This window comes from Callorhinus ursinus, unplaced genomic scaffold (genome assembly GCF_003265705.2).
Source record: "Callorhinus ursinus isolate GAN/ISIS: 27379988/994484 unplaced genomic scaffold, GSC_fseal_2.0 scaffold4, whole genome shotgun sequence".
NCBI lineage: Eukaryota > Metazoa > Chordata > Mammalia > Carnivora > Otariidae > Callorhinus > Callorhinus ursinus.
The window spans coordinates 19,543,037-19,687,215 of record NW_027397066.1 but is presented as its reverse complement, the minus strand read 5'-3'; the positions used below and the strand labels follow the sequence as shown (position 1 = coordinate 19,687,215).

At 40.3% G+C, this 144,179-nt stretch overlaps 1 protein-coding gene across 1 annotated transcript; it reads left to right on the top strand.

Annotated features, from left to right (window-relative positions):
- The first annotated feature begins 53,049 nt into the window (after positions 1–53,049).
- Positions 53,050–111,051, top strand: DHX15 (DEAH-box helicase 15). Its single transcript, XM_025887125.2, has 14 exons — positions 53,050–53,290; positions 59,488–59,923; positions 64,518–64,711; positions 80,981–81,140; positions 84,212–84,430; positions 89,556–89,723; positions 96,438–96,524; positions 97,565–97,714; positions 98,117–98,225; positions 98,711–98,902; positions 101,797–101,919; positions 106,843–107,033; positions 109,096–109,265; positions 110,480–111,051. Exons 1-14 carry the CDS (start codon positions 53,220–53,222, stop codon positions 110,595–110,597), a joined length of 2,388 nt encoding a protein of 795 aa, XP_025742910.1. The 5' UTR covers positions 53,050–53,219; the 3' UTR covers positions 110,598–111,051.
- Positions 111,052–144,179: the final 33,128 nt, after the last annotated feature.

Genomic DNA, 144,179 nt, shown 5'->3' with positions numbered 1-144,179 from the left:
AAAAAACCAGGGTTCAGCCCCCAAGGTACCCCAAAATGTTCTGGTTTCTGAAGTTTGTCCTCTGTAGAAGTTTCTTCCTGAAATTACTTTTTTTTTCCTGCCTGGTCAAATTGAGTTTCTGTCTCTTACAACCAAACAATTCCTTAACAATGCAATGACCTTAGGGTCTGCCCAATTTGAAACAGTCTATGCTTTGATTCTGGCATTCTAACGCTAACAATGATGGGGGAAAGAGGTCAGTTTGGAAGTATTCTGGGGGACATTGTTCCAGGTCATTCTCATCCTGTGCTCATCTGGAAATTACTGCAAATCGACTCTAAGTTCGATGCCTAAGTTGCGAAAATATGCCATCAGAGAGGAATTCCTAAGGCTGACTTAAGGTGGTATTAAAAAGTTGCTCCCCACAAATAAAGATGACACTAGAAAAGCATTTTCTAAAGTATGTTCCTGTTAGAATAAGGTGATCATGTAATTTACCCTCCAAACCAGTACACTTTGGGGAATGAAAGGGGATGCCCTTAGCAATTATGCAAGGACAATGGTCACAAAACAGGGTAATTACATCCTACATACAATATGTCTCCACAAAGAGAGTTCCTTGGCCCAGAAATTTGCTTGCTATAGTTCCCTTCTTGAGGGTCACAGTACCCATTCTATTCAAAGCTCTGAGTTCTACAGTAAAGAAACCCACTAAATTTTACCTAATCCCAGCATTTCCCAGTTGACTGGATTATGAAATCTTTCTTTTCTTTTCTTTTCTTTTTTTCTTCCCCCGCCCTCCCCGCTCTGCCTTCATGAAATCTTTATGCTCAACCACACTCACTACCACCCCAAGGACTCAGTGTTCCATAGCATATACTTTAGAAAAGTTTGACCTTGAACGTGTCTTATTCAGATACAGTGTGACCTGCTCCCTAAATGAATGACCCAAACCTAAGGCCTCCAAAACAAAAATATCTTCCCACCAAGCTCCCATTTGCCTGAAATTTCTACCATTATTTTCTCCTTTAAGGACCTTTTAAAGGATATGCACATTGTAATGGGGTTAGGCGTTATGTCATCTGGAAGGAATAACTCATTAGCTAGCTGAACATTAGCGATAATTAGTTTATCTGAATAGCCACTTACCACCCATAGATTGCAGTGGGGAATGGGTCCCCCGGGAATCATCTTCATGGGAGGATTGGGGAAAAGGGTCTGGAGCATGGGACACCGGCCTGGTCTGTGCAAGTACTAAAGCCTGTACTTTAGTGAAGGCTTGGATTAATATGGTTCCGAGCCTTTACTCCACCAAAGATCACTTCTCTTTGCTTCTTCTCCTATATCTCTAGTTTTAAAAGATGTTGTCTCCCAAATAAACTGAACTTGCTCAGTAGTAGCATTTGTAACTTTGTCATGTTTTCTTCACCTGCTTTTTACCTTTGTTCTTCTGAGAATGCCTCTTCCCAATGTCAAACTTGAGGTTCTAAAAAGGGTTTTCATGATCTTCTAAAATCTCGCTTTTCTGGACCTCCAGACTAGCCCAAGACCAGCTTATGAGTGAACCCCCAGACCAAACTGAGCCAATCAGAGAACTTCCCTGGGGATTTATTATTACTATTATTATTATTATGGAACTATAATTGACATAAAATATCTTATTAGTTTCAGGTATACATCATAGTGATTTGATATTTTCATACATTACAAAATCATCCCCGTGATAAGTCTAGTGACTACCTGCCACCATACAAAGTTATTACAATATTATTGACTGTATTCCCTATGTTGCACATGACATCCCCATGATTTATTTATTTTATAACTGCAAGTTTGTAGTTCTTAATCCCCTTCACCTATTTTGCCCACCCCCCCAACCATGTCCCACTCCGGTAGCCTGTTTCCTGTATGTATCTGTGAGTCTGTTTCTGTTTTGTTTTGTTTGTTCGTTTGTTTTGTTTTTTAGATTCCACATAAAAGTGAAATCATAAGTTTGTCTTTTTCCATAGGATGTTTGCCATTTGGATTAGAATGAGCAAGTGTCGGTGTTCCCTCCCCCCCGCCCCCGATCACCAAGGCTGCTGGTGGTGGGCCTCTGAGCCACCCGCAGCCTTGTTTCCAGCCACATGGAGAAAGCTGGTCTTGGAGCAGGTTTCTCAACTACTATTGCCATTTGGAGTCAGATAATTTTTTGTTTTGGGGGGCTGTTCTGTGCGTCATAGTAAGTTTAGGAGCACCCTGACCTCTATCCACTGGATGCCACTCTCCCCCCCACATATCATCAAATGCCCCCTGGGGGATAAAATCGCTCTCCATCCCTGGCAGACAACCACCGGTCTAGAGAATGAAGCCCACGCTCATCGAAGAGCACAGGTGTAGAGCTCAAGAATGTGAGAACATCCTGGTGACATTTAAGGCCCCTGTTTCAGCTGTCCCCGAGGCTCAGTCTACCATCGTTCTTCCTGTGGATTGATTTCATGAGCCAATAATTCCATTTTTTTTTCCCCCTAAGCCGGCTCAAGTTCAATTTCCCTAGTTGCACGCAAGAGTGTTGTGTTCATCTATAATTTCCATTTGGGTTTTTGCCAAACTGAAAATAGCTCACTTCCCCACTCTCCTCTTCCTCCTGTCCCCCCAACACTCCCCCAAGGTCCATGATTACATGTAAAAGACTGGTATGAATCCTGTACCAGACAAAGAAGTTTGAGGCACGAACGAGGACAGAGGTAGGAAAAAATGAGCCCTGTGCCAACTCTAATGTGCACACAACACAAACAGTTCCTCTCCTTTCTCTAGCAACAGCAGAGGTGGGTTTGCCTAAAGATTTTTTTTTTTTCCTGAAAAGGGGGATGGAGGTTGTGGAGAAGGGAGAAATATGTGCTTCTTCAGTGGTGGAAATAAGCCAAGCAAAAACGAGAAAGCATGGAAAGCTGATACCTTGTTGTGAAAGGAAGCCTTTCCCTGGGCAGGAACATCAGTGACCATTGCCTACGGGGAATGAGGAGAGGCTGTGGCCTGTCCTGCCAGACATTGCCTTGAGCTACCAGGTCCTTAGTTTCTCAATAAGACCCCCACATCTGCCCTAGCACTGAGCTCACTGCCCCCCCACCCCCAAAGTGCATAGGTGCACTGCAAGGTAGAGTCTCATAGGCCCAGGTTCCCCACATCTTTGGAGCTTAGAACAGGGTGCCTGGAAAGGGGTAGGGGCAGGTACTTAGGCAGGACACACCAGGATAGTCATAGGTTGTTAAAATACCGGAATGCCTCCACATTGGTGGATAAATAGACGCTATTCTGAGCCAACCAAGTACACTTTCACCAGTGCAGTCCCTCCTGTGGAACCTGATCCTCCAGGAACTGAAGTGTTCATGTGGCACAGCAGGTGACCCCAGGACCCTGCTTCTGAGCAAGGCTGTTTGTATTTTGGTTGATGTTGGTGCCTTACTGGTTATAACATATTTTGAATATCTAATCTGAAAAGGAAAACAGGATTCTGGAGAAAAGGGATGGGAAGGTGGTAAAGACTTCTCTTATTTTCCAATTCTGCTTTGAAATGATCCTCCATTGTCACTTATTCTTGGTGGATGCATTTATTCTGCAAGCATTTTGCACTTGCACTTGGACATGAAGGAGACTTGGCTCCTGCTGAAGGCACTCCCTTGCATGGTGGGTGTGGTGGTGGAAAGCGCAGGTGATGGAGAAGATGCTTTGGCTCGAAGGCTGCTGGGGACTCAGGTGATGGATGGATAACTTCATTTCCCCTGGAGGTCTCGCTGGGTTTCTGCAGTTTTCCCAGGAGTTGGGGTCAGTCGGCAATGTGCATCTGCGCTCTCTTTTGGTGCTTCCTAATGGGCTCACCTTGGCAAGTCTACCTAGTAGGGATCCACTTTGCCTCTTACCACAGAGGAAGTACACTCATCATCCTGGCCATGTCCGGGTTTTGCTGTAACCCACTGAGCTACCAGGGCCACCTGCATACCATGGAACTGATGCTATCAAATGGAGCTAAAATTAGACAGGAGGGGAGTCGCTGTAGCAATTTCCTTGGATTAGTTTTACCCTTTCTAATTTAGGCATGGTGAAACAGAGACACTCCAGCATCCCTCCTTAATTCAATTTATGCTCAGGTTAAGGAGAAAAAAATCAACCATTTTAAAACTACTTTTCTTCAGAAGGCAAAGAGAGGGCTATGGATAATGGTAAGCAGAGTTCATTTGGGTCAAAATATAGGAAGGAGCCCCCAAAAGACACCCCTTCAATAAATACCCTCTCTCCTTCTTGAATCTATTTGTCCACAGTAGCACCCCATCCCTCTGCCATTCTGACCCCATTAAAGCAGGATCCTATGCTCCTGCAACAGTCAACTATTAACTGATAAGGCTTAACAACTCCCAGTAGGTATTTGCATTTTAATAGAGAATTATTGAAGACTAAAAAGCTTTCAGGATCTAAAAGAACAAAGCACAGAATTAGAAGCTGTGAGGTGGATATTTGGGGGAGCAGAAAATTTTCTAGTTTATTCTCAACTTTGATCATGTTTATTTTGTCCTCTTCACAGGGGTCCCTATCATCCAACCCTCCCATGATGGTCTCCCCTCCCACCCCCCTTCTGCCCCACCCCTACACACCAGCAGCTGGCAGGGGCTGGTTTGGGGACTGGCTGCTAAAATGGAGAAAGTGAGGAGAGATGAGAAAAAGGAAAGAATATAGAATATGGGGATAAATCACGGTTTTATATGAAAGACCAGCCAGTAAGAAGCTCACGGTACAAGAAAGGCCAAAGGACATTTAGAATAGGGATTTTAAGGTGGGGTGTGTACGCGTGTGTGGGCATGTGCTCTATTGAGTTAAAAGTGACTCACACACAATTCAAAATATCAGTAAAAGTTTCCTATCCTGTGTCTGCATGGACTTTGAGGGAAGTGTCTGTATTTGAGTAAGGAATGCTAGCTGCTGTAGTGGAGAAACCTGAAACAGATAAGCCTTGACCGATACATGTTTATTTCTCACTCCCATCACAATCCAATGAGGATTGGGCCCCCACTTTGTAGCTATGCATTTGAAACACATGGCCTCCCAGGTCAAAGTCCTGTGCCATGTTCAGAATGAAATCAATCAGGCAATGTGGGAAGGGAATAGCTTGCCCCCCAAAAGGGACGTAGAATAGAGACTGAGAATTCTATGGAAGCAAGAAATTGAAACCAGAGGTTGCCAGGAGGAATTTGAAGCCACAAGAGAAAAGTGCAAAAGATTTTGGGAGGGATGCTGATTCAGGACAGATGTGAGATAAGAACTTGGGGTTGGAGGAGCAAGATGGTGGAGGAGTAGGAGACCTGGATTTCATCTGGTCCCAGGAATTCAGCTGGATAGGGATCAAACCATTCTGAACACCTATGAACTCAACAGGAGATGGAAGAAAAGAATAGCAGCAATTCTATGAACAGAAAAGCGAACACTTTCTGGAAGAGTCATATTCTATCCCTTCATTGTAGTTAACCTTATTTTAGGTATATATATATATATATATATATATATAAGTTGTTCTCTCTTTAAAATTTTGGGATACAGTTTCTTCCAACAGACCAAAATATACCCTAAATCTCTAGTGTATGGCTTTGTTCTAGTCTCCTGCCTGATCACATTCTCTCCCCTTTTTTTTTCTTTAATTTCTCTTCTTTCTTTTTTCAACCAACTTCTTATCTTATCAATTCCTTTTATAAAATCTTTTATAATTTTCATCTTTACAGTCATATTCTAACGCTTCATTGTATTTACCCTTATTTTTGTACATATATAAGATTTTCTTTCTTTAAAATTTTGGGAGGCAGTTTCTTCTAACAGACCAAAATACACCCAAAATCTACTGTGTGGTACTAATCGATTCACCAGCCTGATCATATCTGATCATAGTCTTTTTTTTTTTCTTTTTTCCTTTTTCTTTCTTTCCCTTTCTTTTCCCCCCGGTTTCAGGTCTCTTTTGATTTGTTTAGTGTATATTTTTCTGGGGTCGTTGTTACCCTGTTAGCATTTTGTTATCTCATTCATCTGTTCTCCTCTGGACAAAATGACAAGATGGAAAAACTCACCTCAAAAAAAAAAAAAAAAAAACCAAGAGGCAGTACTGACTGCCGGGGACCTAATCACTATGGACATTAGTAAGATGTTGGAACTAGAGTTCAGAATGACGATTATAAAGATACTAGATGGGCTTGAAAAAAGCATGGAAGATATTAGAGAAACCCTTTCTGGAGAAAGAAAAGAACTAAAATCTAACCAAATCGAAATCAAAAAGGCTATTAAGGAGGTGCAATAAAAAATGAAGGCTCTAACTGCTATGATAAATGAGGCAGAAGAGAGAATTAGTGATACAGAAGACCAAATAATGGAGAATAAAGAAGCTGAGAAAAAGACAGATAAACAATTACTGGATCACGAGGGCAGAATTCGAGAGATAAGTGATACCATAGGATAAAACAATATTAGAATAATTAGGATCCCAGAAGAAGAAGAAAGAGAGAGGGGGGCAGAAGGTATACTGGAGCAAATTATAGCAGAGAACTTCCCTAATTTGGGGAAGGAACAGGCATCAAAATCCAGGAGGCACAGAGAACCCCCCTCAAAATCAATAAAAGGAGGTCAACACCCCAACATCTAATAGTAAAACTTACAAGTCTCAGAGACAAAGAGAAAATCCTGAAAGCAGCTCAGGACAAAAGATCTGTAACCTTCAACGGTAGAAACATTAGATTGGCAACAGACCTATCCACAGAGACCTGGCAGGCCAGAAAGGATTGGCATGATATATTTAGAGCACTAAACGAGAAAAATATGCAGCCAAAAATACCAAATCCAGGTAGGCTGTCATTGAAAATAGGAGAGATAAAAAGCTTCCAGGACAAACAAAAACTAAAAGAATTTGCAAACACGAAACCAGCCCTACAAGAATTATTGAAAGGGGTCCTCTAAGCAAAGAGAGAGCCTAAAAGTAGCATAGACCAGAAAGGAACACAGACAATATACAGTAACAATCACCTTACAGGCAATACAATGGCACTAAATTCATATCTTTCAATAGTGACCCTGAATGTAAATGGGCTAAATGTCCCAGTCAAAAGATACAGGGTATCAGATTGGATAAAAAAATAAGACCCATCGATATGCTGTCGGCAAGAGACTCATTTTAGACTGAAAGACACCTCCAGATTGAAAGTGAGGGGGTGGAAAACCATTTACCATGCTAATGGACATCAAAAGAAAGCTGGGGTGGCAATCCTTATTTCAGACAAATTAGATTTTAAACCAAAGACTATAGTAAGAGATGAGGAAGGACACTATATCCTACTTAAAGGGTCTATCCAACAAGAAGATCTAACAACTGTAAATATCTATGCCTCTAACATGGGAGGAGCCAGTTATATGAGCCAATTAATAACAAAAGCAAAGAAACACATTGACAACAATACAATAATAGTAGGGGACTTTAACACCCCCCTCACTGAAATGGGCAGATCATCTAAGCAAAAGATCAACAAGGAAATAAAGACTTTAAATGACACACTGGACCAAATGGACCTCACAGATACATTCAGAACATTACATCCCAAAGCAACAGAATACACATTCTTCTCTAGTGCCCATGGAACATTTTCCAGAATAGATCACATCCTAGGTCACAGATCAGGTCTCAACCGGTACCAAAAGATTGGGATCATTCCCTGCATATTTTCAGACCACAAAGCTTTGAAACTGGAACTCAATCACAAGAGGAAAGTCAGAAAGAACTCAAATACATGGAGGCTAAAGAGTATCCTACTAAAGAATGAATGGATCAACCAGGAAATTAAAGAAGAATTAAAAAAATTTATGGAAACAAATGAAAATGAAAACACAACTGTTCAAAATCTTTGGGATGCAGCAAAGGCGGTCCAAAGAAGAAAATATATAGCAATACAAGCCTTTCTCAAGAAACAAGAAAGGTCTCAAATACACAACCTAACCCTACACCTAAAGGAGCTGGAGAAAGAACAGCAAATAAAGCCTAAACCCAGCAGGAGAAGAGAAATAACAAAGATCAGAACAGAAATCAATGAAATAGGAACCAAAAGAACAGTAGAACAGATCAACAAAACTAGGAGCTGGTTTTTTGAAAGAATTAATAAGATTGATAAACCTCTGGCCAGACTTATCAAAAAGAAAAGGGAAATCACCCAAATAAATAAAATCATGAATGAAAGATGAGAGATCACAACCAACACGAAAGAAATACAAACAATTATAAAAATACATTATGAGCAACTATATGCCAGCAAATTAAATAATCTGGAAGAAATGGATGCATTCCTAGAGATGTATCAACTACCAAAACTGAACCGGGAAGAAATAGAAAACCTGAACAGACCTATAACCACTAAGGAAATTGAAGCAGTAATCAAAAATCTCCCAAAAACAAGAACCCAGGGCCAGATGGCTTCCCAGGGGAATTCTACCAAACATTTAAAGAATTAATACATGTTCGTCTGAAACTGTTCCAAAAAATAGAAATGGAAGGAAAACTTCCAAACTCATTTTATGAGGCCAGGATTACCTTGATCCCAAAATCAGAAAGACCCCATCAAAAAGGAGAATTACCGACCAATATCCCTGATGAACATGTATGCAAAAATTCTCACCACAATACTAGCCAATAGGATCCAACAGTACATTAAAAGGATTATTCACCACGACCAAGTGGAATTTATCCCTGGGCTGCAAGGTTGGTTCAACATCTGCAAATCAATCAATGTGATACAATACATTAATAAAAGAAAGAACAAGAACCATATGATCCTCTCAATAGATGCAGAAAAAGCATTTGACAAAGTACTGGAGCAAATTATAGCAGAGAACTTCCCTAATTTGGGGAAGGAACAGGCATCAAAACTTTCTTGATCAAAACTCTTCAGAGTATAGGGATAGAGGGTACATACCTCAATATCATAAAAGCCATCTATGAAAAACCCACAGTGAATATCATTCTCAGTGGGGAAAAACTGAAAGCTTTCCCGCTAAGGTCAGGAACATGGCAGGGATGTTCACTATCACCACTGCTATTCAACAATACTGCTAGAAGTCCTAGCCGCAGCAATCAGACAACAAAATGAAATTAAAGGCATCCAAATCGGCAAAGAAGAAGTCAAACTCCCACTCTTTGCAGATGATATGATACTTTATGTGGAAAACCCAAAAGGCTCCATCCCAAAACTGCTAGAACTCATACAGGAATTCAGTAAAGTGGCAAGATATAAAATCAATGCACAGAAATCAGTGGCATTCCTATACACCAACAACAAGACAGAAGAGAAATTGAAGAGTCGATCCCATTTACAATTGCACCCAAAACCATAAGATACCTAGGAATAAATCTAACCAAAGAGGCAAAGAATCTATACTCAGAAAACTATAAAATACTCATGAAAGAAATTGAGGAAGACACAAAGAAATGGAAAAACGTTCCATGCTCATGGATTGGTAGAACAAATATTGTGATTATGTCAATGCTACCTAAAGCAATCTATACATGTAATGCAATCCCTATCAAAATACCATCCACTTTTTTCAAAGAAATGGAACAAATAATCCTAAAATTTGTATGGAACCAGGAAAGACCCCGAATATCGAGAGGAATGTTGGAAAAGAAAAGAAAAGCTGGTGGCATCACAATTCCGGACTTCAGGCTCTATTACAAAGCTGTAATCATCAAGACAGTCTGGTACTGGCACAAAAACAGACACATAGATCAGTGGAACAGAATAGAGAGCTCAGAAATGGACCCTCAACTCTATGCTCAACTTATCTTTGACAAAGCAGGAAAGAATGTCCAATGGAAAAAAGACAGTCTCTTCAACAAATGGTGTTGGGAAAATTGGACAGCCACATGCAGAAGAATGAAGCTGGACCATTTCCTTACACCACACACAAAAATAGACTCAAAATGGTTGAAAGACCTAAACGTGAGACAGGAGTCCAACAAAATCCTAAAGGAGAACACCGGCAGCAACCTCTTCAACCTCAGCCGCAGCAACTTCTTCCTAGAAACATCACCAAAGGCAAGGGAAGCAAGGGCAAAAGTGAACTATTGGGATTTCATCAAGATAAAAAGCTTTTGTACAGCAAAGGAAACAGTCAAGAAAACCAAAGACAACCGACAGAATGGGAGAAAATATTTGCAAATGACATATCAGATAAAGGGCTAGTATCCAAAATCTATAAAGAACTTATCAAACTCAACACCCAAAGAACAAATAATCCAATCAAGAAATGAGCAGAAGACATGAACAGACATTTCTGCAAAGAAGACATCCGAATGGCCAAACAAACCCATGAAAAAGTGGTCAATATCGCTCGGCATCAGGGAAATCCGAATCAAAACCTCAGTGAGATACTACCTCACACCCGTCAGAATGGCTAAAATTAACAAGTCAGGAAACGACAGATGTTGGCGAGGATGTGGAGAAAGGGGAACCCTCTTACACTGTTGGTGGGACTGCAAACTGGTGCAGCCCCTCTGGAAAACAGTATGGAGGTTCTTCAAAAAGATGAAAATAGAGCTACCATATGACCCAGCAATTGCACTACCGGGTATTTACCCCAAAGATACAAATGTAGTGATCAGAAGGTGTATATGCACCCCAATGTTTATAGCAGCAATGTCCGCAATAGCCAGACTATATAAAGAGCCAAGATGTCCAACAACAGACGAATGGATAAAGAAGATGTGGTGTATATATCTACAATGGAATAGTATGCAGCCATCAAAAAAAACCCGAAATCTTGCCATTTGCAACGACGTGGATGGAACTAGAGGGTATCATGTTAAGCAAAATAAGTCAATCAGAGAAAGACGTGTATCATATGATCTCAGTGATATGAGGAATTCTTAATCTCAGGAAACAAACTGAGGATTACTGGAGTGGTGGGGTGTGGGATGGATGGGGTGGCTGGGTGATGGACATTGGGGAGGGTATGTGCTATGGTGAGCGCTGTGAATTGTATAGGACTGATGAATCACAGACCTGTACCTCTGAAACAAATAATACATTATATGTTAAAAAAAGAGAGAGAGGGAGAGAAAAGAAGTGAGATAAGAACTTGGGTTCTTATCTGTGGTTTTCCAGGAAAAATGGGAGCCCAACTCCCAGCATTTCTACTCTGTATACAAGATGACAAAAGCCCAGGCTAAAAAATCACTGGGCATAAAGTGATGTGGCAGGAGCATCCCTGAATGGTGACACTAGGGTCTTGCCAAAGCACTTCCTGATGGAGAACACCACTTTTAGACCAGGTCCCAAGTGAAGAGACTCTTTCCACCAAGGGGGGTTAAAACAGGAAATAGCAACTGGACCAGCAGGAGAGCAGGAGGCGCATGATTAACACCCCCAGAGATGCAGCCACAAAGCAAATACTGGACAGGACTTCAGGGACAGCTCTGCTCCACCACAGAAACCACAGCTGGTCTAGGTCGGCTTGACAGGGATAATGGCCAACAGGGGGAGAACTTAGCATAGGGAGGCAGAATCACAGGTCCAAGAACATAGACCAAAAATTTACATTATAAGATATGAGAGAAGCCACACCTTCCTAAAGATCAGACCTTAAGGGGATTTCAAACATCGCAAAGCGAAAGACTATCTGCAAATAACAATAAGGTCAGGGGGGTGGCTGTGCTAAGATCCATTTCTCCACCTTTCTCCTCTGCTCTGGATCCCACAAGGTGCGTGTGTTAAGAGGGTGAGAGATGGGCTGACCCTGACCGGCTGCATTCCCCAGGCTGCCCTGTGAGCTGGCTCCCATTGGGTACCGTCGTGGGAGACTGGAACCCAAGGAAGGGAGAAGCAGGGACTTCCCTCTGCCCCTGGACAACCCCTCCCCCTGTAGCAGGATCCCTGGGTCAGAGCTGCCGGCGCCTGCCAGACGGCTTGCGGTGGTTCTGGCATTGACCAGGTGAGCCCAGCCCCTGGGCTCCAGCAGCACTGCCTTCTCCCTTTGCCCCTTCCAATGGGGTGGCAGTGGCTTTCTGCTCTTTCAAATCTCTGGCCCACCTCTCTCTCCCCTTTGTCTTCTCAACTCTTCCATCACCCAACTAACCAAGTCCTGTGTTAAACTCCCTGTTAAATACTCAAAGGTTCCCAGTCCTGCTTGGAGCCTGACCGTCAAAGCCCTGAGATGGGAAATATTACCGTGTGGAACTATAGGGGGATGAGAGGTGGACAGACCCACGAAGAAGTGGGGTGGAGACGGAGGACCTCCACCCCTCTGGCTGAGGATCCCCATCCTATCACGGAGAGAGGGTATTAGAAGGTGACCCTGGAAATGATTACGCTTAAGTACATGTTTAGTCAAATGTCCAAGCCCTTTCATTCCAGTATGTGGGTTCAGGTAGTGTCTAATCTTTTTGTAATTTTCATGAATGCAAGCTCAACGAGGTCAGAGGAGGTTTTTTGTGTGTAACTTTTTATTTGGAAATAATTTCAAACACAGAAAAGTGGCAAACATAGAGATAGTACGAAGAACATCCTTGTATCCTTTCCCCAGATTCACCTAGCCTTAGCACCTAGCCTTAGCATTCACCTAGCTTTAGCACCTAGCCTTAGCAATTTAGCTTTAGCATTATAAAGCCATATGCTTTATACTTCACTCCTTCCCTCTTGTATAGAAAACATATGAGATTTTTTTTAAAGATTTTATTTATTTATTTATTTATTTATTTATTTATTTATTTGAGAGAGAGAGAGAGAGAGAGAGAGAGAGAGCGTGAGCAAGCAAAGGGGCGGAGGGAAAGAGAAAATCCCAAGCAGACTCCACGCTGAGTGCAGAACCCCATGCGGAGCTCCATCTCACAGCCCTGAGATCATGACCTGAGCCAAAGTCAAGAGTCCCACGCCCAACCGACTGACCCACCCAGGTGCCCCCAATGATTATTTTAATTATATAACCGCATTATTACTTCTAATTACTTCAGTGTATATTTTCCATGAATTGGGATATTCTCCTAAATAACCACATGATGGTTATCCACTTCAGTACATTTAACTCTGGTAAAACACTTTAGGCTACTTACTATATTCCAACTGACAACTGACCCAATAATGTCAATCGACCCAAAATGTCAATTGACCCCATACTGTCCTTTATAGCATTTCCCCTTCCCATTTTTAGCCTTTCTTTGTATTTTATGACATTGGCACTTTTGAAGACCGGAGCGCTTCTCTCTCTCTCTCTCTCTCTGTGTGTGTGTGTGTGTCTCAACAGAAGTTTCCTCATGTGGGGTTCATCGGATATGTCCTCATGGTTAGATTCTGGGTATGCATCCCCAGCCAGAATTTACCATAGGTGATATGTGTCCTTCTCAATAAAGGACATCTGGAAATATACAACATCCACCTGCCCCTTATGGGTGGTGTCAGTTTTAATCATCTGGTCAAGGTGTTGTCTGATTTCTGTACCATACAGTTACTGTTCTCTCCCTTAAAACTGATGACCAATCTCTAGAGAGACCCTTAAGCCCATGCAAATCTCCTGTTGCTTATGAAAATTACCTCCTAGGTTTAGAACCATTGATGATCCTTGCCTGAGCTTACCTTTATTGTGATGCTGGTGAGGGGTAATCTCCAATTTTAGCACTCCGTTCAAATTTATCAATGGGGACCTGAAATTTTACTATAAGAGCCTTCCTTTCTCCCTTGTTTATCTACCCATTATTAAAGTGGATTCATCTCTTTCTAATTTTTAATGATTTATAATTCACCATTGTCTTTAATTATTTGGTACTTAAATGTCTTAGATTTTGCTGGGAACCCTTTTGAGCAGGCTCTGTGTCCTTGTGACATGCGCTTATCCTTTTTGTGGGTACCTCATTACTCATTACTCTCTGAACATTAGACAATGTTCAAGGTTCATCTTGGAGTTACCCAGATCAGGGATTTTTGTTTGTTTTGTTCATTGCTGTATCTTCAGTACCTAGAATCATGCCTGAACATAATAGGTGCTCAATAAATATATGTTGATTATATGAAAGAAAGTTCTTAATTAAAACCTCTGCAGGTACTGAGATAGATATCTGTGCTCAGCAAACTTAAATGTTAAAAGTTAAGATTTTGGTGGCCAAAACTTGTGAACCCTGTAACCTACTAATTCTATTTCTAGGAATCAATCCTAAAAGGAAGATTTGAGATTAATATATAATCTGTGGTTACACAAGATGTTAATATAGGAGTGTTTGCACAAAGAAAATTTAGACTCAATGTCCAGAAGCAGGGGGATGAGTAAGTAAAACTATGTGATATTCACATGATATAACATAAAGCAGTCATTAGAAGTTAGATTTCTGGAGATTTGTTAATAGTAGAAAATGCTTTTACTCTGATATTAAGAGGGAAATGGGAATACAAAATTGAATATACAGCACATATGATATATACTAAAATATGCCTACAAGGGAAACCAAAAGGAAATACAGAAAAAAATTTTAGGGGTGCCTGGTTGGCATCGGGCTCCCTGCTCGGAAGGGAGTCTGCTTCTTTCTCTCCCTCTGCCCCTCCCCCTTCTCATGCTCTCTCTCTCTCTCTCTCTCTCTCTCTCTCGCAAATAAATAAATGAAACCTTAAAAAAAAAAAGAAAAAAATTTTAGTAGGAATTTCCTGTGTGGTAGGATTATGCATTTTGTCTTCCTTTTTTACTTAACTTTTGTGCTTCCAATTTTTGTACAATATGCCTGAATTTCTTTCTTAACAAGTAAAGTTGATTTGTTAAAAAGGAAAAAATAAATATGAACATGCATAATGAGTGACTGAGTGAGTGGTACCCCTAATGTTTGCTAACATGTTACAGAATCAGCCCAATGTTCTGGAAAGCACTTCTTGACAAACAGAACAGACTAGCTTAGAACAGCTTCAGGACTTTATTCAAGCAAGATCCTCTACCAACCACAGTGCGCCAGCCTCCCTCTATCTGCCAATACCTGATGCATCCTTCAAGGTGTCTTAGTGTGATTTTCTACAAAAGCAGAGACAAGGGCTCGGGTGTAGGTGGCTTTGTTGAAAGAGGGCGGAAAGGTGCGTGTTAATGAGCAGGTTACTACCGAGAGTCACCTGGGGTCCAATTCCTACGGGGATCATCGGAGGAACTCTGTAAAATGTGCCACAGAATTGTTCCACTGTGGGATGTAGGCTGGGGTATTGGGCCCCCGCTGCTATCCAACCTTGGTTGAGGGGCTCCTCTGGGGTATTAGCTCTGACACCTGCAGGCTGTCCTGCAAGGAGGTAAGTGAACATAGATGGCGCTCGAGAAAGCCTCAAGCAGAGGAGCAGAGAGAGTTCCTTGAGGTGAGAAGGTGTCGGTGTTCAGGAGCTGCCCAAGCAGCTGCCGGTGAACCTGAAGGTGGTCCTGGTCTGAACTGGGGCAAGGCATCAACGGTGCCCCCGTTCCGATTTATCCCCACACCTAAGAAACTTCCAGGCATTTATGAAAGCATCCATCTCTCCCTTCACCAACAATTGCACAGCCCTTTTTTGAATGTTGCCCCTACTTTCCATGCGAATTTAGGTACCTCTCTATGCCTCAGCTCCCTTATCTGTAAAATGGGGATAATCGTCCCTGGGTAGGTTGCAAAAGTGGCTACAATTCTTCGCCCCTGTGGTATCCATGCTCTTTACAGTTCCTCTCATCAAGAGGCGGGGCCTATTCCCCGTTCCCTAAATCTAGGTTACCCTTGTAAATTTGCTTTGGTCAAGTGCCCATGCAGCAGAATTGACCGTGTGCCAGTTTCATGTGTTGGCCTCCAGAGGTTTCTATGCTCCTTGGAATCCTGCCTCTGTCGTTGAGAATGCCGGAGGAGGAGACACTCAGTAAAATGGAGGCAAACCGTTTCATCTGAGACCTTCCCAGTAAAATGGAGGCAAACCGTTTCATCTGAGACCTTCCCAGCCAGGCCAGCCATGGCTGCCCAGATGCAGGAGAGAACCCGGCAGAGCTGTCTCAGCCAACAGTCAGCTACTCCACAAGCAGGCGTTCCCAGCTGATGCACAGACCTGTGAGCAAAAATAAACGTTGTTGCATGCCTCTGAGGTTTTATGGTCCTTATGCAGCATTATTATGGTAATAGATAACCGATACAGCACCGATTTTACTAAAGATTAAAGACGCCTATAAACATGCAGGATTTAGCACCGTGCCAGGACCATGATGCCCTTTCCTTAAATGTTTATTATTGTTGGAATAATACTGCACTATCATTGTGTGCCATGTTTTCAGATTTCATATATATATATATATATATATATATATATATCAGTTTCTCTGACTAAACTAGGGGCTCCTGGGTGATAGAAAACCAGATCCAATTCATCCTTGATGACATATTTCCCTACGCTCAGGAGCCCATAATTCAGGAGATGTATACATAAAGTCTGTTGTGCAAACCAAAGATAGCAAACATCCAAAAGTGCCGAACACAGAGCTTAGCACAAAGAAGATGCCCAATATTGATAAAATAAATAATAAGAACCAAGCCTCCACCATATCAGGGCATTTTTGTGGAAGGTAAGATTGATAAGGACCAGGCTGGCCGTCACCTCCACCACTTGGAAGCTCAGCCAAGGGAATGATGGGCTTATTTGGTGGTTTTATAGCCATTGCTGCTACTCAAACTTTCAAGCTCTCTCTTCCTCCAGAGACCAGCATCACATGATGAAAAAACTAATTAGAGCAAGCATGGTGCTCAGAATACACAGCCTATTAAAGAAATGTGAGTCAAACGAATGAAAAGGACATATATTTTAAGTATATCCTTAACAGGCATTTATTGTTTGTTTTTTTCCCAACTTTCCTAGGGGAGTTTAATGTTTGAGAGAAGGCCAGGTAAAAAAACAGAATATTTTTACACTATGCCTCCTGGTCCCCATAGAGCCACTCTCTGGGGCCAGCAGGCTGCATGGAGCAAGTTCCTAGCAGGCACAGGCAGGCCGAACGTGCGGAGCCTGGACAGCAGGTTAACAGAGACTCAGGCAAATTCATCTTCATTTCATGTCTTCGACAGCCTCTCAACTTAGGTCAAGTCCAAGGCAAACCAGGTAATTTTATTAGAGGCAGGGGAAGGTGGTACAGAGAACAAGAACTAACTTGGATTCGATTCCCAACTCCATGACCCACCAGTCAGGAGACCTTGCCCTAGTTGTTAAATTTCTCTAAGTCTCAATTCCCTCATCTGAAAAATAGGGATAATCAGAAGTCACCTTGCTGAGCCGGCATGAAGACCAAAGAGACGCCAAATGTCTGGCTCATAATGGCAGACGTGTGAGGACAGGACAGCCTAGTGGCTAAGCAATTGGGCTCTTGAGCGAGATGGCTTGTGTTGGCATGCGGCTTGTTCACTTGCTCATTGTCTTTAACCTCTCGGGACCTTGAATTCGGTAAAATCTAAAGTAAGGACAGTTATTTCTAGCTCTTAAGGTTGTGATGGTTGAATGAGCTCGCATATGTAAAGTCCTTAGGACAGGAATGGTATCTGGTACATGGCAAGTGCTCAGTAAGTGTTTGCTATTACTCTTCAAATAGAATTATTAATAAAAAACCTCTGATGACCAGAGACCTCCTAATCATTTCACTTTAGTCCAAATATCAGCTGCAATACATTAGCGCATATGCACAAATGGCAAGAGTGAATTTAAGCACGTCATAATTCAGTGAGTCACGATTCCAGTTTATAAGCAGAGGAGCACAATTCAATTTTATAGGCAGCTGGGCTGCTAATTAAGAAGCCCTTAATTACAGCACCTGACATAGGAGACCTATCTTGTGCTCACTTGCCTTATTTGTCCTCTTTTCTCCTTCCTCAATCTATCACCCATCTCTCTCTGCTTATTATTTATTTTCCTGTCTCCATCGAGGGTATGACAGCTGTCTGGAGACCTAAATACCGAAACTGCTCCCTGACTCTAGAATCCATGTGTCTTCGCTTGAAGTAAGAACAGTACTCAACTCTCCAGGCCCGGATGCTGAGGTTAAGGCAACAGACATGGGGGAACCACAGGAGCTGTGGGGAGCCCAGAACATGGTCCATGGATTTACCCAAGGGAAATGAAAACCTCTGTTCACATAAAAGTCTGCATGCAGGGGCTCCTGGGTGGCTCAGTCGGTTAAGCGTCTGCCTTCAGCTCAGGTCATGATCCCGGGGTCCTGGGATCGAGCCCTGCGTCAGGCTCCCTGCTCAGCAGGAAGTCTGCTTCTCCCTCTCCCCCCCCCCCCCCCGCTTGTGTTTCCTCTCTCTCTGTCTCTCTCTCTGTCAAATAAATAAATAAAAATCTTAAAAAAAAAATAAAAGTCTGTATGCAAATATGTATAGAGGCTTGATTCATAATCACCAAAACCTGAAAACCACCCAAATGTCCTTCCCCTTGGTGAATGAATAAACAAACTGTGGCATGTGCACACAACGGAATACTGTTCAGCAGTAACAAAGAACAAACCCTGAGTACAAGTGCATCATGGGTGCATCTCAAATGTGTTAGCTGAGGAAAAGGAGACAGACTTGAAAGGCTACATAATGTATGATTCTGTTAATACAACTTTCTGGAAAAGGTAAAACTGTAGGCACTGAAAATAGATCAGTGATTGCCAGGGCTTGGAGATGAGAGAAGGGGATCAGCTACAAAGGGCCTTAGAGAATTTGGGCGAGGACTGGAAATGTCCTATACCTACACACACGAGTTTGTCAAAAGTCACAGAACTGTACACTAAAATAGGTAAATTTTACTGCATGTAAATTATGCCTCATTAACCTGGCTTTAAAATGAATTTGTCCATAGGAGCCATGGAGCAGCAAAAAAAGGACCTTGGCACTTTCCAGAGTCTAATGAATAACCTGTTTTTTCCTTTAATTTTTACTTTATGCATTTTTTGACACCCTTGTTAGCTATTGAAATACGCATTTTTAAAAGAGCATTTTTAAAATTTTTAAAAATTAGCATAAGAAAAAAATATTTTCCCCAGTAAAGCCAGTTTTTTAGAAAGAATCAGATAGGGGTAACCTGGAGACTCAGTTGGTTAAGCATCTGGCTGTGGATTTCAGTTCAGGTCATGATCTCAGGATTGTGAGATGGAGTCCTGCATGGGGGCTTCGCACTGGGCATGGATCCTGCTTAAGATTCTCTCTCTTCCTCTCCCTCTGCCCCCCCCACCCATGCCCATCTCCCTCTCTAAAAAAAAAAAAAAGAATCGCATAGGAATTCCATGGGGCAAAAGCCATTGTCGACATCAGATGTTGCATAGAACGGGATGTGTGTGTTTCAGAGTCCGGGGTAGAGGTGGGAAGGGCTGTTACCACATTTTGCCTGAATGACTCACATCAGATCTCAATGCACAAGCACATGGAGAAGCTGGTCCTCCAAAATTTGGGCAAAGTTGAATGTAGACATATGCCATGTAGGTATTCGCAGGAGAATAATAGCTTTGTCCAAGTAAAAGAATACCAGCATGGATTACAATGCAAGAATTAGTATTCAGAATGCCTGCGAACTGCCCATGGGCTAGCCTTGCAGAAGGAGACCTGGTTTCCGCAGTTCATCACAGTATAAGTGAGTGTGCATGGACTGTTGTGAGCTTCTTCCACCATGAAAACGATTTCTCTCAACTTGAAACACACGTCACTGATGAATCCTTGGTGCCAGCTTCTCACAGAACACGACAACTCCAAAAAGCCTCTGAGAATAAATGAGTAACCCAAGGCTGGGCGGGGCGGGAACAGCCGGGTGCTACCTGCCAGCAAGTACTGAGTATTTGCTGAATCCAGACCTGCGTGACCCACAACCTACCAGGATGATGTCGTTGTCACCCCTTTACGGACAAGAGATGAGGGCTTAGAGAAGCGAAGTCAGTCACCGGCTCTGAACTGTTTCATATTTTCCAGTACAAATGTTCTGTGACCCGACAGCAAGTGGAAACAGTGCTTTCTGAGTGAAATTCAGACAGAACTGGAGGGAGGCACGGGGAGAGAGAATAAAATCATAAAGAGGAGGGCCGTCGTGTGCTGGTAAGTGTTTAACAACCTGTTCTGGGGCAGAGAGGCTGGTTTATGGCAGCACCACCATGGCCAAGTTGAAGCAATCCATGTGAAGCCAATGAGCTTGCAGATTTCCTGACAGTTCAACAAGCCGCTATCCCGAGAGTGGGGGAATGTGGGGTGAAGAATATCGGTTCCGGGAAAGCCTCAGGAGAACCCCGGGGGAACTAGAACTCAGGGATTGGAACAGCAGGGTAATCAGCAAAGGAAAGAGACCGAAGATGGTGGGGAAAATAAGAGGAAGGCAGGATGCAGGGGACAGATCTGAGATCGACTGATGAAGATGGAGTTCCTGCTAGCAGTTTCATGAAGCCAGGGAAGCCCTGAATCTCTCCATGGCGTACTGTCCTAAAGGCCCCCCGAGATTAATCAATGGGTGGACCAGGGAACTGAGGAGAAAAGACCAGGAACACCGTGATCCCTGGTCAGGGTTTAGAGAAGGGATCTGCAGAACAGAAGAAGGACTGAGTTGTTGAGAAGAGGAAATGGTGATTTCCAGCGACCACAGTATGAGACCGGTTCAGATGTCCAAGCATAAAGAAGCAACCTCTGAGGGGCGATATTACCCCGTGTCACACGCACAAGGCACTGCACCACTCTTCTAAAGGGACATTCTGGCATCTCTTGCTGCTCATAGATCTACATCTGAATAGCTGATGCCGGTGTTCCTCCAATCCTGCAGTTGCTGACTCTTGGTCCTTCGGTTCTGACCTTGTTTTCATTCTCCCACTTTGCAGCCTCACCATACACCTTCAGGTTTGATGGACACACAGTCTTTTCCTCTATACATTTGGCTTCCTGTTAGACTCTCCCAACCTCCACACCCATGGCAGTTTTATTTTTTTTAAAGATATATTTGTTTATTTTAGAGAGGGGGAGGGGCAGAGGAAGAGGGAGAGAGAGAGAGAGAGAGACTCTCAAGCAGACTCTCTGCTGAGTGAGGAACCCAAACACAGGGCTCGATCTCACGACCCCTGAGATCACGACCTGGCCAAAATCAAGAGTCTGATGTTTAATCGACTGAGCCACCCAGGCGCCCCACTCATGGCAGTTTTAAAACAAACCTGCAAAATCTTTGATGCTCATTTCTTTGAGAGATGGGGGTCTATGTCCCCGCCTCTTGAATCTGGGCAGGTTCCGACCCATAGAACATGATGGAGGTACCACTACATGCTTCTGAGATTGGGTCACAATCAGTCATGCAATTCTGGGCTGCCACATAAGAAGACAAATTGTCCTGAGGCCACCATGATAGGAAAGCCACATGTAGGCATGCCAGCGGACAGTCCCAGTGAACTCATTCTTTCAACCAACTTGCCAAGCCACCAGACATGTGAATAAGGTCAACTTGTACCCTTCCAGTCAGCTCAGTCTTCCATTGAATACTGCCAAGTGATTTTAGGTGATGCCATGGAGAATACTTCTGCTAAATTCCTTAGGCACTAAATTGTGAGAGATACTAAAATGGCTGCTGGCTTAAGCCAGTAAGTTTGGGATAGTTTGTTACATAGCAATGGATAACTAGAACACCCCATTCCCAGGCTTTTCATGCTTCCCTCTTTAAAGAGCCTCTGGGTGGACAGGGCATCTAGTTTCAACTCCTGAACAGTTGAGAATAACACCATGACATATTGGTTTATTTAATTTAATCCTATCAACCAGGAACAATTTTACTAGCTTATATACTGTATGTATATGGATATGTAATAAAGAATCATAGCCTTCAGCATACATTTCCTTGAAAAATCAGTCTCTGGACATAAGAACTATCAGATATTTCGAAAATGTCCTGTTAATATTTGCTATTTGTTTATTCACTTGTGAGCTGCTCCCTTTTAGAGAAGTAGAAGCAAATTTTAAAGATTCATGGACAATTTAAGTGAGCAAATTCTATTCATTTATGTGACCCTTTTCCTCCTGAATTTGAGAAAAATATTCTTCAAATTGAGCAACAAAACATCTCCATCACAATTCACTGAACAAGGAAGAATAAATTGAGAACCACCCTTTCAAACCTATGTCAGTCCAACTAAAAAACTGAAAGATGAACATGTACCATTAGTTACCTGACTAGCTTATAGTTTGCATTTACCCATTCATGCCACAGTTTTTAACTGAGCACATAATACATACCAAGCACTATACTGGACACTAGCAACACAGAGATGAAGTAGAAAAAAATAGCAGAACTAAGGAGTGCATAGTCTTGCAAAGGAAGCAAACACTTAGGCAACCATGTTAATTTTGTAATTGTAAATGCAAAATTTTTCATATTTTATATTGCTGGAATTGGAGTATGTCTTTACAATTTACAGTCAATGTCGACCCTTACTTTCCTACCAGCTGCCAGGCAGAAAAGTAAGTTGTCACTATCCGGGATGACAACAAGTGGGAAGGCCCAAGCATGGAAACATTTAGTGCTGAGCAGTGAATGTACTTCTCCTTTTCTCACCTCTGCAAGTTATTTGCATTGGTGACAAAAGTATAACTAAACTTTGGATATTTAATTATTGCTTAAAATGTCTTTCAGAAGATGATGTTATGATGAAGCATTAAAACAAAATAATATCAGGGGTACTTGGCTGGCTCAAGAGCATGTGACTCTTGATCTCGGTGTTGTAAGTTTGAGCCCCACATTGGGTGTAGAAATGATTTAAAAATAAAATCTTTGAAAAAATTTTTAAAAATAAATAATATTGGGGCTCCTGGGTAGCTCAGGAGATTAAGCATCTGACTCTTGATTTCAGCTCAGGTCATGAACTCAGGGTCCTGAGATCAAGCCCTGCATTGGGCTCTGTGTTCAGCTCGGGGTCTGCTTGAGATTCTCTCTCTCCCTCTCCCTCTACCCCTTCCCCTGTTCATATGCTCTCTCTCTAAAATAAATTAAAAAATTTTTTATTAAAAGATTTTATTTATTTATTTATTTGACAGAGAGAGACACAGCGAGAGAAGGAACACATGCAGGGGGAGAGGGAGAGGGAGAAGCAGGCTTCCCGCTGAGCAGGGAGCCCGATGCGGGGCTCGGTCCCAAGACCCTGGGATCGTGACCTGAGCCGAAGGCAGATGCCTAACGACTGAGCCACCCAGGTGCCCCAATAAATAAAAATCTTTAAAAATTAAATAAATAAATAATATTGAACACACACACACACACACACACACACACACACACACACACAAAGCTTGTCTTCCACAGGCAATGCAACTAAAGGCAGTACAAACAGCCAGTCTCTCAGGAATAGTTGATAGAACTTCCCAAACCTGGGAGAGACAGGTGTGACCAATTCACATAACATGAATAACTGTCACTCAGGATCTAGGAGGTTCTTTTTTCAAAGCTTCCTGTCACTTACAGAGAAGCTAGTTAACTTCCAGCAATGGAGCAATCCAAACTCTGAGTTGAACAAGATAAGAAACAAAAACAAAACTCTGATAGTCTTTAATATGCTTTAATACTTAACAGTCTTAAAGGGTCGTAAGGGTCCTAAAGAATTCACTATCATCAGTTCAGATTACAAACATGACCATGTTGTAAACCACAATGGCTGCAGGTGTTGAGATGTGATTCAGAAGGACTCTTATATTCTCAATATGTTGAAGACTTACTCTCAAACTTTGTAATGCTAAACAAAAAGGTAGAATGTAATGATCCAGATAAGTTTGGTAGTTTAAAAAATTTGATGTGCTTTAATGGTTCTTTTTTTTTAAGATTTTATTTATTCATTTGAGACACAGAGATACAGACAGAGAGAGAGCATGAGCAGGGGGAGAGGCAGAGGGAGAGGGGGAAGCTGGCTTCCCGCTGAGCAGGGAGCCCTATGCGGGGCTCGATCCCAGGACCCTGGGACCATAACCTGAGCCAAAGGCAGATGCTTAACCATCTGAGCCACCCAGGTTCCCCCTAATGGTTCTTTTTAAAAGTTACTGCTAAATAAATGTGCCATCTTAAATCCAATAGTGTCTTCAAATCAAGGAACTATGGTGGGGCACTTGGGTGGCTCAGTTGGTTAAGCAACTGCCTTCAGCTCAGTTCATGATCCCAGGGTCCTGGGATTGAGTCCCTTATCAGGCTCCCTGCTCAGTGGGGAGTCTGCTTGGTCTTCTCCCTCTACCTGCCACTCCGCCTGTTTATGTTCCCTCTTTCTCTCTCTCTCTCTCTCTCTCTCTCTGTGTGTGTGTCAAATAAATAAATAAATAAAATATTTTTTTAAAAAAAGGAACTATGGTAATTCTATTTTACTGTCAAATGTGATGACAGAGTATTTTAATATACTCTAATTATATTATCAAATGCATTATGGAGTCTTGATTTAAAATTTATCCATTGTCTGCATTAGTATTGGTATATTTATCAGAAAATATGTTATGCTTGTTGATGAGGAATATAAGGTCACAGGTGATGCAGTGAAGGACCATGGGACGTTAAAAAAGTATGTAAAAAAGATAATGATTCATTTTTGTTTTTAGAGATTTTATTTATTTATTTGACAGAGAGAGACAGCAAGAGAGGAAACACAAGCAGGAGGAGTGTGAGAGGGAGAAGCAGGCTTCCCACTGAGCATATTTTCTTTGAAATAGGAGAGGGAAGAAAGAAATTAGATTTCTAAAATGGTAAATTCTTTTGTCTTTAAAGATAGGTAAATTTTTTTCACAGGAGTAAGGAGAGTTAAAATTAGGGGAAAAATAACATGAATGAAGCCAAAATATTTGGCCTATTCAGGAAACTCTGAGTAGTTTCAGTGGCTAGATTTTAGAGCTTAGTTTAGGGTAGTGACAGAAGATGTACACTGGCTTGAGTGGCAGGACCATATGAAGGGGCTTGTGTTTCACTTTATCCTCTACACATGAAAGAATCACAAAAAGATTTAAATAGGGAAGTCTCAAGATCAAATGTATGTGTTTTAAAAACTAAAAACAAAAGCAACAACTGTGGTAGCTGCAGAGAAAATGAATGGGAAGAGAGCAAGGCTGGAGGTAAGGAGGTCAATGAAGGCTGTTACAATATTCCAGGGGAGAGATGATGAGGGCCTCAACCAAGTAAATGGCCGTGCAAATGGACAAGGGAAGTGACTCCTCAGGGTTTCATTCTGTTGTGTTCCTATATTCATCACCATATTCTTGATTTCTATGGATGGGACCAGAGCACAGACAAAGGAAATGTATATTATTGGAGATAAAGAAGATAAAGTACAAAAAGTATATGAACTCAGGGATTTAGTCTTAGGAGAGAAAAATTCCCCTTTTAAATTCATTTTGATTTCTTATGGAAGCAGTATTCATAAATCAATCAATGTGATCCAACATATTAACTGGTTAAGGGAGAAAAATCACATGATCATATCAAATGAGACAGAAAAAACATTCAACGTAATTTAACACCCATTCATAATAAAAACTCTCAGAAAATAGGGAAAATAGGAGAACTTTCACAACTTCATAAAGAACATCTACAAAAACTACAGCTAACATCAAACTTAATTTGAAAGACTGAATGCTTTTCTCTTAAGATCAAGAAGACAATGTTGTCCAGTTTTACCACTACTCCCAACATAGCACTGGGTGTTCTGGCCAAAGTAATAAGGGAAGAAAAGGAAATATAAAGGATACAGTTGGAAAGGAAGATATAAAACTTTCTGTTTGTAGATGACATGCTGATCTACACGACATTAAAAAAATCACAAGGAATCTATTAAAAAAAAACAGAATGAATAAGTAACTTTGGCAAGGTTGCAGGATACAAGATCAACGTATCAAAACCACTGTTATACTAGTGTACATAGTAGTAATTGTACACATACTAGCAATGAATATAAGAAAACCAAAATTAAAAATACAGTACCATTTACATGGATTGAAAGACTCAACATATTAAAGATGTCAGTTCTCTCCAAGCTGATATATGGCTTTAGTGCAAATTCCATCACAATCCCAGCAAGATTTCTTGTAGATACTGACAAGTTAATTCTAGAATTTATATAGAAAGGCAAAGAAAGTAGGATAGCTAAAGCTCTTTGGAAAAAGAAGAATAAAATAGAAGGAATCACTCTGCCTGGTTTCAAGACTTACTATATAGCTATAGTAATCCCGGTTGTGTGATATTGGGCAGAGGAATAGACATATAGATTGGGGGGACAATAGAGAGGACCCAGAAATAGCTCTACACAAGTACAGTCAACTTATTCTTGATAAAGGCCAAATGCAATTTAGTAGAGGAAGGATAGTCTTTTAGATAAATGGCACTCAGGCAATTGGATATCCGTAGACAAAAAACAAAATAAAACAAAACCCAAAGAACAAAAAGTGAACTTGACTTAAACCTCACATCTTATACAACAATTAAGTCAAATGCATCATAGAGTTAAATGTAAAACATAAAACCAAAAAATTTTTAAAAGATAATGTAATCTTCAGGACCTAGGAGTTAGTGAAGAGTTCTTAGACATAACACCAAAAAACACAATCCATAAAAGAAAAAAATGGATAAATTGGACTTCATCAAAATGAAAACTTTGCTCTGTGAAAGACCTGTTAATAGGATGAAAAAGCAAGCTACAAACCGGGAGGAAATATTTGCAAAAAATCCAAGGTCTCATTTCTAGAATATCCAGAGAATACTTAAAAGTCAACCAGAAATCTGTTTAGAAAGTGGGCAAAACACATGCAGAAACATTTTACTAAAGAGGCTTTGTGAGGGGCACACGTAAGCCTATGAGTAGCTATTCAACATCACTGGCCATTAGGGAAATGCAAAGTAACAGTATAATGAGATATTACTACACACCTCTCAGAACAGCTAAAATAAAAAAAGTAGTGACAATATATTAATTTACTAGGGCTGCCATAACAGATAATCGCAGACGGGGCGGCTGGAATCAACTGCAATTTATTTCTCACAGTTCTGGAGCCTGGAAGTGCCAGAGCAAGGTGTTGGCAGGGTTGATTTCATCCTGACGCCTCTCTGCTTGGCTTAGAGTTGGCTGTCTTCTCCCGGTGTCTTCCCGTGGTTTTCCCTCTGTATCTGTCTGAAACTCTTTTTATAAAGACTCCAGTTATATTGGATTAAAGCCCACCCTAATAACCTCATTATCCTTAATTACCTCTCTAAAGACCATATCTCCAAATACAGTGACATTTTGACGTGCTGGGGTTAGGACTTCAACATGAAATTGGGGGGCACACAATTCAACTTACAACAAATACCAGATGCTGAGGAGGTTGTAGAGAAACTAGATCTCTTGTGCATTGCTGGTGGGGATCTAAAATGATACAACCACCTCCAGAAAATAGTTTGTCAGTTTCTTAAAAAGCTAAAGTAAACATACACTTAAATGTAACACAGCAATTACACTCTAGGGCTTTTATTGTAGAGAGAGGAAAACCTACATCTGCCCAAAAGTCTGTGCACAATTTTTGTAGCAGCACTATTTGTAACAGCCCCAAACTGGAAACAACCAGAATGTTCCTCAATAGGTGAACGGTAGAACAAACTCTGGTGCATCCATACCATGGAGTATACTCAGCAATAAAAATAAACAAACTATTGATGCTTGCAACAGTTTGGAGGGATTTTAAAAAGACTGTGATGCTGAGTGAAAAAAAAGCCAATCTCAGCAAGTCACATACCATGTGAGTCCATTTATGTACATTCTTAAAATGACAATATTATAGATATGGAAATCAGGTTGGTTTTTGCCAGAGGCTAGGGAGGGGGAAGGGAAGGGATGAATGTGACTGTGAAGAGTGGCACAAGGGAGATCTCCGGAGGGAATAGAATCATTCTGCATCTTGTTCATGGTGGTTACATGAATCTACACATGTTATTAAATAACACAAAAACTACGCATTGCACCCATGTCAAATCTCTGCTATACACACATATTGCACCCATGTCAAATCTCTGCTTTTGATGTTATACTATGATTATATAAAAAGTAACTGTTGTGGGAAACTAGGTAAAGAATACACAAGACCTCTGTACAGTAGTCTCCCCTTATCCACAGGGATGAGTCCTAAAACCCTCAGGGGATGCGTGAAACTGTAGACAATACCAAATCCTATAGATACTATGATTTTTCCTTTACATACAGACCTATGATAAAGTTTAATTTATAAATTAGGCATAGTAAGAGATTAACAATAACTAATAATAAAAGAGCATAATTATAACTACACTGCAATAAAAGTTATGTGAATGTGATCTCTCTCAAAATATCTTATTGTACTGTCCTCACTCTTCTTTTTTTTATTATTATGTTATGTTAATCACCATACAGTACATCATTAGTTTTTGATGTAGTGTTCCATGATTCATTGTTTGCATATAACACCCAGTGCTCCACACAGAACGTGCCCTCCTTAATACCCATCATCAGGCTAACCCATCCCCCCATCCCCTCCTCTCTAGAACCCTCAGTTTGTTTCTCAGAGTCCATCATCTCTTACGGTTCATCTCGCCCTCCGATTCCCACCCCTTCATTCTTCCCCTCCTGCTATCTTCTTCTTCTTCTTCTTCTTCTTCTTCTTCTTCTTCTTCTTCTTCTTCTTCTTCTTCTTTTAACATATAATGTGTTATTTGCTTCAGAGGTACAGATCTGTGATTCAGCAGTCTTGTATACTTCACAGCACTCACCATAGCACATACCCTCCCCAATGTGCTCAACATCACTCGGCATTAGGGAAATCCAAATCCAAATCTCACCTCACACTGGTCAGAATGGCTAAAATTAACAAGTCAGGAAACGACAGATGTTGGCAGGGATGCAGAGAAAGGGGAACCCTCTTACACTGTTGGTGGGAATGCAAGTTGGTGCAGCCACTCTGGAAAACAGTATGGAGGTTCTTCAAAAAGATGAAAATAGAGCTATCATACGATCCAGCAATTGCACTCCTGGGTATTTACCACAAAGATACAAATGTAGGGATCCGAAGGGGTATGTGCACCCCCATGTTTATAGCAGCAATGTCCACAATAGCCAAACTGTGGAAAGAGCCAAGATGTCCATCGACAGATGAATGGATAAAGAAGAGGTGGTATATATACACAATGGAATATTATGCAGCCATCCAAAGGAATGAGATCTTGCCATTTGCAACGACGTGGATGGAACTGGAGGGTGTTATGCTGAGTGAAATAAGTCAATCAGAGAAAGACATGTATCATATGACCTCACTGATAGGAGGAATTCTTAATCTCAGGAAACAAACTGAGGGTTGCTGGAGTGGTGGGGGGTGGGAGGGATGGGGTGGCTGGGTGTCCTCACTCTTCTTACGGGGATGTCAGATGATAAAATGCCTACGTGATGTGGTGAAGTGAGGTGAACGACTTAAGCGTCGTGACGCATTAGGCTACTCTTGACTTCCTTCTTCTTCTCCTTCTCCTTCTCCTTCTTTTTTTGACATCCCTGGGTGAGCTACTCTACTACTGACCTTCTGATGATATGTCAGAAGCAGGATCATCTGCTTCTGGACCGCAGTTAACTGTAGGTAACTGAAACTGTGGAACTGCAGATAAGGAGGGACTACTTTATAACCTTTGCAAATTCCTGTGAATGCATAATTATTTTTTAAAAATTTAAATCAATGATTAATAAAGTAGCAATATTTTATTTTATTTTATTTTAAGATTTATTTATTTGTTTGAGAGAGAGAGCATGGAAGGGAGGAAGGGGCAGAGGGAGAGGGAAGGAGAGTCTCAAGCAGACTCCACACTGAATGCAGAGCCCAACTCCGGGCTTGATCTCAGGACCCGGAGATCATGACCTGAGCTGAAACCAAGAGTTGGATGCTTAAATGACTGTGCCACTCAGGTGCCCCAATATTTTAAATAAAGACAGAATCCAAAGGGACTGGGATTCAAGAGAAGTAAGGCCATTCATGCAATTGTAGGACTTCATTCAAATTTTTGATATTCTGTTCACCAATAGATTTTTTTTTGCATTAACTTTGCTTTTTTCTTTTTTAATGTTGCATTAAAATATCGCTAATCTTGACTACTGAGTTTTTTGCCATCCCCTTAAATTTTGCACCCAGGACAAATGCCTCCTTTGCCTCAAACTGATCCCAGCTCTGCAGCTCACCATGTGTTGCCAGATTGTTTGTCAGAGGGTTTTGCTGCTAATCACTGCTATGTAAAATGTGAGCATTATTTTACAATGTTTTTAAATTTGATTACAAAACTACTGCATACACATAAAATATAAGAGTGTAAAGTAAAAAGTAAACGTCTCTCATATCTTTCTCCTCTCAATCCTGTTTCCAGAAGTAACCGTTGTTAATAAATTATGTATCCTCCCAGATAGTTTTTATATAAATGCATGCAATGTATATATGCTATATGTATGCACCTTAACAAATGGACTCGTATTCTATCACTGTTCTCAATTTGCTTCTCTTTTTAATTAGTGATAGATATAGTTCTATATCTCCCTATTCTAACACATTCTATTTGAGCTGCACAGAATCCAATGTATAGCTATATCATAATTTGGTTAATCAATTCCCTATTGATTGACATTCAGGATGTATCTAGCATTTATTGTTTCAAACAATCTTACAACAACAACCAAAATCCCTAAATATATTTTTGCTTGTTTGTTCTTATTTAAGTGTTTTTTATTAATATTGCCAAATTGCCCTCTCAAATATATGATGTATATTTTCACCCTTCACCAATTGTTTCAGGAGGGAAGAGAATCTGTTTTCCCTCTGTTGTCAACACTGTATGCCATCGATTTAAAAACTTTTTTTTGCTAATCTGATAGGTAAAAAATGTAACATCATCGCTCTATTTTGATACTCTTCTATTATCTTTTTATAGGTTTATTAGCCATTTACTGCTTTCCTATGAATTTTATGTTCTTATCCTTTGCCCATCTTTCTATTGGATCATTAATTTTCTCCATATGGATCAGTATGAACTCTTTGCATATTAAAGAGGTTAATTCTTCATGTGTCATGTATTACAAACACTTTTCTTTCTGTTTCTTGTTTGTTTTTTATTTTATCTTTGGAAGTTGTTGTTTTTTTAAGATTTTCTTTATTTATTTGACAGAGAGAGGCACAGGGAGAGCAGGAACACAAGCAGGAGGAGTGGGAGAGGGAGAAGCAGGCTTCGTGCTGAGCAGGGAGCCTGATGCAGAGCTTGATCCCAGGACTCTGAGCCACCCAGGCGACCCTGGAAGGTTTTTTTTTGTTGTTGTTGTTGATTTGTTTTTGTGGGCTTTTTCCTGCTGCATGGAAATTCCAAGATTAAAAAAATATTTAAATCATCAATTTTATTATTAATGGTTTCTTAATATGTCAAGCTTAGTATGGCCTTACCCATCCAAACTTCTTTTTTTCTTAAAGATTTTATTGATTTATTTGAGAGAGAGAGAGATAGCAAGAGAGAACACAAGCTGGTGGGGAGGGAGGAATGGTGGAGGGAGAAGCAGACACCCCCTCCCCCTTGCTGAGCAGGGAGCCCCATGCAGGGCTTGATCCCAGGACCCTGGAATCATGACCTGAGGCAAAAGTAGATGCTTAACCAACTGAACCACCCAGCTGCCCCCAAATTTATTTTTTTCTAATTTATTCATGTTTTCTTCTAGGGTTTTTGTAGTTGTTATGGCATTTCTTTGAGAGTTTAAGCCATTGAATTTCCTTGTGAAGGAGATGATGAAGAGATTCAGATGACCTTTGTCAAAAGGCTTTCCATTTTTTACAGCATACTTTATTGAACAGGCCATCTTTCTCCCCTGTTTTTGAGAGGCTAACTTTATCATATAATAATGTTCATACGTACTTCCAATCATTTCTGAATTTCCAATTCTATCTACTTTGTAGAATCTTTGTGTTTCCCTATCAGTTCATAGCATGTTAATCCTGGAATTTAATGAACCATTTAAATATTTAATAGGGTTATTTCTTTTCTTTTTTTAAAGATTTTTTAATCTTTTAATCTCTTAATCTTTAATCTTTTATTTTTTTAATCTCCACCCCCAATGTGGGGCTTGAACCTACAACCCCAAGATCAAGAGTCACATGCTCCACCAACTGATCCAGCCAGTTGACCCTTTTTTTCTTTACTTATTTTTATCTGTGGATTTTTTTTTCTGGCTCTTCTCTCACGTTTGTTTTTCTAGATGATCATTAGAATAATTGCATTAAGTTTTTAAAAGCTCTGCTTGCTGACTGGCATCACACTAAATTTATAAATTCATTTCAAGACAATTTCTATCATTTAGTATCTTTTTAATAATCTTCATATCTTTTTAATTCCTAGGCAAAAAGAACACAAGTCCATCAATGTATTAAAGTCTTCTTGAACAAAATAATATTGCATTATGTTGCGTATCTTTGATTAAGAGCTTGAGGAGGGAGAGATTATCTGTAATTCTACAATTACTATTTACATTTAACATGAACTAATTCATTCTATAAACAATTATGAAGCACCTATTGCCTGTACCACACACCATTTTAAATAATGAAAAGATAATGAAGCAAAGACATGGTCCCTGTTCTGACATCTTATCAGGTGGTCATTTCTAATACTGAGGACAGTTATGTAAGTAATTGTGGAATAAAGCAGTGATTGCTATAACAAGGGATATAAGGAATATTGTTATAACATAGAATATAGGATCACAGAGTTTGAAGAAAAGCTTACTTTTTGTACCAGTTTGTTGGCGGCTTCCAAGACATGACCTGTCCACTAGATATTGAGGAAAAGTGAGCTTTGGCCAATAACGGTATTGTCCATGTATGTATCTACTGGAGTCTTGATGTTACTCAGAAAGATTGTTTTAGTTAAAAATAACAAAATAAATGAAAAAATGAATACAAAAGTATTCACTAAGAATTGAATCTTATATATAAACAGATTTTCACATATGTGAGTGAATTCTTTAGATGGTAGAGATGTGAATTTTTAACCATTATATGTGATGCAAATACTTTCCCCACCAGCTTTATTAATTTTCATGGTAAAAAGTCCAAAAATTTAAGACAGTTAAATCTGTCATTTCCCATTTAAGTTTTCCTATTGTTTCAATCTTTCAAAAGCTACCATTTCTGCAAAGATCTTGTAAATGGGATCCCTTTGTGGCCACCACATTTTAATAATCACATGAATTGCTGAATAGCATCCAGAAAGGATGAGAAATGAAAAGTACGTTTCTGTTTCTTCATAAGTAAAAATTTAAATAGAACAGACCAAAAAGAGAACTTGTACATTGTCTCCAAGAATAATACAGAGGATGTGAGCAATGATTTTCCATGTCCAATAATTTTGATTGAGAGAAAATGAGTTTACATCAAAGTAGATATATTTTAGATGAACACAAGGCAGAATTTACCTGCTAGAACAATGGAATAAAATCCCAAAGAAGATGAGGACCTCCATTTTCATAGATTTTCCCAAGATAGTGGAACTCATTTATACCAATGATTTAGAAACAAGAGTCCTTATCTGGAGTATCTTGGTGGAGGAAAGGGAAAGGTAGGGCTGTTAGCAGAAGGCCAAGGGCAGGATTATCAGTTTGAATGTAAAGATCTGGAAAAACTGTTTATCCAGTTGACAGATGGGGTGTTGACAGGTGGGGTGCTGATTCAGCTGATAGCTCAAAGTCTCTTCTCAGTATTGGCTGATATTAGTAGGTAAAGGTCAAGTCACATTCTTAAAAATAGTAATTTTGGTCACAGCCTTGTGATTTTGTGATCTGTATTAATTCATGTTTGGCCTTGGACAAATAGGTTCACAGTGAACACTTTTCCCCTCAAATCCAACATAATCATGAAATTACATAAAAAGCAAAGAACCAAGACCATTGAGAATATAATTTTTTTTAATGAGGGAACGAAAACCATGTTTTTCTGTGGTTTAGAAATGCTATGCTGATGGGGAAGTTAGATAAAAATAGTTTAGCACATTCTCAAACTCTCAAATTAACCAAATTTCTTTTCGTAGGGCAGGCATATTCAGCATATAAATCAATGGTCAAAATCTGGTCTTTAGTGATTTTGAAAACAGACATAAAAATGCATATCTTACATTTTGAAAAGTCTTTAATTGACTAGTAGAGCCATGGCAAAAGGAGATTAGAAATTTTTTCAGCTGTGTAAGATTTTCAATGTGTTCCCGAAGGATGTGGGTGGATATCTTTGATATTAAGATTGAGTTGATTAGTAGAAAGGAAATGTGTTGTCAGACATTAGAACCTCATTTTTATTATCTAGCATTTACGCAACTCATTTCCTTTCTGAACTGAAAGAAATACTTTATAATATCTGGTTAATGCGAGCAGTGTTACATTTCAAGGGCTGGAGCTGGAGATACTAGAGGAGTCCAGCTGGTGGCCAAGCCAGGCCTGACAAGGCTACATTGTGTTGATGGGGCCACCAGTAACCCAAGTCCATCAGATTTACTCAGAGAGACTGACTCATACTGACAAACTACCAATTCTCTGAGGTCAAGTCTGGGGGGAGTGAGCACACACACATCTGCCTTTCCTCCCGCACCAAATTCTATGAAATCACTCACTGTTAGAGGCACTTTTAAGAAGAATGAATCTATAACCATGTGGGGAAATAAAGGAAGCTTCGTTAATGAGCCAGAAATTTGGAATTATTTCTAAAATGGGAAAAGCAAAAGGAGTCATATTTAAGAGGGAAAGAATCCAGTCGAGTATCATAGTTCAAAATACATTCAAGATAGGAATTGTGGCATTCAAGGGACTGCTTTTGGGGGAGTTCTATGCTCCAAGCTAATGAAACTCACTAATTCATTCTTGCATTCAACAACTATCTGTCATGCATCTGCTGTGTGCCAAGCACTGTTCTCGGCATTTGGGTCACATCAGTGAACAAAGCAAGATTCTTGCCCTTTTGGAGTGTATGTTCTAGTAATGGCAGTGCAGGTGGTGAGAAGTGGTCAATTCTGATTATCTTCTGAAGGTAGAACTAACAGGATTTCCTGATGCATTGGGTGTAACTTGCGGAAGAAAGAGAAAAGTCACTGTCGACGCACATTTTCTGGCCTGAGCAACTGGATGGATGAGATTGACCTCACCTGAGAGAGGGGTAGCTGCAGGTCAAGAAGGTTTGGTGGAATTTGGGAGGGGGAAAGGTGGGTCATGAGTTCCATTTTGGACATGTTGAATTTGAGATATCAATTAGACATTCAAGCAGAGATGTCAAGAGTCTGTTCTCCAGGATCTGGAGTACGGAAGAGAAGTCTGGGCTGCAGAGATCTATGTGGGGGCTGTTGACACGTGTATAATATTTAAAGCTATGAGACTGGACAAGATCACTACATGGGACAGTGTAGATATCAAGGAGAAAAATGACATTAATTGATTAAAGGAAAAAATCCTGATGATCTTCTCGACAGATGCCAAAAAAGATTTATTAACCTTTAAGCCTTCATTCCTGATTAAGAGAACAACGGTAACAACAAGAATTTTAGCAGGCTAGAAATATAAAGAAACTTTATTTAAGGGGAAAAAGAAGACCTCAATCTATAATGAAAGATATTGTATTTGCTAGATGAAGCCTCTCTCTCTATATATATAGTTAGTTAGTTAGTTACTTAGTTTCTGTTTGTTTTCTCAGCTTGGTATTACTCAAGTTACAAAGCAAGGGAGCCAATTGTAAGAAGTAAAATAGTATAGTGATGTATAAAGAATAAGTGAATCACCATTTCATCCCCATCTCAATCCCCTTTGAGGTAACAAATGTTAACAACCTGGCATTTATCCCTTTACATCTTTGTCATGGCTCATTCAGTATTACAAGCATTTGTGCAGCCCAAGTTTTAAAGGTTTGCCTGCATGCGCTTTGTTTTGACAAAACAGAATCATACCATACACATTATAAGCTTTTTAAAATTTAACAGCGTATCATGGACACCCTGCAAATATGTAGAGGCAGATTCAACTCTAGTTTTTTCCTTTAATAGACATCACACACACACACACACTATGCATATATATGTATATGTAACATATATGCACCTTAATGTGCATGTATATATATATGACATATATATATACACATTAGATCTATATATACACTGTATATATATCATTATGCTAACCTAAAAAATTTACATCAGCTGTTTTTTTTTCTTTTATCCTCCTTACATCTGCCCAAATCTCAGCCCCCTACCCTCAACCTGGCTGTTAACAACTGTTAACAACTCCTTGTAGAATATTCCATGCTTTTTCCCCAAGTTCACAAAATCATAAACAAAGAGAGGTTTGCTTACAAATATATACATTTACACATACACACACATTCATGCATATATACTGGTTATCACTGGCAACCATGCTATATACAATTCTCAGCATCTTGCCTTTCTCTTTCAACATCTCATAGAAATCCTTCTAATTCCTAGGGAGGGTTTTAATACCTTCTTCTGTAACGACATAGTGTCATAGTGTTTTGTGACACAGATACACAATTTAGTCAACATTTCCTTATGGGTGCATATTCACTTTGTCTTTAGGTTTTTGCCACTATAATTCTACGGTCCACAATTTCACATATAGGCTTCTGTACTGGTTCTTTTATTTCTACTGGCCACATTCAGAAGAGTTCAATCCTTGGGTCAAAGGGTATGTGGATTCTTTATTTTGATAGATGCTGCTAGACTGTCTTTTTTCTTAAAAAGCAATAACATTTTCACAAGCAATGCATGAGATTGCAAGAGATAATATCACTTTTTTAACTTGTTACTAGTCTGACGGGTGTAGAGTAGTGTCTCATTATTATTTTAGTTTTTAGTTCACGGACTGCTGGTGAGTTTGGGTGTCTTTTCATATGTTTGCTAGCCATTTGGATTTGCTATTCTGTAAATTGCCTTTGGAAGGGCTTATCTTGCTCTTATCACTTTGTAAGAATTTTTTGCATATAAGAAATATTAACCCTTTATCTGTTGCCTGCATTGCACATAGTGTCCTAAATGCATATTTTGATTCTTGACTTTATGGTATCTTTCACCATATAAAAGTTTTAAACTTTTATGTAATCAAATGTTTATCTTGTATACTTTCCATGTTTCTGATTTTAGTTAAAAAGGTGTTCTCTGTCCCCTAGATTTGCATGTAGTCACCTAAATATTCTTCTAAGATTTATTGTTTGTATTTAAGTTTTTAATCCACTTGAAATTTATTTCTAGGCTTGTTGTGAGATTAGGATACAAGTTCATTTCGTTCTAGATGAACAGCCAGTTATGCCAGCACTATTTATTAAATAAACCATTCTTTCCCATGGAATTGAAATACTACCTTTGTCACATATTGAATTATGATATATACTGAGATCTATTTTTGGATCCGTTCTTGTGTTCCACTGATTTGTCTACTCTTATGCCAATACCATGTTGGTTGTATTACAGTGATTTCTATTACAGTGGCTTTCAGTTGAAGACAAGTCTCTCATTATTTATGTTCTTCATAGTTTTATTTGCTATTCGGGCATTTATATTTCCCTGTGGATTTTAATATAATTTTATCCAACTCCCTCCACCCTGCCAAAAGAGAACTGTTGAGATCATAAATGGAATTTTGTTATGTCTATTGAAGGGCAGAATTGATATTTTTAAAATCTGTAACAATTTCAGTATTTCTTTAAAAAAGAAATAGCATTATCACATCGTAAAAATTAAAAAGTTCTTGATGTAATTGAACGTCTAGTCACTGTTTAAGTTGCCCCAGTGATCTCATGATTATTTAGCTTATTTGTTAGACTCAGGATCAAAATAAAGCCCTAAATTGCAGTTGGGGATAATTGGTTTTTAGTTGTTGTTGTTGTTGTTGTTGTTGTTGTTGTTTTAATCTGGAGACTCTCCCTCTGTCACGTTTGTTCTTACAATTTACTGAGGAAAACAGACTGTCCAGTAGCATTTTCCTAGGCTGAATTTTGATAATTGCACCTCTTTGGTGTCATTGAATGTATTCCTCTGTCTCCTGTAGTTTCCATGTATTGGTGGTCAGATCTAGAAGTTTGATCAGACCCAGGTTCAATTTTCTGGCAAATCCTCTTCATAGAAGGTGGCCCGGGATGTCTGATTGTCTCTCTTTGATGCTCAGCACTCCTGTATCCACTGCATTGTTAGGATTCACACGGTGGGGGTGGGGGGGGTATTTTAATTCCATCACTCCTTCTTTATTGTGAACTGGAACAGCTTTAGAAGTTTCTTCTACAAAGATGCTGTGTCCTTGACAGCCACCTGGGTCCCTGGTGGACAGATTACCCAGGAGAACAAGATAAAGGATGGATTTCAGTTGAGCTGGTTTCCTGGAATACTCTAAGGGTGACCACAGAGTTTGGCTTGAGTGGTTTGTTTTGTTAAGAACTAGTGGGCCTCAATATTCATGTCTTTCAGTGATAGTTATTTGTAGGTTTCCGCGGCCTCTGGGGGCCCCTTTGGGTTGGCTGGTGAGTGGGCTTTGCACACAGCCCTGGGAATCTTGGAAGTCATATCAGAAAAAAGGAAGCTCAGATGCTTAGAGCAGGCCATGTGTTTCCTGCCCTAGACCTGTCAGTGGCTATAGCCCCAGGGGCCCTGCTGCCTTCTAGGGAAAATGGGATGGGACCACCAACTGGGCACTTGACGTTACTGTCTGAGTCACAGTGTTTGGACTTTTTCAGTGGATGGAGTAGGAAAATGGTGTTTGTTTATAAGACTACGTGTATCGTGAGTTTCTATCAATAGTTTCGATTCAAATTAAAGACTACAGGATTTTTACTTAACTAATTGATTTCCTTTTGCCCACACTGAAAAATTTGTGTTGTTGACCATCCCCACAGAATTCGTTGACTGTAGGCCACTCTGCACACAGTCCAATCTCAAAACAAGGACCTCCACTCTGCCTCAGAAACGTGGGATTTCTGAGAGCAGCTTAAGACAGTTTCTGCAATTCTTTTCTTGCCCTTAGGGCATATCTCACTAGGGACGGGCTATCAAATTACCATGCTTTAAAAGTCATTTTATATAGGTTCTCTCTGTGTAGCTGTGCCACCAGATTCCATTTGGGTTGGGTTCATCTGGTTGCTTTCAGTTTTTCAGAGATTGCTTTTTAAAAATTTAAGTTAGATGTATAACTATGTAATCTATATGTGGTTTTAAAGTCAAATCTAAAAGCAAGATATTTTTGAAAAAGTCCAGCAACTGTGCCTGGTCCTGCACTACCCCCCCAGCAGGAAGTCATGTAAGACTGCGGTAACAGGTACGCCTGTGTGGCTCAGTGGGTTAGTTGGTTAAGTGTCTGCCTTTGGCTCAAGTCATGATCCTAAGGTCCTGGAATTGAGCCCTACATCAGGATCCCTGCTCAGTGGAGAGCCCGCTTCTCCCTCTCCCTCTGCTGCTCCCCCTGCTTGTGCTCTCTCTCATTCTGTCAAATAAATAAATAAAATCTTAAAAAAAAAAAAAAGACTATGGTAACAGCTGATCAACTTGGCAATTTTAAATTTAAGTAGATTAATGTATATGTGTATACATACTAGTATGTGTACATGCATGTTGTGTATCTCCCCTCCTTTTTTTTAAGATTTATTTATTTGAGAGAGAGAGAGGGTGCCCAACTAAGAGGAGGGGCAGAGGGAGAGGGAGAGAGAGAATCTCAAGCAGACTCCCAGCTGAGTCCAAGAGTCCAACATGGGGCTTGATCTCAGGATCCTGAGATCATGACCTAAGCTGAAATCAAGAGTCTAGGACACTTAACCAACTGAGCCAACCAGGCACCCCTGTATCTCCCCTTTCTTAAATGGTGGAGAACTGTATATGCTTCTCTCCACATTTTTTCATCTAACAAAATATCCCAGAGCTCACTCTCTCTCCCTAATCTTGAGAATTTTAATGTTTTCATCCAATGGAATTCCCAGTCTTACCAGTTTATCAGCCTTGAATTGACCAGCACATCTTCAATTGGGTCTTCCAATGTACCCTTCAATAGTAGCATGGATCTTCCCTTTCCAGTGCATCAACAGCATCCAGCAGGTGAAAAGCATTATTTTATGATATTACCTTTTCCCATCCAAGGGCAAGGTATATGCAAGTATAAGGGTATCAGTTATATCTCGTATATGTACATAAATTTAATTCAATCCCAATTTAAATCCTAACAGGCCTTTTTAAGGGAATTTAGTAAGCAAGTTATACAATTCATAGGAAAGGCAAAGGAACCCAAATGGCCAAGAAAATTTTGAAAAAAAGAAAAATGAGAGAAGCCTTTCCCCACCAGATATTGGAGCATACACTGAGAGTCTACCACATAGACTTAATTTACTAACATAGTTTACTAACATCTGCTCTGGGCCAAAATGAAACAACCGGTGCCCAGATTTAACCTCCTTCTTACAGGATGAAATTGCTACACAAAACATACAAAGTAACAGTTTCAGGCATTAGTCAACAGGCAGCACAGAGAAGGAAAACAAATGAGATGAACCCTAAAATTGCCTAAGCCTGCAGAGAATTTCTCAGCTGCAGTTCAGGGAGGAGCACCCAGAGTGATCTCTGACCTGAGCATAGAGTCATTGTCTGAAGAGTTGAGTCAAGGCAGCTAGAATTTGCGGGGCACGCCAGACAGCCAAGAGCCACATGGCGAGAGCTCCGAAGACCTGCGGAAGGTTCCCTTTGCGGGTTTCAGCCTAGCACTCAGCAGTACAAGTGTATCTGAGTGAGCTCAGGCTGCTGTAACCAAATGCCATACGCTGGGTGGCTTAAACAATGAACATGTATTTTTCATACTTCTGGAGTCTGGAGGTCCAAGACCAGGGTACCTGATCAGGTTCTTGGTGTAGGTCCTCTTCTTGGTTACACCCTCATGTGGTCTGCCTCAGTGCTAGTTGAGGAGAGGAGAGAGATCCTGTCTTTCCTCCTCTTTTCAGAAGGGTGTTAATCCCATTCATGATCTCATGTAACCCTAATCACCTCCCAAAGGCCTCACTTCAAATGCCATCATGTTGGGGTTAGGGTTTCAATATACGGATTTGGAGGATTCAAACATTCAGGCCACAGCAATGTGAATGAGAAAACTACATGAAGTGAGAGAAAGACCATCAGGAAAGATCAGGCAGAGCAATCCCCTATGGTAGCTTTAGGGTAAAGGCCTTTCTGGACTTAACTAACAAAGCATAAAAACAAGCTTTAAAAGGATCGAATTCGGGGCGCCTTGGTGGCTCAGTCGTTAAGTGTCCACCTTCGGCTCAGGTCATGATCCCAGGGTCCTGGGATCGAGCCCCACATTGGGCTCCCTGCTCAGCGGGAAGCCTGCTTCTCCCTCTCCCACTCCCCCTGCTTGTGTTCCCTCTCTCGCTGTGTCTCTCTCTGTCAGATAAATAAATGAAATCTTAAAAAAAAATAAAAAATAAAAGGATCGAATTCCTTCCAAGTATCTTAACTCTGCCCTAGAGCAAAGCCCAAAAATATTTAAAGGAACAAAAAATACCCGACATTGAACAAGACAACATTCATAGTATTTGCATCTAATAAAAGCTTACCAGACATGCAAAGAAGCAGAATAATGTAACTCTTGATGATGAGAAAAAGGAATCAATAAAACAACCCCAGAAATAACACAGATGATGAAATTCGTAGACAATGGCATTAAAAGAATAATCCCAGGTTTAAGAAGGTGGAGGAAAGCACGAGTGTGTTAAGGAGGGACATGGAAGCTATGGGAAAGATCCACGTAAAATTTCTAGTGACTGAGGTTTCAGACACTAAGACATTCAGTGAATCGGCCTTTGGTGAATTCGCTTTTAGAAAAGTGGTTTTGGGAGAACTGACCACGAATATAGTCTGGACCTGTGACTGAGAGTGGGGCTAATATCTCTTCACCCTTGGAATACAAGTAGCACAGCTGGGTAACTGTAAGCCTCTGTCCTCTTGGTGGGGAATGGGGGTCTTCTTGAGCCAATATTCACCCACTTGGCAAGTTGTTTACAGAGCCAAGGGCGTGTGGCCATTTGGAGTCCCTACCCCTGGGAACCTGGGTGGGAGCCATGACAATTGGTCTAGGATGTCCATAGAGGGAGGGGACAGAGGTGTGTATGCCACAGGCCAGGAGCAATCATTTGTATCCTTGCCGCAGATCCCTTCAGTGTTAGCACTAGACCTGTTAGCCAATCCAGAGGTGGCCTGACTTCTTGGTGGTGGACCTCAGTATTATTTTTTACCAGCTCGAATGCTTTCTCTGGGGCCTGGATATTGTATCAGAACTTATGGCTTTACCTATCCCTCTGTGTCGTGTCTCTGCGTCTCTCCTCCTCCTCTATGTCTTTTCATCTCTCATTCACTCCACCACTTTGGCTGGGTTTTCATCACCACCACTGTTCTGAAACAGCTCACATAAAGGTCATCAATGGCCTCCATCTTTCCCAATCCAGTGGTCAGATATCTGCCCCATCTTACTTCTACATTCATTTTCTATTGTCACTGTAACAAATTATTACACACTTAGCAGCTTGAGGCAACAGAATTTATCTTATAGTTCTGTATGACAGAAGTTTGACAGGTGACTCACCAGGCTAAAATAAAGGTGTCAGCAGGACTAAATTCCTTTCTGGAGGCTCTAGGGAAGAATCTGTTCTTTTGTTTATTCAGATTATTTGCAGAGTTTGGTTTCCTGCGGTTGTAGAACTGTTTGCTTTGCTGGCTATCAGCTAAGGGTTGTTCTGTTTCTAGAGGTCACATTCATTCCTCTGCTCATTGCCCCTTTCCTCCATCTCCAAAGCAACAGAGGATGGGTCTCTCCCATGCTTAGAATCTCTCCTTCCTCTTCTTTTATCATATCAATCTGACTGTTCTGCCTTCCTCTTCCATTTTTAAAGGCTATTTGAATACATTGGGACTGCGAGCATAACCAGGATTGTCTCCCCATCATAAAGTCTGTGAGCTTAATTTCATCTGCAAGGTATCTTTTGTTACATAATGCAGTAGATGTAGGTGAAATATCCAGAAAATGAAGATCATGGAGCCAAAGTCCTGCCTACTACACTGGGCTTCCTAGAAACATTGAACATTTTTTTTTTCTTGATATGTCTACTGTTCTTACCAAGGAACTTGGTGGGTTTTTTTTTTTAAGATTTTATTTATTTATTTGACAGAGAGAGACACAGCGAGAGAGGGAACACAAGCAGGGGTGAGTGGGAGAGGGAGAAGCAGGCTTCCTGCTGAACAGGGATCCCAATGTGGGGCTTGATCCCAGGACTCAGGGATCATGACCTGAGCCGAAGGCAGACGCTTAATGACTGAGCCACCCAGACGCCCCAAGGGACCTGGTTTTGATGGTTGGCCCTTCTCTGTTGCCTTCACTGGCAGATGAAAGGATACCAAGAGGATGCCAGGGATTAGTTCTCACTCATGGATGAAGTGATCTCACCTAATTCCATGGTTTTATTTTTTTATTTACTATTATTTTTAAAAAGATTTTTTAAATTTATTTTGAGAGAGAGAGAAAGCATGAGTGGGGGGAGGAGGAGTGGTAGGGGCAGAGGGAGAGGGAGAAGCAGGCTCTCGGCTGAGCAGGCTCGATCCCAGCACCCTGGGATCATGACCTGAGCCTAAGGCAGATGCTTAACCAACTGAGCCACCCAAGTGCCCCTAGTTCCATGTTTTTAAATAACATCTCTATGCCGATGACGCCTAGATTTACATCCCCAGTCCTAAGCTTTAGTTGTAGGTTTAGCTGGAGATATCCTTGATATCTCCACTTGGAGATGACAAGCATCTCAAACTTAGCATGACTAAAATAGAACTCTTAATTCATCCCCTCCAACCCATCCATCACAATCCCACCCACCTTAGTAAATAGTTCCACCATATACCCAGGTGGCCAGATGTCCCATATTCTTCTCCTTTCTTTCTCCTTTCCCAATCTTCTTTTGAGACAATCCATTAGCATGTCCTGTTGGTTCTGTCTCAAAACTAGATCCCAAATCCAGTTCTATCTCACCTGCTTATTGTCATCATTCTGGATTGAGTCACCATCACTTCTCATCTGGGCTACTTCAGTAGCTTCTGTACTAAACTTCCTGGTCCCATTTTTGCCTTTCTCCCACACAGCTGATCCTCTAAAGGTAGCTAGAGTGACTTATTAAAAAGTAAAACAGAAATGTTGCTCCCTTGTTTAAAATTCTTCAATAGATTTCCACTGAGATTAGAGTAGATCCAAACTCCTTACAATGACCCATGGGTCCTACACAATCTGGCCCCTGCCTACCTTAATGACCTCAACTCAGCCCACTCCCCCTTGTTCACTACTTCCATCCATGCTGGTCGTTTCCTATTGTTACTACACTCATATGAACTTCCTTCCTTATGCTCACTCTTTTATCCGCCTGGAATACTCTTTTCCAGTCCTTAAAATGGCTCCATAATGCAATGACTTTTATATGGTGCTGTTTCCCCAGTAGGTAGAATACATAGGTCTGGGAACCAGAAGGCGATCCCCACCGTCCTTCACTTCTAATGGTCCATTTTGGGAATTTGTACTTCCCATTCCTGAAACTCTGGATTCTGGATAGTTAAGAGTCCTACAACGAAATACTTCCACCATGGTTGTCAACTGCACTCTTGAAGCTCTTCATGCCAAGGAGCCTTTGCCTTGCCTAATGCAACTTCTAAGAGGAGACTTTCTTAACTACCTTCTCAGTAGAATCCCTCCCACTTCTAGCACTTCTAGTCATTCTCTGTCATAATGTCCTGTATTATTTTCTTCACAGTACTCCTCAATATCGGAAATTATCCTATGAATTTCTTGCTTATTGTTACTCTCCACTGAAATATAAGGGCCACAAGGGCAGGAATCTTTTCTGTTTTGTTCATCACTATAGCCTTAGCATCCAGAACAGTTCTTGACATATGGTTGGCACTAAGTAAATATTTGTTAACTGAATGAATGAATGTATATGTGAGACTTTCAAACTTTCTGACGAGTCATCTAGAAAGTGTTTGGAGGTTGTTCCTATTGAAAATAAGGAAGCCAACTCTAATATCTTAAATTAGGCTTCTTGGGAAGCAGACTCTGATATTGAGATCAGCACACAGGAAGTTTATGAGGGAATGCTCTGGGGATCAACACCAGTGGAAAAGAAGGGAAGAAAGTATGATTGGATAGAGAGAAAAGTGTGGCTGTGATCGTCCCTCAAAAGGCCAAAGTCAATCCCAGTGGGGACCTCAAAGCTAGGATAACTCTTCCAATTGGGTCCAGGTCACAGTGGGTGGGACCAAGACTTATATTCCCATAATAATTGGTTATTAGACATAGGCTACCCTGGGTAGGAGGTGTGCAGACACCAGCCCTGCAATAGGTCTCAGGACTGCAACGAACACTCATCGCTTCCTTCTTCTACTGGCCATCTATTTTAGCCTCACCCTCAGGTAGCATCTCTGGTGCTCCTGAAGACTTACCTGGTAATAAAAACCAGACCTTCAGGGGCGCCTGGGTGGCTCAGTCGGTTAAGCGTCTGCCTTTGGCTCAGGTCATGATCTCAGGGTCCTGGGATCGAGCTCCATGTTGGGCTCTCTGCTCAGTGGAGAGTCTGCTTCTCCCTCCCTCTCTGTCTCTCTCAAATAAATAAATTAATTAATCTTAAACAAACAAAAACTCCAGACCTTCAAATCTTAAGGGTCCGAGTCCCTGGTAACTATGCCATTCTCAGGCTGTAGCTACTACATTTGTATATTTATTATCAAAATTAGAAATGAGAGTACCAGGAGGTGCTCAAATGGATCACCTGAGAGGAGTACATCCTCTTTTTTTTGTGTAACAGCAGCTTTAATCTCCTCCTGGTGATCATGGCCAATTACCTTTGCCAGGATGGTGATTCCTCTTCCTGCCCTCTGGTCCCTTGGCATGAGGAGCTTCGGGAGTGCAGTTGACAGCCATGGTGGAAGTATTTCCTTTTAAGACTCTTAACTATTCAGAATCCAGAGTTTCAGGAATGAGAAGTACAAATTCCCAAAATGGACCATTAGAAGTGAAGGAAGGTGGGGATCTCCTTCTCCCACCTTCTGATTCCCAGACCTATGTATTCTACCTATTGGGGAAACAGCAGCATATAAAAGTCATTTATTTAGAATGTGCATTGCATTATGGAGGATGGCATGTCATCTTCATATGATGTTGTCTCTGAGCTAGGTATTCTATCATGCTAGTTACTTCTGGGTATTGCAGTATGTGATATGAGCAGTGTATCTCCTGGTCATATGTCTGTTCCAGCACTTCCTTTAATGTTAAGTAGGTCCCTTTGTCTGACACCATGGTATATAGAATCTCACAATAAAGGATTAAACATTCCATGTGCTTGGATAATGGTACTGGCTGAAGGATTTTGGACAGAAAAAGGAAATCCATACCTAGAATTTGTGTCTATTCTTGTCAAAATGAATGGCTACCTCTTCTAGGGGTGATGGTATCTGATGTAGTTTTTCTCTTGGAGGGATTGTATCGTATTGGGCATTCAGTATTGGTTTCTGTTGTGAAAAGGTTGGATATTCAGTGATGGTGGTAGCTAGATCAGCCTTGTTAAGTCGTATCCATGCTGTTTTATCCACATATAGCTTCCATCCCTGCTACCATGACAACTCCATTCATGTGGCCATCAAGCAAGCACGGGAGTGGCTGATGACAGAGGCCTATCACTGGATGGTGTGTGGTTTGTTAGCGCCTCTTCTATGATGGATATTCTTTGATGGGCATTAGCCCATGAAATAAAGATCACACTCTGTGCCCATTTCCTTATGTTCACCTGCGTGACTTTACCCTAATCCTCATTGTCCTCCAATCTTCCAAGCTTTCTGCTTCCATACCCCTGGCCAGATGGCCAAGTTATTCAGCATTGCCCATGAATCCCTGTGTGTTCTCATTTAAGGCCACTTCTCTTTCCACACAAAGTGGCGAATCTTTCATGATCATGCTGAATGATGCAGCAGTGCAGCCACTGTTGAGTCATTTGTGAATCCATCTCAGGCTTTTCCCTCTTATATCAACTGATCATTGAGATGTGAGATGAGAAGTGGTCTACTGGTAAATATTTAACAACCAGCTTTCTGAGAAGAAGAAAAAATATGTGATTTGTAGCTTTTGATCATTTTCATGGTATAACTACTTTTACTATGGTCAATTTCAATTATCCATGTGATGTCAACAGGATGGCAACATTCTTGAAAACTGAACAATGAGCTCTCATGAGCTGGTACAAACTGGCCCCAGCACAGCATTAGAGCTGAGGGAGAGGGGGCGTCTAACAGCGGTGGTTGATTGAGCTACGTGCCTACTACCTGTGCTTACACAGCTTGCTTGTGCTTTCTAGTTTTATTGATGTCTAATCCTAGAGGTATCTCTTCCATCTGGGTCCATCCCACCTTATGGCTTGGGGAACCTAGCACATGAGAGGCAGTTCTAGTGTCTTGGTCACTTGATGTTCAGTGATGGGGTACCTGTCTCAATCAGGGCCTGAGAGTACTCCAAAAGCTGTTTTTTGAAAGGTGTGTATAATTCTCTGTTGCAGTTGATATGGCTTTGATCTAGAACCTATGGATCTACATTGTGATTCTCCAGTTGGGGTTACAGAAAATCCACATGTCATCTTTTTCCATCACTGATACCCCTAATACTATAGGATCTGCTGGGCTGTATGGTCCAAGAGGCCAGCAGTTTGCCCTCTAGCCTGGACCTGTGGCAGTCCTTTCTTATTATGGACTCCCGGAAAAAAAGACATCCATCTGTGTCACCTGGTAGGTGAGTTGGAGCAGTACTTTTGGGAACATATTGCTTCCAGAACTTGAAGAGACCCACCTAGCAGGCACTGTGCTTCCTTGTACACAATGGCAAGGAAGAGATGTCCCCACACAGCCAAGATCACTAGACTCTAAAATATTACTTATGTGGAAGGCTCTCTCTCTCTCTCTCTCTCTCTCTCTCTTTTTTTAGAGAGGGGGATGGGGAGGGGCAGAGGGAGAGGGAGAATCTTATGTAGGCTCCATCCCCAGCACGGGGCTCAATCTCATGACCCTGAGATCATGACCCTGAGATCACTACCTGAGCCAGATGCTCAACAAACTGAGCCACCCAGGTGCCCCATTCCTGAATCTTTTAAGGTTTATCTCCCTCAAGAGTGCATATGAATTACCAAGGCCTCCAGTCTCCTAGCCACTGTTTATTTGGTCTAGCTAGTATGATGTCATCAATTTCCCAGACCACTGTGGTATTCTGTGGGAGGTCCAGCTGGTTCGTGTCTCTTTAGACTATGTTATGACAGAGGACAGCAGAGTTTTAACATAGCACTGGAGCAAATCTATAAATGGATACTGTTGAATGCTCCAAAGGGAGGTGAAATGTTTCTGATTTTTTTTTTTTTTGATAGGGATAGAAAAAGTCAATTTGCCAGATCTTTGCCACATACCACATACCTGAGTCCATCTGCTCTAGCAAAGATGACACACTTGACATAGCAGTGACAATTGGGGATGCTATTTAGCTAGGTTCATGATAGTCAATTGCCATTCTCCAGAATCTGTCTGGATTTTGCAGAGGCCTGACCAGTAAATTAAATGGAGGTATGACATGGACTACCACCCATCCATCTTTTAGACCTTTAAGGGAGGCAACCATTTTTGCCTTCTTTCTCTCATTTCTTTTTAATGTGGTAAAATATGTTCAACATAATGGTTACCATTTTAACCGTTTGTAAGTATATAATTCAGTGGTATTAAGTATATTCACATTGATGCGCATGTACTCATTTCTAGAACTTTTTCATGTTTCAAACGGAAACCCTGTTACCCATTAAACAAGAAATCCCCATTTCTCCCTTTTCCCACCCTTGGCAACAAACACCATTCTACTTCCTGTCTTTATGAATTTGACCACTGTAGTTACCTCATATGCATGGAATGATATAATACATGTCCTTTTGTGTCTGGCTTATCTAAGCATAATGCCTTCAAGGTTCATCTATGTTGTACACGTGTCAGGTTTTCATTTCTTATTAAAGTTAAATAATATTCCATTGTATGTATATACCACATTTTCTTTATCCATTCATCCATTAATGGACATTTGAGTTGTTTCCACGTTTTGGCTACTGTGAATAAGGCTGCTATGAACATTAGTATACAAATATCCATTCGAGTCCTGCTTTCACTTCTTTGGGGTACATACCCAGAAGTGGAATTGCTGAATCCTATGGTAATTCTATGTTTAATTTTTTTGAGGAATCACCATATTGTTTTCCACGGTGGCTACCCCATTTTACATTCCCAACAGCAACGCACCGGGGTTCCATTTTCTCTACATCCTTGCCAACACTTATTTTGTTTATTATAATAGCCATCCTAATGGGTGTAAAAGTGGCTCCTCGTTGGGGTTTTAATTCACATTTCCCTGATGATTAGTGATGTTGAGCATCTTTACATGTGCTTATAGGTCATTTGTGTATTTTCTTTGGAGAAATTTCTATTCAAATCCTTTGCCCATTTTTTAAGTCATTTTTCTTGTTTCCCTACGTTGATTTTGTAACTGTTTCCTATTCATTATAGTCTTTATTTATTTTCTTCACCTCTTCTTTGGTCTGCCTTCTCTGGTTTTCACTGAGTATTTTATATGATTCCATCTTATCTCCTCTCTTAACATGTCAATTACACTTGAATGTAGTGGTTGCCATGTATACTCTCCTGGTTCCTGTGGTACTTGTGAGCTACGTTCTACAGCTTCTTTGTGGTAGGGTCACCTTCCAATATTATTGGTCCTAGGATGTCCCTGGAATATCATATGTTGTGGCTTCACTTTAATTATTACCTAGTAATGAGCAGGGGAAGCGTAGGTGTATCCTGAGATAAGTGCATTATTATCCCCCAGAGAGGAGGCTTCTCATTAATTCACAAGCAAGGAGAATGGGGAGGAGTGGGGCATTTGGACAGGCTCCGCAGGGTGAAGGGAATTTAGGGATTCAAGATTGAATGAACCTAAATGTCCTCATCCCATGTGTCACAGTTCCGCTCTTTTCCAAGGAGGGCCTTGGCCTTGACATATCACCCCTGCCTAAGTGGAGAGTATAGTCTTTGCAGGTTTCCACTTGGCTTTTGTACTGTTACGTTTAAGTCCTGGGACTGGTCCTCAGTTTTCTCTGTCTTCCCACTGCAGGAGATGAGAACCTCTTTACATGCTCCCAGAAGGTCTTCTGGCTTTCACACTTCATTTTGAATTGCAGAACTACCACTCTAACCATTGTTACCTCTTCCCAGCATCAATTCCATTTGGCAGTAGCCATGTAATCCTATGTGCTTACAGATACTATTTCCCCTGTACTTTGACAGCATTGCCTGTTCTTTCATTGTACATCACATACTCTTTCCCATTACACCACAGATGAAACTTTTAACAGTTGCCTTGCTTTCTTGCGGTCATTGTGTTTTTACCCATCACCACTGACTCATTGTGGCCCGGTGATCAATGGCACCGGGCCCAAATGCAATCAGAGTGTCTGCTCTCTTGGACCATTCCTGGCACCAAATCTTTGAAGTTGGGTTCCATGAAAAGTAAACTGAAGCAAAGATGAGTGTTCAGGAAGTTTATTAAGGAGTACACGAGTGGAAGGGAAGAAAGGACAGTAGGATCAGACAGAGTGAAAAAAAAAAAACGGGCAGTGACACTATTATATAATACTGTTCCCAGTTCCTGAGAGGTAACTTCTAAACCCTTGGAATTTGCCAAGTAATAGGATTGTCTTTGCCATTTACTAAAAGGGTCTGGCCCTTTTAGCAGTTATCAGCTGTAACAAACGACATAGCTTTTTTTGTATTTAGCTGTTTAACACCTCTCTTCCTCTGGTAAGTGTGAAGGCAGGAACTATGGCTATTTTGTTCTCTCCCATATCCCCAGAACTAAACTCAATGCCTGACATGTAGGTTTAATAAATACCCATTGAGTGAATATGTAAATGAAGTAATTAAGAATGATAATAGTGATAAAGTATAGTGGTTAATAGTGTGTCTCTATAATCAGGCTGGGTGCAAACCTTCCAAATCCTAACTTGTCCATGGAGAGCTCCGTAAATGAGTCCTCCCCTTGCACAGTGGACAAACTTCAGTTTATCGGTCCACATTGAGTTTGCCACACTGGCAGAATTTATCCTCAGTAACCAAACCCTAGGAGAACAAGGTGGAATAAGAATACTATTTATCAGCTGCAGCAGCAGAGCATGGCACTTAAGCACAAATACTATCTGGGAATCCCAGAACGGTCATCTTGATCACAGTACTTGCCCTGTTTGTACATCAGTTTCCTCACCTGTGAAGGAGTCTAACTCATAGCACCTAGCTGAAAGTTGTTGTAAGGGTCAGGTAGGTTAAAATGTATAAGAAACAATGTCTGGTACCCGGTAAGTTCTTTATATGTGTTTGCTATTATCATGATTATTTATTAATTGAGGTTGGAAGACATCTCTGGCTGGACACCTGGAGCTGGTTAGGTGCATAAGATATTCCCTCTAGGTGAACAAATTCATGCCATAAGCAAATAATAGATCAGAGGGTTGTCTAGTGGAAAAAGAGATGGTGTAAAGGAAATATTCTCTGGCATTTCCAGGAAGCTGTAGGGATCTGGTGGGTGGCTCTTCTCTATTCTACGGTGGATCATCTAGGCACAGAACTCTGCCCCTCCCCAGCACTATGAACATCCTGGCAGATTCTGGCCCTTTGTTCTCCTTATTATAGATTCCAGAAAGGCCACTGTCTTTTGGTAAGTATGGCTTTTCTTCATTCAGATTACAACATGATTACAGTATAGTTTTTAGATATATCCTAGGCCCAAGGCAGAAGCATCATCATCTTGATTTCAGTTCCTCCTTTACCAAGTCTCCTTGTACATTTATGACAGGCTGGTGCCTCTTAGGGTGAGGCACTTTTTTTTTTTTTAAGATTTTATTTATTTTATTTGAGAGAGCAAGAGAGAGAGAGCATGAGCAGAGGGAGGGGGAGAGGGAGAAGCTGACTCCTCACTGAGCAGGGAGCCTGATGTGGGGCTGGATCCCAGGACCCTGAGATAAAGACCTGAACTGAAGGCAGACGATTAACCCAATGAGCCACCCAGGCATGAATGAGGCACTTCTGCAGGTACAATTCCAACCTTTTCCCTCACTCTTTCTCCAAAATTTTAAAGTACTTAATAGTAGCCCTCAAGCTGGGAAACTGATATGCCCTGGTGGGAGAGATCCACAAAAGTCCTAAGAATCATTTCACCCCAACAATTTGCTATGGCTTTAGGGACAGCTATTATCACTATGTGACTTATCCCCCTCAGCCTTAGTGTCCACACTTATAGAATAACACCTACCTTGAAGCGTTAATGTAAGATTGAAGACAGAAGTAGGGTTAATACTGTAGAATCATAGAGGAAAAAAAATAGCAAATTATGCCCTTACTGCCAATTTTCTCTGTTCCAGTAAAAAACATCTACAGGTTGAATGCATGTTGTCTCTGCTGGGTTAAAAAAAGGGCCAAATGGATCATGACAAGTCTTGATATTTTCTCACCTCAGTTTCCTTAACCTAATTGAAAGGGTCTGGTCAGTGGCTGCAAGTTCAAGATTGGGAGTTAGAAAATATTGGATTCCAATTCTGACTCCGCCCCTTATCAGCTAGCTGTATGATCTTAAGCAGTTTCTCAACCTCTCATGGTGTCAGATTCCCCTAAAGCCAGGATAATAAAGATGGATAGACTTTCTTCTCTCCCAATTTTCTTCTCTTTTTTTTTTAGTCAAAGGGGCAGGAAGGCCACAGGGGATTATCCCTCGGAGCACCCACAGAGAAAGCACAGACTGCAGGTAGGAAGGACGAGGGCGGCTGGGAGGAAGGAGGGAGGGCCAACGAGGTGGCGGGCGGGCGGGGCTGGAGTTCCCGCCTCCAGTGCGTGCGCGCGCTCCACGCACGCATGCACGCACGGCACGCACAACACGCTGCGGAAGCGCGCGCGCAGGCCCAGCCCTCGTCGCCGCCGCCATTTTAGCTCCTGGTTCCGGCTGCACGGTGTAGGCTGTTGTAGCGGGAGGGGTGGGGGTCCTCCAGAGTTAAGTAGCTGCCCTCGACTGTACCGATACAGCCGCCGGCTTCTTTTTTTTCTTCTTCCTTCATAACCGCCCGTTCGAAGAGTCCGAAGATGTCCAAGCGGCACCGGTTGGACTTGGGGGAGGATTACCCCTCCGGCAAGAAGCGTGCGGGGACCGATGGGTAAGCCAGGCCGGGGGCGCGAGGCAGCGGCTCGGGCTTTGTTGGGGTCGCGGAGGAGAGCGGTCCAGGATCGGCCTAGCCACGTCGGCCCTGGAGCCCGACCCTTTGTTTCCCTCTAGGCTTCGCTCACCAGTGGCGGGTCGGGGAAAGCGGCGCCACTCCCGGTGTTCGGCTGGGCAAGGGCGCGGGGAGATGTGTGGCGCGGCCGCCGCCCGGCCCAATCGGGAGGGTGGAGAGGCCTGCGTGGCCACGAGGGCGCCGCCGAGCCGAGCCAAGCCAAGCCGGAGTCACTTTGAGGGGAGCACGCGGGAGGGAGCCGCGGACCTCGTGGCCTGGGTTCCCGGGTGAGGTCTGGAGCCGGGGGAAGAAGGTGGGGGAGGGCGCGGCGGGAGTATTCGCTTCCAAGGGCACCAGGTACTCCTCAGGCAGAGCGACCGCGAAGAGGGCCTTGGGGGACGTCTGGGTGCCCCGCAGGGAGAAAGGCGGAGGGCAGAAAGTGAGGAAAGCGCGTGGATTCTTGTGTAGGTTGCGTTGGGGGTGGCGGGAGTTGAGTGAGGCGTGCAGACGAGTTCTCGGGGGAAGGGAGAGTAAAGTAGAGGGCCTGCCGGGAGAAAGGAAAACGTGGAGTATACCTGATGGGCTGGAGGGCTGGTAGTTTGGAGCCGCTGCATTTGTAGTTTGGCGGGAGAGCTTGTGCCTCAGTCCATTCAAACACTTCAGAGTAGATACTAGGCAAACTTCCGCTCTCTGCCTACGCTCCCGCCATCTCCTTTATTTCCTGCTTTGGCTAAAATAGTGGTTATTGGGCAGTCCTGGGATGGGATTTAGAAGACATTCCCCCCCCCCCCCCCCCCGCGCCAGAAGTTCTTGTTTTATAGCCCCCTCTTTCACAAGTAGCTTTGGAAACACGCACTTTTCAGAAAATGTTTTTAGTATTTTTGGCAAAATGTCGCCCGGGGGGAGGTTGTTTGGGAGTTGAAAGAGTTAGACTCCTGGTGTTTCAGAATGCTTTCCCTTAGCATTTCCTGAAAGCTACAGAGGAATTTAACAGTTGATTTAGCAATTTCATCAAAATCACTTGTCTATTGTGTGTTTTCATTCCTGAAATTCAGAGATTTATTTGGGTAATTCAGGCTAGAAAACAGAAGTATGCATATCCAAATACTTTTCATAATTTCATTATTTTGTGTGTATAAGGAATGGAAGGAATCACTGTGTCAAGTTATCTATGTACGTTCTGTGAATTTTTGTTCGCCCAAAGTTCTTCATTTCTGTTGTTTTCCAGGTATCTGTTTAGTGTCTGTGGAGTATGAGTCCGGGTAGGGTGTATTCAATGTGGAAAGCAGAATATATAACATTTTAATCTTGTAAAATTTTTAGTTTACAATGTTAGACGTTTTCTTTCTCTTTAAGATATTAGTTTTTTCTCTTTAGGATATTCCCCCCCCCCCCCGCCCCCCCCAGCAAAACTTTAGCACTTTTGGTTAAAGACTCCTTAGAGCTGGAAGTTACTTTGAAGAGTATCATCAGCTCCACTCAAGGGATAACAAATGGAGATGGAGAGTTGTTAAGGTGGCTTGTGCAACCTTACACAGTTTACAGCTGGATCTAGAACCTTGATCTTTTATTCTCACTTTTAGCCTTTTGCTTTTTTCCATTACAACACAGAATATGGCTGTAGTTAAGTCAATGCAGCCTATTTTAATGACATTTGTAATGGGTTGGTAAAGTAGGGAACACTTGGTTCTTGGTTCCTGGGAGGTAAAAATAAATTGGCATGTCATCTGGCTAAGATGCACCTGATATCTCTCACAAGAGTCACATTGAACAAAAGACACTAGGATGCAATGAATTGATTTATTCATATTTGTATGTATGTGCACCATTAAATGCTTTGGGATTAGTGGCCCCATGACAAATATATATATGGCGTTGCTCCCTTTCTCTTGCAAAACAGATAGCCTTAGTAAAAAATGTGGATTTTTTTTTTTTTTTTTTTTTTTTTTAGGTCTACGATGGTGACCTTATGATTCTCTTGGTATTATATGATACCTACCTGTTGGTAAAGGAGAGTTCATCTTTGGAATAGAGCCCAAGTTCTGAGATAATTCTGGAGAGAAGTTTGTATACACATTTCTGTATCACTTCTCATACAACTAATTCTTTAGCAATGGGTTACAATTCTTAATAGTGTTTGGGGTTTTTTTCCCCCCTCCGTTCCATAATTTCGAAAGTCACTTTTGTTGACTGCCATGCAATCTTGAAGTTGGGGTTTTTTTGTTTCTTTGTTTTTAAGCCCTGATAGTTATTAACAAGTGGTTTTATCTAAGGGAGAGAAGCTTGCCAGTCATGTGAACCCCATTGCTGAGCATGGCTGGCCCATTCCCCAATACTGAGAAGGAAGGTAATTTGGTGGGAGATTTCATTTAGATTCAAGTTCCCAAACTGTATATGGCGTTACTTATTCTTGCTGTATTTTTATTTGGAGGTCAGGTAGAGAAGTTGAAGGTTTCTGTACATACTGACCTTAATACTTTTTTCATCATACCACTTTGCGAACGTAAGGACACTTTCCATTTTGATGTTTGTTCTGGAGATTACTTCCTAATAAGAGCTTTTCTCCTTAAGTGTGGGAAAGTGAAACAAATATAGCATATGTAGAATACATACTGTGCTCCCAAAACTATTCTGGGTGCTAGATATGTATAACGACATTTTCACTACAGTCCTGTGATATAGGTGAGGTTAAGTAACTTGCCCCAGGGAAGACAAGAAATGTTCATACATTAAAAAAATAAAAAGCAAAAATTTCCCTGAAATCTTCATTCTCATCTTTAACCACTTGATGAACATTGTTTTTAGTCTTTGCATGTTTATTCACAAATATAAACTGTAATGTTTAGTATCAATGAGATGTTTCAATATGGGTTGTTTTGTGTTTTGATTTTTATTTACTGAGAGATGTATCATAAACTAGAATAGATATGCATTATCCTTTTCATTAACTGTGTAATACTCCACTCAAAAGGGGTATCATAACTTACCTACCCAGTTTCCTGTTCTTTGGTGTTTAGGTAGTTTCCCACTCTTTATTGTTTTACAAGTGAAAGGGATGGGGAACATCCTCATGTATACATATTTGCATACTTAATATCCTTTGAAGTTCCTGAAGTGAGATTGCCAGATAAAAAGCAATGCATATTTAAAATATTCTGATTTCGATAACCGGTTTTTACATCTTCATTAGCAGTACTGTAGTGCCTATTATTCCATGTAGAATTTTAAGATGGCATTATAAATTAAACAAACAAACAAAAAAACCTTCAGTGATAAGCAGTATTTATCAGGCCTTTACACTGTTCCAGGCACAGCTTTAAGCACATTACATACATTAACTCATTTAATTCTTGAAATACTGCGCAAGATCTATGAATAGCCACATTTTATAGATGAGGAAAGAAATAACTGTGGTCATATAGTTAGCCTAAGTGCTGAGCCAGGATTGAGCTGAGACAGTTAAGAAACATGTGCTTAACAACTCTGTCATAGTTGTGTCTACCTGCCAGGATTGTGGCTGTGTGATCAGTAAAGCACTGCTTTTTACTCAGTTTTTTAACAGTAAAACTCCTGTATAATGAAAGTGTCTGTTTAAAAGCAGAAAACAGGCGGGGGTGCCTGGGTGGTTCAGTGGGTTAAGCCCCTGACTCTTGATTTTTGGCTCAGGTGATGATGTCAGGGTTGTGGGATCCAGTCCAGAGTCGGGGTCTGCGCTCAGCCAGAGTCTGGTTGTCCCTCTGTCTGTCTCTCTCTTAAATAAACTAAAAAAAAGAAAGAAAAGAAAACATATACATGGTAGTCTACACATTATTTATGAAGTAATGAGTTTGAGAGATCCCTCAGCTGTTTTTTATCCTCCCTCCTCCATTGACAGTAGATGGTTTAAATCTTGGGCAACATTTCAACATGATTGGATTTGCTTTCTGCATCCTTCCTGTTGCCTTATTTTAATCTCAGACTATTTTATTAATACTTGTCTCTTTGCAGATAGGAAATTGAGGCTTATACCTCGCTGTGATCTCAGTGCTCCTTTTTTACTCTTTTTGCCCCCATTTTTTTGGTCGGCAGTTAAATTTTTGTGTCCTTAGAATGTATCTTATGCTCCCTGTGCTGTAGTTGTTCTTGGTAATGAAGTTGCTGGTGAAGTAGGCCCTTGAAAAACATCTTTGTATAGATATTACGGTAACAAAGCAAGGTGTTAGGATTTACTTTGTCGATCACTCTCCATCCCCCATATTTTATAACTCTGGAAAGGTTAGGTTCATATATGTTAAGTGCCTGGTGCTAGGAGTATAGAAGTTCATTAAACTTCTGTTTTTGTCCTGTTGTCTCTTGGTGATCATATAATGGTCTTCTGTCCCACCCCACTCCTCTAGAGTACTAGAGACATGAATCCTTTGCATTTAGACCAGATGTTCTTTAAGGGTTCTTTTATGTTCTGTGACCTTTAAGATGCATGGTCTTTGAACCATTCATGGCTACAATGCTTCTCACTTTGCTGGGCACATTTCTATGTACCCTGTTAGAAACTTTCTCATTCATTTTTGGGGCAATATAAATAGTTAGCACCTTGGACCAGAGGCAGAATGAGAAAAGCAAAGAAAAGAGGGTTGATGGCATATTTCAAAGGTAGGCCAGGAAGCTGTGAGTTCTGAGACTTGATTTTTTATGTTTATTAGGTTATCCTTCGGGTTTTTTTTTCCCTTTGACTTTCTTGGGCGAGTTAGGATGAAAGGCTTCAATCCTAGCTTGAATGTCCTGTGATTCTGTAGAAGGTGAACGGTGGGATGGGAGAAAGGATCATTTTTCATATATGTGTTTTATGTTTATATGAAAAGTATATATATTGCTATGTGAAAGTATATATATGAAAGGTGTGTGTATATGTTTATACACATAATAAAGCTTTTCTTTAAATTCCTATGGAATACAATTATGTTTTAGGAAGGACAAAATAAAATACAATTGGTCTGCTTACCATTTCTGTAATTGGAACCATCCTAATTCCTGCTGGCTCTAGAATTTTAGCTGTATTCTACAAAGGGTTTTCTGTTGTCCTGCTGATGTGCCATTATGGAGAATGAATGGTCTTTCCTACTCGCTACTGATAATTGGTACATGGGAAATTTGTGTGTCTTTTGTGTCTTATGGGTAAGGAATAATGACGTGTTTAGTGGCTTGCCTTACAGCTCTATGTTGCCTCACTATTTCAAGTCTGGGTCCAGATACCTTGTGGCAAGTTTGCTATGGGATTTGGTCTGAAGCAAACTGGATTAGTAGAATAAATAAGCAGAGATTATTTAAATATTATTGTTTTGGGAATCATGTCTGGTAACTGGAAGTAGATAGTAAAATTGAGTACTTAAAGTTGACCTAGATTTAATATAGTGGCCATCTGCATAATTTTAACATTCTTAAAACAACTTACTGTTGTTCAGTGGAGCTTGTTTTTAATGGTTTTATTTCACTTGATGGATGTCCAAAGTATACATAGGTTTACAAAGTTTTGCAGTTGCTCTTAAAGGTACTGCGTAGATGTAAACAAAAGAATGAGAATGTTTTAATTTTAGTTTTTCAGTAGGACAAATATATGCTTATTAAAGAAAATTGGGAAAGTGCTGTAAAGTGTAACTTGAAAGCAAACTCACTACAGTCTTTTAATTCGTATTTGTATTACCGCTAGTGAAATAGAATCGTCTTTGTGTCCAGAAGCAGTTTTGAATTTTGAACATACCTTTTCATGTTAACTAGGAGAATCTGGGGAAAATTGTGATGCCATCCTCTTTTTGCTTTATTTACTCCTACCTTTTCCCCACCTTGCCCTCAGTCTTTAACTTCTAAGTAGGAAGGGATTTTACTTTACTCAATCTCTAGTCTGAGTTCTCAGACTTGTGTTCTCTCAACTGGTGGTTAAAGGTATGGAAAGAGACTGTCCCTTACCAGATTTTGAGGTCTCATCAAAGAGGGAAAGATGTTTATGGGTGAGGCATGGAGAATTCTTGATAAGGTCTTTTTCCTTATTGAGTTTTGCATTGGTTTATTCATTTGGCTGTTGGACGTTTCTGTTCTTTGTGACTGTAACACTGCCAAGAACATTTTGCGTAAAATTCAGAATCTGAATTCTAAATTTTTATTTTTAGGAAGGATCGAGATCGTGACCGGGATCGTGAAGATCGGTCTAAAGATCGAGACCGAGAACGTGATAGAGGAGATAGAGAGCGGGAGAGGGAGAAAGAAAAGGAGAAGGAATTGCGAGCTTCGACTAATGCTATGCTTATCAGTGCTGGATTACCACCTTTAAAAGCTTCCCATTCAGCTCACTCAACCCACTCTGCACATTCGACACATTCGACACATTCTGCTCATTCAACACACACCGGACATGCAGGACATACATCACTTCCACAGTGCATTAATCCGTTTACCAACCTACCCCATACTCCTCGATACTATGATATTCTAAAGAAACGGCTTCAGCTCCCCGTCTGGGAGTACAAGGATAGGTTCACCGACATCCTGGTTAGACATCAGTCCTTTGTCCTGGTTGGTGAGACTGGGTCTGGTAAAACGACACAGGTGAGTTACTGCTGTATACCGTGGTGCCTCCTGTATTAATGTTCACGTTTACTAAATGTTGCTTACTTGATCCTCGTGGTCCTTCACCTTGTCTGTCTGGCAGAAACATCCGGAAGAATAGGTCCTTAGACGCTTAGCACTTTTTAGTGACGGACAGCGTGGGGATCTTGTAGGGAGTGCCTGTTTTCCTGAGTCTAGGGGAAAATAGCAGTGCTGTTTTGTTAACCTTAAGTACGGCAGAATGATGCTTTCTGGCCACTTTGACTCTGCGATGGTACAAATTTGGTGGTACAAGTTTTGTTTTCCTATTGCTTGAGTGTAGAGATTTGAACCATTGGGGCAGTTTTGTTTTTGTTATTCTTGTTTGTTTCTTTGTTTTGAACCATGTGAATATTATCCATCTTTTTAAAAAAATGGAAGAGCTAAATAAAGTATCTTTGCCCATGACCTCCACATCCATCTACTTACACAGCCCCCAAGACACACAGCAGTAAAAGCACTAGTGTCTTGTTAGTAATATATCTAGGATATTTTTCAAAAATGGATGAACCATTGTTCACTGGACCCATCTTACAGACCTCCAGGCTGCTTCTAATGGTTGTTTTTCACGAGCGAGTAGATCCAATAGAGTATACTGTGGAATATGAATTTTTATGAATCTGATACGTGAAAAATGGTATTTTGGTGTAATTTTTAATTTGCATTTCCTGTTACCAGTGAGGTGTTAACCATATTTTTGTATGTTGGAGCCTGACCACCAGTTAAGAATTTCTAAGAGATTACAAAAGTAGTAGTCCCTGGCCATTGTAGAAAATCTGGAAAATCCAGGAAGTGTCGAAATGAATTTAATAACTCCTCTTACCCTGTAGAGGTCATTATTATTATATTGTGTTTCTTCCTGGCCTGTTTTCCATATTTATGTTCTTGTGATACGTGTTTATAATTGAGCATACTGCATATACAAGTCACCATTTTTTTTTTAAGTTTCATATGCCACAAACCGATCAATTTGGGTATATCATGGAGACATTTTGAAGGCTACAATGGCAACCAGAGTAGAAAGCTTTTAAAGACTGAGCATTAGTGAATATGGTTGTTCTTTATAAGTGAAAAAAACTTAGTGTTGATCTTAGGAACTGAAACTGATAGGTTTATTTTTATCACTGTGTGGAAATTTAAATAATGTATGAAAAGATGTAATTTTAAACTTATTTTAAAGATTTAGTATTTTAAAGATTTCAACTGGTTTATCTGCTTTGCGTAGTATTTAATTAGCAATTGGATAAAGCTAGGCCCCATGTCCTTTGTATTTGTTTCAAGAACACTACAAGGAAGTTGTTAATCACCATTTTACAGATGAGCAAAATGAGCCTTAGATTCATAAGAATATTAGAGGTTTAGTGGGTTGCCTGTGGTTACATAGTAGATTTAGGTGGGCTCAGTATCTAAAGCCCTGTCTCTTTGTTTTATAGCCAAAGTTAGAGTTATTTCATTCTGCTATTCTTTGGTCTTACCCACGTGGTTAACCTTGTTCCAGAGATGAGTTTCTTTAGTAGCAGTTAATTTAGAACATCAAGTCAATTCAAAATGAGACGTTTGTGATTATTTGGATGAATATTTGTGGTGTTTTTTGTTGTTTGTTTTTGTGTTTTTAGGATTGCAGGGCAATTGGGGAGTTCAAAGGGAAGCTGAACAGCTTAAATAGTGAATTTCTTACCCAAATGTTTTTTTGGCATGCTCCTATTAAAATTTTTGACTCAGAACCATTAAGAGTAAGCCATTTTTGGTTATCTTTTTGTGCCTGTCAGAAAATGAGACCCTTCAAACAAAATCTCAAGTATTGACTTCTGACTGAGACTCACAGTAAAAGTCATTTTACATTGCAACTTGGTATGTTCATACTATATCCATATATAAGAAACTAAAGCCAGTTCAGGGTGAACAGAGGCACAAGTTCAGAGAAGAGAAAGCTGCTGCTGCTGCTTTTTTTTTTTTTTTTTAAATTTTTATTTACGTATCTGACAGAGAGAGACACAATGAGAGAGGGAACACAAGCAGGGGTGAGTGGGAGAGGGAGAAGCAGGCTTCCTGCTGAACAGGGATCCCAATGTGGGGCTTGATCCCAGGACTCAGGGATCATGACCTGAGCCGAAGGCAGACGCTTAATGACTGAGCCACCCAGGCGCCCCAAGAGAAGAGAAAGCTTTGTATGCTCTGGCCAGCATATAGGGTGTATGAAGAGGGAGATGGGGCAGGTGAGACTGGAACAGCAGGCTGTGCCTCAGTGTATCAGGCTGTAGATCGGGAGACATCAGAGCTTTTTGATAGGGATTTTTACAAAATTGTCCTCTGTCTAGTGATAATGATGACAGACTACGTAGGCAGTCATAACAAAAATTTGACTCCATATAAGGTAGTAGAATGGAGAATAAACAGTAGATTGGAGTTAGGATGTTAACATTACTGATGGGACATGGGAGGGATTAATAAGTATTGGAGGAAGGTGTGAAATGGTTTTGATTTTGAACTTGTTGAATTTGGAGTATGAATAAAATATTCATTCCTCAAGTGGAAATGACCACTAGGTTAGGATGGGAAACATAGTTAGGATTGTCAGTGTATTACAGGGAATAGTAGAAGTCAGGAGAATAAATAAGGCAAGACTAGAGGGCTGAGGATCAGTTTTTAGGGAGGTAGCCTCTAGTGGAGGAAGAGAAGAAGCTGAAAGGAAGGAATGATCCCTGGCTTGAATAGGCTAGTACACTGCATATTTCAGTTCCTGCTTCCCTTCTTAATGCTGTTCTTAGAAATGTGAGTAGATGCATTGACTGCGCCGTTTTCCAAATATTGTCCGGGAACCCTTGAAGGTTCCTGAAACACTTTCAGAGGTCCTGGGATTTTCTTTGTGAACTTTCAACAAAACAAAAATAGTGCAACACATTCAAAATTGAAGCCAGTAAGTGAATCCAACAATCTTCTATTAAGCTAGACATTAGAGATATACAAAAATGCAAAACAATGTACTCTTCCTGCTAATTTTTTTTTCTTTTTTTTGTTTGGAAGATGTAATTATTTTTTCATAGAAAATGTTCATGTTAGCATAGAATGGGTTTTTATTGTTAGGAATTAATAAATATTCTGAAAGTTTTTCGGTTTTAATTTTCTCATACAGTAAGTCTATTAGTCATTTGTGGCATCCTTGGTTATTTTAAGAGTTCAAGAAGTTCTGCGATCAAAAGTTCAAAAACTGAATTAGCCAAAAATGTTTATATCTTGCTTTTAAAGTGGGAGTAAGTTGTCCATTTCACTGGAGTATATTTAAAAAACTTTGAATATTCTTGCCTTGAGAATTCCAAAATAGTTTTAAATAGCTTTAACTGAATGGTAAATGTTTCTTTGAATTTCATTCTGTTTGGTCTTTTAAAGTAAATTTTGCCTTTGTCAGAGACTTGTTGAAATGAAGATAAATAGATAAAACTTTCCTGGAAAACCACTTAAACTTTGGTTTGTGGGTTTACAGACCTAGAGAGACCCTTCTCTCTTCGGGTAGTATTTATTTCTGTTCATTTTAAGTCCTTTAAAGATACACATTGTTACATTCTTAGAGAAGTGACATAGTCATCTCTCCCCTTTTAGATATTTGTAAGTGAAGACAATTATCCTCAAATTGCAGAAGTAACCTAACTAAAACGTATTAATGGTATGGCAACCAGTGTTCTTGAAAGTGCCTTTGTACAAATCTGGTACTGAAACCCCTGCCACCCACATTTTCTGTAGTATTTGAGTTTGACAGACTTTTGGACGCTTTGATGGAGACCCATCATACTTTAATGCAGTGGATTCCCATTTAATGTAGTGATTACTTAGAGATTGTTCCCATGGTTCTTACCCAGGTAAGTGAGTGAAGAGCCATGAAATTAGAGGTTCTATTAGCTTCTGTTGATAATGGAACAAGGAGGAAATGCGCTGTCGTCATGGCAGCCAACCAACTTGTGCTTGTTGGTATTTTTTCTTGTGTCTTTAGGTGCCATTGAATATCAGATTGACAATTACTGAAATTGACTTTTAAGATGGCACCTAAGGTGTTCTGTTGTGCATACCTCTCCTGAAGGCAGAAGAATAGGGGTTAGATTCTGCTAGCTTACAAACCAAATTTGAATTGACTTAAAAAGACATATTTCTGTAACCACAAGGGGTTGTGACTTCTATTTTCACCTGCATTTTGTAATTCAAATTGTATAAGAATTTAATAATTTCTGAGAAAATTTGTAGAAACTCACATGTTATAAAGTAGAATTTTTCATAAGTTGGGTTTTTTCCAGCATATAGAGAAATGTTTAAGGATGGCACAGTTGATGCTGTAGAGCATATTCGCACAGCCTCAGTGGGCCTAGCCTGCTCAGGAGTCATATCCGTATGACCCCTCCTTGGCTTGGAGAGTTCATGATATGCTATAAGTTTGAGTCTTAATACTTTGTGGTGTGCCTAATTGATTTTTGTTTTAAATTATTGGAATGCAATAAAATACTGCATGTTAAATATACCTGATATGCAGGTAGACTAGAATTAATTTAAATGTGAAATTATTTGATAGATTCCACAGTGGTGTGTGGAGTACATGCGATCATTACCAGGACCCAAGAGAGGAGTTGCCTGTACCCAACCCAGGAGAGTGGCTGCAATGAGTGTGGCTCAGAGAGTTGCTGATGAAATGGATGTAATGTTGGGCCAGGAAGTTGGTTACTCCATTCGATTTGAAGACTGCAGTAGTGCAAAAACCATTCTTAAGTAAGTACTATCTTTAAAAATGCATACTTTATTTCTCTACTTCTAGTTTTTTGCCACTAGATAGAGGGCTTTGCTAGGGGAGTCTCAAATCATCCAAATTTAAAATAGTCCAGAGAAGATCTTCTTAGACTTACAAGTGACTTTTTAAGATGGATTCTCTTTCTTGCTGGTAATATATATAGCTGTTCAGTAGACAATGAGCTTCAAAGGTCAGATTTTAGTTATTTGGTGCTGTATCTTAGGTGAAATGTTACAGCATTTAAATGTGATAGAAAAGTGATACATCTTAGTAAAAGTTATTTTTAGAATGATGTGTGGGATGGGATAGAAATTATTTGGGGGATAGGGCTTTTAATGTTATATAGCTATTACTGTACATATGTTATGAGCTAAAAGGAGGAATCTTTTGTTGTGTAATACACTCTTGGAGTCTCCTCAAAGTCCTTTACCTTTTCATTTATAGCTGTGGTGCATGGTTGACTACCACGTTGAGCTTCTTTCTAATATTTTCTTTAACTGTCCTAATTTTTTTCATCTTACACTTATATTCTGCATAAGTTGTGAGACATGTTGCCTGACGGTAGTTCTTTTGAAAAATCTTCCCTTTTTATTGCTTCTGTTTATTCTGTATATATATATGACATTTAAATCATTTTTAAAAAATGGTTTCTTTGTCACGATGTCATCTCCCTGAGGTTTTTAAAAGACAATTTTGGAACAAAATGTTACATGGGCAGTTGAAATGAGTCATTGATGGCAGAAATACATACAGTCTTATGGGGAAAATAATATATTACAGAAATTTTCAAATGTATGCAGAAGTACAATAGTATAATGAACTCCCACGTGCTTATCATGCATCTTCAACCATGGCCAGTCTGTTTAATCCATATCCCAACCTTTCCCTGTCCCATATAATTTGAAGCAAATCTTAGACATTATATACTTTCATCTCTAAATATTTCAGTGTACATAGGTCAAAGATAGTTTCTTACATAGGTATGGTATTCATAACTTGAAAAATTTCCTTAACCAAAACATCCAATCATTCTTCAAGTTTCATGTCAATTTTTTCTAGTTTCTTTGATAGGTATTATTAGAACTTCAGGTTAAAGAATTCAGTATTTTTTATAGCAGCTGGACAATTATTTAAATCAGCTTGTCTTTGACTTTAAGGCATGTTTTTGGTTTATATCTTAAGCTTCATTGAGTACATCTTTTTAGTTTAGTGATAATCATTATTGTTCACTTGTAACTGATATAATTGATGATAGAATTACATAAAATCATAACTTAAGATTTCATACTAATTTAAAATGCAGATAATGTCAAGGACTTGAGGACAGTAAAGGGCAGATTTTACTCATCTTTAGGAGAAATAATTATTTTGACATTTGGTTCACTAAGTATTGAATGTTTCTTGGCAAGCCACAGTTGAGCAGGGAAAACGGAATTTGGAAATTGAGAGAGGAAAGTTATATGTAATAGTGGGTCAGAGTGTGTGTGTGTTAGTGTTAGGAAGTGGTAGGCTTTCAAAAGATGTATGCTTGTGAAAGATTTTGGTTCAGTTAATAGGGAATGACAACGTATAAATAGTTTTGATAGATCAGAATGAAAGTATATTTGGCATTGTGATGTTTTCTTATGAAATGGTTCCCAGAGGCTATAACTAAACTTTAAACAAAAAAAGCATACTTACTCTGGACAGGGCAAACTTACTGGGATATCTTCTAGAATCTGAAGAACTAGAAGCTAACCTAATGTTGTCTTTCAGTGATATTAAATCCTGTTTAATAGCATGGAACGAATGATAGTTTTGACAGTAGGAATGCTTCACCAAATGGAGTGTTGTATGAATCCCTAGATGTATTTTGTATAGTCATCAATCAGCTCATTTCTTCAGAACCCCAGATGTTAAAAACAGCTAGAACCTAATCTTAAGGAGGATCAGTTGCGTAGTTAATTGGGTAGGAAGAGTGAATGCTTAAGACAGCTATCAGTCTCCTCCTTTAGCTATTCTCATACACAATTAACCTTTGAGCCACAGGGGTTAGAAGCAAAACCCCCTTCACTGCACAAATCTGTGTCTAACCTGACTTCCCCACAAGTTACCTACTAATGGCCTGCTATTCACTTCACCAATAACAAACAGTTAACACGTATTTTGTATGTTATGTATATATTATCTACCATATTCTTGGGAGTAAGGTATGGGAAAAATCATAAGAAAATAATTTACAGTTCTATACTGTATTTATTGAAAAAATCTGTGTATGAGTGGATCTGTGCAGTTCATACCTGTGTTGTTCAGGGGTCAGATGTGGATATAAAAATGCCTAGGAATCCATTATTTAGCCAGAAAAAAAGGCTTCTAATTTTCACCATAGAAGAATGGTAAAGAGGACTAACTTCTGAGGATTCTGCCTGAGGGACTCAGTTCAACCATACTCCTCCTGATTTCGTTGTTGACAGTAAACAAATACTTTTTTACTAATTAAATTTGTTTGAGAGTACTTTAGTTAAATTAGTGTATCTTTAAATCATCTCTATTCACATTAAGAGTCCAAAGGTACTTTTTCTGGTGTTTGGGACATAGATCCATAAATTCTAGATTCTAGATCTACTATTGTGCTATTTTCAGAGAATTGGATCTAGTATAAATTAGTGCACTCTCTGTTAGACTAACTTTAAAAACCTGTCCAGTCCCAGTAGACAAGTAGTTTTCAAGCCATAGGTGTAAATCGTTTTTTCATTTGTTGTAATTTTTGCCTGCTTCCATCACTTTTCTGAAGTATTCCTTTTGCAGTATGCTTAATGTTCCATTTTGGCTTGGAAATTAGGAACAACCCCCCCCCCCCAAAAAAAAACAAGTGAGATAGCTAAAGAAGAGCACACCAGTCTGTGCAAGATGTTGCCAAGTTTGTGACTTGTCAGTGACAAATACCTTAATTCACTTTAAGGAAGAAGAGATGATATACTCTTGCAGTGGATTTTAAGAAGCACTTTGGAGTTATGACAAATTTTAAGAAATCTGTTCATTTATTTTGAGGGGGCTGATAATTTTTTTATGGAATAAAACAGTTTGATAGTCTTGAACCTTCAGGTAGATACAGTATTTGAAGTTGGTAATTTTGTACCTAATTTAGTTATTTCCTTTTTGTACCCTCTCCCCCAAGCTGCAAAATTCTGAGATATTTTGATATTAAGGGAACCCAGTGATGTACATAAGTAATGTTTAGTTAGTCGTACAGTTAATTGAGTACCTTCTTTGTGTTGGACAGTGCTAGCTAGATACAGTACTAAAAAGCAGATCTGGTTCTTGTCTGCATAAGGTAAATACAATTTCATATTGTGATTAGGCTTCTGAAAGAGAATACTGAGGTTTTTATGAAGGCATGATTTGACAATTCAAATTGAAAAGAGAAGATGGAATAAAGGCATGAGTTGAAAGTAATGGTTCGCCAGGGTAGGGATTGGGGTATAGGGAGCAGAGCTTTCTTCGCAGATGGAACAGCATTTTTTTTTTAAACTTTTTTTAAGATTTTATTTATTTGAGGGGCGCCTGGGTGGCTCAGTTGGTTAAGCGACTGCCTTCGGCTCAGGTCATGATCCTGGAGTCTTGGGATCGAGTCCCTCATTGGGCTCCCTGCTTGGCGGGGAGTCTGCTTCTCCCTCTGATGCTCCCCACCCTCTCATGGACTCTCTTTCTCTCATTCTCTCTCTCTCAAATTAGAGCGTGCACATGAGCAGAGGGAGGGGCAAAGGGAGAGGGAGAAGCCCACTCACTGAGCAGGGAGCCCGATGGAGGGCTCTAGCCCAGGACCCTGGGATCATGACCTGAGCCGAAGGCAGACACTTAACCGACTGAGCCACCCAGGCGCCCATGGAACAGCGTTTTTAAAAACTTTCCTGAAGGGGGTAAAAACGGACTTTTTACTTGAGAAGATACTGAAGTTTGTGTATTCTTTAAAGTATCCAAATGATTTATGTAATTCAGCATTTCCATGCCTGATTCCTCGAGATGATACAGGACTGGTTTATGGACAGTAGAGATAATTAAAGATTGGTTTCTTTCTCTTGCCTAGTTGGAGTGTAAACTCTTTGGGAAACAGAGTTTGCGTCTATATCTGTATATTTGCCTTGTGCATGGAACTTCAAAAAAAAATAAAAAACCTGAGATGGAAAAGGCAACAGAGGAGTGTGAAATTTGTCACTACACTGTAGACGGTGGGTGAATCTTCAACATAAATGTGAAAAATGGGTAGCTTTTTCATGAAAAGACATTTTTCCTGATTTCTTGGTGGAGAGGGTATGATGATAGGGTGATTTGGTGTATATAATTTGTAATTTCCCTTCTATTCTGAATCTTTTGCTTTTGGGTGTCAGATTCATTTCCATTTTGGGATCTGTCACAGGCTAAGAAATCAATCTGGGGTAACGTTTATGAAGCAGAAGGTGTTGTAGCTCTTTTCTTCAAGGATGCATGTTTGTTTTTTAAGACCCGCACCATCCTGAGTTGTTTATCGTGTGTGTGTGTGTGTGTGTGTGTGTGTGTGTGTGTGTGTGTGTGTGTGTGTGTGTATAGCTTCAGGACAGGCAGCTGGAAAAATCAAGAGAAATTAAGGACAAGACATAGTTTAAATCTATAATCAGGTGATACAGAGAAATGAACAGAACTTGGGTCTAAAGGTGTGATAAACCCCTTGTAAAGCTTGAGGGAGAAAAGTTTTGAGTTAACGAGCCAAAGAAGTGCTATTCTACATAATATGAATCGGAAACTTTCCACATCTTTTAATCTCCAAAAGGAAACCTAGACAAGAAGATGAAAGAAAATCTAAAAATATATAGTAAATATGAGATTCCAGTATGAACACTGCTACAATAAAGACTTGGCTGGTACAGGACCTTTAAGGTTGACACTGGGGAGGATTTACCAGGCCTTGCTGTAGCACGTTCCCATAGCAGGTTGTTTGGGGTGTGAGTTAGAAGCACCAACTGCATAAGGACTACTTAAAGAGATGCCACAGTGGGTTTCCAATAAGGCGACATTGTTAAAAAGTATATGAGTTGAGAAGAGAATCAAAAGGAAATACATCCTAAACCACAGACTAAGATTACAGGGCTGGAAGTTGTGTCCCAGTTTTGCCACTTAATAGCTGTGATCTTGGCAATGTTAATTAACCTCCGTGTTTATTGCTTTTTCAGAAGATAGAGCTGATAATAACTACCTCATATGGTTGTTCTGAGATGAAATACGTTTATTTGTGTACAGCCCTTAAAGTAATTCCTATCGCCCTGCAAATGCTAAGTCAACATTTCTACTTTTGCTGCTGCTGATAGTGGTGGTAGATTTCCAGTTTGAGAAATTATTGGATCTTATTAACCAGTTAACCCAGTTAATTAAAAAGAACAAAAACTTAATAAAGTTCCTTTTAATGCAGCACATGAATTACAATTTGGGGGTTTTAACTTGAATTAAAACTTGGACATTACTTGTCACTATAAAATGAATGAATGAATCCAAATATTCTTTTAGGGCTGGAGGTAAGCTGTGAAATAGGCCTGGTACTTTAAAGACCATTAATTACATAAACATTAATTATAAAGTAATTTATTGAACATCTGTTGTATAGTAGGCTTTGTTCTAATTCAAGTATAGCACTGGGATTAGATAAAGGTAGTCTTATTATTAAATCTTTAGAAAAGGGGTGGTAATAAAGAATAAATGTGGTTATTTACCACTTAAGCATTTCCTGTCAGACTGAAAACTCATCATTGTCACTTAGTGTTAGAATTCTTTGGTTTTTTATTCATTCATAAAAGCTAACTTGATTTCCTAAAGGTATGCATATATTACATTTGATCTTTGTGTTTATACTTCAGTACTTGGCAAGGGTTTAGTTATTAGGAGGCTCTTTGTTTATAGTGCTTAACATCTTAAAAATTAAATCAAATGTATGCATTTATACTAGCTTTCTGTAAATTCTGTTGTGAGGATGACAGGCGTTTCCTTCAAAACTTGTGAAAACTTGAGGAATGGGCAGTCTGTTTTGAAAAAGTGATTTAGTTGCCTTCTGTTAATTTCTTAGGCATTTCTTTTGCTTGATTACATAGCTAACTGAAACATACCACATATATTTTAGCTGTTTGCCGAAATAAAGCTGTATGCTTTGAATGCTGATCTCAGAACTATGAGGCTGTCTCTACAGGTTATAAGTGGGGTTTGCGGTTTTCTGTTTGCTTTCTTTTTGTCCATTTTTTGGTATTATAAATGCATTGAAACATTGTAGATTCCAAATTATTCAAAACACTGTGTGGTACCTTTCCATGTGACTGTTCACATCTAGTATGTTCTTTGTAACCAATACTATGTATAGGTTGTTGTGATTGTAGTATTAGTATTGTTCGAATGTATCAAGTTGAACTTGACTCTGTATAAAGGTGGGCTTATCCCTTTAGAAGTGAAAGGAACATTAAGTATACAAAGGAACTGTGTTAGTGTCACTAGTTCTTTTCTGACTTGGTTGGGGACTTAAGCTGTGAAGCAATTAAGAACATAGTTTGATTCAGTCACATGAATTATATAGATGATTTCACAGAGGAGAAGGTATTTGATCTGAGCTGAGAAGGGTGGAGGGACTTGCAGATTAACTCAGTGAGCTAGGTTTTAAGTAGAGTAGAAATTCCTGCGCTACCTTGGTTCACAGCTTCATGCTTAATGTTTCAGTAATTTTTCCTGGTACCCTAGGTCAGAAGAAATGACTCAGAATTCCATTTATTTATTGGTTCAGTCCTAAAAACATCGTTAAGTATTTATGTCCTAAATTAGCCCTTTAAACAAATACCACACATTCATTGGAAGAAAAATATTTTTATTTCATTCTTAAACCACTGTTATCTTCTAGTGTGGTATCAGTTTTTAAACTTTGGAGTTGGTTTGGACATTGCCATCTTTATTTACTGTTCTACACTGATATTTGCCTTATATTTACTTTTTATTAGAGCGACTATCAAAAATTGAGCCTTGCAAAGATAATATCTTTGAAAGGAATATGTATAATGAAGTACCTCTGCTAGTAGTGCTGTGGCATCACATGTTGAGTATGGAAAAACGATAATATAAATTGTTTTGAATCCTAAAGCAAGAACATAATTATTATTCTCTGGAAATAGGGTATCATTTAACAAATTGAATCAATTTACTGTAGCAAGTTAAGCGACCCGTTTATACCCAAAGAAGGAAGTAGTTTACTCTTCTCTTGACTGGATATATAAATAGATGTTAAAGTTCTACAGTAATCTAAACTTGGACTGTGCTAGGGGATTATATGTAAGCTGTCCTTTAGGAGATACTAATATTGAACAACCAAATATCTTTTTTTTTTTTTAACTACTGTGTTCACATGGATCAGGTTTGTAAATTTTTTTTTTTTGACATAACTTCGTAAAACTATATAAAAAGAGAAATAAAGTGCTAGCATTGTGGACACTGAAGACTTTTAAGTTAGTGATGAATCCAAAAATAGCCAGATCACCTAAAAGAGGTAAATAACTTCATTTTAAACTGACTTATGCTTTATTTTTGTACCTGTGGCATATAGAAATAACTGATATTGGAAGAAATTGTTGGAGGAAGGTAATTTGATGACTATCAGTAGTTACTGAAAAGTATAATAGCATTCTCTGTGAGCTTGTTTAAAAGTTGGTAATTGACCATTTTATAATATTGGCATTGTGAAGTATGGGTAGGGTGTGGGTGTTCAGGCTTCACTGTATTTATAGTAGTGAAAAGAGCTGTATTTTATAAAGTCACTATACTATATATAGTTTTGTTCTTCTAATATAGTTCCTGGTAAGTGCAAGCTGTTTTAACTTTGTCATTCTTCTGTTTCTTTTACTGTTGTCGTTCAAAAAGTATTCCACTGGTAGGGGCTGCTTTTGTTTTTTTTAGAGATTTTATTTTTAAGTAATTTCTACACCCGGGGTGCCGGGGTGGCTCAGTCGTTAAGCGTCTGCCTTTGGCTCAGGTCATGATCCCAGGGTCCTGGGATGGAGCCCTGCATAGGGCTCCCTGCTCCGCGGGAAGCCCGCTTCTCCCTCTCCCACTCCCCCTGTTTGTGTCCCCTCTCTCTCTGTCAAATAAATAAAATCTTAAAAAAATAATTTCTGCACCCAACGTGGGGCTCAAACTCAGAACCCTGAGATCAAGTGTTGTATGCTACCTACTAAGCCAGCCAGGCACCCCATCTACTGATAGGGGCTTTAAACAAAAATAGGTTATATGGTAGAGGGGAAAAAAGTGAATAAATATATATATATATATATTTTGGTTATGGTCTATTTCAGAAGTCTTGCTCCATTGTAACTTAAAGAATACTACATACTGTTTGTGCAGCCATTTTAATATGTGAAGTTTTTCTTGAATAAGAGGCACTCGTGACTTGATTGGATTGTAGTGGGTTAATCTGACAGTTTTAGTAGTAAATAGTAAAAATTTATACAAACCTTAAACTTTTTTAAAATTTTAATTTAAAACCTGTACATTCATTCATCAGTCTTTTAATGTAGGATGAGCACCATTTTCTTGAATATGGGCCCTTTGTTTGGAGTTCAGTTAGGCAGTTAAAATGTCTCGATCTTACAGTGGTATTTAAACTTCACTTGGAAAATACGTATGTGCTACCTTTCTGGAATTTGAGAGAATTGAATCTTGAATTCTGGAATTCCAGACCTCTTTCACTTATTTATAGTTACGTCACACATTTGATACTGTGTGTGACTCATCTTCTTTGAGCTTTTCTGAAGCATTTAACAGGAAACATCTGTATAACTCTCTTTTCTACACTAAGACCTTACCATTTCATGTCGGATATAATTGTGTTGATCCAGCTGGTAGGGACAGAAATGTGGCTATACCACAGTATGTTTTACAGAGGGTAAGGTTACCATCCCAAGGATTTATTAGGTAAAGGTTAGTTAAGAGCATAGCGTAGAATTCTATATAGAGTATTTAACAAGTGCCCAACAATTGGTATACTAGGTGCTCTAAATACATTCTTTTAATTTAAACAAAAGCCACCGTATTCTCATTTTACAAATGGCGTATTAGAGAAGTTGATCTTGTTCAAGATCAGATGCCAAGAAGACGGGCTTGAACCTAGGTTTGTCTTGCAATAGGGGTGTATCCTTAACCACTGTATGTGGTGTTATTCCTCATCTCCATGTAATTCTTTTATGTGTAAGTATTTGTAAAGTGTTGCTAGGTAATTTGGAAAGCAGTAAATCTAATTACTCAGATTAAACAGTCCCAATCATTTATAATAAGCTTTGAAGCAGTTACCAAGAATTTCTTTGGGTCATGCTGAGTCAAGTTTTGGATTCTTTAGAAACAGTTTTTTTTTTTTTTTTTAAGATTTTATTTATTTATTTGACAGCTAGAGAAGGAACACAAGCAGGTGGAGTGGGAGAGGGGGAAGCAGGCTTCCCCGCGGAGCAGGGAGCCCGATGTGGGGCTCGATCCCAGGACCTTGGGATCATGACCTGAGCCAAAGGCAGACGCTTAACGACTGAGCCGCCTAGGCGCCCCATAGAAACACAGTTTTGATTTAGCTGCATGTGCAGTTATGCCAGAATAAAGCCTATACTTTGAAAGGTAACCAGATCCTAACAGTATTGCAAGAGTACTACCTATCTAGGATTTTCGGAATAGGTTAACTTAATTGTTACAGCAGGGTTGGTTCAAGACATGGCTGCTGATTTCACTTACATTGTTCTGGAACAGTAAATACAAAGTTGCCTTATTTTTTTTTAATGACTATAGTTTGTTTTATTCTATTCATAGGCACTCAGAATTGCAGTTTTTGCTATTAAAAACACTTGCTGGGGTGCCTGGGTGGCTCAGTCAGTTGAGTGTCTGCCTTCGGCTTGGGTAGTGCTCTCGGGTACTGGGATGGAGCTCCATGGCTGGCTCCATGCTCAGCGGGGAGTCTGCTTCTCACTCCCCTCTTTCTTTATCCCTTCCCCCTGCTTGTGCTTTCTCTCTCTCTCTCTAATAAATAAAATTAAAAAAAACCAAAAACTTGCCCTTAGTACCCTAACAAAACCTTGTACACACATTTTTTCATACATGCACAACGTATATATCTGAAAGAATTCCCTACAAATGAAATTGGTTGGGTTACAGGGTATGTTTGAATTTTATTAGTGCCAGATTGCCTTTCGTGGAGAATTATCTATTCTGACCAGTAAGGAATGAGCAAATGAGTGTCTGTTTCTGTATCCTTGCCAACATTGTATTGTGGAACGTTTTTATTCTTTGTCAGTATTGTAAGTGAAAAATGGAATATTATTATGGTTTTAATTTGCATTTCTTTTGTATGAAATGGAGCATCTTTACATGTATTTATGAGCCATTTGTGTTTCTTTTTGGGTCTCAGACTATTGCTTTTCTCATCTTCCCAGAAGTATTGCTACCTGCTTGACTGTCATTTGTAAGGTGCTATTTTAAAATGCATCCCAATCACAGAGAAGGTAAATTTGAAAAAATTTACAGTATTATAGGATTAATGAAACTTGGTGTTTGTCCATCTTTCTGTGGTTTTTTATATTGATTGTAGGAGCTTTTAACAGAATTGGCATTCTGGATATCAGTTGCAATTTTCTTAACAAAATTGGCCTTCTGGATTTAAGTTCCAATTTTTGCTCACTTTGCCATGTTTCTTTGCTTTGTTTATCACACTTCATGCCATGTAGAAACCTGAATTTTATACAGGTGTTTTTAATTAATTGAATTAATTGAAGTTGTGTTCAGTGAATTGAACAATTATTTGAATCCATGTGTTCTGTGTTTTGTTTCTGTTTTACACATCTTTGATCAATTTAGAACTTTTTTTTTAGGGCGATAATAAGGTTTGTGGTAGGGATTTAGGAAGGTTCACACTCTATGTCTCTCTTAACATATTCCTACACCAGAGAACATAACAGTAAGTTATTGGGGATTGTTTCCCCACATAGACATAATTTTTCGTTACTTATAACTTGAGCATTAGTTATTGACATTCATTAAAGTTATGAATAATCTGATAACAGTTTATTAAAAATTTCTGGTGTACATTTTGGGAAACATTTTCACCATTCTGTGCATCTTTTTTCTTTATGATTTTTTTCTTTGAACCAGACAACTTGAGAAATTTTTCAAGAAATTGTAAATATATGTAAACACAAAACTAAACAATACCTTTGCAGTCTGTAATGTTTATTGGAATTGGTGAAATTGGCTAGGGATCAGGTTTGGCAGTTGGCTAGTAGTTGTAGTATGCCATTTGCATGTGTGCATTGCAAAAAAATACTCAAGCTAAGTTTATACTACTCAGCACACTGAATTTTTTTTTGTTTATTTTATTAATTAAACAGTCATGGTTGAAAATATGAACTGTTTCTGACTTACTCTTCAGGGATCTTTTGCTGCTTTAGGCATGTATTTAACCTGCCTCTTGTTTAACTTGATTTAGACTGGTGCTTCTCATACTTTAGCAAGCCTCAGAAACACATGAAAGCTTGTTCGAACAGATTGCTATGCCTCATCTTCACAGTTTCTGATTAAGCAGTTCAGGGGTGAGACCCAAGTTTTGTATTTCTAACCAGTTCACAGGTAATACAGCTGACTCTAAGCAAGTTTTTGTTTCAGAACAGAAGAACACTGGATAGTAGGGTTTGCAGTCAAATGCAGAGTTTGACTCTCCTGTGCAGTTTTTGAAACTATTGTTGAAACTTCAAAATTGGGTGGTCACAGTTTTATTACTGTGCCACCCTGTTTGTTGCCTTTAGTCTGGTTAAATATTCCATTAGTACTACGGAAGGTAGTAAAACTTGAAAATGGCTATGGCTTTTATAGGATCACCAGTCCCCTGGTTCTGCTTTTTTCTGTGCTTTGTGTTTGGTTACTTTTTTTTTTTTTTTTAAGCCGAGGGCTTCATATATAAACTAGTAGTACAGCAAGTCATTGGGTGGCTTTTCTTTTTTCTCAGGATTAATAAAGACCTTAATTTCACACACATACAAAATTCCATGCATAATTTAAAAAGGAAACAAAAACAAGGAAAAACCATAAAGGATACAGGGGAATAATTCTGTTAGTACACAGATAAAGTGCTGTTCTGTACAAAACAACAGAAAGACTCAGAATCAAGTCATTCTAAATACAAAGAAAGAAAATCACCTCAAATACTGTGCTAAAGTTGCCAGTAATTCTGGTAGTGGCTTAATTAGGCAAAGTGTAGGACCCTTCCTTCTGTTTTCCTCTTTATAGCATAAGTAAACAACAGTGACAGCAGGCCTGAGGAGTCTAGATGGAAGGACAAACCCAGAGGAGGGGAGGGAAACCTGGGGAGGGATAGGTGTGTGGTCTTGCTCCCAGCCTCCCATCTGTTCTTGATATAGGCCAGGTCAGTTGATTGGTCTTTATTATTTTGACATTTGACCTATTGAACTTGGGTCTTAATCCAGAGCCTCATCCCCTCTATTTTTTGCCAGTGAACATGTCTATACTTCGAGCCTCTGAATGTACTTTAAGAAAAGTCCAATATTCCTAAAATCAGCTGCTTGCGTTCATACTGGCACACTTTTTATTTAGAACTTCAAAACTTCAGACATATGGCACACATAGAAAGAAAAATTTACTGTGTATAAATACAATAACAACTGAAAAGACTACCTGAAGTCTCGTATTGAAAGCATGCCATAAAGATTGTTGGTAACACACAGCAAAGAATTGTCCCAAAACTCTGAAGGCCTAACAAACTGTAGTTTTCCAATAAAACAAAAATGTATGTTTTTCAGATGTTAAGATACACTAATAGAGACAAAATTAGAATTTTGAGGTGACTCATGAGAAAGATGTTGGATAGCAGAAATCTGTTCAGTTTTGGTACACACTTAGAGCATTGCTCAGTGTTACAGTGAGATGGGAGGAGGAAAAGGACGTACTTGTTTTGGGGGGACACTTATGTGACTTGCATCTGGTACTGGGTTGTTGAGTTTTTAAAAAATATCTATGTAGAAGATCCAGATGTACTTGGGAAGTCTAGTTCTGTTTCCCTGATTTAAAAGGCCACCTGGGGCACCTGGGTGGCTCACTTGGTTAAGCCTCCAAATCCTGGTTTCGGCTCAGGTCATGATCTCAGGGTTGTGAGATCAAGCCACACTCTGGCTTCATGCTCAGTGTGGAGTCTGCTTGAGATTTTTCCTTCCTCTGCCCCTCTGGCTCTTGTGTATGCGTGTGCATGTGTGTGCTCTCCTCTCTCTCTCTCTCTCTCAAATAAATAAATCCAAAAAAAATTAAAGGCCACCTAAGGTTTGGTGGTCAATTAAATCAGGGCAAAAAAAAAGTTTGGCTGATTAAGAGCATCCCCTGCAGTCATTTCAGAGGACAAAGAAAAGAGCAGTAGTACTTAACACTGTTTTAATATTACCTCTTTTCAGTAGATCACAAATGAGCTTACAGCTATTTTTTCTGTATGTTTCCAACCCCCAACCCCACGCCAGGTAACTTTTTGCTATTGTATTTATATATACATTTCCTCGGACTTTGAGGAGAGTGTGTTTGTATAGGAGGGGCCCAGGATTGGGGATCAGTACACTGATAACTTAGTCTAAAGCTATTTAACTGGTTTTGAGACCCTGGGAAAGTTAACTACTAATAGTGAATTTTCTACCCTGGAAAAGCAGCAATATTGGTTATATTTTTAAGAGACCTTTCATATTTAATTAAAATATTTTAGAGAGTGTGCACACGCAAGTGGGTGGGGGACAGAGGAAGAGAGAGTCTCAAGCAGACTCCTGCTGAGTGCAGAGCCCAACTCAACTTGGGGCTCCATCTCATAACCCTGAGATCACTACCTGAGCTGAAACCAAGAGTCTGACGCTTAACTGATTGAGCCACCCAGGTGCCCCTACAAATGTAATTTTTCCCGAAGCTCTCTATTGCACACACAACAAGCTTCCTACATTCCTGTGATGCAGGAGAGGTAACAGTGGCATCTCATAGAATTAGATCACAGGGTGATGATCAAATACTGAGACAACTGTTCGACGTCTGTCTCTGGAGTCTGGAAGTCAGAGGGTTTAGTTGACCATTTAACTTAGTACATATATTATGCATACTTTCTAATAAAACAAGGCAAATAGTAGTTCCATTAACGTGCAATATCTATGTTCTGCCATTTGCAGCACTTCCCTTCAGAAAAATATAAAAGAATGAGTATTTGGGTTAGCTGTGCTTTTAAGTGCCTCTACACTGTTGTGGTTTTGTGAAGCTTGAGGGATGTAAGAGGAAAAAGATCAAAATAAAGAGGGTGGCTTTTTTTTTTTTTAAATGAGTTTCAAGGAGTTTTCAAGTTAGAGCCTGATACTTCTGTCAGTTCTGTGACTTCACCTTTTTAGTAGGTGAGATTGAGGTACATTTTTACAATCTGAGGGTCTTAAAACTTGTAGCGATTTGGTGGGGTCTGTTACCTGGAAATGCTTGAACTTGATCTAGCTGTCCATATTTCACTTTAAATAAGTAATGTGCTATTGTTGGAACTATGTGTACTGGGTTTCTTGGCTAATTAAAATGTCTTCAAGAAGATTACACTGGGATTCCATGTTGAAATGAGTAAGCTTGGATACTGAGCAGCATGGTGTACGTTTGATGGTATTTAAGCAAATATTTATTGTTTGGAGAGTGACCAGTTAATTTTTTTTTCCCCTTTGAAAGAACAGACAAAAGCTTTGTGGAATCTGAGGAAGTTACTCACAAGCAGATGAAACTGTATTATGTTTTGCTACTGAGATACTTTGCAAAAGGATTGCCTATCTCATGTCAGTAATTAACAGCTGAAGTCAGGAGAAATTACTAAATGTCCTCAGATCAGAGAAACTTCAAAGCAGCTAGAGGCTATAGTGTAGCTGATGCATGTGCTGTGCTGCACTGTCCTTAAGCCATTGAGTCATAGTTTAATTGGCATTTTTTTCTTTCATGGTCTTAATATAAAATAATCTTCAGGTAATTCTGTGTCAACTGCAGAAATGTAGTTTACTTTAAAAAATATGGCCAAAGAGGAAAGAAGCCTAAAATATATAGAGTAAGGATGGGTTTGTTTGCCAAAAGTCTTACTAAATTTAGAAGTTAAAGTGAAATAAGGAGAATGATTCACTTCTGTACGTTGTCAATTTGGTGAACTTCACTGCTCCAACAATTCCATTAGCTAAAAATAACAAGTTGGCCCGTGAAAGATTCGGTTAGACTCATGTGTGAAAAATAAAAACCCAAAATAGTGAAGTTAGAAATGATGACTTCTCATTTTTATACTGCTTTTAAATTTGTAAATAAAACCATGAATTGAGTGAACTGTGACTTTAGCCTCTGCAGGCCGACTTTGTTTTGTCCTTGTGCCAAACTCTGGGGATAGTTCTTTTGTGTTAGTGACAGTAGCAGCCAGAATATCATGGCTAGGAGATGGTTGGCCCGTAACACCGTTTGCAAATCACCCTGCATCTGAGTGCTGGATTAGCTGTTTCATCTTGAGCCATCTCTACACCTGGTTTCCCTCTCTGCTTCCTTCATTTAGTGGGTGTCCTTTGCCTTTTCTCTTTTATGTATATTTATCACCATTTCTAGTGCTAATGCTGCTCCTTATTTCATGAATGTATTCCTTTTTGTGCTTCTTTGCCATCACGTCATTGAATGGATGGGACTGGGGCAAACAGAGATGGTAGACTTTTGTGCTCTCTCAGCCCTTTTGAACCAAGGAAGGCTATTGTTAGCTTAAGTGGAGAATTACTAAGCCTTTAAAGAAATGTACTTTTGCATGTGGTAACTAATTTTAGTGATGTGTGGTTATAAAACAAAGTGGCATCTTAGTTTTGTTTTGCAGGTTAAACATTTCCGTTTTATATTTTTTTAAGAAACTCATTTAAGTGATGCATTTTGCTTTGGCATTTGTATGAAACCACGTGATCATTATATTCCATAAGCAGATTTAATCTTGTTTTCTTAATGCATTTCAGTATTACAGTCTCACTTGACAAGATTTGATAGTGTGTAACTTGTTTGATACTCTTAGAAGTTTTTCTTCATGTTTAATTTTGCAATTGATTATGAAACAATAGTACATGTGTTTTGGGGAAAATTTAATTTTGATTTTCCTGATGTCTTTGCATGTCATGAAGTTTAGTTTTAAAATCTTCTACATAAATGAACCTTGTCCAACTTGTGTTTTGTGGATATAGGTATATGACTGATGGGATGTTACTTCGTGAAGCTATGAATGATCCCCTCCTTGAGCGTTACGGTGTAATAATTCTTGATGAGGCTCATGAAAGGACTTTGGCTACAGATATCCTCATGGGTGTTCTGAAGGAAGTTGTAAGACAGAGATCAGACTTAAAGGTGAAGAAATTTTTTTACTCATTTGTTTCATAAAAAAAGGTATATATAAAAAACGGAATACATGCCAATCACTCTAATCAGCTATAAAATATCAAGTGTAAAATAAGGAACCAGTAAGTACCTACATTGTTATTTTTCTTGGTTTCTAATGTACGTAGCTGCGTCTTCATATGTGTTCTTGGTATGATTTCACTTTTTAGTAATGTATTTTTAAGTCAGATCTTTTCCATTTCTAACCCACCTGTGTTTTCTTGTGATCTAATGACGTGGTGGTTTTATAACCCTGCTGCTCACCCTACCCTTCATTAAATACAGAAACCTCAAGTCTTTGTCCTGTCCCAACATAAACACACCCATTATAACTCAGTCATGTTGGGTAGTAGAAACAGCTCTACCCAGAACAAGCAAGCCACTCCTCAGAAATGTGTTCACTTAACCTAGTTTGCTTGGGGTTTTTTTTCTGTCTGTTATACTGCTGCTACCCTGGCCAGTGTTACTCTGTTGATAAGGGCCTAAAATGGACTGAATTTTCTGACCTTTTTGCCTCCTAGAGTTTATGAAGTGCCTCTTTTTGCTGTGTGTGTGTGTACCATTTATTGGAGCTTAGACTCATTATTCGGTTGTTAGTGTATGTGTTATAGGGATTGTACAGCGGGCAGAAAGATTCTGGGTCTTAAAAAATTATCTTAGTATGTTTTTGCTTGTAAATTAAGTTTATTGATTAAACCTTATGAACGATTGAAGTTTTTGTTTGATTTTAATTGTAGTTGACAGGTTATGTTAGTTTCTGATGTTCAACATAGTGATTGGTAATGACAACTCTGTATGTTACGCTGTGTCACCTCGAGTGTGTAGCTACCATCTAGAGTGACTGTAGAACGCTATTACGATACCATTGACTGTATTTCCTATGCTGTACCTTTCATTCCCGTGACTTACTCATTCCATAGCTGGAAGTTTGAAACTCCTACTCCACTTCCTTCATTTTGCCCATCCCTCCACCCCGCTCTTCTGGCAACCACCAGTTTGTTCTTTGTATTTATGGGCCTGTTTATACTTTGTGTTCTTTAGATTTCACATATAAGTGAAATCAGGTGTGGGCTCTTCACGCTTTTAGGAAAGAAAGTCGAAGTAGAAATTACTCTGTAGTAGAATGTTTTATGGGGTGCCTTTTTAAAAATTTTTTTATTGTTTTTTTTTTTTAAGATTTTATTTATTTATTTGACAGAGAGAGACACAGCGAGAGAGGGAACACAAGCAGGGGGAGTGGGAGAGGGAGAAGCAGGCTTCCCGCTGAGCAAGGAGCCCGATGTGGGGCTCGATCCCAGGACCCTGGAATCATGACCTGAGCCGAAGGCAGATGCTTAACGACCGAGCCACCCAGGCGCCCCAAGTTTTTTATTGTTAATCACCATACATTACATCATTAGTTTTTGATGTAGTGTTCCATGATTCATTGTTTGTGCATAACACCCAGTGCTCCACGCAGAACGTGCCCTCTTTAATACCCATCACCAGGCTAACCCATCCCCCTACCCTCCTCCCCTCTAGAACCCTCAGTTTGTTTTTCAGAGTCCATCGTCTCTCATGGTTCGTCTCCCCCTCCGACATACTCCCCTTCATTCTTCCCCTCCTGCTATCTTCTTCTTCTTCTTTTTTCTTAACATATGTTGCATTATTTGTTTCAGAAGTACAGATCTGTGATTCAACAGTCTTGCACAATTCACAGTGCTCACCATAGCACATACCCTCCCCAATGTCTATCACCCAGCCACCCCATCCCTCCCACCCCCCACCACTCCAGCAACCCTCAGTTTGTTTCCTGAGATTAAGAATTCCTCATATCAGCGAGGTCGTATGATACATGTCTTTCTCTGATTGACTTATTCACTCAGCATAACACCCCCCAGGTCCATCCACGTCGTTGCAGATGGCAAGATCTCATTCCTTTGGATGGCTGCATAATATTCCATTGTGTATATATACCACATCTTCTTTATCCATTCATCTGTCGATGGACATCTTGGCTCTTTCCACAGTTTGGCTATTGTGGACGTTGCTGCTATAAACATTGGGGTGCACGTACCCCTTCGGATCCCTACATTTGTATCTTTGTGGTAAATACCCAGTAGTGCTATTGCTGGATCGTATGGTAGCTCTATTTTCAACTGTTTGAGGAACCTCCATACTGTTTTCCAGAGTGGTTAGGGGTGCCTTCTTTTTAAGTAAATTTTTAATGGGTGCTGTACTGTGTGATTACATGGAGGGAGGGTGACTGCACTGTCTTGTAGCCCTGCCCCTGAACAGCCTTTTGTGGCTGTGGCTTTTTACAACAATGTAGAAAATCCCTGTGTGGGAATTTTTCTAAAGAAGTCATGCTTATTAAAAATGCTTTGGAAGAAGGGAGAAAATTTATATCTGTGCCAGTGATTTTTTTTTTTTTTTTTGGCTTTTTCACATTTCCTTTTTTTTCCCTGTGTACAAGGTTGTTATGGTCTGTCTTAATAAACATGGTAGTAATCATACTATTTATTAATAATGTTTTGTATCAGTCCCCTTTACATATTACGTAAACTTTATGTAAACATAAATATGTTATGAACATTTTATGAACTTTGGGTTTAAGGTATTGTTTCATGAAGATATATTGTAGTTTATTGGATATTGGGTTTATTTCTGATTTTGTAAAATGTCAGTAACTCTATAGCTCAACATTTCTGTATTTGATACATTTTTAAAGATTTATTTATTATTAGAGAAAGGAGTATGAGCAGGGAGAGGGGCAGAGGGGGCGGTGGGGCGGTGTGTGTGTGGGGGCGTGGTTGTGATCTCAGAATCCTGAGATCATGACCTGAAGCTGTGATCAAGAGTCAGTCACTTAACTGACTGAGCCACCCAGGTGCCCCTGCATTTGATTTTTTTAATCAGTTTATTTGTATGAAGATTTTTGTAGTTTTTTTTAATAATATATATAGAACAGTAAACATTACTTGTCTTTTTTCCTTAAGACCATGTAAGATCCTTGAAGACAGCTTTAAATAATTTACTGTTTTTTTTTTTTTTTTTTCCAGGTTATAGTTATGAGTGCTACTCTAGATGCAGGGAAATTCCAGATTTACTTTGATAACTGTCCTCTCTTAACTATTCCTGGGCGTACACATCCTGTTGAGATCTTTTATACTCCTGAACCAGAGAGAGATTATCTTGAAGCAGCCATTCGAACAGTAATCCAAATTCATATGTGTGAAGAGGAAGAGGGAGATCTTCTACTTTTCTTAACTGGTCAAGAGGTATAGTCATTATTTTCTTCATTATTTAGCCTTTAGCATATTAAATTATACAACAGCTTTTTAAACCTAAGAACTTGGCATATATTAACCATGTGTTTCTTATCCCAAGTTTTAAAGTTTTTCTTGAACTTGATTGTATTTAAGTATGAAATATATAACCCCTTTGTGTACTCTATAAATACCCTTTTATACTGTGTTGGTGTTTGTTAATTATTGTAAGAATGTTAAATGCTTTTAGAATTTCAAGATTTAGCAATTGCAGTCTCAGCTTTGGAGAGACCTGGATGGTAAGAAGTGGTGTGGTAATTTGCAGTTCTGCTGAAGCAAAAATTTGAACCACGCAGCTGCTGTGAAGATCAGATTGTCCTAGTCAGTTAGCTTGTGAGTGAACTTGAGTCACTTGGGTGCCCATTCAACATCAAAACAAATGTTTGTGTTTTGGTTTTGTTTTCCATGTGTTTACTGAGGATTTGAAGGAGTCACTGAAATTTCTTAGTTAGAAGTTAACTCATTTTAAGATACACATTTTATTCTCAGGTGCTACATTTTGTAAAACTTGTTTCACACAGTAGGTTTATAGGTGTGCTATGAAATTCTCAAGCTAAAGTTCAGGAAAAAGCTGTCTGGATAAAACAGTTTCAGAGAGCCTTTTACTGGAAGTTTTCTTAAGAGCTTGTCCTTTGTTTCAATAGATTTTATGAATTTCCTAGAATGTGCTTCTCAAACTAACATACATGCAGATCAGTTAGAAAATTTGCAGATTCTGATTCAATAGATCTGGTGGAGCCTGAGATTCTGTATTCCTAACAAGCTTCTAAGTAATGCTGAAGCGCTCCAGGTTTGAGTGGTGAGGTTCTAGAGTAGCACTGTCCCATTAGACCTTTCTTCCTTCCTTTTTTTTTTTTTTTAAGATTTTATTTATTTTTTGACAGAGAGAGGGAACACAAGCAGGGGGAGTGGGAGAGGGAGAAGCAGACTCCTCCCTGAGCAAGGAGCCCAGTACGGGGCTCAATCCCAGGACCCTGGGGTCATGACCTGAGCTGAAGGCAGACGCTCAACTACTGAGCCACCCAGGCGCCCCGCGTTAGATCTTTCTTCAGTGCTGGACAAGTTCTGTGTCTGTGCTGTTTAGTATGGTAGTCACCAGGAATGTTACGGCTTTTGAGTATTTGAAGTGTGGCTGTGAGAGGAGGGATTAAATTTTAATTTTACAGCATTTTAATTAATTTACATTTAAATAACTACATGTGCCAACCCTCTTCCTGTTTGTTTTTGTATGGCCCACGAGTTAAGAATTGTTTTTACATTTTTAAACAGTTTAAGAACAAAGAATGTGCAGCAGAGATGATCCATGGATGCAAAGCCTAAATTGTTTTGGCCCTTTACAGTAAAAGGTCTGAGCCCTGCCCCAGAACATTGTTTCTGAAGTGTGGCCAGTGGACTGAGGGGAGGAGAGTTTGTTAAAGCAAGTTCTTGGCCCTGTTCCACCAGACTTGCCGAAATAGGTGAAATCTGAGGTGTGATACAGGAATCTGCATCTTCAATGAAGTCTACAGGCCATTTTTGTATTTCCCTAGGTTTAAAGGTCATTGTCCTGGAGAATGTTTAAACCAGTATAATTCCTGTAGTACATTAATGACACAACTGTAAACACTGTCGTGGGGGAATTGCCCTTGTTCTCCCAGATAGCAAAATCAGAAGTCTTCTGTGTGACTGCCTGCCTCCATTGGAATGTGACTTATTTTATTTGTATTCAATTTCTACAGGAATGCTTGACAACACATAATATTCTGGCAAATGCTATTGTTTTAAGAGCTATAAATATTGAATAATTTTTTTTATCCTTGCATTTCTTCAGTATTTATGTGATCTATGATTTGTACTCCCATTGGCCATCGTTCCTTTACTGTAGAACAGGGTTTTTCGGCCACAGCACTATCTACATGGTAGGCTGATCAGTTTTCTTGTTGTGGGGTAACCTGTGCATCGTGGCATCTTTGGTCTTTACCCATTAGATGCGTAACGTTCGCTTCCCCAGTGGTAACAACGAAAAATGTCTGCAGACATTGCCACGTGTCCCCTGGGTGGAAAATCATTCCCAGTACAGCATCACACTTGTTCTTTTGGGAAATAAAGTGTGTTGCAAATTCAGTTTTACAGATAGACCTATGTTGGTACTAGTCTTCCCTTTTATGCATTTTGAATGGAAGAATTTTTAAATACTTTGTAAGCAAGAGTACCACATGCGTTTTGGGCGGCATGTAGACGGTATTTATGCACTAAGGCAGTCTTTCGGCAGTCGAGGTATTCTTTCCCTTTTGTGCCTGGTCTCCAGTTTCTTGCTTCATCCAGAGTGCTGCGTAGTGTATTTTTGTAAATGACTTAAAAATAGCCATTATGTTCAGATAACTAATGATACTAGAATTTTATCAGAAACATCAGATGGTCTCATGGTAAGGACCTGAAAGGCTTTTCTGTGATTTAACTTCTTGTATTTGATATTTTGGCAGCTATCCCATAGTTGGGGAAAGGAAGGGAACAAGCCCCATGGTTTTCAAATGTGTGCTAAAGTGTATGTTTTCCAGTAGTTACTAACTGTAATTGTGAACTAGGTTTGCATGTGTCCTCTTATATTTTTAAATCACCTTTAGGGGACTAGTCTTGAATTTGAAGGTCTTTAGGGTTAAAGGAGCAGAGTACCTAATTTATTTTTGTTTCACTGATTGTGTTTAGTAGAGCTGACTTAATATAAAATACTGTTTTTCATGTCTGTGAACCTGTGTTATTTTTACATGGTCAGTTAAATGGTAGATCTCAGAATTCAGTAGTCTTGTTTTCATAAAGTTGAATAGCATCTGTAAAATTTAGTTTTCTCATGAAATTTTAGAATGATTCTTAAGAGCATTTTACCATTTTGACTACTTAAACAATAATGCATCTGTAGTAATCTGTGGGTGAATTTGGGAGTAGGAAATCAATCTTAATTGAAAAGTTGGAAAAGATTTGAATTCTAGAATATTTTTTATGTTATAATATGTTAATGCATAGAATCTGGACTTGTGATTAAAATTGTTGCCTAGTAGAAGTCCTTAGGGGAGCTACACTTCTGAATTAGATTAAGAATGATTATAACTGAAATATCAATTGTTGTCAGGGGTACATGAAGATGTTAAAACCATTCTTTAAGCAGCACATTCTTTAATTTTGCTGAGTAAAATGTCTTTTCCATAATGCAGTGAGTTCAGCCTCCTCAAATTAGTACTCCATATTTATTTACTCATGTATATTAATACTTTTGGAGCTGAAAGTCTTAAAAACTCCTGAGCTTCTGTCTCAATAGTCAATATTGCTCATAACTAAGCAACCCTAAGCAGATGGTTACTTTGTGCTGCTGAATGTCAATGAGCTTTGTGCTCCTCTGAACTTAACATTGTTGACTATGGAAATTTGGTAAACTTTAGGGAAAAATTTGTTGCAGTTTTAAAACTAAATGTTTAGAACCTTGCTTGTGTAAAAAAACAAGTGGTGTGGGATTCCCCTCCCATCTTTAGAGATGTGTTTATATCCCGTGCAGTAGTGATTTTGTTTTAGCTTTATACTTATTTGGCAGATTGGAAAGTCTAGTCCTAAGCATAAAGTTGGAATTATCTTGCTAAAATTCTGGAATCTGCAATGTACCATTTGGGGCACTTCTTTTTCTAGTATATGGAATGTGGATGTTTGGTGACTTTGGACCTTTTGTTTTCTGGTCAAATATATGGTTAAGTCAGCTAAATTAAAAACATATTCTGAATATTGGCATCAGTTTTCCTGTGTTTATCTTTTTATTTTAGAAAAGTCTAATTTGGAGTTTATATTCCAATCTTTTTGATTTGGAAGAGATCTAATTTTGTATTTGCATACCAGCAGGGGGCATTCTAATCTAGATACAGCATTTAAATGCTTTTTTCTCCTAAAAATACTTGTTTTGTTACATTTTGTCTATCAATAGCATTCCTTCATTTTCTTTTAGAAACTTCAGATCTCAAAGGGAACTGTGAACATCAAATCCTTAATAGTAATTTTCTGCATGATAATTTTCAAGACCCTTAATCCGTTTTTTAGGAGAACTACTACGTTTGAAGGAGAGGGTGAAAAAAGTTTTTGTTCTTAAGTATCCAAAGACTTTGTATTTTTTAACATGGAAACAGAATTGCCTTTGATTTAAAATCATTTCAAGGAAAATAATTTTAGTTTAATATAATAAAAATACAGACTACATTTACCTGATAGATTTTTTCCCTTTTTTTTCTTTAATCATTCTGATCTTTGAATAAGTTTTTCTTTAATCATTTTGATTTTTGAGTAAGAGATAATTTGTTGATAAGGATAGCTTCTGATTGGGTCGTGCCTTGGACAAGCTGCCAAATCACTTAACATACTTCTGAATTTAACTGAATTAATGCTTCATGAAAATTTAAGTTTGTTGCCCCCCCCCCCTTTTTAAGTCCCTTTGCCACTCATGGAGCCTCCACCCACCTCTCTTTTCTCGGTCTCCCATACTCTGAATATTTATTGTGAGTCCTCTCTTTAAAACCTAGAGATGAATGCAAATGTGTTGGAATTATTTTCTGTGGTTGGGAAAGTTTTGAAGATGCTGTAAGTTATTTGGGTTAGCCTACTTCTTAAATACCTATGTTGATACTGTAAAGGTGTTTGTTCTCATTAGGTACAATGAAGCAAATCTTCCATATAATTACATTAGTGATACGTGACATTAAAGCCTAATTGGTTTATTTAAAATATCTAGCACATCAGTTTCTTTTAGATTGTGAAAATTTAAAAGGTTATGAGTGCAGTTAAATATTCCTGGGTGAGAAATTTTAATTTTAGTACAATTTGTTGAGAATTAATTAGGGTGTCTGTCTGGAAGAAAAAGAGTGTGGAATGCCAATAGATAGTTGTCTGTCTGAGTATCGAAATCAAAATTTTTCTTCATTAGTTTTGGAAATCCCGATGAAGTGTACTAACTTAGTTTTGATTTACCAAATTCAAAGTAAGCTTCATGGGACTAGGATTATGATAAATACTTAAATGTTTCAGTGTGTGTTTGTTTTGTTTTTACACTCAGCCTTTTATTTTGTAGGAAATTGATGAAGCCTGTAAGAGAATAAAGCGTGAGGTTGATGATTTGGGCCCCGAAGTTGGTGACATTAAAATCATTCCATTATACTCTACACTTCCTCCTCAGCAGCAACAACGCATTTTTGAGCCTCCGCCTCCAAAAAAGCAGAATGGAGCGATTGGAAGAAAGGTTAGCATAGAAATATTCTCTATAAATGTTTCATTAACAAAGAACTGTCTGAGAGATATGAAACTATATTGAATTATTAATGACTAAGTTATGGGTGGTGGTGATCTGAGTTGCACACTACAAAATAATGTTTTTCAAAAGTAAATAGAAAAAAAGTGTATTTTGGTGGAATTTTGCTTATCTTTTGACCTTAGAGTAAGAGCATGTACTGTTTTCCATCTCCACAGGAAGCACCTCCTTAGTAAATGGGTGGTTGGTTAGGGTGGGTCAAGAAAAGCAGGAGATGATCAAGTGTCTTTCTCTCCATTAAGTCACTTGGCAAAAGCTAAGCACTTTTTTCTTCAGTGCCTTGGCTTCTGCCTGCAATTTTCTTAGAGACCTAACCAAATGTCATGTCTATAGGTATGAAATATTGACTGCACACATCTCTGTAATAGCACTCATGCTGCATTGCATAAATATGTGGGTTTCTTTAGGGCAGGAATGCAGATTCTCTCTGTGGATGTCTGCCTGGCATAGGAAGGGGCAAGGGGTTTCTAAACCTGTTTCTGAGCTCTTTGTTGGGATGGGAAGGGGATTTAAGTTGAAGTTTAAAACAAAACAGCTATGCTTTTATTTTTTTGAGAGCTGGGGGTTCTAGTAGGTTCTTCGAAATTAAAATTATATTGTTTGAAAAGGTTTGAAAAACAGTATAGTGGAGTTAATCATTTATTAGGTTAAATAGTAACTGAATATGAATTTTGGCAAGATTCTTAATCTCTGGTTTTAAAGTTTTCATTTTTTTAAAGTGGGTATTATTTACCTCATCACTTTTGGGAGATTATTATCAAGGATTAAGCTTTGTATATACAGGGTCCTAATATATCTAGAATAAACTAGTCCCTCATGGTAACTGCTATAAATTCCTTGAGTATATTCATGTCGAAAAAAACTCTTACTTGAAATATTACTTAGGTATGATTTACTTGTCAGTCAGATTTGGAATTCACTGCTTTCTTATTTCTATATTCAGGACTAACAGATTCTCACCTTTTTTCTGCTTTTACTCAGTCTTTTTGCTAATGTTTGTCATGATTATTGAAAAATTACACATTATAAAGATACTTAAATATATCAGGGCTAATTATTTCTTTACATGGCTGTGTAAAAGTTAAATGAACCAAATACATTTTTCAAACTGAAGGAACTTACCAAAAGGATATACAACACCAGCTTAGTGGAATGTAAACTAACAAGAGATTGATAGGAAAAAAAAAATCAGTTTCTGAGTTTCTCATCGATGAGTAGTGAATATGACTTGTAAAAAAAAACAGTCTGATCATAGCTTCCTTATGTTGAACTTTCCAATTCTTTTTGTCATAGTGCTATCTGTAGAATATGTTAAAACATTTTTTCCTGTTATTTATGTGCTTTCTCAACTTCGGGGAAAACTTACATTTTAAGTGATGAGCTTTAGTAGATAAATTTGAAGTTGATATGTTGACTGAAAAGAAGTACTTATTCTCTGTAGAGTTCTTAGCTTAATTCTGTATCAGTCGATGTATGTAAATAAAGTAGCTGTTTTCTTAAACATTTCTATAATAAAGAGTAGACTGCAGGCAGATAATTTTTCTTTAAATCATGTACACTTTGTATATCTGCGTTTGTTTTAATTTTAAGATTTTTTTTTACCACTGAGTAAAATTGGTATTAAGCAAGATTTGCCATTTTTATGTGTCTCTTCATATAGTTCTTTACATTCCATTTTTAGGTTACTTTGAGAAGTATGGGCCTGAACCTATTGAAATTATTTCACATCTGAGTTCTTTGCTCTGTTAAATTATTAGTTTATTGGAAATTTAGGTTCAGTCTGGTGCCAGTCCAGTACATACTACATTTTGTGGGACCTACAACTTAAGCCCATGAAGTAGAATTTAACTGTACTGCTTTTTGTGTTCTTATAAATCCTAAGGATATTGAGGAGAATTTTGTCTCACTGAAAACAGTGACTCAGCAGTAGTTGGATATATGTGTGGTGATGGCCATGGATGATGAGGGGACCACTGGAGGTCCCCAGGGCAGGGGCTCACCTTGGGATCCCATCCTGGGCTTTTAGTTCGGAGTCAGACCAAGGACCACAGTGCTACTTCATCCACTGATGGTTTTCATTCAGCTAACTATAGGACCTCTTGCTGGGAAATCATGTTCTCTCTAGGCATGAGTCACCTTCATCTTAGAGGCTGAGAACACTGTCTCACACACACACACCCATCCACCTCCCCCCCCCCCCACACACCTATGATCCCAGGAGGGGGAGGGAGGACTTCTTGGCAGTTGGTGTGTCAATCTCATTATGGGGGGTGGGGTGGGGAAAGCTTTGAAGCCTGGCATGTTTAAGGAAAAGTGAACATTTTTATAGAAGCCTAGTTCACAGGAGGATTCACTCATCCAATCATGTTTTTGGTGCTGGACAGGGAAGCTGCCTGGAAGAAGGTAGGAGTGTCGGCTGAGAACCAGAGAGAGCAGAAACACATTCTGGCCAGGCGCTGACTGGCGCTTGAGAGGAGCGGGTGACTGGCAGAGCCATGGCTCTGGCTGGGTTAGACAGAGCCGTCCAGATTGGTGGGACTGTGGGGATGGAGGAAGGGTTCATTCCTCATTAAGATGCACAATTCCTCATTAAAATGCACACAGGTTATGTGAGGGAAAGTGGCTGCATACGGGAACAGGAAGAACTGGCAGTTGGTTGCTATTTTCCTATTATTGTCTTAAAAAAAATGCCACAACTTTGATAATAATCCTGTTTGTATAATAAAATAAAGAACGAGGGGCCAAGGCTTGCTGCTTCTGTTCTGAATTCGTTATTCTGCCAGTTAGTAGAATGGAACTTTTCATTCACGAGTGTTAAAAACTGTTACTGGTTGATATATTCACAGTTGATTTAAAAGTACGAAGGAATGTTTAGGGATTTATGGTCTTGTTTCCAGTTGTGTAAAACCAAATACGATTTGATTCATTTTTTTGTTAAATTTGTTCTAATTATAAGGATAATAGCTAGCATAGAGTAGAATGTAAGAAGTCAAAATGTTTGGAACAAAGAATAATAAGAGTTTTTTAAATTCTGCCAAAATAAGTGTAATTCTGTATTTATATTTAGATTCCTTCTGTGAGGTAGGTAGTGCCTTATTTACTCATTGTATTAATTTGTGAAAATAGTTTATGATGTGGTAAAACTAACAAAACAGCCTTGTAATATTAAATGTAGGCTATATTAAAGGTAAAGTTTTATGGGCATGGGGGACTTAACTAGCATTCCTTTTACAAATAGTTACTGAGTTCTTTTTATGTGGGCTTCTAACATAGCACTACTGCTAATGATCGAGAAAGGTTGAGAATGCATGTATTTTTGTGAGGGTAGATCATTTTATTTGTTTTGATCATGCTTGACATTTATTCTGATATTTGAGTTTAAGTTCAAGGTACAGTATTGTATAAGCATTAAAGTTTATTCATCAATAAATTACTTGTGTGCATCTTTTGAGTAAGTCTTAAAATTGCTGTTTTGTAGATTTGGTCTTGTTAAAATCCAGCAACTATTCTTTGATTTTATTTAGTTTTCGTTAATTTTGTCCATACAAATAGGTGATTTTTCTGTAGCTTATCTTCAGTTTACTAGTTAACATGGCTCAAAGCATACACTGCTCAGTAAAAGAGAGAAATGGCCCTTGTGGAGATGGTTCTGTAGTTTTAAAGAGAGGCTTAATGATCCACTATCTGAAGATAACTTAGTGTGGTACTGCTGGGACGTGGACAGATAAAGAAGTTAATGTCCTTACTGAATTGGTGCCCCCCACAGAGTTCCCTGGGGACTAAAAATCCAAACTAGTTGAACCTAAATGCATTATTGTGTCCAAATGGAATTGAAGTAGAGCAACGCAAGTACTCTCAGTTCTAGAACACTTTGAAGTGGAATTATTGAAATAAATCAAAGTAGATTTCATTGCAAGGCATGTTATTGAGGGGGAAGGGGATAAATCTAGATGGAAGTTTAATCTTAACACACTTTAAACACATAAAATTGGCAGTGGGATGTCAAACTTTTTTCCACAGGGTTTTCTATTTCAGGTAAATAAACCCCTAAATATTCCATATTTAGGGGTTTATTTACCTGAAATAATTGCTTCGTCAATGAGGTTTGAACACTTTTAAGGCCCTTTGAACACTTACTGCCATGTTACAGTCTAGAAAGCTTGTACCATTTATATGTATATTCCCATTGGTCATATGAGGTCCCTTGACAAAGTCAGGATCACTTTGTGTTCTGACCATTTCCTAATTAGATCATGTGACACTTAACATCTAGAACATACTTATCTGAGGTTCCAAGGGAGCTAGATAACTTTTATCATCTCATTTATTTAAGTTCTTGTGCATTATGTACGTGTGTTTTCTTTAGCCTTAGCTAGTTCTCCAGCTCTAGTAATAGAGTCATTTGAAGAAGCACCCTGAAAGTCATACAGTTTGTTACATGAGTTTTTCCCTTTTTTGTCCCCAAACCTTAACCTCCCATGGTTTCGGAACCCTGCCCTTTTTCTCATAGACACTCTAATAATTGTTAAATCAGTATGGTAGACAAGTCCTATTCAGAAAAGTTTTTATTACCTTAGTGCTTTTTAACCAATTTACTTTTAATTTTGGAATAAAGCTTGAAAGTCATACTTCTCTAAGGTCTTTTTTTAACACTACTGTTTTAGAGTTTGATAATGACATGGGGTTTGCCAGGTTGGCATAATCCTGTGATTCTTAAACACTTGTGGAATCACAAATCCACACTTCCTTTTAAGTGTTACATAATTTGTCACACACACACCCAAAGACGCATGCATACCAAGTGAAATTATTTTGTAAAGTGATTTTTAAATAACTCTAAAGAATTGATCACATCAAGAAATTTTTATCACACTAATTGTATTCTGTTCTAGAAGAAACATGTGAAATGTATTTATTTCCTCCACTGCTCTAAATATATATCCAGAACTGTAACAGTTTTACCCCAGAATTCCAGAAAACCGTAAGACTTCTTATATAATCATAAGCGTGTAGCTGGCTCTGTAATAGGTTTATAAGGACTTTCTACATTTATTGTCTAATTTTATTTATTAACAGCTTTGTCCTTGCTAGATTAATATGCAGGAGTTATAAAAGGAAATTGAGGTTTGGGAGTCTTAAAACCTTTCCACTATAACTTAGCTACTTAGGTTTGCTTCCTGGCTCTGTCCCCTACTCCTGAATTCATTGCTCCCTCCACAGCACACTTGCTTTGTAGAAGAATATTAAACTCAGGATATTTATTCAAATTCAGCTGTCAACCTTACATGCCTTGTTTATGTTTACTTTGGTTCTGATTATTGAACCATGTGCGTGTCATCTAAATGTACTGAAACACGTATTTCAGTAACATCAAACGATCTGTTTCTTACCATTTGCTAGTCCGCAGTCTTTGCAACTGCCCAAGACAAAAAGGAAGGATTTTGGTTTTAGATATGTGAATGATTCTGAAATATTACCCTGTCAGTGGCTCTCTAGTAAGTTTTGACAGTATATGTCCTTTTCATTTCTTAGATGTGCCTGTGGGCATTTTTGCTTACATGCACCAGTTTAAGTGGAACCTTCTGCTGTTAGTGTTCTTAACCCTTCTCTCTCGTGGGAGATCCCACCTTACCCTTGCCAACTCATTTGAGTGCCTTTTTTTTCGGTAAGTTTCCTTGGTCTTGGTTGTGGAAGTAAGCCCTTTTTAAGTCTCAGAGTGAGTCTTTGGTGTCATTTACACTGTCCATGTCTGATTTTCCTTTACATGCTGTAAGAGTAGGCCCTGTATCTGATTCATTTTCTGTGTCATCTGCTTGCATATACAGGCATTTTCACTTAATGGCAGTTTTCTGTTCCTGAAAATCAGATGTTCAGGGGAAAATATACTAATGAGAATCCCATTTTCTTATTGTTTAATAAGAAAAATTATGTGACATGTCATTCTCAAACCCCAACCAGTTTCCTAAAATCTAAAATATATCGTACACTTAACATAAACCAGCGGTTGTATTAGTATGTAAATGCTGTAAACATTTTTTCACTAGCCGTAAAAGATTCAAATGATTAACAGTTGCTTTGTATATCATGACATCTTCTTTGAGACCGTACACTTTCTAAAATATCTGCATTCGATTCTGATGATCTGCCAGTTCTTGGATTATAACTTGAGATTTTCTCTGCCCATGCCCTCCTGGGCCATTTTGTTTAAAATGTTGAGTTTTGGTGATACAAAGTTTCCTTTTTAAACATTGCCAGAAAATATTGAAAGATACACATGTTGTGTAGACTTTGGGGGTAATAACCAAAGTAGTGTTCTGTCAGGGAGACATTCTGTAAATTAAGCTTACACTGTTTCATTGATATTTTTCTTTTGATGCTGTCCTTATATTTAAGTAATCAAAACGTGATTGAGTGATAACCTGGAGTAATAGCTTTCTTTGAAAAAGGAATTTGCTATGATGGACTAAATGAAATTTTGATTTAAGATCTTAAATATTAATTTATATTGCATTGGCCATTGAGGATAAAACCTTATTTTTAGTTTACTTACAGGATTGAAATTCATTTTTGAAAGTTCATGGCTACTTTTACTGTTTTCAATTTTACTTGATTTATAATATTTATATACTGTTTATTTCTTAACAGGTAGTTGTGTCAACTAACATTGCAGAGACATCTTTGACAATAGATGGTGTGGTATTTGTGATCGATCCTGGATTTGCAAAACAAAAGGTATATGCTTTAGTACTTTAGTTTGTATACTTTATTAAGTTGGTGTTAGCTTAAGAGTACTTACTGCCTATTCATTTAGTGACTGCAGTTTACTTTTAGAATTATTTTTCTGTTGTCTTGTGTTTTGTTGTCAGACTTCGGTGATAGGAATCCTTTCTATTCTTAGCTGGCTCTCATGTATTAAGCCCATGCATGATGTTTAATCCTAGGCTTCCCCCCCCCCCCTTAAGGTAATTGGTTTTTGTTGGGTTTTTTTGTTTGTTTCTCTGTAGCAGTGGCAAGTGTTTTGGTTTCTGTGTTCATTTAAGGAGTAAGGGGGTAGTAATAAGAGCGATAGAATTGTCATTGCTGTAGATTGGTCACTTACACAAAGAAATTTAGAGTTTGTTATGTGTTGGGTATAGTGCCTGAAAAGATGTTAACGTTAACCTCTAGTTGAATAGTGCTGAATACCAAACAGTTTGGTCAGAGTAAGTGACTACTCAGGAAATCCTGGGGATGTTGTATAATTCACAGATCTTTCATTACATTTGGTTACATTTTGTAGGTGTAATTGGGAGAATATTTTGCATGTGGTATTCATGTTTCTGATGGAAATTTTTCTCTTTAAACTGGCAGTGTGTAACTGACTTCTTCTGGACTAAGTTCAAAATATTTTTCTTGATGTTCACTCTGAACATTGGGTGTTGAAATTGACAGGTTCTTCTCAGGCAAAAGCCTTCAAAACTGTCCACTTTATGAAAGCAAAGTAAAATTGGTAGAACTGAAATTATTTTCAGTTAGGAAGAGTAAAGGTTTTAGAAGCTTTGTGTGTAATAGGTAAGAACCTTTCCATGTTAGCTTGAGTTTTCAGAATGATAGTCAGAATATCTGAAAGAAAGTTAAGGCACAAGATGTTCAATTCTCAGTTTCTGTCTCTGTGATTTACAGCCTTCATCAGTACTACTTTATTTTGAGATTAACTATGGACTTTATGTACTTCTGTTATAGTTTTGTGGTTAACTGAAGAGAAAATTCTTAAATTACTTTCATTCCAATAGGTGTACAATCCTCGAATCAGAGTTGAGTCTCTTTTGGTGACAGCCATTAGTAAAGCTTCAGCTCAACAGAGGGCTGGTCGAGCTGGACGTACCAGACCTGGGAAATGCTTCAGACTTTATACAGAGAAAGCTTATAAAACAGAAATGCAGGTAAGGGATTTTGCCGTCTCTTTCCTATGTGTTTGGAAGGTTAAGTTGAATTTGTTACAAGAAAATTGCTTTATTTACTTCATCTTGCCTTTTGGCACCATAAGCTCCTTACTTTTTCCCCGAGTGAGATTTATGGTGTAATCTACCAGTACGGCTCTCTGTTACCGTTCTAAGTTGAAATGAACAGTGGCAGTAACACTTTGAGCCCTATAAAGATAGTTCACACAGAGTGTCTGATTCCTTTCTGGTATATTCCACCAGTATTTTTCTCATGTAGATTGGTGGTTTAGAAGTAATGCCAAGGTAAATAGCTAAAGAGGCAGAGAACAGATAAGTTTTGTTTTCTGGAGGAAGAGGATTAAGGCATGTTTAACAGAATAAACATTTTTGTTTTTTTGCTAGGATAACACCTATCCTGAGATTTTGCGTTCTAATTTAGGATCAGTTGTGTTACAATTGAAGAAGCTTGGTATTGATGATTTGGTGCATTTTGACTTTATGGATCCACCAGGTATGAATTCTCAAAGCATATTTTAGCAAACCTTTTAACCAGAATTCACCATCTCTGCATCTTATTCATTACACACCCCTTATTTTTTTCTTCTGGTATGCATCAAGAAAAGTCTCATATGTTAGCATTAAAACTAAAAGCGTGACAACTATCTGAGAAAGTTCTTTTTAATTTGTTTCTTTCCTCAGAATAAATTATTCTGGGAATTACTGACTGGGCAGGAAAATTAGAAATTTCTTTTTTTTTTTTTGTTAGCAGTTACTTAATTTATGTAGGAAAATGACAGTTTTTAACTACTGTGCAGGAAAATTTTGCAAGTTTATGTGATTCATTGTTTGCTAGATCTCTAACTGAATTTGATGACAGTTTGCATTTTGAGTTTGGTTCACTGTAGAATGAAAAATGAGATTGCTTCTAATAGTTTGTACTTTATCACATTTTTGCTTATTAAAGCAGTTTGTCTAATAGATTGCCTTTTCCCCCAGCTCCTGAAACTCTGATGAGAGCCTTAGAACTTTTGAATTACCTGGCTGCTTTAAATGATGATGGAGATCTGACTGAATTGGGATCCATGATGGCAGAGTTTCCTCTAGATCCACAGCTCGCTAAAATGGTTATTGCAAGTTGTGACTACAACTGTTCTAATGAGGTCCTATCTATTACTGCTATGTTGTCAGGTAATAGAGGGAAAGGAACTAAAAAAAGCCCAGCTCTTCACAGTTTGGGTGGACTTCACATTTGGTTTTGTTTTTTAATATTTAGTATGATAGTGGATTTTATAGATGGTTTTTTTCAAGGAACTCATTTTGTTTCCTAAATATCTTGTAAATAGATTTATAAAGACATAATATTTACAAAAGTAAAGTAATTGTGCACAAAATATAGTTAAAACATTGGCTCTCTTGAGTGCGAATAAAAATTGCAATAAGAAAAAGAATAAGTCTGAACACAATTGTAACTGAGTTCTTTGGTAGGTTCATCAGTTTTGCGGTTTATTACTCAAAGTACAAGAAGAACTTTGTTCTAGTACTTGGCACTATTAAGTGAGCCTGGGACAAACCCAAACTATCATTTAAATTGAGCTTTCCTATATGTATAAATACGTATTCTAGTGGCAGTCAAGCAAACCTGAATTTCAAACTTAGTATCAAATAAATAGAAGTAGTAATGTGTACTTTTAGGCTTAAAATCTAACCAGATGATAATTTTTTACAATGGCAGAAAACACTTGATAAAAGAAATATACCTAATATTGCTAATTTTGGAAATTGGAGCATTAAGCTGAACAAATCATGCTGTTTTTAGTATAGCAGTAAAGCGTAATCCACAAATGAATTATAACTTGGAAATTAGATTTTCCAAAAAGAAGAAATACGATTTACAACCATACACTGATTCTAACAGCTAAAAATAGAAGACATTTCATGTTTTTACTGATGATCAAAGTACTTTATACTACTAGTTCCAGTACTGGGGAGAATGACTTCAGTTTCAGAGTGGTTTATTAGTCTTAATTATAACTTCATGCCTCAAATAATTGAAAATCTTATTTGGAATTAAAGGATAAATTGAAAAATTTTCTAAATATAAAATTTTGGCTTAGTTTAGATGTATGGTATGTTTTAATGGTTTGAATTTTTTATTTAAGAACTAGCTAAAAATGTTTTTTTGCAGAGTTATGACTGATCAGACTCAGAGCAGATGGGCAGGGCAGTATCGAATCATTTTAATAAAATTGTAGTCTCACTTGCGGAGGTGGTGGTAGGTTGTTGTCTGCCTTTCTTACATGTTTTTGTTAGATGCTCCCAGTTGGTATTTACCCAAGATTTTAGTTTGCAGAGAAAGTGTGCGGCAAGAATTAACAGATTGTTTGTGTATTTATTTGTTATCTGCTCAGTTTTTATTCTTCCTGTTTCTCTTATCAGGCATACTATATAATTACCATCGTTTGAGTCTAGATTACTAGCTCTTTAAAAAACTGGTCATTGTGACGCAGTTGAAATCTTCCAACTATATCTCTTACTTGTAATAAGGAGCTCTGCACAACACGGGTTTATTAGCACATCAAGACAATGGACATTTATGTGTAGTGGTTATTAAGCATGGCACTTGTGGGGGGGAAATGTTAAAAGGTGAGGAAGAAGTCATGGAACAACAACAGTTTGCCGAGCTTATACTGCTTTGTTTTTCATTTAAATAGTTTTTGAAGTTTTCAGGTCCTGATATAAATAGTGCAAATCAAGGGCCTTCTAGAGTGCTACTTATTCCCATTGTTAATTCTGGGAGCTAGTTCACATTCACTTTCACATCTTTGAGAGGTTTCTGTACTTCTATGAATTACCTTGCTTCAGTTTCATTTAAGCAAGACATTTAATTAATATTTATTGTGATCATGTGTCATTGTCTCTATTTGGCTTCTTTGGTATCTTTTTAAAGGGGAAACTGTATGGGAAAGTAATTTGATACTGTATTTGATCTTGTTGTTGATTATTCCCATTATCTTCTATCTGGACTGATCATTTATACTTTTTTATATTGACAAGGTTTTAAGAGCTTTAAAAATGTGTTGACAAAGTCCCAAGCTGTTAAGTATTTTTACTTTCATACTGCTTTTATGACTATGGAATTGCTAAAGTGAATTAAGGAAAGTTGTATTTTAAAAATGTAGTGCACGCTTTGTAACAACTTAAAGTTTTATGTGAATTAACATTGAGGCTCTAAACAAATTACTGTAGTTACATATTTTGGTGACTCTTGAAATAATGACTGTTTCAGACTAATTGTCAACTTTTTAAATATTGGATTTTGCTTTTTATATTGAGGTTTTGATTCAAATAACAGTTTTTTTTTAAACTTGGGACGTCATTTTCTAATCTTTTTATTAAAATGCTGGAAAACTAGGCTGAATATCCCCAGCCTTTTTGAATTTTCTTAATTCAAAGGCGGTTTAACCTTCCACCACTACTGCTATCATCAAAACCCAAGATTTCATGATATTTTTTATGTTTACATATGCTTCTGCTCACCGGTGCTAATAGTGATACCCACCAGTTGGTAATAGCCATAGCACTAGGGAAAAAATTACAGTAGAAATGTGGCAATAGACTGGTTAGAAAGTTTTTAGCCCTGCAGTGGGCAAATATGGCTTCATAACTTCCATAGCCATTCAATGGATTCAGTGGATGGCCTTTTGAAAAATTATATTTAGCTTAAAGGCTATTGACACCATAATTACGGTTATTGGTAGAGCTATCGGCACTGGTTTTTGAAATAAGTTGAGCTTTCTATTTCTAGTATCTTGATGGCCTTCAGAATAGCTGTTTGATGCCTACTTTTAGATCTAGTTAAAATAATCAGGTACTCTGTAGCTTTGAAACCCTCTTGTCTTACAGATGTGGTTAGGTGTTGATGTACCAAATCAAGGTAGTAAACAGTCCAAGATGCAGTTGGAGGCCATCCTGCCCTGCCCTATGCTCTGTGAACTGACCTAGCTAGGCCTTGTTCCTCTATCTGTGAATGCGTGACTCATCGATATGGGCGTTTGTGTTGGGCCCATACCAACCTTGTTTAGTCCCACAGTGTTTTGTTCGCCCCACGGAGGCCAAGAAAGCCGCAGATGAAGCCAAGATGAGATTTGCCCACATAGATGGAGATCATCTGACACTGCTGAATGTCTACCACGCTTTTAAACAAAGTAAGTGTAAATTAGATTGAAGGCACTCTTTTGTCTAAATGTCACTTGCAGCATATAAGATGTTTCTTCATCTCACTTTCATTTATTATCTGTGACAACTTTACATTAGAAACCCAGAGGTACTTTAGAAAAAACTCCTGACTAGCATTTAAAATAGAAATTGTCTGTTTTTTCCAAAGTTGTTTACTTTTATAATCGGGGAAAATACCGATTATAGAAAGCTCGAAAATACAGAGCAATAAAAATAAAATACTCGTACTATATTTACCACTAACCTACACATTTTTATATACTTTCTTTTCCTGTTTATTTTCATTCATTTTATGTGAATAGTTTTTTATCATTTATAGACTCTTTACTGCTTAATAATTTTACTAATAAATAGCTCATATAAAATATAAAACTAACAAAATAGAAAAATGGACTGCAGATGTGAATGACCATTTTCAGGTTACAAGTGGTCCATAAACATGAGGAGGAAAGTCAACTCTGCCTGTAGTTCAAGAGCATTGTTATTGTGAGGTTCCATTTTCTCACCTATAAAACTGGCAAAGGTTATAGAAAAATAGTTCTTAGCTCTGTAGAAGTGGGTTTAGTGAAATAATCCTACACCAGAGGTGGAAATATAAATTGATGTGGTCTTTATGAAAAGTAGTAGATTTTATGTCACCGAGACCTTAAGAAGTTTCATTCCCTTTGACCCAGAAATAATCTATGAAATTATCATTCAGTATCCTGTGGACACAAATATCATTAAAGATTTCATCCCAGAATTACATATAGTAAAAAAAGGGGGGGTAGGGGGAAACTACCTTAATGCCCACCAATAAAAAGATGGTTCAGTGATTTATGTATGCTTTGGCCACATGATGAAATACTGTTCTAGCTTTTATTTTATTTTATTTTATTTTATTTATTTGAGAGAGTGAGACAGAGCACGAATTGGGGGGCGGCGGGGAGAGGGAGAAGCAGACTCCCTGCTGAGCAGGGAGCCCAGTGTGGGGCTCCATCACAGGACTCCGGGATCATGACCTGAGCCGAAGGCGGACACTTAACCGACTGAGCCACCCAGGCACCCTGTTCTAGCTTTAAATCATGTTTTCAGAGAATATTTACATTTTCCATTTGAGAACAGGGAAATGCGGGGGCTCAAATTCAAAGTTTTCACCTCTTGGTTTATTTGTAACTCATTTTTGTTATCTCCTAAAAATCTATTTACACTCCTTAAATAATCTGCTCATTTTGGCTCATCTCTTTTGGGGTGGGGGTGAGTTTATTTATCTCAAGAGTCCAAAAGTGCTGCAGAGCCAGTAAGTGGAACAAAGAGCATAGCTGCCAAAGTGCGGCACGTCTGTGTCTTACACTTGAACTTTGCTGTGAGTTGAAGAGAATTGATAAATACCAGTTTAAAATAAAAAATGAAGGCCAGTACACAGTTTACTTCAGAACATTTATTTTATCCCTCTTGTGTCCAATGTATTGATAATGCATAATGTTAAAGCCTATTCTCGATGGGTTAGGTCAGTCCAAGAAATACACTATATTCCTGTGTGTGCGAAACTGTCGTGGTGGTGGACTGGGTGACCACCAGACACATAACCTATTAACTGACATTGAGAACTGGCTACAAAGGGGAAGGTCTTGAGAAGGAGAGATTCATGTCCATCTTGGTTCTCAAAATCCTTTGATTATCATTAAAGTACTGTTTTAAGTGGAAATTAAAAGATTTCTAGAGGAGCAGCATGGATTTTTACCATGTATGTCTCACAAGCTATTTTAATGTTCTTTTAAATTAGGAGATTGTGTTATTTTGTTATTTAAGTTCTGATAATTGCTACAGCAGTCTGTATATAGATTTCGTACGTTGCTTCGAGAATAAAGTTTAGGTTTGATAGAATTGTGTATTTGGATTTTAAGTGTGAATGTAACAATTTAGTCTTTGAAATTCGAGGAGTTTACTGTTTCACATGATAAAATTAAATGCTTATTCTTTGTGTACGTTTTGGTAGTTGGGAGCTTTCTATGAAAATACTGAGCAGTAGGTATCTATAAAAGTTTTATCCTACCGCTTCTTAATAGGATTAGCAGAAGGAGTGTCATGTGTTAGAGTGGTAGCATCCATTCTCTAGATGCTTGTTTCTTGTCTACTGCATGCTTCTCACTGCCATAGGGATGGTAAGCTGTTGGGTGGTTTTAGACCTTTTACTCTGTATACATGTGATAAATAAGGTCAAAGCAAACAGAATCGTTTGATGGAAGTGTCCCCATTAGTCAAAGGATTTAGCCTATTAATTACTGCCTGTCATCTTTTCAAATAAAGGGAACTATTCAAAAAGCATCAGACTTCCAGATCTCTACGTACTATTTGGATATTTCTCATATCCCTTTATTGAATTTGGAATGTTTTCACTAATGATTTTTAAATGATGCTAAGTTATGTTATTAATTGAAACATTAAGTATGTTTGAAAAATAGCAACTGTGTTTCAGATACTGGTCAGGAGGAACTATTTGATTAGAACAATGGTTGATTACATAGAAAAGCTAAAATTCATCTTGATATTGTATGTTGAAATAATAGTCTTAAAAAAAGTTTTGTTTATTTTAGAGAGAGAGCGCACTCGTGCGCGCACATGAGCAGAGGAAGGAGAGAGGTAGAGGGAGAGGGAGAATCTTAAGCACGCTCCCCGGTGAGCTTGGAGCCCATCGTGGGGCTCCATCTCAGGACCCTGAGATGAAGACCTGAACTGAAAATCGAGAATCACTTGTTTAACCAGCTGAGCCACCCAGGCGTCCCTGAAATAACACTTTTGAGAAACACTGGATTTACGTTATTTGCAACACCTTGATTTCTTTGTGTGTAGGTCTGATTTCACTCTGAAATGGTTTTACTTTAGATCTTAAAAGTAGGTTTACTGTATTGGTTAAGAAATTTATAGCTAGCATTTTAAGAAAATATTTCCATTTTTAGATTTTATTTCTCTCATTTATCAAATTATTTCTCACAAATTTAGAAAATACGGTAGTACTACCAGATAGTGTTTATCTTGACATCTTAAAATTGCCATTTTGTTACTCTTTAGGGTATGAATTCTGAAATTTAGAACTTCAGAAAAGCTGTACTTCAGATCAGAGTCTGCAAATCAGCTGCCCTTTTCAAAGGGCCCCCTTTCTTACTGTCTCAGTGTGGACATTTCCATTGCCTTTCAGCTCCGTACATTGCACCAGCATAAGCGAGGATGCCTCTAAAGCATAACTTCTCTTTGTGTTATCTCCGGAAGATATTTGGTGCTTTGTTTTAAATGTCAGTAAGTTCAGATGGATACTTCTTCTCATTCTAGATGGGTTAATTAATGGACTTGAACACATCAGTTCTTTAATTTAAAGATCCATTTTACTACCTCACCTACCCACCCACCCTTTCTGAAATGTGGCTGCATTTTGTAATGGGCAAACCTTTATTAATATATTTGTTGGTCCTTTGAAAAGCAGTTAAGAAAATGTTGTATGTTATAATTGGTAGAATCCTAGAACGAAGATGCCAAAGATTAGTGTATATTACAGAAACTGCAGAAGGACCAATATAGTTCTGATTTAAAGACCTCCCCACCCCCCATTTCACAATAACCCTCTTAGGTTTATTTATCAAAAGGCCTATGAAGTAAATGATCAAGTTTTCCATTGTGATTCTCCGGGACATAAAAACGTCACTGTATAATATTTTATGCTGCAGTATGAGCTCTTTGCTTAAATGAGCAAACAGTGGGTTGGTTGGAAGCTTGTCAAGGATTCATCAGTGGAGAAATATCCCTTTGGATAATAAATACATGCAGTGAAATTATTTGAAGTGTTTTGTTTATTAATAATGGTAAGACTTGTTTATTAAACATGAGTGGGAATTCCAGACATCCTTATAAACTACATCACTTGTATTTTTTTATTTTTTTCCTTTTATAGTCTAGCTCTTTAGTTTTTTAACCCCAGTTTTTATTTTAATTCCAGTTAGTTGACATACAGTGTTATATTAGTTTCAGATGTTGAGTATAGTAGTTCTCATCACTGTTCAAGGGGATACCCGCATCCCTGTGTTTATAGCAGCAGTATTTTACAATAGACCGTATGTGGAAGCAGCCCCAGTGTTCATCGATTGATAAATGGATAAAGATGAGGTGGAGTGTGCATGTATATGATGGAATATTACTCAGCCATAAAAAAGAAGGAAAGCTTGCTATTTGCAACGGCAAGGACGGAACAAAACAAAGGGAAAAAATAAGATAGGGACAAACCCTGGAGGGAGCGGGTGGTGGCTCGGGGGGAGGTGGTAGAGGAGGGCTTGGAAAACCAGGTGGTGGGATTAAGGAGCGCACTTACCACTTGTATGTTAAATCCTGTCTGCCACCGTTAAGAGGCAAAGGGGTTGCAGTGAAACTTTTAAAACGCTTAGCTCTAGGTTTGGTGGTCTAGCTCAGGAGTAGTTAAATAAAAATTACGCAGGAGTCATTTGAGTTCTGTTTTATAACTTTTAAATTGTATTTGGTAATCTTAATCTAAGGCTGTCCTTTCTTTGAAAATGAGGAGGACATGGCATTTTATCACATTCCCTCAACCCACCCCTGTCTGTTGGACTATATTAGAAACAACCAGGTGGATGTTCATGGGTAACCTAACTTCAGTTCATTAAAAGTAGTTTATTTAAAAATCACAGAATCCGGTAACCAGAAACCTAAGTGCTATTTCTGATTTTGAACTTTACTATAGATTTTTAGGAAAGTTGATAACATTGTGATTTTATAACACTGATGTGGGTAATTCTCCTTTCTGGATTACTTAGTTTATTCTTAATGATTTTCGTTTTTAATTAGATAATAGACCTATGTAGATGATTCATGTCCCCTCTTTTTTTCCCCTCCCTCCAACTTTGTAGATCATGAATCGGTTCAGTGGTGTTATGACAACTTCATTAACTACAGGTCCCTGATGTCAGCAGATAATGTACGCCAGCAGCTATCACGAATTATGGACAGATTTAATTTGCCTCGTCGAAGTACTGACTTTACAAGCAGGGACTATTATATTAATATAAGAAAAGCTTTGGTTACTGGGTATTTTATGCAGGTATGTGGATAATGCATGTATAATTAGATGTTTACATAATATTGTTTGCTTTCTGTAACAGCCCTTTGAATCTACTTAAACAAGTTAAAGAATGCCTCTGAATATTGATTTTAAATGTTATGTCCAGATTCTCGAATGAACTAATATTCTAAGAAATTTTATCTGTCTAATGAGTAACAGATTAACTCATTAGTAATCCAGTTATGTAGAAATCAATTTGCAATTAACTCTTAATTAATAGAGTCTTTTTTATACCAGATGATATGTTGGCCATTTTCAGGTGGGATTAACAGCTATTTCTTCCATGTAAATATCAGTTCTTGGCTTTTGATAAATGTATTGAAAAGTCTGTGAATCTAGATTGTGAGTGGAAGATGTATAATTATAAACTGTGCTGAAGCAAGGCAGTCGCCTGGGTGGATCCAGAAGTGCAGTTCACGTTTCTCTTTATGTGGAAACTAAAGACTCCAAGATCAAATATTCAGACCCCTGTATTTCATTCACAGTGCTGTAGAGTGATCAGTGATACTTGTAACTAAGAAACTTAGGTGCTGCAAAAGCCAAAAATGTCTTTTAAGTGATAATGATGGAAAGTAATTTAAAATGTTTCATTTAGTTTTAAGTGTGTTATGGTGGGGACTGTACTAACTGACGTATAGCTTGTCAGATAAACGTAGTGAACATTTATTTTAAGGGATTTTAAACTATGTTCAAAAACTCATTCTCTGGTGGTAAAATTGAAAACAGATCAATCCATTACTTGGGATTGGATTGATTTTAATGATCTCTTCTGTCGCCTGCTTGTGTTTTCATTCTCTGTTTTGGCTCTGTCTATTAAGCAAGATGTGGCCTGCCTTAAGGCCAGATGAGCTAAATAAATAGAATTGACCCAAATGCACAAAATCAAAATAAGAATTGATGGGTGCATAGTCTGTAGTTGAAATCATACTAACAGTAAGAATTTTTATTGTGACATCTTCTATAAGCTCCCATGCTCATTAGAGTTAGGAAAATAATAGAGCAAGGTATGAAAATTCATTCTTTAGACACATTTATTCTTAATATTTGTTTAATATGTACTAGTACACAGTGGCTTCTTTTTGACATATTCTTAAATTTGCTTGTAATTCAAAAAAGATTGACAAAGCCATATTCAAACATTATAGATTTCTACTTCTCTGAAGATTAAACTTTGTTAGAAACAGGGCATGCAGTAAGTACCTGGCACCTAGTAGGTGCTTAGTATTACTGAAGGAAATTGAGCTCATTTTCTGTTATTTATTAATAATTATTCATTTCTATCATTCATACACATTCTTCATATTACTGTAGTTCTAGAATTGGAAAAGGCATATCATCATCTGTTTCAGTGTTTGCTAATTACATATTAGGTAAGTTCCACCAGTTGATGTGTTTGATTATAGATAGAAGAAATGGAGGCAAGAAGCACGTGCACCTTTGTCCGCTCCGTTCTTTTTCTTGTTCTCTTTTCCCTGTAGACTACCTTTTGCTTTATTTTTCCATCTTAATCATGAATGTTCTAGTAATTGTTCATCTGATACACGGTTGCCACCTGGCACTAAAGAACCCACTCTAGATAGTTTTAAGGCAGAAAGGACCAGATAGTGTATATACATGTTTTATGGGCCCCTTATGTCACTGTTGAAACTGCTTAGCTCTGCCTGCCCACGCAGTGCAAATGTGCAGCTCTGTGTTCAGTGAAACTTGACTTATGGACCCTGAAATTTGAATTACATGAGTTTTACTTGTCACCAAACTTTTTTTTTTGGTCTCTCCCCCCACCCCCACCCCCATTCTTTAGAGATGTATGGACCACTTTAGGCCGACAGGCCTTAACAGATGCAGGCAGTGAGTTGGATTTGGCCTGTATTAGTTTGCTGATCCTTGCTTTTATCAGGCAGTGATAAATAAGTGAGGCCATCGGATAAAAAGCAAAAGCTGAGGTCTGCCCGTTCTAATTATATAGGTAGCTTTACACCACTTGTGCTTTATAATGAGCACATCACAAGCATTGTATTAATTGACTGGGTTTCAATTTCAGGTGGCGCATTTAGAACGGACAGGGCATTACTTAACTGTGAAAGATAACCAGGTGGTTCAGCTGCACCCCTCTACTGTTCTGGACCACAAGCCTGAATGGGTGCTTTATAATGAGTTTGTTCTTACGACGAAGAATTACATCCGGACGTGTACAGATATCAAGCCAGAATGGTAAGCACCACCCTTCGTTCTAACAGATTTTGTTAGCATTTTCGTTCCGAGTGGAATCTGACTTTGTTGCGCTAGTCCTGTCCTGGAACTTAATGTTCTTTCTCATCAGCTCAGGATATGTGCTGCCCTGTTTAGGTATAGGGCTTTGACCTGATGGTATGGTTGGTCTCTTAGAATCTTTGCTTTGCTAAGAGGACGGTGGGATTGTTGGTATGGGCCTGGGCAGGATTTGAAGCCAAATATAAAATTAGAGTTGACTAGCATCAGGAGTGTCTTTGGAGCTGTTCTCTTGTTGTGATCAACTCAAGTCTCCTAGTACTGTACTAGAAACAGTCTTTTATCATTAGCTCTGAACTGTTTATATGTTGATGCTTTAGAAGGAGTTAAGCAAACATAAAAACTACACATCTTGTTGGACCTTAGCATATTTGATTTACAAATTGTTGTTGGAAATGATTGTTATTTTAGGCAAAATTACCATCCCTCCCCTTTTGTATGTCTGGTTTTTTTTGTGTTGGTTGGTTGGTTGGCTGGCTGGCCTGCCAGAATCCATTCTGTAACTTACGATAGGAGACGTCAGCCAAGGATGGTAGGACTGAAAGCACTTACTTTGGTTGATGTCACTTGCTAGATATTGTGAGGCTTCTTTCCTACACAAATTTATGACTTTCGACACTTGTGTAGGACATTACCATTTTATCTTAAATGCTTTATTGAGAAAAAATTGTATGGCTAAACATTAAAGATTCAGTCAAGTGAATTCTTTCGGGTTTAGATCTGTATTTATGGTTACTAAACTTCGAAAATGAGAAGATACAGTCATTTGAATACAAAGATATTTCTCATATAGAACCTGTATTACTATAACCTTGGATAGGTTGGTCAAAATAGTGTTCTAGAGTGAAGAAATTAATAACCTTACTTTAATATCTTTCTATTAATGTAAAAAAGTGTTTTTAAAAGGATTTGTCTTGAGTTTTTTTTTTTTTTAAGTTATGGAAAGTCCAACATCAGAAAATTTACAGCGTAACAAAAGTAATGCACTTCCAAAAGTAGTGTTTGTATGGATTAGGTGTTTGCGATTGTAACGTTGATATGGATTTGTAGATTTGCCTTTGTTCATCAGTATATTAATGAGTAATTCCTATCCTATTAGCAACTCCAGTCTTTAATTAAATGTTAATTTGGTAATTTTTCCCCCCCCTTCTGGACAGGTTGGTGAAAATTGCCCCTCAATATTATGACATGAGCAATTTCCCACAGTGTGAAGCAAAGAGACAGTTGGACCGCATCATTGCCAAACTTCAATCCAAGGAATATTCACAGTACTGAATTCAGTGCTTAGAACTGAAGTTATTCAGAGGACAGCTTTAAAAGATGAATGAACTCAAAAGTTCAAGTTGTGCTCTTCACGTTGGTTCAATAATGGCCTTTATTTGAAAGCTTTTTAATTTTTCTTTACAGTAAATATTCCATTCTGATTTCATAAATTAAACATTTATGCCTCCCTTTTGTGTTGACACTGTAGCTCATACTGGAAAAGTCGATCAATGTTTTGCAGTTTATTGAAAGTAGTTCTATATATAACAATGTTATAAGCATTTCTTTAGAAATGGTTGAAAATGCTTCTAAAATGTGATTATCGACCATGGTATGCATGATCGTTGTAATTGTTGACATTCCTTTTAGAAGTTGTGAAATGTTACAACTTGTGCTTATGTAGACACAATCTTCTGTCTCAGTACAGAGGCACTGACTTCAATAAAGTCTATTTATACTAATTTCAGCCAAAGCACTTTGATATCTTTGTTCTAGTCTCAGTATGGCTTCTTCTCTTCTCAAGTGTGGGGCTTTTTTTTTTTTTTTTTTAATGTAAGTATACTATGATTGCATCTTTCCACAAAGGCTACTACTCCTTAAATAAAATAGTCATTAAAGCAGTATTTTTAAGAAGATAGCATGGCACTTCGTTAGGTTAATCAGGGTGTGATCTAATGGGATAAAAGTATATAGTTTTCATTCAAAATTGGATCTCCAAGGCCAGAATAATGAAAGAATAGCTTTCTCTTTGTCTTAAATTCATCTCATAAGGCTGATTTGTTACCACATCTTTTTATTATACTTAGAGAAACCTTCTAAACACCCTATATACTTCTGAAACAAATGTTTATTTGTATTAAATAAATAGGGAATGATGTTATATTGTAGGTATTGGTTTTACTAAAATTTTAGATTTTTGGATATTTTATGCAGTGTACAGAGTGATTAGCAAAGTGTGTTAAAATGTGAACTTGACTTTCCGTTTCCTGTAACAGGTAGTAGACAAGTTAAAAACCCCTTTTTAACAGCAGATGAGGTGTTTTGGTATGACCCCTCAAGGGGCCTGTAATCAGTTCCTGTCCCTGAAAAGAGTAAATACTGTTAAATTTCTGGACTCCCTTCTTCTACTCTCTCCCCCTCCCCCTGCAGATATTTAAATGTTAAAGGAAATTTAGAGGTGTGTTCACTTGGAATTTAAATATATTTTGTAGCATATATCTTACGTGGTTTAAGGGAGTTAGTTGGGCAAGTTAAGAGTTTTTCAGGCTGTATGCTTTTTTAGTATATAGGTAGCTGTTATTAAATGATGCTGGTGGCTTAAGAGTTAATAGAGTTCTCTAAGTGCCTAATTCCCCTAATAATTTACATGGTGAAATAATATTTTAGGTTGAATTTAAATTGGTTAAAATTTTTCCTACTTTTAAGTATTGGCAAATTATCTGTTAGAATTTTTTTAGATTATTGTTAAGAACGTCTAGGCACTTGGTCAGACTATTTCCCCTAAGCAGGCAGCTTTTGCCAAAGTATTATGTTGCATTTTTTTTACAGTTGCATATTTTTATAATCTGACCATCTTTCTAGTTTTAAATAGATCTCAGTGTAGTATATGTGTTGTTTAATCTGGTGCTTTTTAAAATTCTAAATTAGACCATTAGGTTTTCTTAAGGAGAAACTTAAGTTGCAGAACTCTGCTGTAAAGGAGGAAGTTTGGCATTTGGCAGAGTTTCTAGGAACAGTGAGTACTCTTTCCATCTTGTAAGTGATGAGTGTGCACTGGGAGTGGCCATGGAAACTGTGGAGCGAGCTGAGCTCTTTCATTCCCTCTCATCACGTCCCCTCCCCCCCCCCCCTCCCCCGCCACCTTCAGTTTTGCGAGGCTGGCCATATCTGACCAAAGCTTTGAATCCTAAACATTGATGTTACTGGCAAAGGTATGGCTTTTAAAATTTGTGCCCTCTAACCCCTTCAGTATAGGTTCGGCAGCAGAATAAAAAAGTGGTCACAGTTTCCCTTGTTTACATAGGTGGGTAAAACTAGCAGATGAATCCTCAGTGGTACTGTGGAACGAGAAAATGAAATTACAGTTTTTTCCATAATATTCAGAAAATCTTATTTGAAGATTTTTCTGAGGAGGTCTCCTCACTTCTCAAAATAGAGCTGCTTTTTGTTGTGAACGTAGCATAAGAAGGAAAAGCCTTTGACTACAAGTTGAGGAAATGAACACACCTTGGGGGACTAGGGCAGGGTAGAATATACCCTACAGTCAAGCCACTAAGCCACGGTCGCACAGAACAAAAAGCGTATGACTTAGTCCTAGAATTTCAGGTTTAGAAGGTAACACAAACACCTTGAGATTCTCTTCTGAATAATTTTAATGGCTCAGATACTTTAAAGAAAACCATTACTTTCAAAGACATCCTAATAGTTCTGCTAGAAATGCTGAGCTAAAATTTCTCTCTAATTGTTTCTAATTCTTGCTTCTAGAGCAAAGTTAGTTAAATAAAGATGTTTGTTTTACTGCACGATGCTATTTAGATACTTAACTGTCCTCTTCCTTTACTCTGATTTAGGCTGAATAGCCTGTTTTCCCCTCACCCTTCTCTTCGATACAGTTTCTAGATACCCTGAACATCCCTGATTAACCTCTGCTAGATATTCTCTGGATTGTAGTCAGTGCTGCGGTCTAAACTGGGCTGAGCGTGGTGGAACTTGTATCTCTCGGGACCAGACACGCCATCACTTCTGTTAATGCAGCTTATGATTACATTAACCTTTCAGACAACCACAGCGTACTTTTGGCTCATGTTAATCTTAGCATAAATTTAAGGCGTCCAATTATTATGTGATAGTTTTGGATGTGGCTCAGGGCTGGGGAAAAACCCTCGCAGACCGTGGACAGTGTACATCTCTAGAGACCTCACCCCGCGCTTTTAAATGCATCTCTGTATCACTCATTAAGTAACATTTAAAAAATTACAGACATAAGAACAATTGCTTCCTAGGTAATTGGGATAGGAATATCTCAAATACATGTTTTCTAATAGTTCTAGAATTCTTGTAGTGTGAAACTAACCTACACGTTGTTTCAGATGCAGTTTTTATCAGTATTGAATTTAAAAGTAAAGTAGATTTGGTATGTACGTATTTACACAGTGATTTGAATTTTACAGTTTCTTTTTATGTTAGAGAAAGTCTGGGAGGAATGGTGTTCCCAGGCAGTTTCAGTGGTGCCCTAGCTAGTACCGGACCTATGGACAAAATGGCCCTGTAGACACACTGTTGCACAGGTGGTCAGATGGTATCTTGCATTGCCAAGACTAAGGTGTTTATTGAGAACTTGTTGCTGCGGTGACTTCTAATTACTTCTGTTGGTATACACTGGCTAGATGATGGTAACTTTCCTGTTTTGCTTAACTGAATTCTCTGGCTTGGACTTGGTAATTTCTCATTTCGGGGGTATTTGAACCTAACTTGGCAAAAGCAGTTCTCTGCAGCCACCTCTGTTAGAAGTGGTGTGCTGAGTGTAGCCCAACCTGGGAGTTGGTGAGATTTGGCACGTTTCTTAGATTTTTGTTGTTAATATGTGGGCCTCTTTTATTCTGTTTTAAAATACGCTATTTCATGTAGAGTCTTCATTTGTAATTATAGTAGGTTGTAGTAAATGGAACCCAGTGGAGAACTCACGTCATGAACTTGGGAAAACCACATTTAAATACCTTGGTTTTTTGTTGTTGAGTGAAAGGGTTTTGAAGTGGAAAAAACTTGCAAAGGCTACTTTTTACAAGAAGTTACACGGTTAGGATGGAGATCAAGGAGGAGAAGGGATACTTTTGTAAAGAAGGGGACCACCTTAACATGTTTTTAGGCAAAATTTCAACCAATGTCTTGGAAGAGACTGGGGTTGAGGCCAAGCTTGGTGATGTTAGCCTTGGAAATGAGAAAATTTCCTTAGATTAGGGCAGAAATTTCCTTAGATTAGGACAGTTACGGGACCTCAATTCAAATGGCCTCTTACGGAGAGTGCCAGGGAATCAAGTTGAGGCTTGAGGGAGAGGAGTACTGTGTGAATTTAACAGTTTCCTCTCCTGTGGTCTATAGCTCGGGAGTGATGAACAGGGAGAAGGCTGCCCAGCTTGAGTATGTCTAATGAAGGCATGGAGAAAAGTGGTAAAGTCTTTAAGATCTTGTCATTAAAAAGAACCATTGAGGGGCGTCTCGGTGGCCCAGTTGGTTAAGTGTCCCAATTCCTGGTTTTGACTCAGGTCATGGTCTTAGGGTTGTGAGATTGAGCCCCCTGTCGGTCTTTGTGCGGCGCACGGCATCTGCTTGGAATTCTTCCGCTCTCTCTGTCCCTCAGAGTTCTGTGTGCGCTGTGTACATGCACTCTCTCAGATAAATAAATCTTTTAAAAAGAATAAAAAGAATCACTGCTAGCTGTCCCTATAAACTCATCTAGTATCCCTGAGTTTTCCTCATGCCTTGCGCTTCTGTGATGTTTGGTTAGTAGCATTGGTGAACATTGTATACACAGTACTAGTTGTGATGTCTTTGCTGAGAAGTATCTTCATTTCAGCTCATGTATTTGTTTTTCATATGAATTGTTAGGCAGTCGAAATTTTGTCTTAGCCAAATTTGAGACATGATCAGAGTGAAATGAGACATGCTCTCAATTTTAGGGAGTAACTTATTTTAAAGCCCTTAATGAATGGGAATTGATTTTAATGCTTACAGAGGTGTGTGTTGTTTTATTTTAGATTATATAAAGAAGTGGAATTACTAAGGTTAGATGGTGGGGAATATTTCAGCTTTATGGCACTAGTTCTCTTTAGTGTCTTGACAAAGAACCTAGTCTTTGATTCACAGGGAGGATTTACCTACCAGTGCGAACGTTCTTTAAAAGGGAAACATTTTAATTTTTAAGGAATAATTAACTCATGCAGTAAATTGTAACAGAAGTGATTGGAATTTCATCTCTGAATTGTGATAGTGTATGTAGACACTGCTTTAGTATATTTGCTCTTAGTTGTACAGTCTCAGTTCTCCTTGGTACAAAAACATACAGGACTATTTTGTAAAATAACTTAAAAATTGTTAAAGCTCTGTACTTGGCTGTTCTGTGTAATCATTTCTTCCCAAAATTAATTATATTAATGAAAATGTTTTTGTAATGTAATATAATGTATGCTTTATTATTTACCTTTTTACATTTAAGAGGGGCTGGACTGATGTTAAAGGTATTTTTTAGGCTTTGAATGTCTGCACTTGACTTACCTTCTGGAAGATTTAATTACCTTAGAGAAACAGAGGACCTTGTGGCTGACTGCTTTAGAGTTGTCCTCTTAAAGTAGCGTTACTATGATCAGGACCTCCTCATGTCAGTTTTGGTACAAGATATTTTGTTTGATGGGTAAGAGCACATTTCCCCATTTTTGTTTTATTAGTATGGAGAAATGTAATATTGGGTATCTTTTAGTTTAGAGGACTTTGACACGAATTGATGGCTCTTGGATAGTTGTCATGTTTTCACTAAAAAACAGTAAGGTAGACTGAAGGCAGTAGAAATACCCGGCACGGTGGAGGAAAAGAGAAAGCAATCAGTAGCAACTTCTAAAATAGTTTATAGGAAAGGAACTCTTCAGAGTCCTTTATCAGAACTTAAACCTTATAACTCTGTGGTATATTGTGTTATTTCCATTTTTTTTTAATTAATTTTTTTTTTTTTTTAAGGAGAACTGAGGTCCAAGGTCATGTGGCCACTTACCAGCAAAACTGGCTATTCCTCATTTTGCTTGAGGGCCTCCTGTACTAAATGTGTTTTCCCTGAGCCTGTATAGCAGGGAGCTGGGATATATAAAGCCTGTTTGGAGTCCTTGATCCGTTGCATGGTCCTTAGATTGTGGTGCTTACCATAAGTTCAGAACATTTCCCACATTACGTATTAGGCACATTTGTGACCAAGGTAGGTCTAGTTTTCCATTTTGGTTTAATCCATAAGAAAATGGAAAAGGAACTTGACTGTATCCCTGGTCCTCCTCTTTCTTAGGTAGTACTCTACGGGTCTGAGGAGGACGGGGCGCCTGGGTGGTGCAGTCTGCTAAGCGTCTGCCTTCGGCTCAGGGTTTTGATCCCAGGGTCCTGGGGTTGAGTCCCACATCGGGCTCCCTGCTCAGTGGGGAGTCTGCTTCTCCCTTTGCCTCTCCCCTTGTTTATGCTCTTTCTCTCTCAAATAAGTAAAATCTTGAAAAGGGGGGGGGATCTGAGGAGGACACCTGTTTTAATTGGTGACCTACATGTTTATTATTGTGTGGATTTTCAGTGCAGCCCTTTCTTGGTTGTGTTTTTAGAATGGCTCAGTGGACATAATCTGAAGTGAAGCCCGAAGTAAACAATCCAGAAGTCACTTGTTCAGTTTTGGGATTAGAAATATTTCCAAGCCAAAGTGAATCACGTTTATTTCCTCCTGCTTTCATTCACGCTAAACTGCTTTCCGCATGACTTGGAGCCATGGTGAGGATAGATCATCCTTCCCACTTCTGTACTTTGAGTCAGTATTTGAGGCTGTTTTACTCTGTTGGGCTGTGAGTTCCTGAAGAGCTGGAGCTGTGTCGCATGTCTCTCTGTCCCTGGTACCTAACCCTAGGCCTGGTATGCAGTAGCTTTTCGGCAGATATTTTAAAAATACAACTGCTGTGGCTTTCATGTGTTTGGTTTTTTATATCATTGTTCCCTTCTTACTGGTAGTGGTAGAACTTAAGACTCCCTACTGTTTTTTACCCATTAGGCTAAAAACCAGATTGTTCAAGGGTATGCAATGGAATGGGGCAAGAATGTGATGTAATAAACTTTTGTAAACAGAGCATCAGATTTTATTTTTATTTATTACTTTTTTTCTAGTCAGGTTTTAAAACCCATCTCTCCCCTTATCAGGCAGTGAGATTATGGATTTGTGACTTACCTAAGCTGCCTCCTCATTTGTAAGGGGAGGCTTGGTTATAATACTTTGCCCTTCAAATGGTTTGGTTCACTAAATGAAATGATAAATAACATCTGGTCCAGTGGATGCCCATAATTGACAGCATTTCCTGTTCCACTGTCAAAAATACGATTATAAATAGGTATTTTGTGGGACCTTAGTAAAGCTCCATTCTTTATATAGAACTTGAAATAATTATTGTGACCTCTTTCCAGAGATCTGTCTTGCTTATTCCCTGACTCTTAGGATTCTTTCAAAGTCACTTGGAAAGAGATTTCCCCGTATAAACATCGATACTGCTGTGAGCAAGTCAAGCAGATCTGAGTAACCTGAATGCTTTCCCTGCTTGATTACATGCTACAGGATGCTTGCAGGGAAGTATCCAGAAAGGAGGTATTGAAAGGAATCATGAGCTTTTTATGGATAATCCACATTGTATTTATGAATTGACAGAGTGTAGCATCTGTGACAGTGTTTATAGATAAATGTGCTTTAATCTCTTGAAGTCATTATTTGATTACAAATAAATGACCGAAGTATTGGTCTACAAGGTGAACTCTTCGGCATCATGCACTCTCTAAACACCTAGTTTTCAGTTTCCAGGGGAAGGCTTTACTCATTTTGGCCTTCCTTTTTAGTCTCACGACAAAGGTTTTGGCACCACTAGGCAGGCAGGGGAGCTGGTGTTCAGACTTAACAGAAGAGTTTTTGAACTATTTGGCGTAAACAATTATTTTTCTTCTGTAGCATTTTTTTCAGTCTCATAAAGGAAGAAGGGAAAAATAAAACTTAAACGGCGTAAGGAAATTAGTTTGTTACGTATTTCATGTTAAAAAGTAATACTGATAGCTTTTAATACTGATAGGTTTCATGTGGGTAGATGTAGAGAATTTTTTCAAAATTCATTTACTTTATGAAAAGGAATATTAGGTGTTTTTGCTGAACTTGTTAGCAGAAATAAACACCATCGATCATATGTTCATATTATTACTAAGTTATATCTGAACAATACAAAGACTACTAGTGACCTAAAAGTTTTCCATGGCCATCAGATTTCCCACAGAATTTCTAGGCCCGCTAGATTTATCTTTTTAAGTTAGTGTTCAAAGTTTCGCTCTTTATTTAAAAAAATAGAAAGCTTAGGGAAACAGATAAGTGGCAGTTCATCACTTCCCAGGGCCCATCCCTCTTTTATTTCCAAGTCATTACCCAGTTTTTGAATATGGCATTTCCACCTTGATTTTTTTTTTTTTTTTTTACTGTTCGGCACTAAAATATTTGAGATAAGTCCTTAGTGTTGAGGAAATCCTGAATTCTAGAGCCGGGGGGTTAAAAGCAATGCAGTGACAGGCTATGAAATAGTGTTGTCATAACTTATCAGTGGCTAGTAAATAGGGTAGTTGCCTTCTAACACCATTTTGAGTGAAGGCAGTTTAATTGCGTTGCCTCTGTTTAGATAAGCATTTGGGATCCACAGTCAAATGTATGAATTCAGCTATGGTTTAAAGTATTTCCATTATATAAGATTTGATTTCTTAAGTGATTTTTCTTTCTAAGTTCCACTTTATATCAAAATTTATTTTGGACAATGTCTTTCACTGTGTACATGGAGAAAGAAACATCACCAACAAATGTATATAAATCCAGTGACTGTAAGAAATTGGAAATGTGCGAACTTTGTGACAGTTGGTGATTTACCCCCATGCTTCAGCCCTTCCCTGCCTGCTCCCCAAATCCTGTGGAAACAATTAAACAATTCTGATTAAGAATTTGTAATTTTTTAGTTGTGTTATTTTTCCTTGAAGAAGACTGCTTTCCTGTTGAGTGAAGATTCTAGTTTCTGGGCATATCACATTCACGCTTCCAGCCTCATTGCTTCGTGCAGCATAAACAATAAACACTTAAACCACTAAGCATTTGCCTGGATACTCATAGAGGAAGGCTGCAGCTATTTGAGCTAATTTTTGCATGCTTTGTCAATTCAAATTTTCTACTAGGTTGAAAATCCACTTTGGTTTGCATTGGTGTTGGGTTTTATCCTCTGATGATTCAACCTTTTCGATTTTTGAAAGAGGAGTTTTAACCTTAGCAGACATGTGGCACTTTAAAATTCAAAACAAGAATTTGACTCTTTGACTCTTAAAATGATACTGTGTGTTTTGTTTCTGTGGAATGGGAGGACCACATGGATGGTTAGTTTCTGTTGCAGTAGCTGTCATAAAATCAAAGAAAGTGGTGGAAGGGACCTCAGAAGTCCTTGATTTTAAACTCTCATTTTCAAAGAAAACCAAGGCCCTGAGATAACCAGATTCTCTTCGGGGTCATTCAGTTTGTTACTTTGTCACCTCATTCCAAGTCATGACTCCCCCCCCCCCCATATGGCAGTTATAGACATGGTGGCTTTTAATTGCACATGATTCCTGCTTTCCCCAATTAAACAAAAATGGCTTTTGAAATATGCCAGTGGCATTAAGAGAATGTGGATAATAGTGAGCAAAACTTGGGTGTGTGCATTATTTTAGTGATTTAACCATGGAGTAAGTTTAAAATTTTTTTTCAGACAGTTTTTTTTTCTAATTATATGATTTGGATCTGATAATGGCTGTAAAATCTTGGCCCTTTATAACTAAAGATCAAGTTTGTTTATTTTTCATTAAACTTTTGGGCAATGCATACCATTTCTTGACTTTCTTAAAGAAAAATCTGTTGATCTCTGGAAGAAAAACACATTTCAAACACATTTTGATTTGCCCTGCCATGTTTTAAACACTACTTTCATGTACAGGTCTTGTGCTAATTAAGCACTTAAAGTGCATTGAATTTAAATCTATTTTTCACAACAGCCCAGACTAGGAAAATGAGGCCCTGTGGGGTTATGTAACCTGCCCAAGGTCTAGGACTAGTGAGAGCTGGGTTTTAAACTTTGGTAATGGAGGTGGAGGGTGGGAAGAGCAGACCCCAAAGCCCCATTAACTTACCTCTTCCAGCCGTGTTCTCCCCATAACCCACCTCACCACTCCAAGCCAGTGCGAAGCGGACCTTCATTGTCATATCTCTGTGCCACTTTGGCCATGGTCTCTTGAAGGCCCAGGCTTTACATAGAAATTGAAGTTTTACTCCACCGTTCCTCCCATCCCTCATGGCCCTGTCTTGCCAAGTTTGGCAAATGTCAGAGTACACCCAGCCACATCATCATTGGCATTTTTGGTCCTTCTTCCTATCCCCACCCCAGGCATTTCCCCTATTTCCTGATATGCCCAGCTGTGCTTTTTAAAATATCTTGTTTGGGGGTACCCAGTCAGTCGGGTGTCCACCTATTCATCTCAGGTCCAGCTCCTGATCTCAGCTCAGGTCTTGATCTCGGGGTGTTGGAGTTCAAGCCCCATATTGGGCTCCATGCTGGGCGTGGAGCCTACTTAAAATAAAATAAATGATAATACCTTGTTATATTTATTTTCTGCATTTCCAGGTGTTTTGTTGTAGGAAGCTTTCAGGTTATCTGTCTCTAGAATTGTTGGATATGGACGTTGACCACTTAATCTTTAATGAAGAGAAGGGATTGAGGTCCGTCCCATCATTGTGCTGCCGAATGAATTATTTGTACAGATGTAGAAAAGATAAATATTAATTGATGTAATCAGATGAGTGAAAGTTTAGTAAACTCTCCCTGACATATTAGCATACTAGGGCCAGCCGATTTTCTGTCCTTTAGCAAATCTCACTTGAGTTATATTGGCATAATAAAGTGGGGTTGATAAACCATCTCTACTTATTTTCCTTCCCCCTGAAGCCTGACACCCGGCTGTCAAGCTTTGAAACCAAAACACTTATTTTCGGGGTTAACTAAGAAAAACGGAGACTGTTCTTAGCCTCCTGCCTCATACTTTTAATCTCCACTGCGGAGGCAGTAGCTGAAATTCTGAGCTGGGGCCAGACCAGGAGGGCCACCCAGTTCTTGAGATTCATCCAACTTATCCCTTCACAGGGACTTGCCTTGAGGAGGTGGGGATCCTGAGCCACTTCTTTGCTCATTGTCCTTTTTACTTGATTGTCAGGCCTCTGTTCATTCCCTCATCTGTTAGAGAGGGATAGCGTGGAGTCTCATCTTTCACCCTGGGTCGGACTCTAAATATAGACAGTCCTTAAGGCTAAAATCAAATTAAATCTCCTCAAGAAGAGGAGCATGCTGGGCTATTTTAAGGGGGGGCGAGAAATAGCCATTTTTCCCTTCAATATTGGAAGATCACAATTTTTAAGCTGAGAATTGATAAAATTGGCCTTCATTCAGAGGCCATTTACAGAAAAAATATCAAGGGAGAATCCAACTCATTATAGAAGATACACACACACTTCAAGAGGCAGGCAGCTCTTGAGATAAGCAAATGGTAGATTGACCCTTCCTATTCCATTGACTCAAGGCACTCTCATTTAGAATAGTGGGCAGAGTTGTCCAAACTGTTGATACTGCCTTCCCTCTGGTTTTGTCTTGTTTTTGGTGTTTTGTTGGTGTCTTACAATTAAATTATCACATTTAACTAATTGCTATCTTGGATATTGTGAGAATTAAGTTGGGTAGTCATTGTGACAGATGCTTTGTAAACTGTAAGATCCCTGCGGTGATATAAGTGCAGTCCTCCAAATATTTTTGGTTCCAGGCCTGTGGTCCATTTCCACCTTTGAAGTGAGGTATGGTCATGTGACTTGCTTCAGCTGGTGGGATGAAGTGGAAGTGCGGGGGGGGCATATCTGAGTGGAGGCTGTTGGAGCACAGTCAGTGTGCATTTTCCACGCTCCCTCTCCCTTGGCCATAGCAACTTTCCAGAGCGAGGTGACACAGAGCAGTTCCCACATGACCTCGGCTGGAGATGAACAAGAAATAAACGTTTAGAAGCCTCTTGAGGTTTGGGGACTGTGTGTCCTTAGAGTGTCCCTTAGCCTATCCTGACTGAGGTGCACAGGCACAGGTCTTCCTTGGTCTTGTGCTTTCTGATCTATAGACCTAAACCCACCAAGGCCTATGGTAAAGGCACAGTTGGGAGTTGTATTTAACATGAAATCTTTTAGGGACTACAGGCTGGCTCAGTTGGTAGAGCATGTAACTTTTGATCTTGGAGTCATGAGGTTGAGCCCCATGGGCATGAAGCCTACTTGAAAAAAAAATTTTTAAAAGCATAAAATGAAATCTTTTGAACTTGTAATGGAAAAAGACAGATCCAAGATCCTTCAAGGAAATGTTTCAGTCATGGCCCTATTTCCGGTAACCTAACTTCATGGGCTCTTGTTGGTCAGACTGACTTGCATTCAATCCTGGGTCCACTGAGGAAATTGCTTACCCTTTTTGTTTTGTCATCTAAAATGGGGTAGTATTAGCATCTACTTCATACATGTGTATTAAGTATAAAAGTATGTAATGTATTGAAAAGACCATAGCCCCTAGCTATTGATCAGGTACCCAAAAGATTATTACTGTGGTTTATTTGTAAATGACTAGGAACTCTGTATCAAGTAGAGCGGGAAAGGTCTCCATTTGCAGTGAAGCAAACCCAACCTTGACGAAGTTTGAGAAGCAACTAGTCCAAGTTCTCACGTCTAGGTCTAGGATCCGGTTTCCCTCTTTCAGAGCTAGTTTTCTTGTCTTTCCATGCTGACTCCCCTGTAAATGTCAGTTGAGTTATGCCAGATAGCATTCTTTAAAAGAGCCGGTGGGAATGGGTTGGGGACCTTTATGAGGACAAGATAAGCACTTTGGGAATGAAAACGCTAGGCTGTCTAAGCACGCCTCCATAACGATGCCCCCAGCTGTACTCAGTCTGCTTCTCCCGTAAAATATTCCACTGGGCAACATGGCTCAGGGCTTGGGGAAGTGAAGGCGCTTTTCAAATAAAGGGTTATCTGGGCCCTTCGGTCTCCGTGAGGGCATTAGGGTGCAGTGGTGAAAGGGTGGGACATATGAAGTCATTCTTTAGACCCTGGTTTCTGCCACTTGCATAGCTGTGTGACTTCACATCTATTCGGGGAGGTGGGCGGCTTCTAGAAGCTAGAGGAGGCAAGGAAACAGGTTCTCCTTGCAGGTTGCCAGCAAGAATTAATTCTACATTGCAAATGAGAAAAACAAAAGTGCCTGGTCTAAGACCAGCAGCTTTTTAAAACCATAACTGGGGGGATTTGGGCCACTGTCCTGGGCGGAGGGCAAAGGTGAGCCCTCCGGCTCACCTGGCCTTCCCAGGAGGAGCAGATTTGTGTCATCCTGATCACTCTCAGATCAGCAGAGCTGGGAGGGAGCTGGGGATATCATCTGGACTCACTCCCCACCTTTGCCGTGTGGACTGCTGATAACAGTCCGTGGGCTCTGGAATTTAAGAAAATAGTTCCCCTTTTCAGAACATTCCTTCTCCCTTTCCCATCTGGCCCCAAACTTCCCAGCCTTCAGCGAGCCACTTGACAGATTTTTATGATACCACTGGGGACAGAGAAACCCTGGCTGGCCTGGCTTGATGCAGAGGCAGTCGCATTGGGGACTGTCGCAGACCTGTGGGACTCGCTCTTGGGCCTGGCTTCCTGGCTGTGGGCAGGCTTTGAAGAGGTGGTGGCCCCAGAAGCAGCTTTGAGTCACGCTGGGGTGGGGAAGTTCATAGATGAATACCTCATTCTTCTCCCCTTCGCTGGGCTGATTCTCAAGCCTGTTCCCCGCTGTCTCCCAGGGGTTCCCAGGGCAGAGCTCCAGTTGCCCTGGTGCTATCGAGCTTGACAACGGCCCTCTTAATTGGCTTCCTTCCCTTCCCTTCCCTTCCCTTCCCTGCCCCACTTTCCTGTCAGTATTTTCGGGGACCACATCCCAAATACAGTACACGCACGGAATTGTTGTCTCAGGGTCTGCTTTTGGGGGAAACTCAGATTGGAGATCCACCCTCAGCTCCACCCTCACCAGTCGGTTCACTCCCTGGTTCTTCTGCTGGCATTTCTCGTGGCGTTCCCCACCTCATCCTGTCTTCTCACACCCCGCCAGCCCGTTCCTTCCTTAGCACCTAATAACCCTCTTCGCACTTGGCACATGGTCGCTGCGTTGGGGCAGCTCTGATACTCAGCCTCTGGTGGAGTCAGGTGGAGAGGGTGGGCATCTCACTCCCAGAGCGACCCTAAGTTCCTGGTGGGTCAGGACTGTCTTAGACTTGTTGCTCTCCCTTAGGAACTATAGTGTTGGACCCAGATACCTAAGAGGTTCTCAACAAAGACCAGTTCAGGGACTAAAGTATCCTTAGAAAGAAACGATTGTGGTTAGAAATTCAGTTACGAACAGTTTGATTGCAGATGACAGAAAACCCAACTCCTACGGTTCGGTAAAACTGGCAGTACATTGGCTCATACAGTGGAAGAGTCTAGGGAGATGACTTCAGACACGGTTCAGTACAGGGCTCAAACAATGGCATTGTGACGCAGCCCCTCCCCTCCCCTCCCCTCCCCTCCCCTCTGCTTTCCTCCGTTTTGGCTTTGTTTGCATCCTCCTTGGGGATCCCAACTATTACCAACTTCAGTGTCAGCTGCCTCAGTTGTAAACATAGTGGTTCTTCCCAGGAGCTCTTGTCTTGGGCTGCGTCCGCTGGGACCTCTGCTTTATCCACAGGGGTGCTGGAGCCCCATGTCACTCCTGTGGCCTTGGACAGTGGAGGAGAAGGCGTGCTTGCTCTCGCAGACCCTGATCCAGACTTTAGGCAGCCGAGCTCACGGTGCCTCTTTTCCTTGTCTAAAATGGTAATAGTATCTAGCAGGAAGCAGTGTTGTGAGGATTAATGGAGTTAATACTTAGTGCGTTTAAGACACTGCCCAATCCAGGGAAAGCCCTCAGTGAATGCTCACTGTTGTTAGAGCAAGCGGAATAAATATTTTTGATACTGTAGAAGCCCTCCTTTCCAGTAAGATTGGAACCGACTGGTTGGTTAATATAAGGATGGCTCTTCAAAAATGTTACATCCCTGGGCCACCTGTAGTCACCAAGATGTACATTAGATCTGAGAACTACTTCGTAGAACTGACACCTGTAGTCACCAAGATGTACATTAGATCCGAGAACTACTTCGTAGAACTGAAAATTTGTGCCCTTTGACCTGTATCACCCCGTTTCCACCTCTCCCTAGTTCTGGCAACCACCGTTCTATTCTGTATTTCTATAAAGTAGCATTTTTTTTTTTTGTTTTTGTTTTTGTTTTTTTTAGATTCCACATATAAGTGATACCATACACTACTTACCTTTGTCTTTTTCTGGCTTATTTCACTTAGTGTAACGTCCCCAGATTCATCCATATTGTCACAAATGGCAGTTTCCCTTTTTATTGCTGAATAGTATTCCTTTGTGTATATATTTTTGTCTGTCTAGCTAGCTAGCTATTTATCTATCTCAATACCATGTTTTCTTTATCCATTCGTTCATGGAAGGGCTCTTAGGTTGTTTCCATGTCTTGGCTATTGTGAACAAGCTGTAATGTACAGGGGCATGCAGATACTGCTTTGAAATACTGATTTCATTTCATTCATAGTGAGTGGGATTGCTGGATCACATGGCAGTTCCATTTTTAATTTTTTGAGGAACCACCATTCTGTTTTTCATAATGGCTGTACCATTTTACATTCCCACCAACAGTGTATAAAGGTCCCCGTTTCTCCACATCCTTGCTGACTTTTATTATCTCTTTTTGATAGTAGCCATCCTAACAGGTGTGAGGTGATTTCTTATTGTGGCTTTGATTTACATTTGCCTGATGATACAGTGATATTAAGCACCTTTTTGCTCCTATTGGCCATTTGTATGTCTTCTTTGGAAAAATGTCTGTTCAGGTCCTTTGTGCATTTTTTAATCGGATTATTTGCTTTTTTTTGCTACTGAGTCGTATGGGTTCTTTATATATTTTATCAACCCCTTATCGGATACATGGTTTGTATATATTTTCTCCCATTTCAGTGGGACAGAATAGAGTCCAGACACAAACCCCCACAAATACAGTCAACTCATTTTTGACAAGGGTGCCAAGAACCCACAACGGGGAAAGGACAGTCTCTTCAGTAAATGGCATTGGGAAAACTGGGTAGCCCCGTAAGGAAGAATGAAACTGGGCCCTTCTCTTACAGCACTCACAAAAATTAACTTGAAATGGGTCAGAGACTTAAATGTAAGTGCTGTCACCATAAAGCTCAAAGAAAACGGGGAAAATTGAAAAAAAATCTTTAAAAATACCAGTAGTTTTCCCAAATAAGTCACAACAGGATTCTTACCGTGTGCTTTGCCAGTGTTCCTTCTGCAGTGGTATTTGGTAGATAATTGATCCACTCAGGGAGTGATGACAGTTTCTAGACTAACCGGTGTAGAAGTCGTGCGGAGGAGGTTGCCTAGCGCTTTGGCAGTAGGTGCACATGGAAACAGAGGCATGCCGGCAAGCCCGCAGGGACTGCAGCCATTGCCTGACCACACAGTTGGTTCTGTTTGTAGCCAATGTAAACTGTGTAGGGCCTTCGAGAAGAGTGGGAGACTGTGATGGAATACCACCTATTGCATTGTCATGGTCCAAAAAGTGGTAGAAGTCACCGGGTCAGGCTATAGCCCAAATTAACCTTGTAGAACTTTCCGGAAGAGTGGGAGACTGTGATGGACTTCTATCCGTTGAGTATCAACATTGTCCACACAATGGTGGAGGCTGCTAGGGCTGGCCTCCTGGAGGATTCGGTCTTGGCGGTTCCCTTCCTGCTGCCTCCCATAGAGGGGCCATCTGCGCACACCCCCGTGGGGTTATAGCACGAGCCTGTGTTTTATCCTCTTGGTGGAATTTTCAGGTTTGTTCCCATCAGAGTATCCTCCCCATTAAACCTGTTTCTTCTTGATTCATCGCCTACGGATTTTTAGGCCTGTCCCTTACATAAACCTGTCTAGCTTCATCTCCTTTCTTCAGGCCAAACCCCATTTTCTTGACTTTTCCTCCGAGGTATTAAAATAAGCAAGGACCACAAAACCAATGACACCGGAACTATGTGTATGAAATTGTGTCAAGGAAAGGTTCAAAAGAAGTTGGGCAACCTGGAAATAGGACAGTCCCTACGGCACTCTCCTGTCACCTCTGTCTGATGAGCTCCAGTGGAGGGGGCTACTTTGGGCAGGGGTGGGGGGTGGGCAGACAACCAGGCTCAGCCTTGATTCTGAGAGAACTGTTTCTGCTGAGCCCGGACCTGTGTCTCTGTAACGTCTGCGCGCTGCTCATGTAGGACAGCACAAAAGATGGGTTTGGGGCAGAATGACAGCCTCCTGTTTTGGAGTTGGGCAAATCAGAAATCAAGGCCCAACCCCGTGTCTTAAGAGCTGTGTTATCCTGGGTGACTTGATGTCTCAGTTCTGTTTTCTCATCTATAAACTGGGGATAATAGTGTGGTTGGTACCAGATGAGTTTGGTGTGGACATTTGAATGAGACCTTGCACGTAGTGACTTAGCACAGTACTTGGCTCATTCATGGTGCTCTTACCGTGGTACTGACGCCGAACCCTTGCTCACGGGCAGCCAGGAGAAAACCGGCAGACCTCTGCCATGACGCCCCCTTGTGTCCATCAGGAGGACTTCTGCTTCCCTATCTGCTTCCCTGTCTCATCTCTCCTTTCAGCCATGAGCGCTCGCTCCGCGATGCTGGATTCCCCAAACACGCTGCCCTCAAAGTACCTTCGCACTGCATGTCCGTCCTCGTCTAGTACGGGTCTCCTGCGTCCCCCCGCACCGCCCCAGCGCGCATCCTGCCCACGCCATCTGCTCCTGCCCATCTTCTGTCCATCTTGAACCTCCCCTCACTGCCCTGCCTGCTTCTGTCCGCATCCACACCTTACACTTGATGTTAAGGACCTGGTAGGTTTGGTGTCTTTTCTCATTTCTCCCTAAATAGGCTTTGGGCATCTTGAGGACCAGATAATATTTTAAGTACATTTTTTCCCCCTTCTTTAGTGCCTGTTTTGATGACTTAGCCTGTGCCGCCTTCTCCATCCTCAAATGCCAGCTCTTCATCCTCTGGTATTCTCCTCTCCCTCTTTGCGACCTCTGCTTTGGAGAGTCAGCAACGTGTCTGCCACCACGAGAAACACGCAGTAACTCGTTTGATCTCCAGTAACTATGGAAGGAATAGAATCTCCCTTCAGAAAGGTTAGGTGCCTGGCGCACAATCACGTAGTCAGGCACGTAACAGGGACTGGGAGATTAGCTGTAAATATAGTCCATCTGTCCATCCATCCACCCATCCATCCATCCACCTGTCCTTCCCACCGGTGCCACTAGCCTCTTCTGCCCCAAGCGCTCCCCTAGGCTCCTGGTGTGCCAGAGAAGCTTACAGGCCCACGAGGGAAATACATACGGTCCGTTACAGGACAAACTGCAGTAAGAAAGCAAAGGGGCCAAAGCACACCGCCAGGGAAGAGACGGCAAGGAAGGGCCGTATTTCTCCATCACATACGTACTGCCTGATAAATATTAATTATTCACTGATTAATTTGGCTCTGTTTGCTCCCCAGGAAAAGCATCTGCTCTCACGATGAAATGAGCATGTGGGCAAATGTAGTTTGTAAACTCTAAAGCACTTATGAGTGCAAGGAAACGTGCGTGTGGTCACCTGACAGGCGAGGTACCTGAAGCAGTGCCTGACACAGGTGGGGGCGAAGTCCACCACGTTAGTGGTCTTCGGGGACAGGTGTCAAGGGCACAGTCGGCGTGCTGGTTTTGCCAATTTAAAGGGGGGGGGGAATCTCTAACTTTGTGAAAATACTCTCTCCCTTCTCTCTCTCTTTTTAAAATATTTTATTTATTTAGTTCGTTAGTTTAGAGATAGTGTGAACAGGGGGAGGAGCAGAAGGAGAGGAACAAAGGGCCATGGTGCTGAGCCTGGAGCCCCACGTGGGGCTCGATCCCACGACCCTTGAGATCGCGACCTGAGCCGAAATCCAGGGTTGGCCGCGGAGGCCGCTGAGCCACCCAGGCGCCCCCCTTCTTCCCTTTTTCCTGTTCAGGCCCATAGCAGTGATGCGACCGCGGCCAGCGGGAGAGCACGTTTTTATGAAAATTGTCCGTAGCCGACACCTTGTTTTCTATTTTAGGCAGAATCTGAGGTGCGTTCTCTTGCACCCACATAAGCTTGCCGTTCACTTTACATGTCTCCCACCTATTTTATCCCTAGCACGTTGGGTGGATTCTTCCCCATAAGGGTTTCCTAGTCATTAGAGGTCCAGAGGCAGATGAAACAGACTTCTTGTCTTACTCTGGGTGAGCTTCTTCATTTTCCCAAGGCCAGAGCCTTGGTTCTCGTGTTCGTATGATCAAACGCCTACCCTGTGCAGGCTCCTGTGAAGACGACAGGAGGTACCATACAGCACCAGCCTCGGTGCCTGTCCTCAGGTAGCTCAGTAAAACTGTGTTCCAGCTAGCTACCGCTCTTTAGCAAATGACCTCAAAGTCAGTGGCTTTAAGCAACCCTCTTCCCCATATTCCATGCACACAGGGTGAGGTTTTTGAGGGCGTGCTTGGATGGGCGGCGTGTTGGTGCTCCGGGGCTGAGATGGCTGGACTGGGGCTGGCAGGTCCCCTTCTGAGACGGCTCGCTCCCGTGGCGGGCAGGGTGGTGCCAGCTGCTGGCTGGGGCTGAGCCCGAGCGCCGCGTGGCCTCCTCTTGGGGGGCCCCCCCCCGGTCTTCCTCACAGCAGAGCTGCTGGGCTCCTGGCGTGCGTTCCAAGAGACTGGGGCACAAGCCGTAACGCTTCCTTGTGATCCGGCCTCAAGAGTCCCAGGACCTCATTGCGGCTGCATTTTCCCGAGCAAGCGAGTCACTAGGGCCAGCTCAGGTTCAAGGGGAGGGAAGTGAGACCACCCCTATGAAAAGGAGCCTCCCAGGATTTGCGCCCGGTCTGCAACTCTGCCAGGGGCGGTCACTGTTGTTTTTATCCGGTGTCATCCCGAGGCCTGAGGTCAGTGGAAGCTGCTGGGCACCTTTGCTAACCAGGGATCTCTGCAGGGTCAGCCCTGCAGCTGCGGGATGGCAGTTGGCTCCCTCCTTGTCTCTGCTGGCCTCTCCCTGAGCTCGAGAAGGCAGATTGCAGAGCCGCCCTGGGTCCCACCATCGGTCCCTGTGGACTGGACTCTTTCCCTCCGTGTGTGTTGATAGTCTCTCTTCCTCTTTCTCGCTCGCTCGCTCTCGAACTTCTTTTACTGAGTAACCCTTTAAGTACTGTTTAAATTCTTCAGTTTTATTGAGATACAGTCGACATACAGCACTGGATAAATTTCAGGTGTATGGCATAATGACTTGACACGCATATATTGTGACTTGGTCCCCACGGTCAGTTAACATCCACCACCTCATATACTTACAAAAATGTTTTTATTTTCCTTGTGATGAGAACTTAAGAGGCTCTACTCTCTTAGCAACTTTCAAATATACCAAACAGTAGTGGTAACCACTTAGGTAGTATATGACATCCCCAGTCCTTAACTTATCTTCTAACTGGGAGGTTTTTTTTTTTTTTTTAAGATTTTATTTATTTATTTGACAGAGGGAGAGAGAGAGAGCACAAGCTGGGGGGAGCGGGAGAGGGAGAAGCAGGCTCCCTGCCGAGCAGGGATCCCGATGCGGGGCTCGATCCCAGGATCCCGGGATCGTGACCCGAGGCGAAGGCAGACGCTCACCAGCGACTGAGCCACCCAGGCGCCCCTTATAACTGGGAGTTATTCCTTTGTGACCACCTTCATCCAGTGCCTCCTCCCCCACCTCCCACCTCTGCTGGCCACAAATCTGACCTCTTTTTCTGTGAGTGTTGTTGGGTTTTTAGATTCCATATGTAAGTGAGATCATACAGTATCTGTCCTTGTGACTGACCTATTTCACTTACCGTAAGGCCTTCAGGGTCCATCCATGTTGTCACAAATGGCAGGATTTCCTTCTTTGGGCGGGGGGCTGAATAGTATTCCATTGTGTATATGTGTATACCACGTGTTCTTTATCCCTTCATCTGCCGATGGATACTTAGGACGTTTCCAGGTCTTGGCTGCTGAATGATGCTGCACGGGCTCTACTTTTCCAAGTCATTCAGATGTCAAGCCACAGCGAACCCTCTGATCGTGTTGGTGAACGGAGCAACTTCATGAACAAACTAGCATCCCCCGCTTAAGATCTTAGCTCTGAGCATGGACTCCTAAAATACAGATTTTCTACCCCATGGTGTGAAACAACTTGGTTGCCATTTGATCTTGTCTTCTGGATTATATTTGGGGGTCACCCTGAATGCTAAAAGACTTTAGGTTTTTTTGTAGTTCTGGTTCTGTTTCATAACTCAGACTTTCCATAAGTATCTTGCTTGGACACATTTTCCTCTGTCCTGAGATACCTGTGGCAGTTCCTTATTCAAGTGTGTAAGGTCTTAATTTTTTCATTCATTCTGTTCTTTATTTACCAAGAGCAGTGTTTCTCAAAGTGAACATTAATAGAGATGATATGCATATAAACACCCTGATGTCACATAGGTTGGAGAAATGCCAACTGGCTTAAAGTCAGACCGGTTTCTTTACTGCAGGACTTCTCAGAACCTTTAACTAATGTGTACTTTGTATGTCAGGGAGAAAGGTGAAGGCCACATTTCATGGACTTACGCGATTCTAGACTCTTTAGAGAGCACTTCCCAGGACCCTATGTTCCCTGGGACATACTTTGGGAAAGGTAGGCCCACAGCCGTGCTCCCTTTTGTGGGACGGTGCACCAGAGCCACCATTTTGTTAGTATCCACGTTTCAGGTGTCTGCACACCTTCCCTTCTTCCAGGCAAAGTTTAGTGCTGCCCTCTCCTGGGATCCTGGCGCCAGCCTGGTAGAGTAAGAGAAAACTGGGTTCCTTCAGTTTCTCCTCTTAGCTCTGTGGTTCTGGGCAGGCTAGGCTCAGATGTCTCAGGTCTAATACGGAGTTAATGCAGTTTCTTGAGTTGGGGCAGTGGAAAGAATACGAGCAGTAGTGTGCAGGGAGATGGGGCCAGAGCAGGTGCCCTGCATTCGCTAGCTTTCACCTTCCCCAGGTCTGGGACGGACGCACCCACAGGGAACAGTGAATGAACGCACTTGCCCCCTAGTGGGCATTTCTGCCTCTGCCACCTGAGTCCACCATCCTTAGGAGGACCGGCTGGCTTCTGTTGGCTTGTTAGCAGCTGCTCTGAACTGGTGTGTGGGCAATTCGTTTTAGACTAATGAGTCAAGAAATTAATTCAAGAAGATGATAGATTGTAGAACAGAGATCGTGGGTTCTTTTCTCAGTAAACGACCAAGTACCATCCCCATTTTACAGATGCTGTCCTTGAGGTCACCCAGAAGTGACAGGGTGACACTGGGATGCATGGATGGGTCCTTTCCACACAGCTGAATGCTTGTGTAGACCACCAAGGACAAGATCTTACTACCTTTGTCCCGTGTGGCTCTGAATTGGGAGGGCAGGGGAGGGGCAGGATTCGCCCGATTCTTGGATCGAAGATAATCTCTAATATTAAAAGTCTTGCAAATAGTAGGCAGTCAGTGATAACAGAAGTTATTGTTCACTGAGAGCTTGGTCTGTCAGGAACCATCTTAAGTGTTTTTTACTTATTTCTTCCTTGCAAGAAGCCTTAGAAGATGGTAGAACGACTCTCCTTCCCATTTGAGAGCTCAGGAAGCCGAGGCCCAGAGCATCTGAGGAACATGCTCGAGGCCACGCAGCTACTGTGGGATAGAAGCAGGACTCAACCCCAGGCGGTCTGGGCTCACACCCGAGCGCCTCACCAGTGCACCTCCCTGGCTCCCAATTGCTCGTGGGCCACCTCGGCAGCCACACATATTTATTGTGTCCCTGCTGTGTGCCCACCCCTGTGCCAGGAGCTGTGAAGGATACAAAAGATTCATGAGACTATTTGGTATCTATGATTGCTCCAAAATTGGTTTTGACTTCTTAATAAAGGGTAAAATCCCCGAGGAAAAAACTGAATGATGAAATTTAAAAGAGCAAGTTTTTCAAAGTAGGAAGAAACTGGTTAATAGCAAGCTGAAGGGCAAACATGTTTAAAAAAAAGCACCAACGCCGGGAAAACCAACACTGTATTAGTGACACATAGGATTTGTATGCCTCTGAGCAGGAAAATGTAAAAGGGGGAGAGAGCTGTCTTCTTGAGTAAATGAAGCATGGAAGTTCATTAGGACTATAAAGAAGTGTTAAAAGAGGAAGCCTGGCCTTGTGAGCCTCGATGGGCGGTAACAGAAACCATGTCAGGTAGGTGCAAATTGGAAACTGGAGATGCAAAGGCCCGATCTGAGGGACACATTTACAAAAATATCAGATAAATAATAAATTATTAAGTATGTTAAAAGCTAAAAGGATCTTTGTGTCTGCAAGGCTCTTAAATTCAAGCGAAAAAAAAAGTGCTGGGTCGGTCTGGTCCGAGAGGGGAAGGGAGGGGAGTGGAGCCGGCCTGGCTGGAATAGACCTTCCTCCGAAGACACAGGAAAACAGCCCGGGTAGAGCTTTCACAGGAAATCATTAGGCCCAGGCCACATGCAGGTCCCCGGGGGAAATAAAGGAACGAGTTAAAAACACCAGGGCATTTGAGAGAGGGGAGCTCCCCCCTTCCGTGCCCAGGAGCCTGAGGCCCCGAGGGGGGTCCCTGCCGCCCGGTGCAGGGAGGTCTGGCCCCTGAGGCCCCTCTCGCCCCTGCTGCCCTCTTTGTTTGGGGCGGCTCAGGATGGTGGGGCCAGGTGAGTGTGCAGGCCCCGTGCCGCCCGTGGGGGGACGGTGTGAAAATGCACCCACATGGCGTCGAATGTTTCCTCCTAAGCTTCTGCCACCCCTGTGCCATCTCTCCCCCCAGACCGTGGGTGTTTACCCCACGGATGGGAAGGAAAGACCCCATGGCCAGGGGAACGGGGAAGCGTATGAAAATGAGCACAGGGCTCGCACCAGCCGCCCCACCGTGAGATGGGGGCGCTGACCACAGGAGTGCTGCGCTCAGTTCTCCAGTTACTTGGGGCCCTTGCGCTGGCAGCCGCAGTACTGGCCTGGTACAGGGCACGGCGTGAGGGGCGTCGGCCTTCGGGCGGCTCCCCGCAGGTGTCCAGCATTGCCCCAAGCCCCTTAGCAGCACCGGTCTCTTTCATTGTCGCCACCGTCCCCTTAGGCCACTGTCAGCATGTCCCTCAGGTGGCAGACAAGGAAGCAGGTGAAGCGCGGCCGTGGCTCAGCCGGAAAGAGGTGGTCCTTGCTCCCGTCCCGCGGACCCCATGCCTGAGCTGTGCACAGAACGCCAGGAATCGCATGGACAACTGTGCCGTTGGAGCACGGACAGGCGGCAGGAGGGAGAAGACAGAGCTTGGCGAGCCCATTGTGGGGCCTCTCACTGAGGAAGTGACATCGCTGGGATCTGGAGACGAGGGGGCAGCTAACCAGGATGAAACAGAAGGGGGAGCGGTCCCTGAGGCCGAAGAGGACGGAGCTTGGGCATGTGGAAAGGGTCTGGCACAGAGCTAGCTGCCTAACTGCTGTGTGGCCTTGGCCAAGCTCCTTAACCTCTCAGATCCTCAGTCCCTTCATCTGTGAAATGGAGAGAACGGGAGGTAGGAGGATGAGGTTAGATGGTGGATGTAAAGCTCTTAGCCCGGTGCCCCCGACATGGTGGGAGCCATTGTCAGTAGGGCTTATGGTCACGAACAAAGATGGCTTCTTTGTTGTCACCCCACCCCCCAAGGCCTCTCCCTCAACTGTGGCATCACGTGAGAGTGGAGAGAAGGCAAGGGTGGTCGGGGTGGCCCCGGTGGCCTCTCAGTTTACCAGAGGAAACAGAGTAAATGAGAAGCTGAAAGTCAGCACTCCAAACTTTCTCGATGCCCTGGAGGTGAAACTTAGCAAATGATGTGTAGAGTATTATCTGGGTCTTTTTTTTTTTTTTAAAGATTTTATTTATTTATTTGACAGAGACACAGCGAGAGAGGGAACACAAGCAGGGAGAGTGGGAGAGGGAGAAGCAGGCTTCCCGCGGAGCAGGGAGCCCGATGCGGGGCTCGATCCCAGGACCCCGGGATCACGACCTGAGCCGAAGGCAGATGCTTAACCAGCTGAGCCACCCAGGCGCCCCATTAGCTGGGTCTTAATCCTGATACGGTGGCAGTGCCCCAGGGGCTCATGAGTCCATGTGGTTTGTGAGGTCTCCAGAATCTCCTTATTCCACCATGGATTAATAGAGATGTTGGAATATATGGATTTGACCCTGCAACAGCCAGGCCCACTAAACGAGTGTCAATGTCAATAATAGCTACGGGGCTCAGTGTCCCCCATGGGCAGGTCCCTTACACAGTTATTGCATTTCATATTCCCAGCGGCCCTGCCCGAAGCTGAGTGTCACAAGCCCATTTTGCAGACCAAGGGACTGAGCTCTGTCTCAGGCCATACGGAGGGCAGGGCCAGGATCGCCCCCTGCAGCGTCTGGCTCCCGACCCTTGCCCTCCCCGTCCTGTGCCCCCTCTCACATGTTCTCTATGAGAACTTTATAGACATACTTCTGAGTCCCATTCCCTAGGGTTTGGTTTGGTTTGGTTTTGTGTGAAGAGATTTAGATAAATCTGACGAGATTACCGTGGGACCACCTCCTTCTTGTCATGGGGTATCACCTTCAATCTCACCTCCTCAGACAGTCTGCCTAAGTTCTCATTGCCGCTTCCGTTCTTCAGATCAGAGGCTGGGACTGGTTTCCTGGCACTTAACCAAAATCTCAACTCATCTTGTTCACCCATCTGCTTGCTTACTTTACTGCGTGGCTCAGCCCGCCGGGCAGCAGGTTCCCCTGCGGGAAGAATCGTGCTGCTCTTCCGTCCTCCACGGGGACCAGCACGTACCTGCGCGTGGCAGGTGCTCTGTGTCGGCTCCTGAGGGAGCGCTGTCGGGGGGACTGCGCCCAGGATCCCAGGCACGCGTGGTTGCTCCCCTTACTGTCTGCCAGTCTAATGTGCACCCAAGCCTCGCCTTTCTCACCTGTAAAATGGGTGTAATAATAGACACTGGACTACTATGTAGCCACCAAAAACGATGTGCAGAAGTGTGGACCAGCTTGGACGGATATTCACGATGTGGTAAGTGGCCCAGCCATCAGGCGATCAGATAGCGTGTCGGTGACCCCGTGAAGCGCGCAGCATATAAAAATTAACAGGCCCAGGCTGTGCCTCCAGGCTGCCTGTTTTCCAACTCGAGTTCCCCATTGACTGGCTGTGTGACCTTGGGTAAATTACACGCTCTGGGCCTCGGTGTCCTCACCTGTAAAAGCGGAGAGTCTGTGTCAGAGGCTGTGGAAATGAATGAGCGAGGGCACGCACTGTGTGAGGGGGCTGTTCGGCCCACAGGAAGAGACTCATGAAGAAGGGCTCCTATCTTTGTTTATTTCTGTATTGTTCCCGTTGTTACCATGATGCGTCAAGTGAAAATAAAGGATTAGAAAATATGTACAGTATCATTGCATTATTTCTGATGAATGTGTATCTATGACTGGATGTATGTAGACCAAAATGCCAGGTGATCTCTCTGGTACATAATGGTTTTTCTTATTTTGTTCTTTCCTTCTTTCCTTCCTCTCTCTCCCTTTCTTTAAGCAAACATATATTACTTTGTGTAATAACACAATAACACCAAGAAAAATTATTTATTACAAAAAAGAGTGAAATAATAAAATGGGCAAGGTACCCTTTCCAGGGAGTGGGGGAGGTGGGCTCTGGTTTCAATTCTGTCACCATCCTACTTCAGTACAGGAGGCCTCTGGTTACTTGTTAAAAACACTTACCAAATGCTTTTATAACTCGCCAGGTTATTACACTCAGCCCCCCTCACGAATCACACAATTTAATCCCCTCGGCAGACCTGCCTGATAGGTGTTCTCATCCAGTTCCACGGATAAGGAATCCAGGGCCCAGAGAGGCCAAGTAATTTGTCCAAGAGTGCCCAGCTTCCCAAGAAGCAGCCCGTCAGCCGGGCCTATCTGACTCGGAGCCTGAGACCTAAAGCCTCATTACTTGAACTGTGAGTCCCGGGCCCGTAGCATCAGCATCACTCAGGAGCTTGCTAGGAAATGCAGAATCTCGGGCCCCAGCCCCACCTCAGCCAGCCAGAGGTTGCACGGTGACGAGATCCCCAGGTGGTCCATGTGCATGGTGACACTTGGGGGAGACCCTGGTGGAACTGCTGTGCCGTGTGGTGTCCCCCAGGCTGTCCCCACTGCCCACCACTCTCGGCCCCTGGCCGTTATGCCTTCTTGCTGCTCACTGCGATCTCACTGTCCAGGCTCAGCAGAAAAAACCAGTAGAAGCCACCTCCAGACCACTGTCTTAGTGACCTCTCAGCAGCTCTGAGACGGAGGTTTGAAGAGAAAAAGAGATTGGAATCCATGGAGCTGATGTAGGAGGGTTGATCTACAGAGTGTTGATATCCACCTTACTGCTTTCCAGACAGTAGACTGTAACTAGGATATTTTTGTTATTTAAAGAAAAATAAATACTGCAGGCTTCATAACCAGAGGCCTTTCTAATATGCTTAAATGCCATTCGGAAGGCCCTGAGTTAAGGGTCTAACGACAGTACAGCAAAGGTAAATTATCCTGGCCTGTGGGTGTTTATATATGTTGATGGAATGCAAACAAGCATTGTTTGGCTCCGAAAGCAGAACCGGAGAAAACTTCATTTAGGTATTTAATTATAGGGGGGGCCGAGTGGAAATAGTCTTTTGTTTCCTCACCGGCCCGTGGTTAAAAACCCATAGGTCACTCTAAATCAGAAGGCATCACAGTGGATCAGAAAGAACTGGAACATAACATTTCGCAGAAGACTTGTGCATTTCTGGCTGTGTTCTTCTCTGATAAGGCTGTTTGTGCTGTGTAATTCGTGTATGGTGTTGAATACCGTGGCTGGTGCGCATGCATATGCACGCACACACACACGCGGGCACACACAGACGACACCCAGACTCAGCCTCGTTAGGGTTTACGTGAGAAAACAAAATGATCAAAGATAGTAATCTGGCGTTTAATTCTGCCTAGGTAAAAGAAAGATCAGAGATGAACACTTCTGTCTATGTGCGTATGTGGGTTGCACAACCAGATAAAGTCAAGGTGCGGGGCCGCAGCTTTTGTTTTTGCCAGTTTCTTATGAAATATCAGGGCTTTTCTTCTAGTGTTAGAGCCAAGGCAGAGAACTAGAAAGATAAATGATTTAATTCAGGCTGTCAGGTTCTGTTTGCTTGGAAGCAAGGATTCGTGAGGAGAAAAGCACATTAATTGAGGTCTCAAGGTGGTGGTAGAACACATTTTCTTTATTACTGCTTTCTGTGTAGGGGATTTTTTTTTTTTAAAGTTTATTCTGTCTTGTTCAGTCAACTTTTATCGAGTAGGTCCTGTGGTAGGTGGGGAAAATCAAAGTGAATAGGACCGGGCTTGTGGAAAATGGGCCATAGGAAGGGTAGGAACAGGGAGGAGAGAGACATGCGGAGTTTCCTCTCGGGCTGTTACAAAGGTCTTTCTCCAAAGAAGCCAACTCCCGAGCTGGGTTTTGAGAAGGTCTTTGCCAGGCAGAAAGGATAGAAAAGGCACTCTAGGCACGTGGAACAATAGGGGCAAAGTGATGCTCGTGTGGAAGAATGTGGTGTGTGTGTGGCACGTCAGCATGTGGGCTGGGAGACCCGGGAGAAGGGGCAGAGGAGAAAGTTACTTGTGATGAGATTGGAGGGGTGCGTGGCAGGAGTTGGTCGTGAGGGGTCTCGTGGCTTTTTAGGCCACATGAGATCATAGAAAACTGTGCCAGACTTGGTTCAAGTGTAGGTGGCCAGATTGGAGGAGTCTGGAGGGGTGGTTTTACAGATTTGGGCTTTGAGCCAAGGAGCAATGGAAGCCACTGAAGGGAAGCCGTGATTAGATTTGTGCTTTGGAAAGATTATCCCACTTGCAGGGTGAAGGATGGCTGGTAATGGGGGGCAAGAATGGATGCAAACAGACCTGTCAGGAGTCTACTCTAAGGTCCTGGCCAGAGAGGAAAGTGGCCTGGTCTAGGTTGACAAGAGTCAAAGTGGAGAGAAGTGTTTAAGTCAAAGAAACATTGCCAATGGGTGTTGGAGGGGAAGGAAGTGTCAAGGTTATTCTTCCCGAAACAGGGTCCAGACTTCCTTCTTATTGGCTCCCACAGACAAACACAGTGTGCCATCCTGTCTTCAAATGGCCCTACCAGTCTGGTGGCCCCAGGTGGGCTGAGTATCCTGGCTTCTGGGGACATCCTATCCCCTGGCATCTAGAGCCTCTGAGCTTTCAGTAACTGTCAGAACCAAGTCAGATAAACCAGTGTGACAGGTGACCCGATCTTGAGTCCAGTCTTTATTGCCTTCTCTTCCACTGAACTCCTGTAATCTGCTCTATGGCCGATCCTGTAAATGAACTCACTCACTATCTATTGCAATACCTCCTACTTAACCCTTCAGCACTTTGAGGCCAGAAAGCTGAAAACTACATTTCCCAGATGTGTTTGCAGGGCAGGTCATGCACGGGACTCAAGTACCCCCAAGCAAACACAGTGGCTTGAGACTGAGAGGCAGAAGTGAGCAAGGTATGGTGGCTGCTAAGCAGGAGATGAGATACTCTGGCCAACGAGGTGGCAAAGTCTTGCTTTTCCAGGGCAGCGGGTGGTAGAGTTACTGCTGTCCACTCCCTACTGTCATGCAGCTTCTTTTTCTGGCTGCTTTGTTCCTATTTGTAGCATCCAAACCCAATTCTCTGGCCCATCCCAGTAATTACATAAGTTACCTCAGACTTATCTGCTTAAAGTATTGAAGTGGATTCCGTTGCCTGGGAGTAAGAACCTGCAGCGAACTTCGTTCATTATTATGTATCTTCTTTGTTGTTCTTTGTGTGGTGTTGCTTTTCTCTGAACAGAGTATGAACTCTTTAAAGACAAGGGTGAGTTTAGGCATCCTCTGTAATGTCCATCAAGGTCAAGGTGGATTACAGCCATTTTTGCCTGTGTGACGGCCATTCTTCTTCCAGAAATAGATTACCAGATTGTGCCCCAATTTTCCTCTGGAGAACCACATCTTCTCTAGCCTCACAGTCTACTACGCTTTGGTAGGGTGATTCCACCAACAGAGCCAAGGAGGGGCATGGGACCTAGTCTGGTCAGTCGGACTATTACATCCCACTGGCTCATGTAAAGATGGCACAGGACCCAGTCAGAGCCAGTGATTTGCTATCTCAGGGGTTTTGCTGGGACTTTTGAGAGAGATGGGCATCTGTCTTCTCTCTCTCTGTTAGAACCACTGGTAAGAAGGAAAGGGTCAGCCAAGTGCTGCTGGAGGCTCTGTGTGAGACTGAGAAGGAGGTCAACACAAAGGCAAGCAAAACCAAGAAACTGTTGATTTGTTTGAGCCTTGCCTAGATGCAGCATCGCCTGAAGACAGCCCTACCCTTGGTCTCTTCAGTTAGGTAAGCCAACAAAACACACACTCCTCTTTCTTTCCTTCTTTCTTTCTTTTTTCTTTCTTTCTTTCTTTCTCTCTCTTTTCTTTCTTTCTCTTTCTTCTCTCTCTCTCTTTCTTCTTTCTTTCTTTTCTTTTTTCTTTCTTTTCTTTTCTTTCTTTCTCTCTTTCTTTCTCTTTCTTTCTTTCTTTCTTTCTTTCTTTCTTTCTTTCTTTCTTTCTTTTTCTTTCTCTCTTTCTCTTTCCTCTCTCTCTCTCTCTCTCTCTTTCCTTCCTTCCTTCCTTCCTTCCTTCCTTCCTTCCTTCCTTCCTTCCTTCCTTCCTTCCTTCTTTCCTTCCTTCCTTCCTTCCTTCCTTCCTTCCTTCCTTCCTTCCGCTCGCCAGGGAAGTGGGGTTTTTGTCAACTTGCAACCACAAGTCTTGACTAAAACAGTTGTCCATAAATATCTCTTCATTGGCTCTTCAAAACAAAAAAGCAAAAAAAAAAAAAAAAAACAACAAAACAAAACAAAACCCACCACCACCAAAAACCTGAAGGCCACAATTCCTATTTCTTTTTCTTTTAAAACTTTCTTTGACTTCGACTCCAGACTTTCTTCAAGTGACCATCATTATGACGGGGCTGCACCTTTCATGATTTGATGGGACAAATAATTCAGATAAAACTGAGACGCACCCAGATCCCTTATCCTCTTAAACAAATTGGCAGCTGCTTCTGGAAGGAAAGAGGCTCCAAGTGAGGGCCAAGCAATGAGAAGGATGCTGTGGCTCTGAGCTCTGCTCTGTGGTAGATGCTAATTGCCTCTGTAGAGCATGATGGTTCAGAACATGTGTGATAGCGCCATATGCAATTAGGGTTACTTGGGTTTGAGTGTTACTTCCACACTCATTAGATGTGTGATCTTGGCCAAGTTGCTTAACTTCTATGAATTCAGCTCAGACTGGCTTATAATTTGATAGGAGTTTATTGGCTTATGAACTTGGAAAGTCCAGGGAGGTGTCTAGCTTCAGGTTGGGCTGGATCCAGTTGCTCAAAAGATGTACATCGGGAACCTGTGGTGCTTCCTGTCAGGGCTGGATCTTCAAGCTGGCTTTCCTCTGGGTTGGCTTCATTCTCAAGCAGTTGGGTTCATTCTCGTGGGAGGAACATGGCCTGGAGGAGCTCCAGGCTTACATCTTCCTGGCTTCGCTCTTCCAGCAGAAAGCGCACACTTCCTGCCCTACAGCTCCCGGGACAATCTGAGGGAGAGCTCTTAGCAGGATGGCTTGGCTTGGGTCACAGGCACGTATCTGGAGTGAGGCAGTTAGGTCAGAGATGGGGGAGGGAATGTTTCTCCCAGGAAAAGCAGGGGGCTGTTCCTGGAAGAGGGAGCTGATGGTACAGGGTAAAAACAACAGATGTCACTCCTTACTCTCCTAGACTGTGTTTTCTGGGGGAAAAGTGGAAATGTAATAGTTCCCCTTCACAAGGTTTTTGTAAAATGAAATGAGTTACTGTTTGGGGAGCAGATGCTCTGGGTGCCCCACCCATATCCTACAGCCCTTAACCATTTCCACGCACGTGGCCCCAGATCCTCACCTCAGGCTCTGCATCCCTCTGCCTGTGGACTCTCTGTGGCTGCCAGACCCCCCTTTGTCCGTGCCTGCCGCAGGTGCTACCAGCTGGGGAGTTAGCACCCGCAGCCTTTAGCTGAGGAGCTGCAGAGTCAATGCCCAGGCCCCGCCCCCCTCGCCCTTGAATGGGTGACGCCGATGACAGGTGCCATCTCCACTGCTCCAAGGGGTTCCCAAGCAGTCCTGAGCTCCACTTGCCCCCAGGAGCACCCGTCACGCCTCCTCCACTTCTTGTTCTCACTTCTCTTAACTTCCCTGCTGCATTTCCTAGGGTCTCCTCCCAAACACGCAGATGACCCTGCAGTCTTGTCTCAGGGAAGCCGCAAAGGAAGAAAGGTTGCCCTGCGCTGCCATCATGGTAGACACACCGCAAATCACTCAGTGATCTTCTGCCATTGTGTCTTGTCGCCACAGTGCTGTGCTCTTCCTTCTGCCCTTTGCCTTTTGGCACTTCTCACCCTTCCACCGTTCCTCTGCCCTCTGCCTCGTCTGGCGACCTCTGCATTTCCCTCTCTCCCCACGGCAACTCTCAGTTCAACGAGAGGATGCAAAGTTGTTAACAATTAACAGAAAAATGGACAACTAGAAAGACTGGTAGATCGGACCACACTTGTCGGGACTGGCAACTTCTTGAAGGCAGGAAGGATGCTGGTTTTCCCTTTGCCTTAGGAGGAACCCATGAGTTTGTATTCAGAGGGCTTTTAAAAATAAGACGAATGAGCAGACTTTATTTTAATAAAAGGAGACTGAATGAGATCTACTTCCTCTGTGTATCACATCTGCTTCCCCCCTGCAGTTTTAGCCAAAAGGATCGTTTTTTTTTATCCACATCCACAACAATTTGGCCTCTCGCATCTGCAGAGCGGAGCCACCATTCACTAAATGATACTCTGGTGGTACGAGACTGTTAATGCACCTCATTTATAAACAAGGAACACAACCCAGGATCATCTGGACTATTAACCGATTTCCAATAGGAGATTAATGCAAAACTTATTTTTTGGGGGGGTTTATGAATGAAGATGGATTTTCTCATTAATGGAGTGATATCAGTTCCACACATCACACATTTTTGGTGTGACAAATTGTGACTTGGCAACATGACAAGAATGCACACAGAAGAAAGTTTGGTTTGTCTTGAGAGAACCAACCACAGTGGATTCAGAAATCAAAAGCTTTCTGTTTTGGGTTTCTATCTTCAGACCTCTGAATCCTGCTTGGCAAGAAGTTGGCAAGGTGGCTGGGGTGATCTTTTCTCAATGAGCCTGTAGCTCTCTCTGCTTCCCAAGGGGTTGTCTGCATCTGTTTTGGGCCCCAGTGGGGGTAGACGGGGGGTGGCTTGTTTTTATGTTGTTGAGAACTAGCAAACAAACCTCCATGTTACTGTGCTCATGCCAGGTGAGCAAACCTACTGAGGAAGAATTCTTTCAGGGTGATAGGGCTGCCCTGGGAGAGGGGTGAGCTGGGCAAAGAGGGAGGCATTTTATCAGAAGTCTCTCCAGGTGGCCCTCCTTG

What these genes read in the sequence shown, in the direction of transcription:
- DHX15 (XM_025887125.2), top strand. Translation starts at nt 53,220, where the DNA reads ATGTCCAAGCGGCACCGGTTGGACTTGGGGGAGGATTACCCCTCCGGC. An exon ending in CTGGATTTGCAAAACAAAAG is followed by an intron (nt 96,525 to 97,564) that starts GTATATGCTTTA and finishes TCATTCCAATAG; the next exon opens with GTGTACAATCCTCGAATCAG. An exon ending in CTTATAAAACAGAAATGCAG is followed by an intron (nt 97,715 to 98,116) that starts GTAAGGGATTTT and finishes TTTTTTTGCTAG; the next exon opens with GATAACACCTATCCTGAGAT.